The 123702-nt window shown below is 38.8% G+C and overlaps 1 protein-coding gene across 6 annotated transcripts; it reads left to right on the top strand.

Annotated features, from left to right (window-relative positions):
• Positions 1 to 9265: 9265 nt before the first annotated feature.
• CDC14B (cell division cycle 14B) lies at positions 9266 to 113882 on the top strand (the record flags this gene model as incomplete). Of its 6 annotated transcripts, none has more annotated exons than XM_079707137.1 (14): positions 9266 to 9661; positions 62974 to 63064; positions 63610 to 63685; positions 66042 to 66134; positions 85117 to 85193; positions 90848 to 90914; positions 93498 to 93560; positions 95651 to 95738; positions 96024 to 96254; positions 98272 to 98410; positions 98583 to 98742; positions 99453 to 99550; positions 108802 to 108918; positions 113846 to 113882. In XM_079707137.1, 14 exons carry the CDS (start codon positions 9502 to 9504, stop codon positions 113880 to 113882), a joined length of 1497 nt encoding a protein of 498 aa, XP_079563263.1. The 6 variants fall into 6 exon arrangements, with proteins under 6 accessions (XP_079563263.1, XP_079563266.1, XP_079563264.1 ...); XM_079707141.1 differs by lacking the exon at positions 9266 to 9661 and adding an exon at positions 61584 to 61632; XM_079707140.1 differs by lacking the exon at positions 108802 to 108918.
• Between the last annotated feature and the right edge of the window lie 9820 nt (positions 113883 to 123702).

The raw sequence follows: 123702 nt of genomic DNA on the forward strand, positions 1-123702 counted from the left end.
TAGGGGAGCAGGGTGGAACATAGTCCAGAGCAAGTCTGATCCCCAAACTATCACTTGGATTCTCTAAATACATTTTAGTGTTATTTTGGCAGCTAGATTTAAGTCAGAAGCATAGGTTTTAAATATAATTTTTAGTAGTGCACAAACTAAAAGAATTAATACATTAAATGTGAAAACATAATTGCTTTTCTTTCAATAAATATTGTTAAATGAAAATCCACTTTTACATACAATTTCTAGAAACTGATTGCCTATATTATGGATCGTTTCAGGCTTCTGTTTTTTTCTTTTGCATAGTCCCTACCTTTGGGTAAAATAATTCACTGCTCACTTGAATTTGTATTTAAAAATGAAAAGAGGAAATTAATGGAGACTCCAATTTAATCTGCCCATTTGTGCTCTTGTATCATTGAAGAAGAGAAAAAGTCATGAATAGTGAACACCTCTCACCATGTAAGAATTTAAAAGTATAGATCTGTGCATTTTACTCTTTCCTGCCTTCCCTACTCCTATAGGAAATAGTGGGTGCAAGTGGACAACCAAGACTGGGCTAGGATTTCCTCATATATGGGAAAATTTATAACAAAAAGACAGAAAAATCACCCAATGTATTGGAATTGGTAGCTAGTTTTCTCTGAAAACCTTTGCAAGGAATTTTCTTCCTAGCCACAACAGGCGCTAAAGAATAAATTGCTGTTACACTTCTACAATTAGAGAAGTGACTTGAAATTGATGCCTTTAATCTACTTCTTTGTGGATGGGGCAGAGTCAGACAAGGTTGTCTTTCTTGTCCTGCAACAATTGGAAAGAATAATATGTGTAGTAAAGTGAAGGAGGCTATTAGCTACTTCAGATTACCTGGTTATCTCTCCTGATTACTAACCTTGCAAGCTCTATCCTACCACCACCAAGCCCCAGTGGGAGGAGACCTGGTGGGCTTGGCCCAGCAGCTGGGGCCAAAGGCAGGGACAACTTGGGTCTGCAGCAAATTTTGCAGGGTCCAAGAGAAAACAGTCAAGTCCTGTATGAAGAAAAAGACTGAGACTCCAGCCAGCAGAGACCATCCAATTCAGTCAGGGTGAGAGAGCAGGAGGAAAGTTTCAGAAGCTGAGGTATGGCACCAAGGGGTGTCAGAGACGATGGAGAGCAGTAAGCAGGGGCAATGGAAGAGTGGGGGAATGGATTGGAATGGTAAGGGGGATTGTCAGGATAAAGGCCTGACACAGGGAACCATGCCCACCTTTGCATGGATGGTGTATTTAAAAGGTCCGTGATTCTGTATCTTGTTTTGGGTGGTGGTTACACAGGTGTAAATAATTTTAAAACTCATTGAACTAATACCTAAAATCTTTGCTTTTATTGTACGTTAATTATACCTTGATTTTTTAACAGCCTGTTGGAACTAAATACAGCAGGAAACTTCTGTAGCTGAAATCACAGTTTTACCAACTGTACCCCCAGAGTTTACTCTGAACATAGGTTAATAAATCCTCACAAGGCCTCCTTTACGCTTACAAAAATGAGATGATGATAGACTGCACTGCCCAGAAATCGGGCTAAAGTAAAGAAGAGTTTAATTTCGAAGTTGTGTTCGGCCTTGGTGTAAATAAAAGTGTCGCAGATGTAGTAGATTCTCTTTTTTGGTCAGACTGTAATAGGTGTAATTTCTTTTGCTCCAGTAGACCTCTGGGCCTTGTGAGAAGCCAGGAGAAGGAACTGAAATTAGTATGGACAATAATTTAAAATACTGTCTCCCTGGTGAACAAAAGAAGCTGAGAAATATATGTTTAATGAAATAAAAACTTTGCATTTCTTAGTATGGATATAGGCTGTACCTTGTAGAAACAATCGTAGGATACAAGAACAATACGTAAAATCAATAAGCTTCCCTGTCCACCAGCAACGACCAAGTAGAAACTGTATAAGAGAAAAAAAGAGGCCCTTTCACAATTGCAGCAAAATCATACAATGCCTCATAATAAACCTATGATGATTTACTTACTGAAGGGCATAAGAGGACTTAAATAAATTGAAAGCTATACCTTTTCCATTAATTCAACAAATTTGATATTTTATGGAATTTCTATTAAAGAAGTTCAATATTGTAAATATATCAATTTTCCTCAAATTAGTCTAGCAATTGAATGCTACCCCAGGAAAAATTTAAGTAAGAATTTAAAAATATCTAAGACTATAGAGAAAAATTGACTTTGATTATGAAAATTCCAAACACAGAAAAAAGTAGAAAGACAATGAAAAAACAAGTAACCATTACCTGGACTCAACAATTCTTACTGCTTTGCCATAGTTGCTGCATAGATAGATGGACAGGCAGACAGAAAGTGATATAGGGTACACATTTACTGAACCATTTAAAAGGGTTACACTCTTAACACTTTATCCATAAATTCTTCAGTATGCATCTTACTGGATGTATTAGATGGTTTGGGTGCTATAACAAATACCACAGACTGGGTGGTTTAAACAATAGACATTTATTTCTCATATTTCCAGAAGCTGGGAAGTCTAAGATCAAGGTGAGGCAGGAGATAGATGGGCTTAAGGCTGAGAAGCTGGAATCTGTCCCCTGTGGAGAGATACTCAAGAAAAAGACAATGGCAGGAGCAAGGAGAAGCTGAGCCCTGCTTGGATAAAAGGTAAAGAAACCACATATTTCTCATTCTTGAAGTCAAGGAGACCTCCCTGACTAAACATGCGCAGAAAGGCTCCTCGGGGGTCAAGGGGTGGGGAGGGGGCATCACCACATAATAGGTGGTGTCAGCCTCCTCATAGGCTTCTGTACTGGAATCCATCTTGGCAAAAAGATACGCATGCATGTCAGGCAGGGGCCTAGGACAGGTCCCTGCGGAAAAGAAATGAGATAATTGGCCAAAGGTAAACAAAGACCTGGAAGAACTGCCCTATATAAGTGATGTGAATCACCTCTCTGGTGCACTCCTCCTCATTAGGGAGGACTCCCACACCCCTTCTCTCAGGGTGTCTATATCTGCCTTGCTTCTGTCTAAAACAAACTGTTTCTCTGTGTGCTCTCCCACTTGTTGTGCTGTCTCTAATAATAAACTTTGTACCTGTTTTTACAGTTTTTGCCTCCTTGAGAAATTCATTTTTCAACAGGGGCAAGAGCTAGGGCAACTTTGTTTCTAGCCTTTAGCCCCTGGTGGGCTGGTGGCTAGGATTCCTGGTTTTCACCCAGGCTACCCAGGTTCAATTCCTGGGCAGGGAACTAATATCTGGCTTCAAGCCACTGCTCACTGCTATCTCCTCGAGATCAAAGGTGCTGGTGGATTCGATTGCTGGTGATGACTCTCTTCCTGGTTTGCAGACAGCCACCTTCTAGATGTGTTCTCACTTTCTTCCTCTTCTTATAAGGGTGCTAATCACAACATGAGGGCCACACCCTCTTGACCTCATCTAAACGTAATTACCTCCCAAAGGCCCCATCTCCTAACACCATCACTCTGGGGGTTAGGATTTCAAAAGATGAATTTTGAGGAGACACAATTCAGTCCATACCACCAGAATAAGACCATTCTCCTACATAACCATATTATTATTATCATACCCCAAACATACAACAATATTTTCCTAATATCACCTAGTGCCCAATCCATATACAGATGTCTCCAGTTGTCCTAAACATGTCATTTACAGCTGGAGAGTATATGCATTGCATTTGGTTGTCATGCTTCTTAAGGCTCTTTTCATTTACCACAGATCCCCTAATTCAGTAGACTCCAGTTTTTTTCCCCCAACATTTGCTTGTTGAAGAAACAGTTTGTAGAAAGTCCCACATTCAGGATTTGTTAGATTGTTTCCTTATAAGTCATTTAACTTGTTCCTCTACCCCCTATATTTCCTGTAAACTGAAGTTAGATCTCAAAAGTTGATTAGATTCAGGGTAAACATTTTTGGCTCTAATACTTTGTTGGTGATGCTGTGTTCATCAAGAGGCACATCATCTCTTTTTTGTTCAGTCTTAGAGAGGCAATATTTAACATTTGGTTTAAAGTGGTGATAGTATTATAAAAATACTTTTGGAAAAGAAAAACTGTAAGGAGGAACAAATCCCATTGGACACCAAACCATTCTATAAAGCTACAGTAATCTAAATAGTGTGCATAGACACAGAAATAGACAAAAAAGATCAATAAAAAAGAACAGAGATTAGAATCAGGCCACAGTATATATGAAAACTATACATACAAAAGGGTAGCATTTCAAATCACTGGAGAAAAGATGGACTATATCATAAAAAATGTTGGGGAAAAAAATAGATGCCTACTTTATCCTACATCCTCCAAATAAAATCCAGGTGGATTAAAGACGTAAATATAATAACATCTCTAAAAAAATAGAAGAAAATAAAGAATGCTTTTAAAATATTGGAATGGGACAAACAAGATACAACATCTAGAAGCCTTAAAAAGATTGGTAAAATTGATTTGACATTAAAACACAAAACTTTTGTAGCAACATGAAGAGAGTAATATGACAAAGAATAGACAGGCAATATCAACCAAGATTGAAGGGATGATATCCATAATACATAAATATTCCCACTAATTTAAAAGAAAGTGAAAACAAATAGAGAAACGAGCAAAGGACATAAATAAGAAATTCTTAGAAAATATACTGTAAACATCTAATAAGCACTTTATAATATGCTTAGCTTCACTAGTGATCAGGGAAATGCAATGAAAATAGCCGATATCATTTTTATCCTCAAACTTAAAAATATTAATTATATCCAGTGATTCAGGTTGCGGGTGTGGGGAAACACCCAAAATATTGTTGGTATCTATTAAATTCTAAAAGTGAATACCTTTTGATTCAGCAATTCCATCTCCTGTGGATATACATATGTTAGGATATTAATCACAGCACTGTTTGTAATAGCACCCCCCACAACACAACCTAAGTGTCTATCTATAGGAATATAAATATGGAAAACACACAGGGAAGCCTATGCAGCCATCAGAGTGGATGAAATTGGCCATAAGGACTGACATAATTTTCAAGATGCAGTATGAAGTGAAAAAAATAAGTTCACAGAACAATATGCACAGTATAAACCAATTTATTTTTACAAATCTTTTAAATCTAAACATAGACTGTTAAAGGTGGTTATCTATGAAGGTAGGATTGAGGTGTGAAGGAGAACTTTCATATATATATGTACATATATATACATATATATATATTTCTGCTTTTCGTTTAAATTAAAAAAAATACAACCACATGTTCATGCATTATTTGGTCATATGCTATAAAATCAAAGAGAAAGAAAAACTCCTTACTAAAAAATCTTTGAGGTAAAAAGCCACTATCACAAAATAAGACCTAGATTTAAGAAGCTAATAATGAGCATGTATGTTCATTCAGTCTTGGTAGAAGTGTTTAGTCAAGGAGTGCATGAATGTGCTGATCTTCATGTATCATTTTCCATTTTTTCCAAATTACTAAATTCTACTCTACTGACATACTGAATATCTGACAGTATGTCAAAGGCATGTCAGCATGTTTTGAAAGGTAATGTGAGAGAAAGAGTTTGGTACTGCTCACTCAGCCCCCTAGGCACAAGGCTCTTTGGCTTTGCGGTGAAAGCATCCTCAGTCATACTTGATCACAAGACTCAACATAATCAGAATTCTCCTCATTCTCTACCCCACCTCCACCCCAGCATTCCATTATTCCATTATTATTACTATTATTATTATTTGGTGGGAAGAAGTGTACAAGACCAAAAAATCCAATTACTATCAGGAATATTGTTTTAAAAATCCACAGTGCTAGGGTCTGATCTGAGGTTCAAAAAATTAATCAAAATTTACAATATTTACACAGCTATAGAGGTTATTCAACTTCAGAAACCTACCTACAAGGAAAGATCCCTTCAAACTCTGTTCTCAAACTGTGATGCATGATGCTGGCCCCAAAAAAGAGCCATGGGTTTTCAAACCAAACTCACAGCAGGAGGTGGGTGGGATGACTGCCTTGACCTGTCAAATGAGGGCTTTCTCACCAATAAAATAAGAACAATACCATCAAACAGGGCATTTGTGTGAAGCCCTTAGCACTGTGGCCAGCATGTGGTGGTAGCTATATATATATATTCATTTTCTTCCTTTTTTGCAGTTCTAAGAGATTTTCAGTCTCAGGGTCGGGAACATAGGGGATTTCAGATTAACACTGAGATTAACAGAATAGCCAATGAAATAAAACCAATTTTTCTTAAATATGCTAGTGAAGATTTTAGTGTGTTTTCCCATATGCCTGCTACCTAAACCCTCTAGTTTTTATGGAAATTTGACCTTAAACAAATTATCTTCACATAATTAAAGCTGTAATTCACTGATTCTGATATTTATATTATCATTTGAAACTTTAGCATCATATATATACCCACCAGTTTTTACTAATTTTAGGGCAAGATTTAAATTCTTCAGAATACGAGTTATCTAAAATGTATAAGAAAATGTTCCATAATTGTTTTCCTTTCAGGGTCAATTTACCTAGTAGAAAGGACTATTTTAGAGAACCCCTCCCTTCCCTTTTTATTTAGCTTTTCACCGTGCTGCCCATGATGTTGAGGAAACAACCAGAAAGACAATCAGAATCCTGGACTGTCTTGATTCTGGCCCCAGGGCTGCCAATGCCACTTAGGTGGATCCCCATGTCCTGACTGTAAAAGAACAGCCTTGTGCCAAATATTGTCTAAGGTGCTTTCAAGCTCTAAAATTCTATGATCAATGGTCAATCTGAACAACAAACTAGCCAACCAACCAAGCAAACTAAACTACATTTCCTGTGGCTAAATTCTCTGAGCCCAGGAGCCCAGAGGTCAGCTTATTGTATAGTGGGAAGAGTCAATTTGTTCAAAAGACGTGCTACATACAAAACAAGTATCAGTAAGAAATAGCTCTTTTCTGCCACTATCTAAACACGACCTAAAAACAAAATATAAATAAGGTTTTAAACTTCAATATGTATACTTAGCATATGGACTACCTATTCCCCAAAATGGAAGATATTTCCACATAATTTCAAAGTGTAATCATGTAACTTCTCTCCTAATGATGTTATACTAACAAAACCATAAAATTTTAATGTTTTTAAAATGTGAAAATACTTAACAGTATAGTTATTTGTATTTATAACACTTTTTCTTTTATTTAAATCATATACATTTCATTAGAATTTCTAGCCCAAACATTGTATTTGAAGGTGAGAGAAAACAAACTGATATAGGTGAACTTCTTGGCACTTTAGTCTTAGTCTGGCATTTAGATAAGTCACTCTCAAACAAATATAATGTCAAAGCATACTTGAATTTCTTTAATCTAAGGAGCCAAGTGGACAACACCCAAGTATTATCTATTCAAAACAAGACCTACTCAGTGTTAATTAGATTTATTTTGATCATTTTGCAGTATATACAGATATCAAATCACTATGTTGTACAACTGAAACTAATATAATGTTATATGTCAATTATACCTCAACACAACAAAACAAAAACCAAGACCTGCTCTTGTAAAATGCCAGATAGTCCGGGAAATGGCAGCCTTTCTACCGCTGAGCCTCTAGGCCAGTGTGAAAGGCCTCCTCTTCTCAGTCAGAACGGAGGACCTGGGATGGGTAGGTTTCTGCTTATCTAGACTCATTTGCACAGCACTTCACAGCCTCCCAAGTCTCTTGCTTCTTTGCTGCCCTTACAGACAACACACAGGCAATTTTTAATTTAAGGCCTTCACTGACTGATTTCCTTATGGGAAATGGGAAGAATGAACATGATTACTAAATTTCTGGTCTAAGTGTCAGATCTCTAGTTCCAGACTGTTCAAATGCCACTGTCATGCAGAGCCCTCTTTCCTCCAGCCCCCATTCCTCCTTAATTAGTAGTGTTTAAGGTAAAGGCCTTCAACAATAGAAGTCAAACAGCCTCCCGCCCCCCACCCCCACCCAGGTACTCCAATTTCTGAGAGGCTTGCTGGAGGACTGACTCAAATTCATCTTTTTCTTCTAGAGGTTGGCAGTAACTGCGGAACTGCAGGGTAAAACCTTAAAATACTGGTGAAAAATTAGGAAGAGCTTGCAAGATGTAGAATTTTGGGGTATGAAATCTAAATACTACCCTCCAGTCTTAACACCCTTTTCTATGCCACCATGGAAATTCATTTAAAAGCCTTCTAAAATGACAGTTTTGGTGAAGTTCTAGAAAGATCAGGCATTATTTTAACCCAGTAGAAAAAAAAGAAAGAAAGAAATATGATTATACAGTTTGCAAGATAAAAGTTAAAGGATTAAATTCACCACTTGCTTCAATATTTCAATAATTGGACCTGTCGATACCTTAGGTAAGAAATACATAGTAAGTGGTGTATAAAACTACTGAGTCAATTCGGGCACAGGATTCCGAGATGAAGAACTTCGAGGTGCAAACCTTTACAGTATATCGTATTTCCACGGTAGTTTTATTGACTCCTTAAGAAGCCCTTGCTTGGTCTATTTGAATCCTGAGCATAGGTCAATAAAAAGACCGTAGCTGATTTAGATAGTTCCTAAGTTCTGACATCAACACTACCTTAAGTCTATATAACAGCAGACAATTTAAGAAGTCCATATTCTTCCAAGCCAGCAGCCATGGCAAGAGTCCCTTTCACTTGGTGCTATTACAGGGAAAACGAAGAAATACTTTAAAAAATATACAGGCCAAAGAACTGGAGTTAAGTTACTAGGGTGGGGCTGTGTAAAGCTTTGGTGACTCACTAAATGAAGTTGTGAGCTGGGGTCTTGGCACTAGGGGAACACAGAAGAAACAGAAAAGTTGGGGGGTTTGCATAGGGTGGCGAGCACACTTTTATCTTTGATTGGCGGAATCACTCAGACTTTTCTTTATGGCGTCACCGGCTACCTGCCTGTAGAAAAGCTCTGTCTCTGTGACGTCACGCCTCACTGACCAATGAAAGGCCTCAGTCTGCGAGCCCCGAGGAGGGTTGTGGGCCCTTTTTTGTGAATGAAGCTTCTTGGATCAACCCTCCTGGAGTCCCCGGGAGCCGCGGCCCGCTGTGCTCGGGCTCCTCGGTGGTAGCGTCCGCGGCTGCGGTGGGCGCGCACGGTTACTCTAGGCAGCCCCAGCCCCCGGCGGCAGCACCGTCGCCTCTGCCTCGCCAGCGGGCTGCTGGCACCTGGGGGCGGGCTGGGGGTCGCCGGCAGCGGCAGGAGGCGCTGTAGCGAGGGCTGTGGCGCGGGTCCCGCGGCGGCCGCAGGAAGGAGCGGGACAGCCGCGGTGGGCCAGGCCCCTCCTCCGGCTCCTGCGCGGCCACCTCCCGCCGGGCTCCGCCGGCGCCTGCAGTCGGCGCAGCGCCGCTCCGCGCCCGCAGCCCTGAGCGCCCGCGCGCGGGGCCAGCGGGGTCTTCGGCGGGCTAGCGAGCGCGCGAGGCCATGGTCGTGGTCCCCTGACGGGCTGCGGCCGCCTCCATGAAGCGGAAGAGCGAGCGGCGGCCGAGCTGGGCCGCCGCGCCCCCCTGCTCGCGGCGGTGCTCGTCGTCCTCGCCGGGAGTGAAGAGGAGCCGCAGCTCCACGTCGCAGGAACTGCACCACCTGGACCGACAGGACGACCTGTACCTGGACATCACCGGTGAGCCGGCGAGCGATCGCATGGCGGGGCACCCCGGACACGCGGCACCCGGCGCGGGGGTCCTAGCCCACCCACCCGGGGCAGTAGAGGCGCCTCCCCGGGCCAGACTGACACGCCTCCACCCCCACCCCCATAAAAGCCCGAGACGGCCACACCCCCTTCAGGATCCGGGCCCTGGGAGCGCCCCCCCCACCCCGAGTTTTCTTCTGCGTTTGTTGCAAGCTGTAACTTTATCCGTTTTGCACCCTCCTACCCCAGCAAGATGGCCCCAGGGGTCACCTTTCTAAATTGCGGGCGTCTGCTCGGCGCCTCGGGATTTTCCTAAATTCGAGTTGATACCGCCTCCCGGGTTGCAAGCTCGGTTGGCCCTTAAGGAGTATGAACCTCCGATTCACTCCAAAGGATTCCCCGAGCGCGCTGAACACGCCGGCGCGGGAGCTGCAGTGTTTATCTGGCGTTTGCCAAACCTCCGCTGCTCTGTGGGAAATGGAGTCCCTCCCGCCTGGGGCGGCGTTCCCCGGCCCGGCGCGGAAGCCAGATCCTTGCCCTGGTCCTCACTGCACTCGCCCCCTCCCCAGCGCGCGTACGAGCACGCCCCAGACCTCCTAGGGATAATTCCCCTGCCTTGCTTCTGGAATGTCACTTAGATGGCATTTGAACCGGTCAGCTTGATGAATGCCCAGAGTTGTCACTTTTGAGAAATCACAGGTAGAAAAGCAGTCGTTTGATAACGGCTTTATTATTAGTGCCGATTCTACAATTCTTGAAGACTTTATAAATCCAATTTGGGAGCCGTTGGGTTTGCCAGGATTGACACTGAAGCGTGTGAAGGCATTAAATGAGATGATGTTTGTGGAAACGCTTTGTCTACAATTTTGAGGGATTTTTCAGTCTGTTTTCTGTGGCTCAGAGTGTGTAAACCTCGGTGTGTTGGATTTTTATAAACTGTTTCCCGCCCATTGATAAACCAGGTATGCTGGAGTGGTCAGAACATTAATTAAGAAGGTGCTCAAACACAGAAATTTAGTAGAAATTATTTTCTAGGTCGATGGACGGTTGTTTTGAAACTAAGGTCCATTTCACAGAAAGTTGAGAGTAGAGCGGAAGGCATCTCGGCGTTGAGTGGATGGACCTTGGCGACAGAGGAGGTAGGCAGGAAGGGGTTGCCTTAAGTACCTGTCTCCGGCTGGCACCTGCCCAGGTCCACCGTAGCGCCTGGCGCTTTAGGAGGTGAAGCCCACTTGCTGAGGCTGAGACCAGGTCCCACCACGTTGTGCGCTTCCCGGGGACATGGCCCCGCAGAGGAGGGCCGCGGGTGCAGGACCCACACGGCCTTATGCCTTGTTATGTATACCTCTTCGAAGGACCTTGTTGAATAGCATTTAATTTGGGGGCAAGTAATACACTTACTTGGTACAGAATTCTTAATTACAAAGGTAAAGAGGAGTATTATATATAGTGAAAAGTTGGTCTCAGCCACCGGGTGTTTTTCCCCAGAGGCAACTTATGTTCCTAGTTTCTTGTGAATCCTTACAGAACTAGACTGCATTGTTACACGTACGCAAGCACGGCAGCATACAATACGTTGTTTTGCACATTGTTTTCACAGTATTTCTTAGCAGAAAGATTGTTCTGTATTAGTACATGCAGAACTGCCTCATTTGGCTTTAATTACTGCTTCTGCCAAAATAGATTGGTTTAAAAGTATAAAACCATAAAATGGTATATGTGGATTTAAATGTATATGTATATGTTTTATGACTTGTTTATATATATGTGTATGGTTTATGACTTGTTTAGACAGTTCCCTATTGGAGACATTGTCTCCAATCGAAAAGGAAGAGTCTGACAGCAAAGTCATTGGGGTAAATCTTCCTTCTTTATGGAATAAAAGATGCAATGTGGCTGGCTTTCCTGAGGTAGTGATCAATGAATTAATTTCAGAAAACATCACCAAGCAGAATATTGAGGAAATAGTTGGTGCACTATATAAAATAATACTCTTATTTAGATGACAAGCCCAGATAATGGAAGGCTCCAATCTCAGTGTAAGCTCACTCCAGGGGAGTTAAGGAAATCAACTTCCCCTACGATTTCTCCAGATGTCCCTTAGTGACAGTCTTGTATTCCTGGGAATAATGATACTTAATCAGTTTGATTGGGTATGATATACAAGACAAAGTAACTTTGGATGCAAGGTGGGGATTTCTTTTTACTGGGCTTGTAGGAAACGCTTGAGGCCTCATCCTCAGCAAATGGCAACCTGGTACCATCCTTCCCAACTTGTTTTTCCCTCAGTTATTGCTTTCTAAAAGCAGTGCATGCACATTTTTAATATCAAACATTACTAAAGGAGATATATAAATATAGTTAGTCCCCCTTGCCTGGTAATATTTTCTTTCCCTTCAGTTTTCTACTCATATTCAAGTTTCTACAAATTGTGCCATACCTGTAAGAGTGGTCCTCTTTTTAATGGCTGCATGTTGTTGCATTGTATGGCTGAATTGTGATTTATTTAATGCTAATAAATAAATGGTTATTTGGGCGTTTTCCAATCCCTACTGCAAATGGCTGCAGTAGCATCAGTGTACATGTCTACCTACATGTGTGACTGTGTAAACTTGAAATGAAGAGGCCAGGTCAAAGTATATATAGGTTTATCCATTGGTGAGTGGACTTTTCGGGCAATTATGAATAATGCTGCTATGAACGTTACGTACAAGTTTTTGGGTATATACTAAGGAGTAGAATTCCTTTGGGTATATACCTAGGAGTAGAACTGCTGGATCACATGGTAACTGCCAAGCTTTTTTCCAAAGCAGCTGTACCACCAGCATTCTTACTAGCAATGTATGGATTATTCCACATCCTCACCAACACTTGTTATAGGATTGTGAAGATTCTTTCCCAGTGGGGTTGGTTTGTAAACATTATTACTTCTGCCCACTCTACCTTTAAATACATTACTTTTTTTTTTTTTTAAACTTTGGTCCCTTCACATTTTTATTACAGTCTATTTTATCTATAGGTTGAATTCCCATAGATCCCAGGGTATTTCATGTGTGTACATTTAACATAGGAGGCTTAATTCCTATTTTTGTTCCTCCCTCTTTTGTTATGTGGTCATTATTTATTGTCTATCCTGCCACCCCGATATACTGGACACTACTCTTACTAGGAGCAGACTGACCCAGGTTTTATTCCTAAGCAGACCCCAACAACCTCTCATTGACCATTCATTCAGTTCTTGCCATATGCAATGACATGGAATTTTACCTGTATTCCTGGCGCAGTTCCAGTGCACCATGTGAAAGAAAGGTTATAAATACAGTATAAACTGTATATGTTAATGCTAAAGAGATAACTGAGTAAAGATAAGATCCTAATGAGTTATCAGTCAGGAAGCAGGGGGAAGAAGGGAAACGAGGAGGGCTTTCAGTTGGATTTGGAACTAGGTATCTAGATGGGAGAAATACCAAGGGAAAAAATGTTGGACACAGTCAGGTTTTGTTGTTGTTTGGTTGGTTTTGGGGTTTTTTTTTGGCCATGCGGCTTGTGGGATCTTAGTTCCCCAACCTGGGCCCTTGGCAATGAAAGAGCCGATTCCTAACCACTGGACCACCAGGAAATTCCCCACAGTCAGGTTTTTGATTTTCCTATGAACCTCCTTGCGGCCAGAAGTCTGAATCTTTTTGATCTCTCTACATTCCTGTCCCTTAAATAGAGCCCTCTGTGAATGACATTGCACATTTTACTTTCCTCTTTATTAATATAGAAAAAAAATTAAAGGCTATAACATTACTGCATAATCTGTGTTTGATAATTTATAGGATTTAATAGTTGGTACAGAAGTTCAATTTATTTTACTTCTTTTGTTTTTTAAATTTCTGACTAGTAACAAAAATTGTCAATAACTGCTGGCTTAAAAAATATTCTTGGTGATTTGTCGTAAATTGAAAAATACTTTTTTTCAGTGTCTGCCATTATATTCTACCTTTTAAAGAGTGTCTGTATTATAACAGTAAATAATTTTATTGGAGAAGCTCTAATTGAGGTCAGCATTGTTATTTAAAAGCATTGATTAATGGTGTATTGGATACTCATCAAATAAAATTAAACAGATACAGCACTACTCCTCCCCTCTTCTTTTTAGGATTTTAAAAATCACGCTAGACATCATTAGACAGGGAAAATTTATTCATTAATTGAAGTATTTTTTGAATGCTTACTATGTAAAATAGTCATGTGTATTCATTGTTTGCAGTGATAGAAATATATTTTTCTTGATAGAAAAGGAATGCTGTTAACCTGGGGCACTGATTCAAGGAGGAAATAAATTAATTTTTCTTCAACAGTTTCATGTAGTAGATTATTGAGTTTCAGTAACTGAAACTCATCAAAGTCTGTAGTGTTCACTTTTCTTCTTACTTATGACTTATGTCTATACTTACTCTCTGCGTAATGTGAATTTACTTTCTTGATTTATGTGCTTGCTTAATTCTTCAACATCTTTACTTCTGATGGTATCATGTTAGTCATCTGCTTTGAGTCTCATTCCTTAGGCACCAATAAAAAGGCAAAAACTTAACACAGTTTCAGTGTTGCTGCCACATAAAGAGTGTTTGGGCATAAAGATGAAGGGGAGGTGGAATAACTGGGTTACAGTGATAGTTTTTTTTTTTTAAATATTTCTTTATTTATTTAGCTGCACTGGGCTTAGTTGCGGCATGTGGGATCCTCATTGAGGCATGCGGGATCTAGTTCCCTGACCAGGGATTGAACCTGGGCCCCCTGCATTGGGAGTGCGGAGTCTTAACTACTGGAGCACCAGGGAAGTCCCACAGAGATGGTATTAATGCCAGGAGTTGACAGCACAAATTAACTGCACTGTGCCTTAGAATGGGAATGAATTTCTCCAAATTTTGTTGGGGTTGGGGAGAGCTGGAATGAAACCACTTTGTGGATTTTTAGGATGGGAGGAAGGCACTGGCACATACCAATGACATTTCTTGGAAATTTCTGAGATAGTCTCTGGGGAACTCTGAATTGATGGACCTGGTATTTTTTGAAATAATTTTAAGAAATCCCCTAGGAATTTCACAGTTGTCCGTTTTTCCCTGTGAAGAAGCCAAGACCAGAGATAAGTAATTTTGCAAATTTGTAAAATAAGTTTGCAAATTTGCAAACTGCAAATTAATGCAGTTTCTTTTTGGGAAAGTCATGATCACCTGCCTTTTATTCTTTCTGACAGATAAAGCTGCTTCACAGTTATACATAAATGATTTCTTGAACATCTACTAGTTAGTCCTTTGCTACTTTGCCTAGTAGATGATTTCATAGTAGATGCTCCATAAGTAGTATCTATGAAATTGAATTTAGAGAGATGAATAATTATCTAGTGAATTTGGAAAAATGAGTAAACTAAGTACACAATTCAGGTCTTTCAGAGCTCATGCTATTTTCCAAGTTGGCCATGATTACACCCCTGATCTTCCAGATATTTCATTCCTTCAGCAAACATGTAATAAATATCTGTTCTGCCAGCCATTTTTTTTCCCCCTTCAAGTGCATAAAATAGGTCACTGCTGGGAGATAGTCCCTGCTCTCATGGAGGTTATGTTCTCTGCTTTATTTGAGAAAATAAAACTTGGAGGGTTTTTAAGGAGAACTAGCCTGAAGAGGAACCATATCTTGGTTGACATCTTTGGGGAAGAAAAACTTCAATGGTAGAGTTTTTGAAGAGCTAATTCTGGTAGTTAGGCTCGAGGACACCAGGGAAAGCTGGTGTCTCCCCACACAGGGGCTGAACACAGCCAGATTTAATAACCTTTTGGAGCCTGGATTCTCTCATCTGTTTAAAAAATAAAAAGTCTGCAGAGTTGTTGGGAGGATGAAATGAAGGGGATGCATGTTAAGTGCCTGGCTTGGTGCCTCGCTGACAACCGGGGCTCCATAAATGGTCTCTGGTATTACAAGTGTGCCAGCAGTGGGCAAGGCCGGGGTGGGTACAGAGGGCACACTGAGACAGTCATCATGGTTGGGAGGGTTTCAGGCTCAGAAGCAAACATTTCTCCCATACGTGTACTTGCACAAAAGGTTCGGTGAATCAAAACAGTGAAAATGCAGTGTGTTCCTCTCCCTGCTTCTGAATGTAATCTTCAGGGCAGAAACGCTGCAGATGAGGCTGGCTCAGTATTTGTCGGAGACGTGGAGGAGGTTTGGCGCCGTGTTGATAATCTTTTCCGCCTTGGGAAAAACGTTACAGTTTCACTTTAAAGATTTCTTGTAAGGGGAAGAATAAACCAAAACTCTTCGGAGGCTATTGTTACATGCTTTTATTATACTGAAGAGTTTATATGTTGCCTACTATTAAATTGCAGCTAAGTTTATGGGGGGTGGTTCTTCATAAAAATGCAAAGTCCTCATGGGAGAGCCTCAGGTAGAAGGTTATTTTTAAAAAGTGTGTTAAGTTATTTACTGATAAAATACAAATTTTTCAGAGTGGCTAACTTAAAGCATGACTGTGCCCTAGTACATCCGTTTTAAAAGAGTATTTCACAGATCCAAAAGCTTTGATACTGGTGGTGCATATTATTGGCAGACAAGGTGTTTGTTTTGGGTAAAACAAATTACCTTTCAATAGGCCTTTCTAATGTTTAATGTGTGGCACAGAGACCCAATTATATTTGGAAGGGGTGGGAGTTAGAAAATAAGATAAATAAGAAATGCTATCTTTAAATCTATTTTTTTTATTATACTGGGAAAAAATAATTTTAGTAGCCACTATTTTGTTTTTCTTCCCATCGTAGCTACAGAATATTTTTATTTTAATCTTAGTAAGTCCTTTAAGGTCCTTCACATTAAAATTACTTTTATAATTGTCTTTAAAAAGAAATGAAAACATGGGTAGATTGGTTTATCTGAGTATTTAAAAGCCAGTCCTCACTTAGGTCAGGTACCATTATGAGTGAGGTAAGTAGGTCCAGGGGTTACTCTGGGCCAAAAGTGGAGAGATTGTATGGAGACAAAGAAAGTGGTGCAGCAGGAGCTAACCAATTTTCAAATACTGTTTCTTTACATTTTGTGATTTTTAGCTTCCAAGGTTGGTTAGTCACTTAATTTGTAGAAGTACCATATTAGCCAGGGATTACCTTAGAAAACAATTTCCAAAATAAAATTGATTTTAACTTCTGAAACACAAGGTTATTTAACTGGAATTTGTACATCTCATCTGAATTCTCTAGTTTATTTGAAAGTTTTACGCCCTTCTCTCTCTCTCTTTTTTTCTATAGCTTTTCATGGATACTGCTCCAACAAAGGTATTCAGATCATTGACTCTACTTTGCAGTTCTTTGATGATTTTAAAACTGTAGATTTAATCTGTTAGTTGTGATTCTTGGTTCCGTCTCTTCCTGTTTGCTTGTCTTAATTTTAGTCATAGGTAGCAGTTTTAGTTTTCTATAACTGTAGAGTATCTTTCATATGTTTACGACTTAAGTTGAAATCTGCCTTTATATGAAAAGTTCTGTTGGGTCTGTGTACAGGTAATGCTGGAAGTAGTTTCTGTGATATTTTATGGGGTTAATTATGAATGCTATGTTTTGGATGGTGGATATTTTTGGTAATACTAAATTTTTATTTTAATTAAATCTCACTTTTGTAAGCGCTTGCCGAAAGGATACTTAGAATGTGTTGTTATGACAGCTGTTCTTGATTTTTTCCCCCCAGGTTACTTTAGTTATTTCTAGGCATTTCTTTGCTTAGTGGACAGGCATATATCTCACTTACTGTGTTTGGTAAGAGGGAAATCTCATGAAATGCCAACCTGAACTTTGGGAACAGGGGAGTTCTTTTGTATCCTATTTAAAAATATATATATATATATTTTTTTAATATTCTGATTCCCTTTGATTTTCAGGTTCCTCAACCAAGGCCATTTACCAAAAGAACCAATCTGAATGGCCCCATATACTTGTTATTTTCAATTGAAAATTTTCTGACTTTATCCTCTTCATCTTTTATTCAGCTCCTTTAATTCTTAGTATCATTTATATTCTAGAGGAGCAATTCTCTTAAGAGTCCTTTATTCACCAGTCAGTTCAAAGGTTTGGTCTCATTGTCTTTGAGCCTGAAAAGCTGAGGAAGCTAGGCAGGGTAAATTCATTCTAATTGCATAATATCGCATATTGATTTCATTTCTCAGGTAGTTTACTTTTATACCATTAAAATTTGGTCGACAGTGCACTTTTCACAAAAGAGAAAAACATCTTGTTCCTGATGTCAGTGATATTTGTTGTTCCTTCAAGTTCTAATTTGACAATAAAATTACTTTCTTGGCACTGCTATGCAATTTATGACATTGATCTTTTTATACCCAATCCATAATGCTATAATATCATTACAGATTATGAATTCTGCAAAGTCCTCTATTTTAGGACCATCTCAGCTGAATCATTCTCTGCATTTTGCTCATTTATCCTCATTTGTATTCGTATGAATTGTGCTATGGAATTTATTCAACAAATATTTATTGAGCAACTACTTTGAACAAGGCAGTGGGCCAAGTATTACTGAGGAAGGGAGGAGGGGATATGAAGATTTAATAACAACATGCTCATTATCACTGAAAGATTGAGAAGGCATACACTCTTTTTTTTTTTTTTTTTTTTTTTGTGGTACGCGGGTCTCTCACTGTCGTGGCCTCTCCCGTCGCGGAGCACAGGCTCCGGACTCGCAGGCTCAGCGGCCATGGCTCACGGGCCCAGCCACTCCGCGGCATGTGGGATCTTCCCGGACCGGGGCACGAACCCGTGTCCCCTGCATCGGCAGGCAGACTCTCAACCACCGTGCCACCAGGGAAGCCCTGAGAAGGCATACACTCTTAAGTCATCATCTCAATGAAGACAGGCAGTGAAGGAATCAGTCATTATGTAATTTTGCTCTCTTAATTTAAACAGTGTCAGTTTGAGAGAAATTTGTGATGGAAATGTTACTTGATAATTCCTACACAAAGTGAATTATTTTTTTCAATATGTGGTCAAAATGATCTGTCTTATGGTGTCTTTCTCGTGTGTGTGTGTGTGTGTGTGTGTGTGTGTGTGTGTGTGTATGTTTTAACCTTTAAAAGATGAGAAAACTTCATTTTGGTATATAACTAATCATATATATGTATGATATGAATATATGCATACAGTTAATAATATCCTGAAAACTATATCTCTACTAACACAGAGCCAAATAAAAGGTCTGAATTCCAATTAATTCTGTATCACTAATTTGAATGTCGAAGTATCCCACAGGACATAACTTAAAATGAGATACTTTGTTTTATTTTTAAGAATACCTTATTTATTGGTAAGAAGTAATTATAGAGCACCTTTTAAGTTGAGTATTGCTTCTTAAATTGGAGGCACTAAAGATGGCTAAATATTTTAAGAACTATATTTGGTATGTGTGACTTTTAAACTGAAAAGCATTCTGATTTTCACATTCTTTTATAGGTGCTGAGGAAGAATTGCTTTGACACGAATGTGTAGCAGAATTAACATTATGGTTTTACATTTTGGGGAGCTGTTCTCAATCTACTCTTAGAATTTTTTTATTGTACTGCTGTCATTAGATAGCTTTTTGGAAGCACCTAATACATGAAACAAGCATCTTAACATTCATTTATTTCCTTTTTGACAGTGTACTGTCAAAAAAGCTTAGAATTTAGCTAGCAAACACAACTGAGGTTGGATTTTAACTCCACTATTATATTCTAATTTTAAACTATTGTGACTAAAAGGGCTTGAAGTAAAAATCCACTCAGGATATGTTTGAGTGCGTATTATAGTCTCATCCTTGCAATGGGTGCTGCAAGAGCTGCAATAGAGATTTCATAGTTGACCCCGGATCTCTGGGAAGTGACACTAGTACATGGAACTGGGTGATATCTATATATCTTCTGTATCACATAGAGGAACTTATCTGTGAATGTCATGGACACTCAAAGATAGATGCCTCTGAATGAATGTGATGCTTGGAAAGGAGGCTTGAGCTATGTTTTAAAAGATTCTCTTATATTCCCCTGCAGAACCAGCAGGAACTGTTCTTGATCATAGTAACACACAGTAGTCTCTGCTTTCTCCTTCCTCCTGATAATACCATTGCTACTACTGTGGTGACATTTGTATGTGTGTAGGGTGATTGCTGGGATTGGGGATAGACTCTATCCCAGCATGGGGTACCCCCCCTCCCTGACCTGTCCTGCTCTTGTATTCAGCAGTTAACCTGAATTAAATAATAACTTTACTCCAAAATGGAAAAATACTTTATTTATGAAATCTCTCTTACTCAAGAGGGCAGGAAAAGGAAGATAAACCTTAAAACATTCTTTATTTAATAGGACCTATTCAGATTATTTTGAACAAATACATTTTTAGAGGCTAAATTTGTGGATTCAGAAGACAATAATTTCTAGGCACAGTGCTAAAGGAATTTTTTTTCTTGTGGAACACTTTTGCGAATTTCCAAAATAAAAATGTTGGCTATTCCAAAGGCTAAGCAATAAACTTGGATTTTTTAAAAAAAAATCCATGCTTTGGATTAAGGACTGTATTTTAAAATGATTTCAGAAAACAAGTATTATTCTAATATAGAGATTTATGAAAAGGATTAATAAATTTTGTTTTATGCCACAGAAGCAATTTTTAAATAATGCCAATTTCTTTTGTGTACCTTTTACACACCCCATTTAACATAACCATATGCAGTGCTGCTTTGTTGTAATTATATTGTCTTCAAAACATTTTACTAAGAATAAATAGGCATATATAAAACTGCAGTCAATATCTTGTTTCGAATTCCCCCAGAACAGACTGAGTCAAGGATTCCAAGGCAAGTACTTTCTTTAGGAGATGGTCCCAGGCAGCTCTCAAAGTGAAGTAGGTAAGTGAGAGGATCAGGAGGTGCAGGCCATAGACCGCTCATTAGCAAGCAAGTTACTTACTGTGGTAGCTGTAGTTTGATCCCACAGGGGAAATCTGGGAGCCAGTGTAGAACAAGTGAGGATGGAAGGGGGCTGGGATATTTGTACGCTAGTAACTCAGAGGGTGAGTGATAATTTTGAAGTGCTGTGAGGGCAGCCCAAATGGGCTCTGCAGGTGGGAGAAAGTCCTGAAAGAAATGTTGGTATACATGGTCTGTGTGCTGAGACGGGGAGGGTGGGGAGCGGTGACTCCTGCAGTCAGTCATAGTATGGTTAAATTTTTTCTGTGGGCTCTTAGTGCTATTAGTGTTTTTTTAGCTATTTAGCCCTCAACCATTATCCCAAGTTGAGTGTGTTATTGTCACTGTGCTGTGTCCTGGTGAGGCAATTTTGATAGTAAATGTTAGGAAAAGGCACACATGTGACAGGGCGGGTTTGTTAGAAAGAACCAATGGGAGAGTACTAAGCTGGATGTTTATGATGCGAGCTTAATGAACCATTTGCAAGGAATTGTTTAAGGAAACTAGGTAAAGATCTGTGTGCAGTTAAGGATAGTTGGAAGTTCTTTGATTTTTATGAAAGGCTTTATAAATATCACTGTAGCTTGGAGATTTAACTAACAGTTGTGATTAGCATCTAGAAGAATTATGGCCAGAGACAATCCTGACTTCAGTGAATGTGAAGTGACTGGAAGGAGCTGAGCCATTGCCAATGTAGAATGCCAGGACTGATCTCCTTGGACACTCTGGATTCCGTGCAAGTACCATTTCCAAGAACTCCTCACCCCCAGCTAAATGGAGTTTATGCATACATGTGAAGTCAGCCACCTTATGTCATTTATTTCCAATAAGACCAGATAACAAGCATTAGGTACTCTTGTGAGTGGTTCAAGATAAATAAATCTACTGATATAATTGCTCAAGAGTTTATAATCAATGTATCATATGCGTGTACAAAGTGTTACACAAAGTAGGGAAATCACAGTTTACCTTGTGTAAATAAGAGTTATTTTCCTGCCTTTTGGATGCTTTTCCCATATTATTAAAGCTTTGCATAGTCCCTTTTCATTTTTCTTTGGAAACAATAATTCAGTCTATTTAACAGAGGGGGAAAATAGTCATACTGCTAATCTTGTGAGAGGTAGACTTTAACAATGCTGAAGCTTTCACAGGGGATCAAGATTCAGTAATAAAAGCCTTGACTTTGGAGACATTAGAAATAGTTTTTCATCATTTTCCTAAATATGAGTGGGCAGCTTTTAGAACTTATTAGAAAAACTAGTGCTGGTGATGTTTCCTGCCCTATAATCCTGTTCCATGTTCTTGAGGTGCATTCCTGATCCTGGGTTCCTGACACGTTTATCATTGGTCCATGCAAGCCCCTTTATTAGACTTTCTGTTTTTGAAATATGGCCCACTAAACAACACTCAGTATACTCTTCAACTAGAGTTGCTTGTTTTTCTTTTATGTTTTTTCTTTTCTTTAGTTTTTGAATAGATAATACATGCACATGGTTCACAATTTAAAAGATACAAAAGAGTAAACAGCACAGAGTAAGATTCCCACTTTCACCTGTCACCTAGCTGCCTGTTTCCCCTCTTCAGAATCAATTGACAAAGCTGACCTCTTGTGTCTTACCAGAGGTTTTCTGTATATTTACAAATATATGTATATATGTGTATACAGATGTCTGTGTGTTTGTATCCTTTCATGCAAATTATGGTCCATTATTCCCACTGATCTCTACCTTGCTTTTTTTTCACTGCTCTTAGTTTGCTCATTGAGCCCAGAACTGGAATAAAGTGAGCTGGAGGATCCTAGTGGGCCATGCTTTCAAGATGCTCTAGATTAAGATGTGATGATAATAGCCTCTGGGTTAGTCAGTGTATGCTCCATGCTAAGGCCTGTGCTAAAACCTGTGTCTGTCCTTCACCTCCAAATAAAGTTTCTAAGATATAGGTGCTCATTATTTTTTAAAAAGACAACACATAAAGAAAAGAAAAAGATCAGTGATGCTACTAGCAAGGGTGTTTTCTCTATCAGTTAGTTTAGGCTTGGTTATACTGTAATAGCAAGCCCCCTCCCAATCTCAGCAGTTTAAAATAAAGATTTAATTCTTGTTTCTGTTTCACAGCCACTGTGGGTTGGCAGGGGTTTCTGCTTCCTGTAATTGTTTGGGAACCTAGGCTTATAAGCAGCAATGGTCTCTAATATTGCTGGTCCCTGTGCCAGAGGGGAAAAGAATGCTGTGGAGGGTCTTGATCAACAATTAAATGCTCATTTTCGTCATAGTTCATTGGCCAGAATTAACCGTGTGGTCCCACCCAACCACAGAGGGGCAGGAATGTGCCTGTTAGGTGAACAGCATTAATGAGTACCACAGTTAGCCTTTTAGATTGTTCAGTGTATATTTGTATACATAGATATCTCTATAGAGAGATGTATTTTTATATTAATAAGATAAACACTGAGTAATTTTATCATTACTTTTTTCCACTTCATATGTTATAGCAGAATTTTTCATTGTCCTAAGTATGTATCTAAATATGTATCTCTTTTGGATGCATATTATTCTATTATATGCCTATATCCTTGTGGCTTGTCTCCTGAGGAAAATGTACATTAATTTCCATAAAATTGGTAGAAATATTTAGAGGTTGTAGACCCTCCCCAGCCAAGCATTGGATTCCTATCATGGTCTCTACGTTGTAAATATAAGTGCTATTTAGAATAACCTCTCTTCATCCCCTTTGTCCCCTCATAAAGTACCATTTTATAATTTTTTAAACTTGATATTTTGTTTTTTTGTTTTGTATTGTTTTTGGCCACGCCACGAGGCTTGTGGGATCTTAGTTCCCTGACCAGGGATTGAACCCGGACCCTTGGCAGTGAAAGTGTGGAGTCCTAACCACTGGACCACCAGGGAATTCCCATAAACTTGATATTTTGTATAGGTAAATACAGTTGCCCCTCAGTATCTGTGGGGGATTGGTTCCAGGAGCCCTGTGTATATTATTAGGGAAATTATTATGTGATGATTTACAAATGTGTTTTCTATTTGTCATTTGCCTTTTGGTTATCTTATAGTTGTGGTTGTGACGTGTGTTTGCCATGCAAAGTTTGTAGGTGAACCTGCTAATCATTCCTCTTATGGATTCTGGATTTTAAGTCATAGTTGAACTCAACAAAGCTATTAAGGAATTCTCATGTGTTTAATTTCTCCTGCCCTGGCTTGTATGCTGTTGTTCTTAAGCATTTTACTCACACATATCGTATATTATAAACCCCACAATATTGGGTTGGCCAAAAAGTTTGTTCGGGTTTTTCCATAACACGCTACCAAAACCCGAACGAACTTTTTGGCCAACCCAATATATTGTTATTACTTTTGTTAAAACAATCATCTTTTAAAGAGATATAATTGAGAAAAACCTTATATATTTACCCATGTAGTTACCATTGCTAGTGTCCTTCATTCCTTTGTGTAGATCCAGAGTTCCAAAAGGTACCATTTTCCTTCTGCCTCAAGGATGGTGTTTTTTTTGTTTTGTTTCTGTTTTTTAACATTTCTTATAGTCGGGTCTCTTTTACCTTTTTTGTAAAAAAGGTAAAAAACATTTTGAATGTTTAAAAATGCCTTCATTTTTGAAACGTTCTTGCTTATTATGGAATTCAAGTTTGGCATGTTTCTTTTTTCTTTCTGTACTTGTAAAGACATTGTTCTATTGTCTTATCACTTACATTGGATCCTACAAGAAATCTGCTGTCCTTATCTTTGTTTCTCTGTATGTAATATGTACTTTTTCCTCTGGCTGCTTTTAAGATTTTCTCTTTCTCACTGGTTTTGAGAATTTGATTATGGCATATTTTTCTTCACATTGTGCTCAGGACTTGAATTTCTTGGAGCTGTGGGTTTAAAGAGTTTATCAATTCAGGAAATTTTCAACCATTATTTCTTTAAATTTTTTTTCTGCCCATTCCCCCTCCTTAATATACAATTACCTGTATATTAGGCCATTTTAAGCTGTCCAAGAGCTCACAGATGGTCTTTTCAGTTTTTTTGGACTTTTTTTCTTCTCTCACTCACTTTCGTTTGGATAGGTTTATTGCTATGCCTTCAAATTCACTAATATTTTCTTCTATTTTCTTATCAGCCATTAATCAAATCCAATGTATTCTTCATCTCAGATTGTAGTTTTCATTTTTTTTTTTTTTGTCTCCTTACCAGTCTTTTTTTTTTTTTTTTTTTAATTAGTTTCTGCTTTATAACAAAGTGAATCAGTCATACATATACATCTGTTCCCACATCCCCTCCCTCATGCATCTCCCTCCCTCCCACCCTCCCCATCCCACCCCTCCAGGCGGTCACAAAGTACCGAGCTGATCTCCCTGTGCTCTGCGGCTGCTTCCCACTATCTATCTACCTTACGTTTGGTAGTGTATATATGTCCATGCCTCTCTTTCCCTTTGTCACAGCTTACCCTTCCCCTTCCCCATATCCTCAAGTCCATTCTCAAGTAGGTCTGTGTCTTTATTCCCGTTTTACCCCTAGGTTCTTCATGACATTTTTTTTTTTTTTAAATTCCATATATATGTGTTAGCATACGGTATTTGTCTTTCTCTTTCTGACTTACTTCACTCTGTATGACAGACTCTAGGTCTATCCACCTCATTACAAATAGCTCAGTTTCGTTTCTTTTTATGGCTGAGTAATATTCCATTGTATATATGTGCCACATCTTCTCTATCCATTCATCCGATGATGGACACTTAGGTTGTTTCCAGCTCCGGGCTATTGTGAATAGAGCTGCAATGAACATTTTGGTACATGTCTCTTTTTGAATTATGGTTTTCTCAGGGTATATGCCTAGTAGTGGGATTGCTGGGTCATATGGTAGTTCTATTTTTAGTTTTTTAAGGAACCTCCATACTGTTCTCCATAGTGGCTGTACCAATTCACATTCCCACCAGCAGTGCAAGAGTGTTCCCTTTTCTCCACACCCTCTCCAGCATTTATTGTTTCTAGATTTCTTGATGATGGCCATTCTGACTGGTGTGAGATGATATCTCATTGTAGTTTTGATTTGCATTTCTCTAATGATTAATGATGTTGAGCATTCTTTCATGTGTTTGTTGGCAGTCTGTATATCTTCTTTGGAGAAATGCCTATTTAAGTCTTCTGCCCATTTTTGGATTGGGTTGTTTGTTTTTTTGCTATTGAGCTGCATGAGCTGTTTATAAATTTTGGAGATTAATCCTTTGTCAGTTGCTTCATTTGCAAATATTTTCTCCCATTCTGAGGGTTGTCTTTTGGTCTTGTTTATGGTTTCCTTTGCTGTGCAAAAGCTTTGAAGTTTCATTAGGTCCCATTTGTTTATCTTTGTTTTTATTTCCATTTCTCTAGGAGGTGGGTCCAAAAGGATCTTGCTGTGATTTATGTCATAGAGTGTTCTACCTATGTTTTCCTCTAAGAGTTTGATAGTTTCTGGCCTTACATTTAGGTCTTTAATCCATTTTGAGCTTATTTTTGTGTATGGTGTTAGGGAATGATCTAATCTCATACTTTTACATGTCCCTGTCCAGTTTTCCCAGCACCACTTATTGAAGAGGCTGTCCTTTCTCCACTGTACATTCCTGCCTCCTTTATCAAAGATAAGTTGGCCATATGTGCGTGGGTTTATCTCTGGGCTTTCTATCCTGATCCACTGATCTATCTTTCTGTTTTTATGCCAGTACCACACTGTCTTAATTACTGTAGCTTTGTAGTATAGTCTGAAGTCAGGCAGCCTGATTCCTCCAGCTCCGTTTTTCGTTCTCAAGATTGCTTTGGCTATTCGGGGTCTTTTGTTTTTCCAAACAAATTTTGAAATTTTTTGTTCTAGTTCTGTGAAAAATGCCAGTGGTAGTTTGATAGGGATTGCATTGAATCTGTAGATTGCTTTGGGTAGTAGAGTCATTTTCACAATATTGATTCTTCCAATCCAGGAGCATGGTATATCTCTCCATCTATTTATATCATCTTTAATTTCTTTCATCAGTGTCTTATAATTTTCTGCATACAGGTCTTTTGTCTCCTTAGGTAGATTTATTCCTAGATATTTTATTCTTTTTGTTGCAATGGTAAATGGGAGTGTTTTCTTGATTTCATTTTCAGATTTTTCATCATTAGTGTACAGGAATGCCAGAGATTTCTGTGCATTAATTTTGTATCCTGCTACTTTACCAAATTCATTGATTAGCTCTAGTAGTTTTCCGGTAGCATCTTTAGGATTCTCTATGTATAGTATCATGTCATCTGCAAACAGTGACAGCTTTACTTCTTCTTTTCCAATTTGGATTCCTTTTATTTCCTTTTCTTCTCTGATTGCTGTGGCTAAAACTTCCAAAACTATGTTGAATAAGAGTGGTGAGAGTGGGCAGCCTTGTCTTGTTCCTGATCTTAGTGGAAATGGTTTCAGTTTTTCACCATTGAGGACAATGTTGGCTGTGGGTTTGTCATATATGGCCTTTATTATGTTGAGGAAAGTTCCCTCTATGCCTACTTTCTGCAGGGTTTTTATCATAAATGGGTGTTGAATTTTGTCGAAAGCTTTCTCTGCATCTATTGAGATGATCATATGGTTTTTCTCCTTCAACTTGTTAATATGGTGTATCACATTGATTGATTTGCGTATATTGAAGAATCCTTGCATTCCTGGAATAAACCCCACTTGATCATGGTGTATGATCCTTTTAATGTGCTGTTGGATTCTGTTTGCTAGTATTTTGTTGAGGATTTTTGCATCTATGTTCATCAGTGATATTGGCCTGTAGTTTTCTTTCTTTGTGACATCCTTGCCTGGTTTTGGTATCAAGGTGATGGTGGCCTCGTAGAATGAGTTTGGGAGTGTTCCTTCCTCTGATATTGTTTGGAAGAGTTTGAGAAGGATGGGTGTTAGCTCTTCTCTAAATGTTTGATAGAATTCGCCTGTGAAGCCATCTGGTCCTGGGCTTTTGTTTGATGGAAGATTTTTAATCACAGTTTCAATTTCAGTGCTTGTGATTGGTCTATTCATATTTTCTATTTCTTCCTGAGTCAGTCTTGGTAGGTTGTGCATTTCTAAGAATTTGTCCATTTCTTCCAGGTTGTCCATTTTATTGGCATAGAGTTGCTTATAGTAATCTCTCATGATCTTTTGTATTTCTGCGGTGTCAGTTGTTACTTCTCCTTTTTCATTTCTAATTCTACTGATTTGAGTCTTCTCCCTTCTTTTCTTGATGAGTCTGGCTAATGGTTTGTCAATTTTGTTTATCTTCTCAAAGAACCAGCTTTTAGTTTGGTTGATCTTTGCTATCGTTTCCTTCATTTCTTTTTCATTTATTTCTGATCTGATCTTTATGATTTCTTTCCTTCTGCTAACTTTGGGGGTTTTTTGTTCTTCTTTCTCTAATTGCTTTAGGTGCAGGGTCAGGTTGTTTACTCGAAATGTTTCCTGTTTCTTAAGGTGGGATTGTATTGCTATAAACTTCCCCCTTAGAACTGCTTTTGCTGCGTCCCATAGGTTTTGGGTCGTCGTGTCTCCATTGTCATTTGTTTCTAAGTATTTCTTAATTTCCTCTTTGATTTCTTCAGTGATCACTTCATTATTGAGTAGTGTATTGTTTAGCCTCCATGTGTTTGTATTTTTTACAGATCTTTTCCTGTAATTGATGTCTAGTCTCATAGCATTGTGGTCGGAAAAGATACTTGATACAATTTCAATTTTCTTAAATTTACCAAGGCTTGATTTGTGACCCAAGATATGATCTATCCTGGAGAATGTTCCATGAGCACTTGAGAAAAATGTGTATTCTGTTGTTTTTGGGTGGAATGTCCTATAAATATCAATTAAGTCCATCTTGTTTAATGTATCATTTAAAGCTTGTGTTTCCTTATTTATTTTCATTTTGGATGATCTGTCCATTGGTGAAAGTGGGGTGTTAAAGTCCCCTACTATGATTGTGTTACTGTCGATTTCCCCTTTTATGGCTGTTAGTATTTGCCTTATGTATTGAGGTGCTCCTATGTTGGGTGCATAAATATTTACAATTGTTATATCTTCTTCTTGGATCGATCCCTTTATCGTTATGTAGTGTCCTTCTTTGTCTCTTCTAATAGTCTTTATTTTAAAGTCTATTTTGTCTGATATAAGAATTGCTACTCCAGCTTTCTTTTGATTTCCATTTGCATGGAATATCTTTTTCCATCCCCTTACTTTCAATCTGTATGTGTCTCTAGGTCTGAAGTGGGTCTCTTGTAGACAGCATATATATGGGTCTTGTTTTTGTATCCATTCAGCCACTCTGTGTCTTTTGGTGGGAGCATTTAGTCCATTTACATTTAAGGTAATTATTGATATGTATGTTCCTATTCCCATTTCCTTAATGGCTTTGGGTTCGTTATTGTAGGTATAGTCCTTCTGTTGTGTTTCTTGCCTAGAGAAGTTCCTTTAGCATTTGTTGTAAAGCTGGTTTGGTGGTGCTGAACTCTCTCAGCTTTTGCTTGTCTGTAAAGGTTTTAATTTCTCCATCAAATCTGAATGAGATCCTTGCTGGGTAGAGTAATCTTGGTTGCAGGTTTCTCTCCTTCATCACTTTAATTATGTCCTGCCACTCCCTTCTGGCTTGTAGAGTTTCTGCTGAGAGATCAGCTGTTAACCTGATGGGGATTCCCTTGTGTGTTATTTGTTGTTTTTCCCTTGCTGCTTTTAATATGATTTCTTTGTGTTTAATTTTTGACAGTTTGATTAATATGTGTCTTGGCGTATTTCTTCTTGGATTTATTCTGTATGGGACTCTCTGTGCCTCCTGGACTTGATTAACTATTTCCTTTCCCATATTAGGGAAGTTTTCAACTATAATCTCTTCAAATATTTTCTCAGTCCCTTTCTTTTTCTCTTCTTCTTCTGGAACCCCTATAATTCGAATGTTGGTGCGTTTAATGTTGTCCCAGAGGTCTCTGAGACTGTCCTCTGTTCTTTTCATTCTTTTTTCTTTATTTTTCTCTGCATCAGTTATTTCCACTATTTTATCTTCCACCTCACTTATCCGCTCTTCTGCCTCAGTTATTCTGCTATTGATCCCATCTAGAGTATTTTTCATTTCATTTATTGTGTTTTTAATCGATGCTTGATTCATCTTTAGTTCTTCTAGGTCCTTGTTAACTGTTTCTTGCATATTGTCTATTCTATTTCCAAGATTTTGGATCTGGGAAATAGAATCTTGGATCAGCTTTACTATCATTATTCTGAATTCTTTTTCAGGTAGACTGCCTATTACCTCTTCATTTGTTAGGTCTGGTAGGTTTTTATCTTGCTCCTTCACCTGCTGTGTGTTTTTCTGCTTTCTCATTTTGCTTATGTTACTGTGTTTGGGGTCTCCTTTTTGCAGGCTGCAGATTCGTAGTTCCCGTTGTTTTTGGTGTCTGTCCCCCGTGGCTAAGGTTGTTTCAGTAGGTTGTGTAGGCTTCCTGGTGGGGGGGACTAATGCCTGTGTTCTGGTGGTTGAAGCTCGACCTTGTCTTTCTGGTGGACAGGTCCACGTCTGGTGGTGTGTTTTGGGGTGCCTGTGGCCTTATTATGTTTTTAGGTATCCTCTCTGCTAATGGGTGGGGTTGTGTTCCTGCCTTGCTAGTTGCTTGGCATAGGGTGACCAGCACTGTAGCTTGCTGGTCGTTGACTGAAGCTGGGTGCTGGTGTTGAGATGGAGATCCCTGGGAGATTTTCGCTGCTTGATATTATGTGGAGCTGGGAGGTCTCTTGTGGACCCGTGTCCTGAAGTTGGCTCTCCCACTTCAGAGGCACAGCACTAACTCCTGGCTGCAACACCAAGAGCCTTTCATCCACCCGGCTCAGAATAACAGTGAGAAAAAGTAGAAAGAAATAATTAGTAGAAGAAAGAAAGAGAGATTGAAAGAAAGGAAGAAGGGAAGTAAGGAAGGAAGGAAGGAAGAAAGAAAGAAAGGAGGGAGGGAGGAAGGATGGAAAGAAAGGAAAGAAAGGAGGGAGGGAGGGAGGAATGAAAGCAAAAGGAAGAGTGAATGGAAGAAGAGAGGGAGGGAGGGAGGAAGGAAAGAAAGAAAGAAAGACAGGAGGGAGGGAGGGAGGGATGGAGGAAAGAAAAAGAAAGTGGAAAGGAGGAGCGGAGGGAGGGAGGGAGGAAGGGAAGGGAGGAAAAAAAGAAAGAGCAGGTAAAGTAAAATAGAATAAAGTATGAAATATAGTAGCGTTATTAAAATTAAAAAGTAATTATTGAAAAAAAACACGGACCGAAAGAACCCTGGGACATATGGTGGAAGCAAAGCTATACAGAGAGAATCTTACACAGAAGATTACACATACACATTCACAAAAAGAGAGCAGGGGGAAAAATCAAAGATCTTGCTCTCCAAGTCCACCTCCTCGATTTGGGATAATTCGTTGTAAAAAGAGGAAAAGGGCGAAAAGTCTGAAATCTTGCTAAGTCCACCTCCTTAATTTGAGATAATTCGTTGTAAAAAGAGGAAAAAAAAGGGGGGGAAAGTCTTAAATCTTGTCCTCAAGGTCCACTTCCTCAATTTGGGATGATTCGCTGTCCATTCATGCACTCCACAGACGCAGGGCACATCAAATGGACCGTGGAGCTTTAATCCGCTGCCTCGGAGGCTGCACAGAGAGATTTCCCTGTCTCTGCTCTCACAGCTCCCGGGTCTCAGCCTTGGACCTGGCCCCGCCTCTGCGCGTAGGTCGCCGGAGGGCGTCCGTTCTTCGCTCAGACAGGACGGGTTTAAAGGAGCCGCTGATTCGGGGGCTCTGGCTCACTCAGGCAGAGGGGAGGGAGGGGAATGCCCTCTCCTCGCTCACCAGGCAACAAAAGGGAAAAAAGTCTCTTGCCTCTCCGGTAGCTCCAGACCCTTTCCCCGGACTCCCTCCGGGCTAGCACTAACCCCTTCAGGCTCTCTTCCTGCCGCCAGCCCCAGTCCTCTCCCTGCGCTCCGACTGAAAGCCGATACCCGAGCCTCAGCTCCCAGCCCCGCCCGCCCTGGCGGCCGAGCAGACAAGTCTCTCGGGCTGGTGTGTGCCTGAGGGCACCGATCCTCTGTGCCAAAATCTCTCTGCTTTGCCCTCCACACCCCTGTTGCTGTGCTCTCCTCCGCTACTCCGAAGCTTTCCCCCTCCGCCACCTGCAGTCTCCGCCCTCGAAGGGGCTTGTAGTGTGTAGAAACCTTCCCTCCTTCACGGCTCCCTCCCACTGGTGCAGGTCCCGTCCATATCCTATTGTCTCTGTTTATTCTTTTTTTCTTTTGACCTACCCAGGTATGTGGGGAGTTTCTTGCCTTTTGGGGGGCCTGAGGTCTTCTGTCAGCGTTCAGTAGGTGTTCTGTTGGAGTTGTTCCACGTGTAGATGAATTTCTGATGTATCTGTGGGGAGGAAGGTGATCTCCGCGTCTTACTCTTCCGCCATCTTCCTCCGGCCTCTAGTTTTCATTTTTAGAAAAGCTCGATTTGGGCGTTTTTTATATCTTTGATGTCTACATTTTTTTACTCTATTTAAAAAATAATAGCCCTTTGAGATGTAATTCACATACCATATAATCCACCCATTTAAAGTGTACATTTCAGTGGCTTATTTTTTTGTAATAGTACATTTTACATAGTATTGAAATACTAAATATTTAAAAAATAGTATTTTGGGGGGATATATAGTATATTTACAGAGTTGTGCAACTATCCTTATAATCTAATTTTAGAACGTTTTCATTATCCAAGAAAGAAACCTTGTACCTAATAGCAGTTACTCCCCATTCCCTTCACCTTCTCTTCTATCCCAGCCCTGGGCAACCACTAATCTACTTTCTGTCACTATAGATTTCCTATTTTGGACATTTCATATAAATGGGATTATACTATTACTGATATTTTGTGAGTAGTTTCTTTCACTTAGCATAATGTTTGAGGCTCATCCATGTTGTAACATGTATCATACTACATTCCTTTTTATGGCTGAATAATATTCCATTGTATGACTAGATCACATTAAATTTATATGTGTGTATATATAACTTTATGTGGACATATATTTTCATCTACTAACTGAACATATGAATGCAGTTATGATAACTTTTAATGTTTTTCTCTGCTAATTCTAACTTGTGCATCAGTTCTGAGTCTATTTTGATTCACTGAGTAGTCTCTTCATAATGGGTCATGCTTTTCTGCTTCCTTGCATGCCTGGCAATCTTTGAATGCTGAATTTTACCTTAGTGGATGCTGGATTTTTTTTTTTTTTTTTTTGCTGTACGCGGGCCTCTCACTGTTGTGGCCTCTCCCGTTGCAGAGCACAGGCTCCGGACGCGCAGGCTCAGTGGCCATGGCTCACAGGCCCAGCCGCTCCGTGGCATGTGGGATCTTCCCAGACTGGGGCACAAATCCATGTCCCCTGCACTGGCAGGTGGACTCTCAACCACTGCGCCACCAGGGAAGCCCTTTTTTTGTATTTTTATAAATCTTCTTGAGTTTTGTTCAGGGATGCAGTTAAGTTACTAGTTTCATACTTTCAATTCTTGCTTTTATGATTTATTAGGTGGGCCTGGATCAGTATTCATTTGAGGGCTAATTATTCATTATTGAGGCAAGACCTTCCCAAGTCTTATCCAATGCCCTGTAACTTAGGAGTTTTCACAAAATGGCCTGGAAAACAAGTGCTCTCCCAGCCTGTGTGAATGCCAGACACTGTTTGCTGTAATCCTTTCAGATGGGCTCCAGTGGTTTCCTAACATGCATGTTCTGTACGCTCAAATACTTGAGAGTTTTTACAGATCTCCAGGGTTCCCTCTCTGTGCAGCTTCCTTCTCTTTGATACTCTGTACTATGAACTTTTGCTGCTTGGTTTCCCTGGATTCAGCTTCATCTCAACATGGAGTCTGCTGGGTTCTGCCTTGGTTTACCCTCTCTGTGCAGTGGCTGTAAGCTGGGGTAATTGCAGGACTCACCTTTTTTTTTGTTTACTGTGTCTTGGGGATCACTGTCCTCCATTGCCTGATATCCAGAGTCCTGAAAAACATTATTTAATGTATTTTGTCTGTTTAAAAAAAATTGTTTTTAGGAGGAATGGTAAATCTGGTCCCTGTTATGCTGTCTTGGCTAGCAGTGGAAATCATGTGTTTTCTTATATATTTTATTTTTCATTTTCTTACATTTAAATATTTTCTCCATTTGAAATTTATTCTGCTGTGAGGTCATGGGACCACTTTTATTTACTTTTTCAGATGGCTACCTAATATAATTTATTTACTCGACATCTGGTTTGATTTATCATCTTTATCAAGCATTAAGTTCCTGTATATGGCTGGGTCTGTTTCAGAACTTCTGTTGTAAATATGTCTATCAGATACTAGGAACACTCTGTATTAGTAATGGAGTAATAATCTGGTAGTGCTAGCTCCTTCTTAGAACTCATTTAAAAAGTTTTTTTCCTCCAGCTGTTCCTGTTTGTTTATTCTTGCATATTTTTCCATATGAATTTTAGGATCAACTTGTCTATTCCATAAACAAACAAAAAATCCTGCTAGTTACTTACATGAATTAACCTGGAGAAAAATAATCTTTAGGATGATGGCTCTTCTGTCCACAAACATGGTATATCTTTTTGTTTGCTCAACTCTTCTTTTCGGTAGCTCATTAATGTGTTAAGATTTCATACCATACAATGTCTTACACTTTACTTGTTAAACTTTTTCTTAGGTACTTTAATCTTTGTTGTTACTATTATGAATGTGATCTTTTTTCTCTTCTGTTTATTTCACATATTAACAATTCTCTGAACAATTAGCTGAACTCTTTATGGAAAATATTTTAATTTTATTTAACTTTGATTCCACAGTGCCTACCAAAGGGTTTGGAAAGTAGGAGTGGCAGTTCAATGTTTAGATGCTAGAATAAAGACTGAGGAGTTACTGTAACTACATTAACACTACATTTACAGTGTAGATGATTACCTCATGGCTTTATTTTTAATTATTAAAGTTTAGGGATTGATCATTTTGATCTTGTTGCTATTTTCTTATTTACCCCTTGTAAATAAGACTCTATTAATATCCTTGTTTATCTACCTGTTTTTGGGCTATGTAGAGTAAGTTAGTATGGCTGATAGTGATTGTATTCAGTGAATAGATTTTTTTATTTGATAAGTGAGTAGGAATTTGCTTGAGAAGCAAAATGGTCTTCTAAAAACTTAGGGGTGGACTTCCCTGGTGGCACAGTGGTTAAGAATCTGCCTGCCAGTGCAGGGGACACGGGTTCAAGCCCTGGTCTGGGAAGATCCCACATGCCATGGAGCTACTGAGCCCATGCACCACAACTACTGAAGCCCGCGCGCCTAGAGCCCGTGCTCCGCAACAAGAGAAGCCACTGCATGAGAAGCCTGCGCATCACAACAAAGAGTAGCCCCTGCTCGCTGCAACTAGAGAAAGCTGGCGTGCATCAGCGAAGACCCAATGCAGCCAAAAATAAATGAATAAATAAATTAATAAAAACAAACACTGTGGAGCTAAAACAAACAAACAAAAAAACTTAGGGTTTTACGCTGCTGTAAGAAATTAAAGCAAAGACACAAATAAATGGAAGGACATTCCATGTTTGTGGATTGGAAGACTTAATATTGTTAAAATGTCCATAGTGCCCAAAGCGATCTGCAGATTCAGTCAATCCCTATCAAAGTCCCAATGGCATATTTGTAGAAATTGAAAAAACATCCTAAAATTCATATAGGAAGACAAAGCTAAGACCTCACACTTCTGATTTCAAAACATACTACAAAGCTACAGTAATCAAAACAGGGTGGTACTCACCAATAAAAAGGGCAAAAATTTTAAAAACTCCCCATACCAAGTGTTGGGGAGGATGTGGAGCATTTAGAACTCTCATACCCTGCCATAAGGAGTGTGAAATGATACAACCACCATGGAAACCAGTTTGTCAGTTGTTTAGAGAGCTAAATATACATGTCCCAGTGATCCCACTCTTACGTATTTACCAAAGGGAAAAGATAACATATTCACACAGACTTATACATGAATGTTCAAAGCAGCTTTCTTTGTAATAGGCAAAAATTGGAAACCACATAAATGTCCATGACCAGGTGAATGGATTATCAAATTTTCATATATCCATACAATGGAATAATACTATTCAGCAATATAAAGGAAAGAACTATTGATAAATGCAACAAACCATATGGACCTTGAAATCATTAGATGGAGTGAAAGAACACTGGTAAAAGGACAAACATACTCTTTTTTTTTTATTGGAGTATACTTGCTTTACAATGTTGTGTTAGTTTCTGCTGTACAATGAAGTGGATCAGCTATATGTGTACCTATATCCCTTCCCTCTGGGATCTCCCTCCCACCCCCCTCCATCCAAACCATGTAGATTGTCACAGAGCACCAAGCTGAGACTCCTGTGCTTTATAGCATGTTCCCACTAGCTATCTATTTTATGCATGGTAGTGTATATATATCAATCCTGATCTCCCAATTCGTCCCACCCTCCCCTTCCCCCACTGTGTCCACATATCCATTCTCTCCGTCTGTGTCTCTATTCCTGTCCTGCAAAGAGGTTCATCTGTACCATTTTTCTAGATTCCACATATATGCATTAATATATAATATTTGTTTTTCTCTTTCTGGCTTACTTTTCTCTGTATGACAGACTCTAGGTCCATCCACATCTCTACAGATGACCCAGTTTCATTCCTTTTTATGGTTGAGTAATATTCCATTGTATATATGTACCATATCTTTTTTATCCATTCATCTGTCGATGGACACTTAGGTTGCTTCCATGTCCTGGCTATCATAAATAGTGCTGCAATGAACATTGTGGCACATGACTCTTTTTGAATTATGGTTTTCTCAGGGTATATGCCCAGTAGTGCAATTGCTCGGTCATATGGTAGTTCTGTTTGTCGTTTTTTAAGGAACCTCCATACTATTCTCCAGAGTGGCTGTATCAATTTATGTTCCCACCAACAGTACAGAAAGGTTCCCAGTACAAAAGCATTCTCCAGCATTTATTGTTTGTAGACTTTTTGATGGTGGCCATTCTGACCAGTGTGAGGTGACACCTCATTTTAGTTTTGATTTGCATTTCTCTAATAATTTAGTGATGTTGAGCATCTTTTCATGTGCCTCTTGGCCATTCGTACGTCTTCTTTGGAAAAATGTCTATTCAGGTCTTCTGGCTATTTCTTAATTGGGTTTTTTTTTGCGGTACGTGGGCCTCTCACTGTTGTGGCCTCTCCCGTTGCGGAGCACAGGCTCTGGATACACAGGCCCAGCGGCCATGACCCACGGGCCCAGCCGCTCCGCGGCACATGGGATCCTCCCAGACCAGGGCATGAACCCGTGTCCCCTGCATCGGCAGGTGGACTCTCAACCACTGCGCCACCAGGGAAGCCCGGGTTGTTTGTTTTTTTGCTATTGAGCTACATGAGCTGTTTGCATATTTTGGAGGTTAATCTGTTGTCCATTGCTTCGTTTGCAAATATTTTCTCCTATTCTGAGAGTTGTCTTTTTGTCTTGTTTATGGTTTCCTTTGTTGTGCAAAAGGGTTTAAGTTTAATTAGGTCCCATTTATTTATTTTTGTTTTTATTTTCATTACTCTAGGAGGTGGGTCAAAAGAGATCTTGCTGTGGTTTATGTCAAGAGTGTTTTTCCTATGTTTTCCTCTAAGAGTTTTATAGTGTCTGGTCTTACATTTAGGTCTTTAATCCATTTTGAGTTTATTATTGTGTATCGTGTTAGATAGTGTTCTAATTTCATCCTTTTATATGTAGCTGTCCAGTTTTCCCAGCACCACTTATTGAAGAGGCTGCCTTCTCTCTGTTGTATGTCCTTGCCTCCTTTGTCATAAATTAGGTGACCATATGTGCGTGGGTTTATCTCTGGGTTTCTATCCTGTACTATTGAGCTTTATTTCTGTTTTTGTGCCAGTACCATACTGTCTTGATTACTGTAGCTTTGTCGTATAGTTTAACGTGGGGGAGCCTGATTCCTCCAGCTCCGTTTTTATTTCTCAAAATTTCTTTGGTTTTCATGGTCTTTTGTGTTTCCATACAAATTGTAAAATTTTCTGTTCTAATTCTGTGAAGACTGCCATTGGTAATTTGATAGGGATTGCATTGAATCTGGAGATTGCTTTGGGTAGCATAGTCATTTTCACAATATTGATTCTTCCAATCCAAGAACATGGTATATCTCTCCATGTGTGTCATCTTTGAGTTCTTTTATCACTGTCTTGTATTTTTCTAAGTACAGGTCTTTTACCTCCTTAGGTAGGTTTATTCCTAGGTATTTTATTATTTTTGCTGCAATGGTGAATGGGATTGTTTCCCTAATTTATCTTTCTGATCTTTTGCTGTTAGTGAATAGGAATACAAGAGATTTCTATGCATTAATTTTGTAACCTGCAACTTTACCACATTCATTGATTAGCTCTAGTAGTTTTCTGGTGGCATCTTTAGGATTCTCTATGTATAGTATCATGTCATCTGTGAACAGTGACAATTTTACTTCTTCTTTTCCAGTTTGTATTCCTTTTATTTCTTTTTCTTCTCTGATTGCTGTGGCTAAAACTTCCAAAACTATGTTGAATAATAGTGGTGAGAGTGGGTAACCTTGTCTTTTTCCTGATCTTAGTGGAAATGCTTTCAGTTTTTCACCATTGAGAATGGTATTTATTGTGGGCTTGTCATATATGGCCTTTATTATGTTGAGGTAGGTTCCCTCTATGCCTACTTTCTGGCGAGTTGTTTGTTTTTTTTTAATCGTAAATGGGTGTTGAATTTTGTCAAAATTTTTTCAGCATCTCTTGAGATGACCATATGGTTTTTATTCCTTAATTTGTTAATATGGTCTATCACATTGATTGATTTGTGTTTGTTGAAGAATCCTTGTATTCCTGGGATAAATCCCACTTGATCGTGATGTATGATCATTTTAATGTATCATTGGATTCTGTTTGCTAATATTTTGTTGAGGATTTTTGCATCTATGTTCATCAGTGATATTGGTCTGCAATTTTCTTTTTTTGTAATACCTTTGTCTGGTTTTGGTATCAGGGTGATGGTGGCCTCATAGAACGAATTTGGGAGTGTTCTTCCCTCTGTAATTTTTGGGAAGATTTTGAGAAGGATGAGTGTTAGCTCTTCTCTAAATATTTGATAGAATTCTCCTGTGAAGCCATCTGGTCCTGGACTTTTGTTTGCTGGAAGATTTTTAATTACAGTTTCAATTTCATTACTTGTGATAGGTCTGTTTATATTTTCTAATTCTTCCTGGTTCAGTCTTGGAAAATCTTACCTTTCCAAGAATTTGTCCATTTCTTCAAGGTTGTCCATTTTATTGGCATATAGTTGTTTGTAGTAGTCTCTTATGATGCTTTGTATTTCTGCAGTGTCAGTTGTGATTTCTCCTTTGTCAATTCTAATTTTATTGATTTGCATCCTCCCTTTTTTTCTTGATTAGTCTGGCTAAAGGTTTGTCAATTTTGTTTATATTCTCAAGAACCAACTTTTAGTTTTATTAATCTTTCTATTGTTTTCTTTGTTTCTGTTTCATTTATTTCTTCTCTGATCTTTATGAATTCTTTCCTCCTACTGACTTTGGGTTTTCTTTGTTCTTCTTTCTCTGGTTGCTTTAGGCATAAGGTTAGATTGTTTATTTGAGATTTTTGTTGTTTCTTGAGGTGAGATTGAATTACTATAAACTTCTCTCTTAGAACTGCTTTTGCTGCGTCCCGTAGGTTTTGGGTCGTCGTGTTTTTATTTTCATTTGTTTCTATGTATTTTTTTCCCTCTTTGATTTCTTCAGTGATCTCTTGGTTATTTAGTAGTGCACTGTTTAGCCTGCATGTATTTGTGTTTTTTACAGTTTTTTTTCCCCGCAATTGAAAAAGTCTAATCTAATCTCACAGCATTGTGGTCAGAAAAGTTGCTTGATATGATTTCAATTTTCTTAAATTTTCCGAGGCTTGATTTGTGACCCAAGATGTGATCTCCCCTGGAGAATGTTCTGTGTGCACTTGAGAAGAAAGTGTATTCTGCCACTTTCGAGTGGAATGTCCTATCAAAATCAATTAAGTCCATCTGGTCTAATGTGTCATTTGAAGCTTGTGTTTCCTTATTTATTTTCATTTTGGATGATCTCTCCATTGGTGAAAGTGGGGTGTAAAGTCCCCTACTATTACTGTGTTACTGTCGATTTCCCCTTTTATGGCTGTTAGTATTTGCCTTATGTATTGAAGTGCTCCTATGTTGCGTGCATAAATATTTATAATTCTTATATCTTGTTCTTGGGTTGATCCCTTTATCATTATGTAGTGTCCTTCCTTATCTCTTGTAACAGTCTTTATTTTAAAGTCTATTTTTTCTGATATGAGTACTGCTACTCCAGCTTTCGATTTCCATTTGCATGGAATATCTTTTTCCATCCTTTCACTTTCAGTCTGTATGTGTCCCTAGGTCTGAAGTGGGTCTCTTGTAGACAGTATATACATGGGTCTTGTTTTTGTATTCATTCAGCCAGTCTGTGTCTTTTGGTTGGAACATTATTCCATTTACATTCAAGGTTATTATTGATATGTATGTTGCTATTACCATTTTCTTAATTGTTTTGGGTTTGTTTTTGTAGGTCTTTTTCTTCTTTTGTGTTTCCTGCCTAGAGAAGTTCCTTTAGCATTTGTTGTAAAGCTGGCTTGGTGGTGCTGAATTGTCTTAGCTTTTGCTTCTCTGTAAAACTTTTGATTTCTCTGTCGAATCTGAATGAGATCCTTGCTAAGGAGAGTAACCTTGATTGTAGGTTTTTCTTTTTCATCACTTTAAGTATATCCTGCCACTCCCTTCTGGCCTGCAGAGTTTCTGCTGAAAAATCAGCTGATAACTTTATGGGGATTCCTTTGTATATTATTTGTTGTTTTTCCTTTGCTGCTTTTAATATTTTTTCTTTGAATTTAATTTTTGTTAGTTTGATTAATATGTGTCTTGGTGTGTTTCTCCTAGGGTTTATCCTGTATGGGACGCTCTATGCTTCCTGGACTTGGGTGGCTGTTTCCTTTCCCATGTTAGCGAAATTTTCCACTATAATCTCTTCAAATATTTTCTCAGACCCTTTCTTTTTCTCTCCTTCTTCTGGGACCCCTATAATTTGAATGTTGGTGCATTTAGTGTTTTCCCAGAGGTCTCTGAGATTGTCTTCATTTCTTTTCATTCTTTTTCTTTTATTCTGCTCTTCGGCAGTTATTTCCACCATTCTGTCTAACAGCCCATTTATTCGTTCTTCTGCCTTAGTTATTCTGTTATTGATTCCTTCTCGTGTATTTTTCTTTTCAGTTATTGTGTTGTTCATCTCTGTTTGTTTGTTCTTCTGTTTTCTAGATCTTTGTTAAACATTTCTTGTATTTTCTCGATCTGTGCCTGCATTCTATTTCCAAGATTCTGGCTCATCTTTAGTATCCCTACTCTGAATTCTTTTTCAGGTAGGTTGCCTACTTCCTCTTCATTTATTTGGTTATGTAGGTTTTTACCTTGCTCCTTTATCTGTGACATATTTATTTTGTTGTCTCTTTTTTTTGATGGTTTGGATTGTTTTCTTGTCTTACTGTACAGGAACAGTTTGGCCCGAGGCTTCCAGCACTGGAGTTTGTACACTGTTGGATAGAGGTGGGTCTTGGTGCCGAGATGAGGACCTTCGGGAGACCTTACTCTGATGAATATTCCCTGGGGTCTGAGGTTCTCTGTTTTTCCAGTGGTTTGGACTTGCAACTCCCACCGCAGGAGCTCAGGCCTGACCCCCGGCTCGTAAACCAAGATGCTGCAAGCTGTGCAGGGCTGCAAAAAGAAAAAAAAAAAAAGAAAAAAAGGAGCAGAACAATAACAAGAGAGTAAAAAATAAAATAAGATTAGAAAACTAACAGATATGTTAGAAAAAAATAAAAATATAGGTGAAACAACAACCAGAAGGTAAAACAGAACCACAATAGCAAAAAAGAGGAAAAAGAAAAAAAGGGTGGAAAAGGGCTTGGCTGTGGGGGGGTGGGGCTTAGGCAGGGGTGGGGTTTAGGTGGGGGCGGGGCCTATGCTTAGGACCCACAGGGCTGGAAAAAGCCCTGGGGCGGTGGTGGTGGTGGGGCTTAGGCCCAGCGGGGCAGGAGGGGCCCATGAGTGCCTCTGGCCTTGGAAGGTGGAGGACCACACCTGGGACCCCAGCAGGCTCCCCCGGCCTGAGTTGGTAGGGGAAATGCTAGGCACACTCTCCCCTGATCCTCTGATCCTAGAGGGCCCTTCCCTGTCTGCCTCTCCTCTTATCCCCCACCTCCCTCCTACACCCCTGGGACCAATGAGGCTGGAGGGGGCTCCGAGGTCGGAGGACCCGGCCCAGGGGCTCATCAGGTTTCTCAGGGCTTGATTGGGCAGGGGAAATGCTAGCCGCACTCCCCCTTGATCCTCTGAGCCCTTTAGGGTCCCTCCAGGCATGGGAACCCCTCCCCTCTCCCAGCCACCCCTCAGGGGTGCTGGTCCTGTCCGGCCCCCACTTCTCCTTCCCTCTCCCTCTCCACCACATCCTATCCAGTCACTTGGGGGTTCCTCCTGTCTCCTTGGGCATCGAGGTTCCCCACCAGCATCTGGCAGGTGCCCTAGTTGTGGGGAGACACGAACTCCACCAAGAAGCACATACTCTTAAGATTCCATTTATATAAAATTCTAAAAATCCTCAAACTGTTCTGAAGTGGCAAAATATAAATAAGTGGTTGCCTGGGGATGGAAATGGAAGGAGGAATGGATTACAAAGGAGCAAGAAGAAACTTGGTGGTAATGAAAATATCTCTCTTGATTCATTGTGTATATGTATGTCAAAGTTGATTTTAAGTATGTGCACTTTGTTGTACATAAATTATACCTCAATAAAGCTATTTTAAAAAGTAAAAACAAACAAACAAACAAACAAACCAGACTAGTATTATACTAGCTTAAAGACAGACATAGACCAATGGAACAGAATAGAGCCCAGAAATAAACCATCATAGGTATAGTCAAATGCTTTTTAACAAAGGTGCCAAGGTTACACAATAGGGAAAGGATAGTCTCTTCAACAATAGTGATGGGAAAACTGGATATTCACATGCAGAAGAATGAAGTTGGACTCTTACCTTACATCATATACAAAAATTAACTCAGAATTAATTAAAGACCTAAAGTTAAGACCAAAAACTATAAAACTTCTAGAAGAAAACATGGGGGAAAAGCTTCATGACATTGGACTTGGCAGTGATTTCTTGGATATGGTACCAAAGCACAGGCAACAAAAGCAAAAACAGACAAATGAGACTGTATCAAACTTAAAAATTTCTGCTCATCAAAGGACAGAATCAATAGAGTGAAAGGGAACCTATGGAATCGGAAAAATATTTGCAAACCACGTATTCTATAAATGAGTTAATATAAGGGGTTAAATATCCAGAATATATAAATATAAACTCCTACAAGTCAACAACAGAAGAAGAAACAGTCCATGGGAGGGAGATGCAAAAGGGAGGGGGTATGGGGATATATGGATATGTATAGCTGATTCACTTTGTTATACAGCAGAAACTAACACCATTGTAAAGCAATTATACTCCAATAAAGATGTTAAAAAAATATGGGCAAAACTTGAATAGACATTTCTCCAAAGAAGATATACAAATGGCCAACAGATTGTATTGGGAAGATATTTCCCAGTGTTCCCTCCTGTGTTGTCTCCTTTACTCTCACACAGAACACTTCACTTCTGACCTTTCTGGTTTCCCCCACACCAAGCAATTCTGTGGCACTGGCTGGGTGTTCTACAATTTAATTCTGACGTTATCTATCTGGAGATAGTGTCAGATCTCACAGGTTAGTGCTCAGTCCCACAAGACTACCCACCCCACCTTCAGATGCCAGTCGAAAATCCATGTTGTTACCTGTGCTTTGACCAATCAGCTATAAATCAGAGGTTCCCACGATCATACCTCATGTTTGATTAATTTGCTAGAGTGGCTCGCAGAACTTAGGAAATAGTTGACTTACTCTTTGCCAATTTATTATAAAAGGATGTAACATAGGATATAGACAAATATCCACATGGAAGAGATGCAGAAGGCAGGTATATGGGAAGGGGCACAGAGCTTTTTCACCCTCTCTGGGCCCACCACTCTCCCAGCACCTCTGTGTTCACCAATCTGGAAGCTCCCTGATCCCCATACTATTAGGATTTTTATGTAGGCTTCCTGACTTAGGCATGATCAATTATCAATTTCATTTCCAGCCCTTCTCTCTTCTAGAGAATTTGGGGCAGGGCTGAAACTTCAAGCTTCTAATATGGCTTGGTCTTTCTGGGGACCATACACATCATGGAGCCCACCAGAGTCACCTCATTAGAACAAGAGACTCTCCTGCTACCCAGGAAATTCTAAGGGATTTGGTATCTTGGTGTCAGGAACCAGGGTCAGAGACCAAACATTAGAATCAAAGACACTCCTAGTGTTCTCATCACTTAGGAAATCGCAAGGGTTTTAGGAACTCTGTGCCAAAAACTGGAGGCGGATATATATAAATATATATATCTGTGTATATCTAAATATACACACACATATATTGATATAATTTTTTTAAGATCTCACACAAGCATATGGAAAAAATGCTCCACATCACTATTACTAGGGAAATGCAAATCAAAACCACCATAAGGTATCTCATACCTGTTGGGATGGCCACTATCAAAAACAAAAAAACCTCCAACACATGCACAAAGTAACAAGTGTTGGCAAGGATGTGGAAAAATTGGAACCCTTCTGTACTGTTGATGGAAATGGAAAATGGTGCAGCTGCTATGGAAAAGGGTATAGAGGTTTCTTAAAAAATTAAAAATAGAACTTCCATATGATTCAGCAGTCCCACTTCTGGGTATTTATCCAAAAGAAGTGAAAACAGACTCTTGAAGAGATAGTTGCACACTCATGTTCATTGCAGCATTTTTCACAATAGCCAAGAGGTGGAATGTCTATCGACAGATGAATGGATAAAGAAAATGTGGTATATATGTAGAGTAGAATATTATTCAGTCTTAAAGAAAAAAAGAGCAACCCTGTCCTATGCTACAACATGGATGAACCTTGAGGACATTATGCTAAGTGAAATAAGCCAGGCACAAAAAGACAAATAATGTATGATTCCAATTATGACATATCTAAAATAGCCAATTGCCTGGAAACAGAAAATAAATGGTGGTGGTAATGAAAATATCTACCTTGATTAGGGGGAGTTTCAGTTTTTCAAGATGAAAAATTCTAGAGATCTGTTGCACAACAAGGTGTATATATATATATATATATATATATATATATATATATATAGTTAACACTACACTCAAAAATGGTTAAGATGATAAATTTTATGCTGTTTTATGCTGTGATCAAAAGATCACAAGAGGAATTTATGGTTGTAAAAAACTCAGTTTCACATCTACTTGTATTTCCTACTAATCTTAGTATTGTTATTTGTGTAGGTATTTCTTCCTGGAATTTATTATTAAGCTCTTGGAGATCAAGAATCCAGATTTCAGAGAATGTTTTACCTGTATTTTAAGCAAATAAATGCATCTGACAATTATAAGGGTTACTCTTAGGAATGGGACAGAATATTTGAAATTAGAATTGTTTAGGAAAATTTAGGATGTGTGATTAAGCATAAGGAGAATGCTTGCACATATCCATTAGATTTAAACAAAAACGATAAAATATACTTACCAATTGTAAATTTTATCGGAATATTTAGTACTTTGTGATTTTTAAAAAATATTAATTAATGTATTTATTTGGCTGTGCCAGGTCTTAGCTGTGGCATGTGGGATCTTTTAGTTGTGACATGCAGGCTCTTAGTTGTGGCATGTGGTATCTAGTTACCTGACCAGGGATCAAACCCAGGCCCCCTGCATTGGAAGCGTGGAGTCTTATCCACTTCGCCGCCAAGGAAGCCCCAGTACTTTATGATTTTTTTTAACAGGAAGATTTCACTCTTGTTTTAAAAGAAAAGGGCCAAACAGCTGTTCCCACTCCTCAGTTACTCCCCTTAAAGTGTACTGAGAGTCAAACAACTTTGAATCTCCTGTCCAGGGATGAAGGATAGACCAAGATAAGGAAGGATCGTGAAAGGTAACTGGCTGGGATTATTAACTCATCTTTCCATTTAAGAATACTAGCTGCTGGGTTTCCCTGGTGGCGCAGTGGTTGAGAGTCCGCTTGCCGATGCAGGGGACACGGGTTCGTGCCCCGGTCCGGGAAGATCCCACATGCCGCGGAGTGGCTGGGCCCATAGAGCCATGGCCGCTGAGCCTGCACGTCCGGAGCCTGTGCTCCGCAACGGGAGAGGCCACAACAGTGGGAGGCCCGCGTACTGCAAAAAAAAAAAAAAAAAAAAAGAATACTAGCTGCTAATGCTTTATTTAAACTGTCTGCACTGTGGTGGTAGATCTTGTCCTGGTTGGAAATAGCTGTTGTCTTACCACACGTATTATCAGGGAAGTAGGGTACCCAGGTTGAGGGGAAGACAGTCTTGAAAGACTTCATTCCACATCCCTCCCTTACTCTCCAGAAGAGTATATTTTCAATTATAAACGAACACGAAGATGTTCCAAAAACCCAAGTAAATACTGATAAAGTAAAAATTTCCTTCACCATTCCCCAATCCCAGTGCCATCTTCATAAGCAGTTTGGTAGGGGTATTGTTTCGGTTGCTTTTCTGCTTATTTTCATACAAATAAATTTGCCTGTGGCTTAGATGTGTTTTATCATTTTTACATGTATCTGTTGAACAACTAGTTGTTTTTTTTTTTGTTTTTTTTTTTTTTTTTTGCGGTACGCGGGCCTCTCACTGTTGTGGCCTTTCCCGCTGCGGAGCACAGGCTCCGGACGCGCAGGCTCAGCGGCCATGGCTCACGGGCCCAGCCGCTCCACGGCATGTGGGACCCTCCCGGACCGGGGCACGAACCCACGTCCTCTGCATCGGCAGGCGGACTCCCAACCACTACACCACCAGGGAAGCCCTGAACAACTAGTTTTTTAAAAAAATAATTTGTCTTTGTATTACTGTGGAAATATTTCATATTGATCTACCTCATTAATTTTAAGTCATGGTATGACTGCCACAGTTTTATGTAATTATTCCTCTATTGCTAACAGTTAGTTCAGTTTACTTTTACTGCAGACAGTGCTACAGTAAACATCCTTACAGCTTCTTACTTGTCATATGCTACTTTTTCTCTGAGGTAGACGTGAAGAAGGGGGACTGGCTGGGTCAAGGGATACATGCATAGCAGATTCTGCCAGCTTGCTGTCCAGAACACCTCTACCAATTTTCAGTCCCATCTTCCTTGTATAAAGGAAACAATTTCCCCACAACCTTTCCCTAACTGATAGCACTGTTAAATTTTTTTCCAATTTGATGGTGTGAAATACAATGTCATTGTTTTATACTTTTTATTTTTCTGTTTACTAGTTAGTTTAAACATGTCACCTTTTTTTTTGTCATTTCTATTTTTCTGACTTACCTTTTCTATACCTGACTCAATATTCTATGGGACTGTTTGCAATTTTAAGATATTTCATAGGAATTAAAAAATATTTGTATAATATGTATATTTTTTGTTATATAAGTTACAAATATTTTCTCCCAGTAAGTTGCTTTTTTAAAATAACTTTTATTTATTTTTTTAATTTAATTTTTTATTTTTATACTGGAGTATAGTTGATTTACAGTGTTGTGTTTCAGGTGTACAGCAAAGTGATTCCATTATACAGGTACATATATCCATTCTTTTTCAGATTCTTTTCCCATATAAGTTATTACAGAATATTGCATAGAGTTCCCTGTGCTATACAGTAGGTCCTTGTTGATTATCTATTATATATATATAGTAGTGTATATATGTTAATCCCAAATGCCTAATTTATCCCTCCCCCCCACCTTTCCCCTTTGATAACCATAAGTTTGTTTTTGAAGTCTGAGGTTCTGTTTCTGTTTTGTAAATAAGTTCATTTGTATCATATTTTTAGATTCCACCTATAAGTGATATCATATGATATTTGTCTTTCTTTGTCTGACTTACTTCATTTAGTATGATAATCTCTAGGTCCATCCATGTTGCTGCAAATGGCATTATTTCATTCTTTTTATGGCTGAGTAATCCATTGTATATATGTGCCATATCTTCTTTATCAACTCTGTTGATGCACATTTAGGTTGCTCCCATGTCTTGGCTATTGTAAATAGTGCTGCAATGAACATTGGGGTGCATGTATCTTTTTGAATTACGGTTTTCTCCAGGTATATGCCCAGGAGTGGAATTGCTGGATCATATGGCAGTTCTATATTTAATTTTTAAAGGAATCTCCATACTATTCTCCAGAGTGGCTCTATCAGTTTACACTCCCACCAAGAATGCATGAGGGCTCCCTTTTCTCCACATCCTCTCCAGCATTTATTGTTTGTAGATTTTTGGATGATGGCCATTCTGACCGGTGTGAGGTGATACCTCATTGTAGTTTTGATTTGCATTTCTCTAATAGTTGGCAATGTTGAGCACCTTTTCATTTGCCTCTGGCCATCTGTATGTCTTCTTTGGAGAAATTTCTGTGTCTTCTGCCCATTTTTTGATTGTGTTTTTTTTGGGGGGGATATTGAGCTGCATGAGCTGTTTGTATATTTTGGAGATTAATCCCATGTCAGTTCCTTCATTTGCAAATATTTTCTCCCATTCTGAGGGTTGTCTTTTCATCTTGTTTATGGTTTCCTTTGCTGTGCAAACACTTTTAAGTTTAACTAGGTCCCATTTGTTTATTTTTGTTTTCATTTTCATTACTGTAGGAGGTGGATCCAAAAAGATATTTCTGTGATTTATGTTAGAGAGTGTTCTGCCTATGTTTTCCTCTAAGAGTTTTCGGTCTTACATTAGGTTTTTAATCCATTTTGAGTTTATTTTTAATATGGTGTTAGAAAATGTTCTAATTTCATTCTTTTACATGTAGCTGTCCCATTTTCCCGGCACCACTTATTGAAGAGACTGTCTTTTCTCCATTGTATATTCTTTGCTCCTTTGTTGTAGATTAATTGACCATAGGTGCGTGGGTTTATTTCTGGGCTTTCTATCCTGTTCCATTGATCTACTTTTCTGTTTTTTTGCCAGTACCATACTATCTTGATTACTGTAGCTTTATAGTATAATCTGAAGTCAGGGAGCCTGATTCCTCCAGCTCCGTTTTTCTTTCTCAAGATTACTTTGGTTATTCAGGGGTCTTCTTTATTTCCATACACATTTAAAAACTTTTTGTTCTAGTTCTGTGAAAAATGCCATTGGTAATTTGATAGGGATTGCATTGAATCTGTAGATTGCCTTGCTTAGTATAGTCATTTTGACAACATTGATACTTCCAATCCAAGAAAATGGTATATCTTTCCATCTGTGTCATCTTCGATTTCTTTCATTGGCGTCTTATAGTTTTCAGAGTACAGGTTTTTTGCCTCCTTAGGTAGGTTTATTCCTAAATATTTTAGTCTTTTTTTTTTGTGGTACGCGGGCCTCTCACTGCTGCGGCCCCTCCTGTTGTGGAGCACAGGCTCCGGACGTGCAGGCCCAGTGGCCATGGCTCACGGGCCCAGCCGCTCCGTGGCATATGGGATCCTCACGGACCGGGGCATGAACCCATGCCCCCTGAATCGGCAGGCAGACCCTCAACCACTGCACCACCAGGGAAGCCCAATATTTTAGTCTTTTTGATGCGATGGTAAATGGGATTGTTTCCCTAATATCTGTTTCTGAGCTTTCGTTGTTAGTGTATAGAAATGTGAGGGATATCTGTGTATTAATTTTGTATTCTGCAACTTTACCAAATTGATTGATGAGTTCTAGTGGTTTTCTGGTACCATCTTCAGGATTTTCTATGTATAGTATCATATTATCTGCAAATAGAGACAGTTTTACTTTTTCTTTTCCAATTTTGATTCCTTTTATTTCTTTTTTTTCTCTGATTGCCATGGCTGGGACTTCCAGAACTGTGTTGAATAAAAGTGGCAAGAGTGGGCTTCCTGATCTTAGAGGAAATGCTTTCAGCTATTCACCATTGAGTATGGTGTTAGCTGAGGGTTTGTCGTATATGGCCTTTATTATGTTGAGGTAGGTTCCCTTTATGCCTACTTTCTGCAGAGTTTTTTTTTTTTTTTTTTTTTTTTGCGGTTCGCAGGCCTCTCACTGTTATGACCTCTCCCGTTGCGGAGCACAGGCTCCGGATGCGCAGGCTCAGCAGCCTTGGCTCACGAGCCCAGCGGCTCCATAGCATGTGGGATCTTCCCGGACCAGTGCATGAACCCATGTCCCCTGCATCGGCAGGCAGACTGTCAACCACTGCGCCACCAGGGAAGCCCTCTGGAGAGTTTTTATCATAAATGGGTGTTGAATTTTATCAGAAGCTTTTTCTGCATCTCTTGAGATGATCATATAGTTTTTATTCTTTAGTTTGTTAATGTGGCGTATCTCACTGATTGGTTTGTGGATATTGAAAAATTTGTTTTTAAAAATTATTATTTATTTATTTTTGGCTGCATTGGGTCTTCGTTGCTGCGCGTGGGCTTTCTCTAGGCGAGTGGGGCTACTCTTTGTTGCAGTGCATGGGCCTTTCATTGTAGTGGCTTCTTTTATTGCAGAGCACAGGCTCTAGGTGTGCGGGCTTCAGTAGTTGTGGCACATGGGCCCAGTAGTTGTGGCTTGTGGGCTCTAGAGCGCAGGCTCAGTAGCTGTGGGGCACAGGCCTAGTTGCTCTGCAGCATGTGGGATCTCTCCAGACCTAGGGCTCGAACCTGTGTCTCCTGCATTGGCAGGTGGATTCTTAACCACTGTGCCACCAGGGAAGTCCCTGAAAATTCTTACATTTTGGGGATAAATCCCACTTGATGATGGTGTATGATCCTTTTAATGTATTGTTGGATTTGGTTTGCTAGTATTTTGTTAAGGATTTTTGCATCTATGTTCATCAGTGATACTGGCATGTAATTTTCTTTTCTTTTTTGTATCTTTGTCTGGTTTTGGTATCAGGGTGATGGTGGCCTCATAGAATGAGCTTGGGAGTTTTCCTTCCTCTGCAATTTTTTGGAACAGTTTCAGAAGAATAGGTGTTAACTCTTCTCTAAATGTTTGATAGAGTCACTTGTGAAGCCCTCTGGTCCTGGAATTTTGTGTGTTGGAAGTTGCTTAATCACAGTTTCAATTTCAGTACTTGTGATTGGTCTCTTCGTATTTTCTATTTCTTCCTGGTTCAGTCTTGGAAGATTGTACCTTTCTAAGAATTTGTCCATTTCCTTCTAGATTAAATAACTTAGATTTGCAGAAACATTACAAAGATACTACAGAGAGTTTCTGTATATTCTTCACCCAATTTTAGTTTCCTTGAATGTTATCATTTGTATTAGTTTGCTCAGGTTGCCATAATAAGATATACACGCTCATTGGCTTAAACAACAGAAATTTATTTTCTAACATTTCTTGAGGTTAGAATTCCAAGATCAAGGTGCCAGCAGGATTGGTTTCTGGTGAGACAGCTGCCTTCTTGCTGTGACCTCATGTGGCCTTTACTCTGTGCTATGCATTCCTGGCGTCTTTTCCTCTTCTTATAAGGACACCAGTCCTATTGGATTAGGGCCCCACCCTTATGATCTCATTTAACCTTAATTACCTCTTTAAAGGCCTTGTCTCTAAATACAGGCACACTGAGGACTAGGGCTTCAACATATGAATTTGTGGGGAGGGCGGGCACAATTTGGTTCATAACATCATCCTGCATTACCATGTGGCATTAAGAAACCAACACTGGTTGGTATGTTACTGTTACATATATTCCAGACTTTATTCATGTTTCCCCAGTTTTCCCATTAATGTCCTTTTTCTATTCCAGCATTCAATCTGGGATACCACCTTGCATTTAGTTGTCATCTCCTTAGCCACCTCTAAGGTTCATGACAATTTCTCAGTTGTGTTTTTCATGATATTGACAGTTTTGATGAGTATTGGTCAGGTATTTTGTAGAATATCCATCAAATTTTGTTTGATATTTTCTAATGACTAGACTGGATTTTTGGAATAAAATACCACAGAGGAGAAGCGCCCTTCTTGTTGCATCACATCCGGGGGTACTTGACATCCGCATAATATCACTGATGAATTATGAACACTTGGTTAAAGTAATGTTGGCCAGGTTTCTCCTCTGTAAAGTTACTATCTTTCCCTTTCCATACTGTTGGGCTGGCCAAAAAGTTCATTCGGGTTTTGCATATGGGGGAAACGAACGAACTTTTTGGCCAACTCAATATATTCTTTGGAAGCAAGTCACTAAGTCCAACCCATACTCAAAGTTGAGGAGAGTTAAGCTCTACCTCTTAGAGGGAAGTGTCTATATATATTACTTGGAATTCTTGTATAAGGAAGATTTGTCTCTTCATTTATTTATTCAATCACTTTTTTATATCAGCATATATTCATGCATATTTATTTATTTAAAAAAATTTTTTTAAGATTTTTTTTTTGATGTGGACCATTTTTAAAGTCTTCACTGAATTTGTTAAAATATTACTTCTGTTTTATGTTTTGGTCTTTTGGGCCACAAGGCAGGTGGGATCTTAGCTCTCTGACCAGGGATCAAACCCACACCCCCTGCATTGGAAGGCAAAGTCTTAACCACTGGACCACCAGGGAAGTCCCCATATTTATTTTATACTTTCAGTTATAATCCAATATTATGTACTCACTTCATTGCTCAAATTGTTCCAGCTTTGGCTGTTGGGACTTTTTTCAGGTTGGATCCTGTATTCTACTTTCTTCCCACCCCCTTTCTAAAAATATTTTAATGGTGTCTTTTGTAAATTTATCAAATCCTTTCTTTTTATAGCTTTTGCATTTTGTGTCTTAGTTTAAGACTTAAATATCTAAAGATATGTATCATTCAGGATAGGCTAGGTTATGCTGTGATGACAACCCCAACATCTTAGTGGCATGTAACAAGTAAAGGTTTATTTTTTATTCATGACACATGTCTACCACTGGTTAGTAAGAACTGTTATAAATCTTCTTACTTTTGTGACCCAGCTAGTGGAGCATAACTACTACACATATAACTTTTAATTCAGTATAACATAACTGAAGTCTAATTTATTTTATAATATACACATATCTCTGTAATATGTCATAATGATTCATACATACACAGAAATGTGCACAAAGTGAACAACTTGATTAACAGCTTTGTGCATCATGGGGAAGTAACTAGCAGATAGATTGAGAAAGAGAATATCACTATACCCTAGAAACTACTCCTTCGTGCTCTTTCCCAGTCACTCCCCTTCCAAGAATAAACACTATCATAATTTTTAATTGCCATAGATTTGTCTGCCTTGAAATCTATTTGAATGGAATCATACTGTGTGATGAAGCCATACTCTTGTTTGGCTTCTTTCACTACAGTGTGTTATTGAGAGTCATCCATGATGTTGTGCATGGTCAAAGTTCATTCATTCATTCTTACTGGTATATAATATTCAACTTGAGAAAGTACCACAGTGTTTCAGTCCACCATTTCTAGACATTTGGTTTGTTTTCATTTTCTGGCTATTACAAATAATGATTCTATGAACCACTGTTTGTACCTTTCTTGATGAACATGTGTATACATTTCTGTTGTATATATGCCTAGAAGTGGAATTACTAAGTCAAAAGATGTATGATGTTCATTTTTTATAAATATGGCCAGTTTTCTAAAATGGCTGTATTTCAGCTATTATCTCGATTGCTACTGGTCAGAGGGAAAGAGAGTTCTATAGGGTTTTGTACCATCAATTAAATGGGCTGGCCTGGAAGTTGTATATTTCACCTCTGCTCATTTAATCTCAGAGGAGTCAGGACAATCCTACCATGGCCTGGAATGTAGGGAACCAGAACTATTATGTTCAGCTTTTTAATCCAGGTAGAATTTATTTTTGTTTGTGAATGGTGTGACAGAGGGAGCCTTTTTTTTAGGCAGATGATTTTCTTCAGATTTTTGTTTAAGCATATTCCACAGATTTTAACATAAATTCTTATTGAGATTAATTTTAAAGTAATTTGTGATGAATTGTCGTTTTATTAATTTTGGGGGGGGCGCTGTGTTGGGTCTTTGTTGCTGTGTGGACTTTCTCTAGTTGAGGCGAGCGGGGGCTGCTCTTTGTTGCGGTGCGCGGGCTTCTCATTGTGGTGGCTTCTCTTGTTGCAGAGCATGGGCTCTAGGCACGTGAGCTCAGTAGTTGTGGCTTGTGGGCTCTAGAGCACAGGCTCAGTAGTTGTGGCGCATAGGCTTAGCTGCTCCGCAGCATGTGGGATCTTCCTGGACCAGGGCTCAAACCCGTGTCCCCTGCATTGGCAGGCAGATTCTATAACCACTGTGCCACCAGGTAAGCCCTGTTGAATTCTCTTTTAATTTCCCTTTGTTGCAAGTTATTTAGAAATGGGTTTTAAACATTTGCAGGTTGATAGATTTTTGCTTGTTGTATTTTCATCAATGAATTTCAAATTTTTTATTGTGTTAACTGTATGATCTCTATGTATGGTCTTTGCTTTCCTGAATTTGTTGTGATTTCCTTGTGACGTAATACGTGATGACTTCAGTGAATATCCTATTTTTTGAAAAGTCTGTGCTCTCTGTTGAAAATGGTTCTCTGTATTTACTAGATCAAGTTTCTAATTACTTATTTTTTGGAGGTGTGTTAACCTTCTATTATTATGGGTTTACTAATTTTTCCTATTTTCACTAGTTTTTGTGTTATAGATTTAAAATCTTTTGTCATAAGGTGTGTGATTGTTGTAATCTCTTGTTAGATTACATAATCATGAAACATCTTTGTCTTTATTGCTATTTGCTGTGAATTCTATTTCTTCTGCTGTTGATATTAATATACCTGCTCTTTTTCCTAGCAACTGTATAGCATACCATTTTCTATCCTTTGATTTAAATATTTTCTATATGGTTTTGTTTTAATTATCTCTATTAAACAATATATAGGTTGAATTTTTTAAAACTCAATTTGAAAAAATTTTAATACGTGAATTTAAATATTTTGCATGTTTTATTTTTACTGATATGTTTGGACTTATTTTGTTTTCTGTTTGCCATGCTTCTTCTTGCTGTTTGGTGCCTTGATCACGTTTTCTTAGTTTTATTTTTTCACTGGCTCCAGTGATTTGAAAGGTATGAAAACTATTAAAATTCTTCTAGTGGCTCCCTTTTTAAAAATTCATTTGTAAAATATTTTAGAAATATAGGTGAATATGGAGACTAACATAATTTTGGGGGAGGATGTCTGGAGCATCTTTAGACAAGATTACTCTTTTCTCCACCTTAATTCTGTACTAATTGTTTGAGGAACATAAGAGTTAAACAGATAAAGATTAAAATGTAAGCTTTATTACTGATAACATTATGGGGCTTGGTTTATACCTGTGTACATTTAGATCTGTAGGCAAGTGGAATTACTTACACAAGCAGTCACTGGCAACCCCAGGGATAAATTCCAGATGGTGCATCTGCAAACTGGTGGAGCCTCCATCATCTTGGATCCTTGGGCTGAACATAGCCCCCCAGCAAGAAATAGCCTCTGTTTTAAATTAAATCACTAAGATTTCAGGGTTATTTTTGCCATACCTTACTCTGACTAATAAACTCAATTCATCACAGGACATAGAGTAGACCAAAACCATACTCACTGTAGGTAGATTGGAAAAAGAGGAGCATGGTAGGATAATTAGGTTTCTTCTTTTGTGAATTTCTTACTCCCATCCTCTGCCCATTTATTTGTTGGGGTGTTAGCTTTTTTCTCTTTGATTTATAGTTCTTTGTAAATTCTGAATACTAATCCTTGTTGCTTTTATGCATTGTACCTATCTTCCTAGTCTGTGAGTTATCTTTTTAAATTTTGTTTTTGGGGTCTTACGTTGAGCAGAAACATTACATATTCATATAATCAAATTTCTCAATCTTTTGCTTTATAGTTTGGGCTTTTTAAGTCTTGTTTTAAAAAAATCCATCCCTACTCTACTGTTATGAGTTATTTTTCTATATTCTAAGACTTGGCAAAGCTTTTCTTTCATAGCTAGGCTTTTAATCCACCTGAGATTTTTTTCTTCTTTGGGGGTTGGTGGCCTGTGGTATGAGATGAGGATCATGAATTTCCCCCCTCCTTCCACCCCAGACAATATGGACAACCAGTTGTCACCACACCATGTGTGTTGAGCATTCTTACTTTTCCCATTGATGTGTAATGTGTATCATAAGGGAAGCTTCTGTGTATCTGTAGTCTCTTACTGGGCTGTTGTATATAATAGATAAAGATCTAGTATATTTGTTCCAATTCTACAAGCCTAAATTATTGTAAGTTTTAATATTTGGTAGGGCAAGGGCTCCCTTCTTGTTTGTTTTCAAAATGGTCTCGGTTCTTCTTGGCCCTGTGATCTTCTAGATTAATTCTGGGATCAGCTTGTTAGGTTCTGTGGAAAGCTCTGTTGAGAGTTTGATAAGAGTTGCATTTAGTTTGAGGGAAATTACCATCTTTGTGACATTGAATCTTCCCATTAAAAACCTGCTTTATGGGGGGTGGGTGTGATGAATTGGGAGATTGGGATTGATATATATAAACTAATATGTATAAAATGGATAACTAATAAGAACCTGCTGTATAAAAAAATAAATAAAATAAAATTTTTTAAAAACCCTGCTTTATCTTTCCATATGTCCATAAATAATTAAGCACTTATATTTCATAAATTAGTTATTACAAGTAGTATTTAGAAAAACTCCTGGTTTTTGTGTTAATCATCTATATCCAGAAAGTTTACAAACATTTATTTATTTATTCTAATAGTTTGTCTACAGATGCTTTTGTAATTTCTAAGCAGACGATCGTCTGTAAATAAGGACAATTTTGTTTCTTCCTTTCTAAGTCTTCTCTCTTATCTCTTTTTCTTATCTTGGCATCAGTGAATATTTCCAGTTATTACATTATTAAATAGGAGTAACGGTAGTAGGAATTTTTTTCTTGTTTTTCATTTCAGGGAGATACTTACAAAGTTAAGGCATGAGGTATATATTTTGCTAGAGGTATTTGGAAGATAATCTATCAGTTTAAGGAAGTTCTCTTTTAGTCCCATTGTATAAAGGCTTAATTGGGAATGAGTTGATTTTAATGACTTCTGTAGTTAATGACATAATTATGTGGCTTTCTTCTGTAATCTATTCATGATGTTGGACTTTTTAATGTTGAGCCACTGGTAAGATTAATTTTCTTTTAATCTGCTATTGGCTATTTGTATTTCTTTGCTGAATTGAGTGTTCGTAGCCTTTATAGATTTTTATTTTCTGTTGGGTTGTTATATTGCTTTACAGATACTTTTTATTAGTTGTGATGGTTAGCCCTTTATTATATATTTTCTGTAAGTTTCTGTTGCTTTTTTTCCTTTATAACTTTTGAGTTTTGTGTCATGCTTAAAAACCCCATTTAAATTGTAAAATTATTTGCTATAATTTTATAGTTATCTGACAGCTTTTAAAAACTTATTTTAACTGGTATTTGTTTTATATAGTATGTGAGATTGGAACCTCATTTTCTTTTCATACTTACAGACATTTGTCCCTTATTGAATATGGCTTTCTTTGTGACTGATTTGAAAAACCAGTTTTCTCATATACTAGGTTTTCATATATGCCTGGGTTCATATTTCTATGTTGCTGTGCTAAAATAGTATTGTTTTAATTACTCTTGCTTTATATTAAGGCAAGTCTCTGAGGCAGGAATTTAAAAATCTCAAGCTTCACCCAAATAGCCTGTGTTCAGATCCTAATTCTGCTACTGTACAGGTTTTGTGACTCTGCTCAGGTTAGTCATTTTGCCTCTTTAAGGTTAGGTTTCCTTTCTGGGAAAATATTGATAACTGTAGTAGTATTTGCTTTGTAGGTTGTAATGAGCTTATTAATATAATACCTGGCACTAAACTCTCAATAATTGTTAGCTGCCATTGTTTTAGGGGGTACTGCTTCTTCTTATTAATCAGTAGTTTTATGAACATTTCTTCTTCTGCTCCCCTTGGTCACTACTTATCTCAAAGAATGAGGGACTAGTAATAGATGAGAGCGATAGCTATTGACCCTCTCTGAGGGACAGTCACTGTTCAGGTGGAGCCTGTTCTTTGGCCTGTTCTCTCTTGTTCCCAAGGGGTGTGAATTCTCCCTTCTGCTTGTCTTACAGGTAGCTCACCAAGGGTAGACTTCCCTATCCAATAGAGAAGCCTTGCACTTCTCCACTTCCTCTGCCAGGACTTGTGAAGTCAGTCTAGTTCCAGGGGGGAACAGAAATAGTGAGAAGTTCATTGTGTCCATAGTAGAGTTATTTTAATCATTTATACTAAAACGTAGATACTGTATTATCATTGCCACCTGACTGCTACATATATTTCTCAATTGGTTTAGAACAGTGGTCCCCAACCTTTTTGGCACCAGGCACCAGTTTCGTGGAAGACAGTTTTTCCAAGGACGGGGCAGGGGAGGGAGGGAATGGTTTCAGGATGATTCAAGCACATTGATTTATTATGGTCTCTGTGCAGTCAAACCACTCTGCTAATGATAATCTGTATTTGCAGCCGCTCCCTAGCTCACTGCGTCAGCTCCACCTCAGATGATCAGGCATTAGATTCTCATAAGGAGCGCGCAGCCTAGATCCCTCCCACGCACAGTTCACAGTAGGGTTCACGCTCCTATGAGAATCTAATGCCACCGCTCATCTGACAGGGGGTAGAGCTCAGGCGGTAATGCCAGCAATGGGGAGCGGCTGTAAATACAGATGAAGCTTTGCTTTCTTGCCCGCTGTTCACCTCCTGCTGTGCGGCCCGGTTCCTAACAGGCCACGGACCAGTACTGGTCCATGGCCTGGGGTGTGGGGACCCTTGGTTTAGAACATACCTCTCTCTGTTTTATGATTAACTGTCCCCCAGATAGCTAGTTGTTATGCAGGAAAATGTTATTCATTTATTTAACAAATATTTATTAAAGAAAGAAGTAGTAAACTGGAGGCCCAAAAGCCAAACCAGAACTGTAGACAAATTTGGCACAAGGATGGATTTTGAATGTTTTTGTCAGTATTTTAAAACCATGAGATTTCATTTCTTTCTACTCTATTGTATCAGTCAAAGAAGCAGGAATGGTGACATTATGTGATGGGGTATAGAGGGAAGAGAGTTTACCACTTCAGTTTTTGACAACAAACACATTAAAGGGAGGACAACAAACACATTAAAGGGAGGATACGTGTGTTTACAATAGGATTATAAGTTTAATCATCAACTTTTTTTTTTTGCTGTACTCGGGCCTCTCACTGTTGTGGCCTCTCCCGTTGCGGAGCACAGGCTCTGGACGCGCAGGCTCAGCGGCCATGGCTCACGGGCCCAGCCGCTCCGTGGCATGTGGTATTTTCCCGGACCGGGGCACGAACCCGTGTCCCCTGCATCGGCAGGCGGACTCTCAACCACTGCGCCACCAGGGAAGCCCTAATCATAAACTTTTAAGCAAAACGTAAAGAGACCTGTTTTCTAGCTCCAGGTTTCTAATAAATAGCTCTCATCCCAGCACTCTAGCCTCTGTTGTAGTTTATCACAATATGACTCTAACAATAGAATTTTGAGAATATATTGTGCAGAGATAATTGGACATAAAAAATCAGTGATTCCTCCCCGACCTGTAATATATAAAATATTTCCTAGGGAACTGAATTTCAGGTTTGGACTTGGAGGGAAAACCTCTCCCCATTTTCCTTCCAGTTTTATTTGGGTTTGTTAAAAGAAACTGGATTTCAAGAGATGGTAGCAAGCAAGAGGTTACTAAGCAGTTCTGTTATTTAAATGTGTGCAAAGGACATTTTCCATATTGTCTTATACTACGTTTACTGAATGCTTCATATCTTGATGAAGAGTCAGCCTTGGAAAAACACTTTTAGCCCACAGGTTCACTTTTCAAAAGCTTCATAATTTTGAATAGGTAATATATGTTACAAAATTCAAAAGTTACAAAAACGAATAAATCTTTCTTACCCTTCCCTATATACAGATACTCAGTTTCCCCTTATAAAGGCAAACACCAGTTTCTTGTGTTTCCTTCCAGAGATATGCAAGGTTTCATATACAATCATATACATTTGTGTTTTAAATACACACCTATAAATCATCCAGCCTGTAAACACCTATAAAGCTGTCCATCTTGGCAATCTTGCCCGTATTCAATTTTCAGTCTTGGAAATTTCTGCCAAATTGCCCTTTGTTGCCCTTCATGGAGGTTGTCCCAGTTTATGTTCTAACCCACAGGCAGTGAGAGTACCTGTTTCCCCACCTCACCAACACAGTGCCTTATCAAACTCCTTTCATTTTTGCCAGTCTGAAGGAAAAGTAGTTACTTGTAGTTTAAATTTGCATTTTCGCAATAACATAAAATTGAAGTTGGGCATCTTCTTGAGATGTACTTAAAATATTTTTCCAGTTTATCCCTTGAATTTGTGTTTATTGCCATGAAGACCATTTAAAAATGTTTATTAGTTTAACAGATTCTCATGGCTTTTAGATTTTGTTTCATTTAGAAAGGCATTCTTTATTAAAAAATAATTAATGGTTTTGTTTTTTTACATTTAAAGTCTTTGATCTGTCTGGAAGTTTAAATAAGGGTAGTAGGTATGCAGCTTTACTTTTGAGGCAAAAATGTATATATTGTGATATATAATGTGTATATTGTATTGAGATGATAAATAAAGTGTAATTCTTGGGAAAGAGTTGTTACTGTATTGCTTGTTCGTTTTAAGAGAGAGTCATTGAAAATTTTTTTCACGGATTATTAAAGTAACACTTTTCTGTAGGAAATTTAGAAGAATACAGGAGGGAATCAAAATCAACCATAATCCCACTACCATATTATATATAACAAAATTGGGACCGTACTCATACTGCAACTTATTTTTTTCTCACTTGAGACTAACATAGGAACTTAGGTTTAGAAAATAAATTGTCGTTTAGCATGGTGTCAGAATTTTTTTCAACCATCCTAATATTTTTCTGAGGCGAAATCTGAGGCCTTTAGAGGAATGAATGACCTCGGCTTTAGGCATACCTTTAAATTTTGAACAGTTTTAAAGTGCTCCATTTTAAATGAGACACCAGCATTCAGGCGAGTCCGACATTCAGCTGGTTTCGACTCGAGAGAGGACGGAGCTCCAGGCCGGCCGGGGTCCTCGAGCCTGGCCGCTGGCCTCTCAGCCCAGCCTGGCTGCAGTGCCCCCTGGTGGCGGAGGCAAGGGCGGCCAAACACGAGGCTGAGGGTCAGATCCACCGCTGAACCCTTCTCTTCCGAGAAATCCTTTTAGTCGCTTTGGGAGCCGCTTTCTTTCACAAGGCCCGCATTTGCCTGTCTGACCCATTGCCGCACATGCCGACTTTGAGCGCAGAATTGCGGCGCTAGAGCGCCCTGGCGCTGCAGACGACCGCCAGGTGTCCCCGAGGCGGGGCGAAGCTCAGCCCCGGCGCCTGGGGCTGGTTTCCGCGCCCCGCTCCCTCGCTACCCTGTCTGGGGAGTTAGAGAAGTTTTGAACTTCCGGGTTGGCTCTCCCGGGCTTGTGGTGTGGTGGCCAGCCGAAGGGCGTCGCTGTGCCCAGTGTTTGGGCGTGTCCCTTTAAACTTTTTTGTTTTTTAAACTTCGGGAGTGTGGTCACGGCCCTCCTCTCTCTGCGGGCTGCTCCCTGGCCACCCAGTCCTTCCCTCCGCCCCGCCTTCCAGATGCCGTGGAGTCATGAGCCTGGAGGGCGCAGGGACCCCTCTGGTGGCCGAGGTGATCAAAGGTTAGTGTGGAGGGCGCGCCCTCGGGACACCCCCTATTTAGAGGGCATCGGGCAGTGCACGGGGGTCGAGGAGGCCCCCATTGCTGGCCAAGATGTGCCTTTAAACTTCGGGACCAGGGCCGATGCTGTCTCTTGGGCGTGGGTGGCCTCCTGGGACTCCTAGTCCCCAGGCGTGGTCCTGCTTTGGGGCGAATCCGCACAGATGTGTGCAGTTCGGACCCTTGTGTCCTTACACCATGGCTGGTGGGCTCTCCACCTCAGGGAGCAAAATCCGTGGTCACTGCATGGGGATCAAGGGTCATTTTTGGTTGAAAAGGAGTCAGCCCCGTCATCCGTTTGGGTGTCAGTGGTTGCAGGACATTTCAGTTGAGGCGTTTATAGGGAAATAAATACAGCAATTGTGTGTACTGAATTGTTTAAATTACTATTACAAAAAATTGTTTAAATTACTATTTGGGGAAAGGATGCCAGCTGGTGTCCTTTGTTCCTTACTATTTAAAGGGCTGTACTTAATTTTGCCACAACTTGAATCTAAGTATTCTACTAGCACTATTACTAGTATTACTACTGCTAGGTATTGCGGATGACTTTGCTTCACCAAGGATTTTTAGGCAACTCTTTTTGGGGTGGGGCAGGAGAGGAAGGGTGGCGCCTCTGAACCTTACCCTGTTACCATTCTTGCTAAACCTCACAGCAGCCTAACTGCTTTTATGCAACGCAGGCTCATCTCATACTCATCCTGCAGAATACTCTCATTTGCCTCTGCTATAATGGTCCGATTGTAAAAATCATTACAAAAGTAGTGATTCAGAATCAAAAAATAAGTAGCGACCCCTAAGAACATTGGATAAACATGTGGTTTGTTTTGTGTGTTATAGCCGTAAACATTAATTTTGAAGCAATTTTGAAAGCGTTTTCTCTATACTTAAAACATAGTTTCTTATTGCAATGACTTTTCAGGATGTCTTGAAAACATAGCGAAACATAGGGAAAGTCATCTAGGCTGGTGGTCTACCTATCAAATGCATGCTGCCATTTACCGAAATTTCTTAGTCCAAGGTAAAGTTTTCCAGAAATCAAGCCGTATTGCTGTATGAAAAGTCATGTACCGCTATTGAAACTTATATTAAAGGCAATTTCTCCTTTTAAAAAATTGCTTACTTATTATTACCCACCAAAATAGCCAGAACATTTTGAAGTTACTCACTGATAACGTTACCATCTGAAACATGCATGGGAAAAAAATAAAAATTTGACTTCATCTGAAAAGAGTTGCAACATGATATATGAAACGTTTTTTAATAATGTGAAGGAAGGAACATTACAATTTTTCCATTTCAGATCGCCTTTGTTTTGCCATTCTCTACAGCAGACCAAAGAGTTCATCAAATGTACATTATTTCAGCATAGATAATGAACTTGAATATGAAAAGTAAGTATTGCTTTTTAAAAGATTGTTAGTAACTTTTTTTTATTTTGAAGAATCTAAAGGTATGTTTATAAAATTGGAACATTACAAATCTGTTGACTGTTAGTTGCAGGATACTTTTTTCTTTAACCCTTGGTAATAAAATAGATCCTTAGGGAAAAAAATCAGAATGAAAGAACCTTCCTAAATTTAACAATTTACATTTGAAATTCTAATAGTTTACAGTATAATGAGATATAAACTAGTGTACTAAGATGTTATGTTTTTGCCAGTGGAAAAAATATTTGTGGAAAAACAGCTTTTTTATTCAGAAAGTATTTTTATTTGTTATTTGAGGTTAGATTTAGGCATTGTAACACTTGTCATGTATTTTAAGTCATCTTTTACCAGAGTATTTCTTCCATTAGTAAGGCAGTACCTTTAAGTTGTGTGACCTATAATAATTTGGTGTGTGCTTTCTTGCTTTATTTTGATCTTGTAGCTACAAAAATGCATTTATATTCAACATCTGGAATATACATACACATTTTTATTTTTCATTTTTGCAGCTTCTACGCAGATTTTGGACCACTCAATCTAGCAATGGTTTACAGATATTGCTGCAAGATTAATAAGAAATTAAAGGTAAAGTATTCCTTACGGAAGATTTCACTTAAGTAATCATTGTTAGCCTGATCTTGCAGGGAGGAAGGGAAATCTGTTTTTAAAAAGGAACTGTCATGTTTTTCACTGGAGTGATGTTTGAGACATACATGTGGTTTATTGTTCTATAAAGTCATAGTATATCTATTTGTTTTCCAGAGTTTTGATGAATGGCTTAAGTTTGGGTCATTTGGTTCTGGTTTGGATTGGTGATGCTCATATACTTGAAAAGCCTAAGTGCAGATGGTCAATAAAGTGAACCTCTTATTGTCTGAGCGAGTGGAACTGTCACCTAACAAGAGGAGCTTTCCTTCCTTTGGTCATTGTTCTTCCTGCCTTCACTTTGATAGGGAGTGTTAGGAAAACTAAGAGAAATTGGATTCATCTTACTTTATTTCATTATACCTTGAATCTCCCATGATATTGTACTACTTGTGACTCTTCACTATGACCCTTTACACATATGATTAAGGAGCAGAGAAGCAAGGGCAGACAGCATACAGTCTTTAAGACTCTATCACTGAATTGTAAGAGTGTATTACTATTAGTTTGAACTTAGACCTTATTCATTTATTTAAAAAAACTTTGAATTGTTGGTCATGTACAATAAAAGGTGTTCATATACTGCTAGCAATTCTAAGAGTCACTGTATATTCTCAAGTAGAAATACTGGATTTGGGGGCAGGTGCTTTTTAAAAACAAGTTTATTCAGCTGATTACTTATTAGACTGCTACACAGAAATAAAATTCATTTTCAATTAAAAATTAAATTATACTAAAAATTTATGGGTGAGTAAGGCAGATCTATTTCCCCTTGAACATCAAACTTAAAATTCCACACCATAAATGCTAGAAGCATCTGTCAGAAGTTACTAATATGTAAAAAGGAAGTTGCAGCGTTGCTTTTTCTTTTTTTTATTAAATTTATATTCACTAGAGATGTATACAGAGATGGAGACTCTTCTTTCTGGACTTTATTTCTCCCCAGAACAGGAATATAAGCATTTGTGGCCTTGGGTATTTATGTTCCCCCCATTCCATTTTTCCAGTTGCCAGTGGCAAGTTTTTTGTTTCATACAGGGCTGAGAAGCTAAAAGTAATTTCCTTTTCCCCTGCTTGTGTTCCTTTGCTTTAATTTTGAAAGTTTTTTGTTTGTTTGTTTTAAATATACTTGACCATCCTTTTATCCTTTGGGTCAACCAAGAATATATTTGTCCTTTTTTCAAACTTTAAAAAAAAATTATTTACCAGAACAGCTTGCAGTGTTGACCATCCCACCTGACTGAAACTTAATTCCTATTCAATTAATAGTGGTAAAAGTGTGTTGAGAATTTGTATTAAGAGTGTCTTGTGCGTATGCTGCTTGAGGGCCGGTTGGGTTGTTGTTGTTGTTTTTCTTTAAATCAACTTGGATTTCTTACTCTGTGTAAACAACTAAAAGAAAATATGTAACATTCATCATTGAAATACCCAAACATTGGCTCACAGAAGCAAAAGAATACTGTGCTTATTCAACTGAATATATCCTGTTTCTTACCCTTACTTGAAACATGTCTACTCACATTAGTGAAGTACAGGTGAGGAAGAGCTAATAAATCATGTGTTCCTTTGGTTTTTAAATTTCATATCCTTTTTATTTTTAACTTTTTATTAAAGCACAATGTATGTACAGAAATATGTACAGATCATGAATATACAGCTCAATGAATTTTACAAACTAAATATACATGGATAATCATCTGGATCATCAGATCAAGAACAGAACATTAGCAACACCCCAGAAGAGCCCACTTATGCTCTCTTGGTTATCTCTGTACCACCCTCCTCACTCCACCCCTCCCTACCCCATCCACTATCCTGATTTCTAACAGAATGAATTATTTTTGCCCGTTTTTATATCCTTTGATGTTAATTTAAAGGTTTTGGGAAGAGATTAACAAAAATAGTCAGACAGTAGGAAAAGGAAAGAAAAGGTCTCTCCTACCTTTTCCAGCTTTTTATGTATTCTCTCAGAGGTAGTCTCTACTTAAATTGTATCTGTTCGTAGCTCCTCTTCTACCTTTTTAAAAAATTGAAGTGTAGTTGATTTATGATATCATATTAGTTTCAGGTTTCTCCTCTCCCACCCTTTAATTGTACATTTGTTCTACTCCAAGGATATGTCTTTTATGGGAAGGTACATGGTATTTTTTGGGTATCAAAGTTTATCTTTTTAAAAGTCTTGCTAATATGAATGCTTCAACATTGTGAGGTTTGGAATTTATTTTAATCACAAAATAAAGTTTTAGAAAACTTGAAATTAGAAAGGAAATACTGACAGCTGTTTATCTTTATGCAGTCCATTACAATGATGAGGAAGAAAATTATTCATTTTACTGGCCCTGACCAGAGAAAACAGGCAAATGCTGCTTTCCTTGTTGGATGCTATATGGTAAGTATTTAACTACTTTTCTAACGTATTAGTGAAAATACGTACAACAGTGGTACTTTAAATTTGTGGTTGAAATTTTGAAATTACTTTTTCTCAGACATCTTGATTTCTTTCCAGAAAGAACATGTTTTGCTTTATAAAAATTGACCAACTGGGAAAGGCTATGGAGGGGGGAAGGGGTATATGGGAGATCTCTGTACCTTCTACTCGGTTTTGCTGTTCTGAACCTAAAACTGCTCTAAAAAAGTCTATTTTTAAGAAAATTGACCAACTAGTGTGAAAACCTTTTTATGTGTTACGGCACTTAACATTAGAAAATAATGCCCCAAATCTGTGTTTTTATTAACTCATGATCCATTTAGTAAAGTTGTGAAGGTGGAATCAGGACCAATAATTGATTTAAAAAAAAAACAAAAACAAAAAACATCAAAAGTGTATCACATGAGGTAAGAATGCTGTATAATTTGAATACAGGCAATGTTTTCCTAAATAAGGTGTGATTCTAAACACATCCAAACATGCCATAAGGACATGGCATGTTGGTACTGTAGGAAAATGGGTAACATACTGTGTAGATTACATACAACATTGAATGGTTGGTCTTTTGGGGTCATTGGAAGTATGCTTTGGAATAGCCAGTATTTCATGAGTTATGAATTTCACTTATTTGTAAATATCATGGAAAGTGGTTATTTAGAGGCAGATTTTATCTAGTGCCTGCATTCATCTTCAGGAGTACCTAAGTAACAGGTTTTCCTGAATAAACTAAGAGGTCCTCCAGAGTGGTGTTCCTCATGTTTTTGATGGTGTGGAAGCTAGCTGTTCTACTCAGTGGAGAGGAATATCGAGTAGTTATTCAAGATAAAAAAGGATTGGTGTTGGAGTTCTTGAGGTAAGTTCTTTCTTCTCCCAGGTTGCTACTTGGTTCTGTCATGCTTTCTTTTAAAATTTTCTGACATGTAGTTTGAACGTCTGGAATTTACAATGATAAGACCAAAATTTGGTGGTACTAGTTGAAATTGCACCTCAAAATTGGGTAGTTTCCTTTTCTACGTTTAAGGTATATCATTAACAATGACTAAGGCCGTTTTGGGTTTTGTTTTTATATTTGTGCTCACAAAAGTAACTGAGAGAAATGTTTCTGAAATAACTAAGTTTTATTATCATCTCTGTATGAAACACAGATTGTAGATTATATCTCTTAAAAATTGATTTTTTTAAGCTTACCCAGATAAGGACTTTTGTTTGTTTTTTGGCTTTTGTCATCTCTCCTGATGTTTATTGTACTTAGCAGCAAAAATCCTGAGCAGGGAGGGTGGGTGGAAAGAGCCTCTGCAGGGTCCCAAGAAAAAGAATGGAGAAGGTAGCTGTTTTAACTGGGGTAATTGGTCCCATTACTTGGCCAGTCACTGGGGAGAGGAATGCCATGGATTAGAGTAAATTGTGACAGCTTTACAGGAAAAGGGACACAGCCAGAATTCTTGGTGTTCATAAAGTATTAAAGGGAACCATGGAGAAATGGCCCTTGGTGTAACAGTAAAAGTCATTACACTGCCCAGGAGAAAATCTGGATGGCTGAAGTAGTTCCACCTAAGAGAACGTTCTCCTGAGCAGAGCACACAGAGCTTGCCTGAGCTGCATTGGAGTCAGTCATTTGTCTGTCTTTGTTAGATGAAGATGTCCCTAAAATGGTGGGGTCTTGAGTAGCCAGATATGGTAAGTTCGTTGTGAAAGAACCCCTTAGAGGGTAGCTGTGGGCATCATGCAAACCAAGCATTTTCTTAGAAACAAAACACTTGATAATTTTATAGATAAGAAATCTCTCTTTTTAGATCTTGTTGCTGTTGTTTTTTTATAGCTAGTGAAAAAGTAGAAACCCCTTGGCATACTGATTGAAAATGTGTTAGCGTGCTTGTTCCTAGTTTGATGTTGGCCTTTTGACTTTGTTTATGGTTGTATTTTGGCATGCAGAAGTTTATTTTTCTACAGTTAATATATTTTAGATTTAGAAATCCTTCCAGGATTTTACACTCCCAGGTTAGCACTGATTTGATTGGTTAAGAAAGTGCCAGGTAAGCAATTTGGACTCAAGTAATGAACTTGAGTTCATTCATCTGTTCAGTTAGAAGCCAGCTTGGCAAGAGGTTTACAGCTCTTGGCTGTAGTAAATGTCTTTGCACCATGACTGGCTGGCTAAAGTAGGAGTTTGGAGCTGTAATGATGCTAGGTGGGGAAACAGGAGAAAAACTTCTAAGAAGAGGAGGTTTATTAATAATAGGAAAGGAGTGTCAAGACGTGATATGGATACCCCAGAAGATTAAACATCAAAGTAAGTAAGTAGTGTAGGTTAAATCTGGTTGAAGTCTATTGGATCCTCTGATTAAAGATTTGTAGAGAAGAGTGAGAATTCCCTAAAAATTGATCTTCAGGCCTGATGACCTTTTCTGGAGTTGTTTGAGGAATTTTGGAGATAATAAGTCTTTTTAATGACTGACTTAGAGGATGGTGTAGTAATATTAAAACAAAAACAAAAAGTCTGGAGGAAGTACAGACAGGATGGAAGTATTCCAAATGGACTGGTTCTATTTAAAAGGAGTGACTCTGTCCTTTTAAACTCTGGGCCTCTGAAAGGAATCATTCTCCCTTCATTCTTGTGTACTCAAAAGGACCTAATAGGGGATGTGGAGAGAGTGAGAGAATAAAGTGTTAGTAATTATATTTATTTTTTTACCTTAAAAACAGAAGAGGTTAGGCTGTATAAATACTTCAAATACTCAAATACTTAAAATAGGATTGACATGCCCATACTTTTCAAATACATTGTATTTCTAAATATTACAATTTATGTGGCCTGGCAAATGGATTTGCCAACTATCTGAAATGGTAGATTCTTGGGTAACAAATTAGGGTGCAACTAAAAATCTTTTTGTACCACTCACCATAAAAGAGTTGAGGAACATAAAAGATAACTGGATTTTTTGGTTTTTCTTTTTAACAAAAAGGTAAGTGAACCATATCATTTTACAAAATAATAAGTTTGCTACCCTGTTGTGATAGTTGTGATAGTGGCTGTTTCCTAGCCAGATTTTGGGGTGGTGGTACTTAACCCGTCATTTCAAGTAAAGGTGAAATTCTAAGTGGCAAAGTAAGTGCTTTTCAAAACAAATTCACGATTGAGAGTGTATTTCTAAAATAAAAGTTTGAAACGTTGTCATTTTGCTATAAAAAATGTCATGTGCAAAACCCATATTTGGACCCTTGAGAAATTTAGAAAAACTTCCTTTAAAAAATACTTTTATATTTATTTATAGAAGCAGGATATATTCACCAGTATAGTTTTATCACCTGATTTTTTTAGTTAGTGATCTGTTCTTTCATTTTAGTACATGTTTTATCATCTTTATACCCAGATTGTATTTGTTTTTCTCAGTTGATCCAAAGTGTCCAAACCAATATCTAATCCAGGACCACACATTGCATGTGGTGGTTGTGTCCTTAATCTCTCTCACACATGGTCCTTTTTTGCTAACACTGATTTTTATAAAGAGGCCAGACCTATTTTCTTGTAGAAAGTTCCACCTTTTGAATTTCTCTGATTTCTTCTTTATGGTATTTTTTAACTTGTTTCTCCATTCTTTGTATTTCTTGTGAACTGGAAGTTTTACCTATAGGCTTGTGCATTCGTAGTATATGTTGTATCCCATAAGAAGACATGTAATACCTAAATTACCATTAGTGGTGCTAAAAATGGCACCACTGGATTAAGTGCCAACCATCAAATCCCTTCAATATATTGTTTTCTCCTTATGATTTAAGCATTCTGTGTGGTGTTATTTTGGAACTGTTTGTATATTCAGTTCCCCATCAACCATGCATGTTGGTGTTTTAAACAACAATTGATCATACTTGCCTGAATCAATAATTTTATTAGGGTTTCAGTATAACATTTTTCTAATTATTTCATTCCTCCGTCACTTATTAGCTGGCTTACTTTTATGGAAATTGAGCTTTCCCTCATTCAGTTGGGGCTCTTTGGTTACCCTGAAACCAATTTTCCTACCGAGAAGGCAGAAAGAGTGGCCGTTTCCCTTTAATCACCAGTTTTTGAAGTATTACATGAATAGCCACAAAGCAAAATTTTAAAACCCTATTTAGAGTCATTTAAATAATGTTTCATTGGGTTTTGAACTCATTTGCTAAACATTTTAAAAATGTGCAGCACTTTCCCAACACCTGATTAGCATTTGGGAAGTTGGGAATTTACTAACCAAATGCACATCATTGCTGAATGGGATTAAAAAAGTAAGTGTAATCATTCCTGCATTTGCATTTACATATCATGGTAATGTATCTTTTTTAGTTACAGCAGCCATTAAAATCAAGAATTGAAGTAGCTGAACTTACAACTAGACTTTTATTTATTTTTATAAATTTATTTATTTTATTTTTGGCTGCTTTGGGTCTTCGTTGCTGTGCGCGGGCTTTCTCTAGTTGCGGCGAGTGGGGGCTACTCTTCGTTGCTGTGCGCGGGCTTCTCATTGCGGTGGCTTCTCTTGCAGAGCACGGGCTCTAGGCACGCAGGGTTCAGTAGTTGTGGCTCACAGGCTCCAGGGCACAGGCTCAGTAGTTGTGGTGCACAGGCTTAGTTGCTCCGTGGCATGTGGCATCTTCCCGGACCAGGGATTGAACCCGTGTCCCCTGCATTGGCAGGTGGATTCTTAACCACTGTGCCAGTAGGTTCAAACATTAATACCTAGTTGCGAACAGTTATTTGGAAGAGGCCATTGTATGGGGGATGAAGTTTAGGCATTTACAGATTGAGCTAGCTTTTAATTTCAGTTTGGTAGACTATCTGGCACAAATTAAGCATTTACTAAACGTCATTCTCTTTCTCTTTTTTTGGTTCTGTCTACCATTATTACACCTTAAATCTGCTTTTTATATTAAAAAACAAGAAAGTTACCATTGTATCTTACTGATTATCAACTTTGGTTACATCTTACTGCCCCAGCATTTATATTTTCCTATAGATACCTAGTACTTAGTTCTTCTATAGGTTAAATGTACTTTTGAGGGCTTGCCTGGGAAAGTAACCATTGTTTCTAACAGTTTTCTGTGGTTAAAGCATCCTGAGTGTAAAATAAATGACACAAGCAAACTGTTGGTACATAATTTGCAAATTTACCCTCCTATAATGTTCAATAGATTACTTTGGTAGAGCTAATTGTGGTAACATATAGATTCCCTGTTTAAAATGTATCACTGTATTATATTTTTATTTTAAGCAATTTTTATAGCCTTCAGAATGGTTTACCTTGTAAACACTTATACTAAAAACTGTGATACTAATTAAATTCTAGGAATATATTAATTCAGCAATCTGAGTAGAATCCTAAATTGCATTGAATTTGAGATTGCTTCAACAGTTGTAATAAGAGCTCAGGGGCTTAATTTGTTACTTAATGATGATCTTTTGAACCTGTTGTCCATTTTTCTTAATGATTTAATTATTTTGGACTCAGAGTACTCAATGCTGGGTTAAGGTAGCTGCAGGGTGAAGGCATTAGACAAGAACTTAAGACAAGGAATGCTGAGGGGAGAGGATCTGGAAGCAGTGGGTGGGAATCCAGTTCAGCAAATAGCAGTCTAGACAGGGCAACAGAGACTGGAAGACAGAACCCGGTGGGATGGCCAAAGTCTTTGTAAACACCCATCCCTGGGCAAACACCCTTCCTGGGTATCTGTGAAAGGCAGAGCAAACAGCAACCAGGCAGAGGTAAATAGCAACCAGACACCAGGCAGTGTGAGGTGCACCAGAGCCACAGAAAGGGGCCAGCATGGCCCCCTGCCATAGGAAAAGGCCCTGTGGTGGAGGCAGCTGGCTGTCGTCACCATCATTCATCAGAACTTTACTTCGCTTCTCACCTTACTGAGCCCATCTGCTATTTCAGCTGCCTGTGAGACTTGCTAGGGGCTAACAAGTCTAGGGAAAGAGTAAAGAGAAATGGCCCCTCTGACCATTTATGATCTTTGATTGCAGATCTGTTAAGTTCTGTGTAATTTTGGATCCCACTCTTGTTTCAGTACTTCTTTTAACATAGTATGGTTTCTTATCTGTAAATAAGGCTTGAGCAGTAGGCCCTCTTCCATCAATAACAAGCAGTGTGATCTTGGGTGAGCAGTTAACACCAGAGGTTAGAAAGTAGTAGCCTGCCAGCTTTATATAACTCAGAGTATTTATATTTAGTAGTTTGTTTTTGCCAATGTTTACAAATTAGGTACCTTTATTTTAAAAATCAAGATTTTTGCTTTGTCTTAAAAAAGTCCCTGCCACTCACGTAGAATATATCCATGTGTGCTTATACCCAAGGCCAATTCCCTCACATTTATTAGTCTGACCTTGGTAAAGATGTGTTTGCTACTCTAGAGTTCCAGTTTCCTTTTATCTAAATTGAGAATCATTATACCAGCATACTATACATACAAATAAAAGTAATTTGAGAAGTTAAAACTATTGAAATATAAGGCCATCTGAATTTTTTAGAGAGATTTATGCTTTTTTCTTTTCTTACTGGTATTTGTGCAGAAGCTGTGAGAGTGATTTTATCTTATTTACTTACTTTATCACATAAAATTGCTTATTATATATAATCTTTTCCCTGTTCACCTTTTTTATTCAGCAGTTGAATCTTTAAGCCTGTTTCCAACTTGCATAGATTCATGAAAATTCTATGTTAATCTGGATAGAGTGATTTTTTTTAAAAAAGATCAATCAAGTTCTTGGCATTGGAATGACTATGTCATATGGCTGATGGGAAAATAATTAAATATGGGAAACGTTGTGACATTTCTCAATGAAGAATAATTGAAAATAGTTTACTGAAGTGAGAGAGTGACATGGACATATATACACTACCAAACGTAAAATAGATAGCTAGTGGGAAGCAGCCGCATAGCACAGGGAGATCAGCTTGGTGCTTTGTGACCACCTAGAGGGGTGGGGAAGGGAGGGTGGGAGGGAGATGCAAGAGGGAAGAGATATGGGGACATATGTATATGTATAACTGATTCACTTTGTTATAAAGCAGAAACTAACACACCATTGTAAAGCAATTATACTCCAATAAAGATGTTAAAAAAATAAAAATAAAAATACTGCAAATTCTGTCAAAAAAATAGTTTACTAGTTTATTGGGTTGGAATTTAAATATCTTTGTTATACTTAACTCTGAGATATGATGACTTGTGTAGTTTTTTTTTACATTTTTATTGGAGTATAATTGCTTTACAATGTTGTGTTACTTTCTGCTGTATAACAAAGTGAATCAGTTATATGTATACATATATCCCCATATCTCCTCCCTCCCACCCCCTCCATCCCACCCCTCTAGGTGGTAACAAAGCACTGAGCTGATCTCCATGTGCCATGCAACTGCTTCCCACTAGCTATCTATTTTACGTTTGGTAGTGTATATATGTCCATGCCACTCTCTCACTTCGTCCCAGCTTACCCTTCTCCCTCCTCATGTCCTCAAGTCCATTCTCTACATCTGCGTCTTTATTCCTGTCCTGTCCCTAGGTTGATCAGAACTTTTTTTTTTTTAAGATTCCATATATGTGTGTTAGCATACGGTATTTATTTTTCTCTTTCTGACTTACTTCACTCTGTATGACAGTCTCTAGGTCCATCCACTACAAATAATTCAATTTCATTTCTTTTTATGTCTCAGTAATATTCCATTGTATATATGTGCCACATCTTCAACCATTCATCTATCGATGACACTTAGGTTGCTTCCATGTCCTGGCTATTGTAAATAGAGCTGCAATGAGCATTGTGGTACATGACTCTATCTGAATTATAGTTTTCTCAGGGATTATGCCCAGTAGTGGGATTGCTGGGTTGTATGGTAGTTCTATTTTTAGTATTTTAAGGAACCTCCATACTGTTCTCCATAGTGGCTATATCAATTTACATTCCAACCAACAGTGCAAGAGGGTTCCCTTTTCTTCACACCCTCTCCAGCATTTATTGTTTGTAGATTTTTTGATGATGGCCATCCTGACCTGTGTGAGGTGATACCGTATTGTAGTTTTATTTTGCATTTCTCTAATGATTAGTGATGTTGAGCATCTTAATAGATGTGCCTCTTGTCCATCTGTACGTCTTTGGAGAAATGTCTATTTAGGTCTTCTGGCCACTTTTTAATTGGGTTGTTCGTTTTTTTGATACTGAGCTGCATGAGCTGTTTATATATTTTGGAGATTAATCCTTTGTCAGTTGCTTTGTTTGCAAATACTTTCTCCCATTCTGAGGGCCATCTTTTTGTCTTATGGTTTCCTTGGCTATGCAAAGGTTTTAAGTTTCATTAGGTCCCATTTGTTTATTTTTGTTTTTATTTCCATTTCTGTAGGAGGTGCGTCAAAAAGTACCTTGCTGTGATTTATGTGATAGAATGTTCTGCCTGTGTTTTCCTCTAAGAGTTTTATAGTGTTTGGCCTTATTACATTTAGGTCTTTAATCCATTTTGAGTTTATTTTTGTCTATTGTGTTAGGAAGTGTTCTAATTTCAGTCTTTTACATGTAGCTGTCCAGTTTTCCCAGCACCACTTATTGAAGAGACTGTCCTTTCTCCACTGTACATTCCTGCCTCCTTTATCAAAGAGAAGATGACCATATATGCGTGGGTTTATCTCTGGGCTTTCTATACTGTTCCATTAATCTATATTTCTGTTTTTGTGCCAGTACCACACTGTCTTGATTACTGTAGCTTTGTAGTATAGTCAGAAGTCAGGGAGCCTGATTCCTCCAGCTCCGTTTTTCTTTCTCAAGATTGCTTTGGCTATTTGGGGTCTTTTGTGTTTCCATGCAAATTGTGAAATTTTTTGTTCTAGTTCTGTGAAAAATGCCATTGGTAGTTTGACAGGGATTGCACTGAATCTGTAGATTGCTTTGGGTAGTACAGTCATTTTCACAATATTGATTCTTCCAATCCAAGAACATGGTATATCTCTCCATCTGTTTCAATCATATTAAATTTCTTTCATCAGTGTCTTATAGTTTTCTGCATACAGGTCTTTTGTCTCCTTAGGTAGGTTTATTCCTAGATATATTATTCTTTTTGTTGCAGTGGTAAATGGGAGTGTTTCCTTAATTTCTTTTTCAGATTTTTCATCATTAATGTATAGGAATGCAAGAGATTTCTGTGCATTGATTTTGTATCCTACTACTTTACCAAATTCATTGAATAGCTCTAGTAGTTTTCTGGTAGCATCTTTTGGATTCTTTATGTATCGTATCATGTCATCTGCAAACAGTGACAGTTTTACTTCTTCTTTTCCGATTTGGATTCCTTTTATTTCTTTTTCTTCTCTGATTGCTGTGGCTAAAACGTCCAAAACTATGTTGAATAATAGTGGTGAGAGTGGGCATCCATGTCTCATTCCTTATATTAGGGATAATGGTTTCAGTTTTTCACCATTGAGAAAAATGTTGGCAGTGGGTTTGTCATATATGGCTTTTATTATGTTGAAGTAAGTTCCCTCTATGTCTACTTTCTGGAGGGTTTTTATCATAAATGGGCGTTGAATTTTGTTGACAGCTTTTTCTGAATCTATTGAGATTATTGTATGGTTTTTATCCTTCAGTATGTTAATATGGTGTATCACATTGATTGATTTGCATATATTGAAGAATCCTTGCATTCTTGGGATAAACCCCACTTGATCATGGTGTATGATCCTTCTAATGTGCTGTTGGATTCTGTTTACTAGTGTTTTGTTGAGGATTTTTTTTTTTTTCTTGTACGTGGGCCTCTCACTGTTGTTGCCTCTCCCGTTGCGGAGCACAGGCTCCGGACGCACAGGCCCAGCGGCCATGGCTCACGGGTCCAGCCACTACGCAGCACGTGGGGTCCTCCCAGACTGGAGCACGAACCCATGTCCCCTGCATTGGCAGGCAGACTCTCAACCACTGCGCCACCAGGGAAGCCCTTGTTGAGGATTTTTGTATCTGTGTTCATCAGTGATATTGGCCTGTAGTTTTCTTTTTTTGTGACATCTTTGTCTGGTTTTGGTATCAGGGTGATGGTGGCCTTGTAGAATGAGTTTGGGAGTATCCTCCCTCTGCTATATGTTGGAAGCATTTGACAAGGATAGGTGTTAGCCCTTCTCTAAATGTTTGATAGAATTCACCTGTGAAGCCATCTGGTCCTGGGCTTTGTTTGTTGGAAAATTCTTAAGCACAGTTTCAATTTTAGTGCTTGTGATTTGTCTGTTTATATTTTCTATTTCTTCCTGATTCAGTCTTACAAGGTTGTGCTTTTCTAAAGGTTGTGCTTTTCTAAGAATTTGTCCATTTTATTAGCATATGGTTGCTTGTAGGAGTCTCTCATGATCCTCTGTATTTCTGCAGTGTCAGTTGTTACTTCTCCCTCTTCACTTCCAATTCTGTTGATTTGAGTCTTCTCCCTTTTTTCTTGATGAGTCTGGCTACTGGTTTATCAATTTTGTTTACCTTCTCAAAGAACCAGCTTTTAGTTTTATTGATCTTTGCTATTGTTTCCTTCACTTCTTTGTCATTTATTTCTGATCTGATTTTTATGATTTCTTTCCTTCTGCTAAATTTGGGGAGTTTTTTTGTTCTTCTTTCTCTAGTTGCTTTATGTGTAAGATTAAGTTGTTTATTTGAGATTTTTCTTGTTTTTTTGAGGTAGGATTGTATTGCTATAAACTTCCCTCTTAGAACTGCTTTTGCTGCATCCCATAGGTTTTGGGTCATCGTGTTTTCATTGTCATTTGTTTCTAGGTATTTTTTGATTTCCTCTTTGATTTCTTCAGTGATCTCTAGGTTATTTAGTAGCATATTGTCTAGCCTCCATATGTTTGTATTTTTTACAGTTTTTCTCCTGTACTTGATATCTAGTCTCATAGTGTTGTGGTCAGAAAAGATACTTGATACGATTTCAATTTTCTTAAATTTACCAACGCTTGATTTGTGACCCAAGATATGATCTATCCTGGAGAATGTTCCATGAACACTTGAGAAGAAAGTGTTTTCTGTTGTTTTTGGATGGAATGTCCTATAAATATCGCTTAAGTCCATCTTGTCTAATGTGTCATTTAAAGCTTGTGTTTCCTTATTTATTTTCATTTTGGATGATCTGTCCATTGTGAAAGTGGGGTGTTAAAGTCCCCTACTATTATTGTGCTACTGTGCATTTCCCTTTTTATGGCTGTTAGCCTTTGCCTTATGTATTGAGGTGCTCCTATGTTGGGTGCATATATATTTATAATTGTTATATCTTCTTCTTGGATTAATCCCTTGATCATTATGTAGTGTCCTCCTTTGTCTCTTGTAATAGTCTTTATTTTAATGTCTATTTTGTGTGCTATGAGAATTGCTACTCCGGCTTTCTTTTGATTTCCATTTGCATGGAGTATCTTTTTCCATCCCCTCACTTTCAGTCTGTATGTATCCCTAGGTCTGAAGTGGGTCTCTTGTAGACAGCATATATATGGGTCTTGTCTTTGTATCCATTCAGCCAGTCTCTGTCTTTTGGCTGGAGCATTTACTCCACTTACATTTAAGGTAATTATCGATATGTATGTTCCTATTCCCATTGTTTTGGGTTTGTTATTATAGGTCTTTTCCTTCTCTTGCGTTTCCTGCCTAGAGAAGTTCCTTTAGCATTTGTTGTAAAGCTGGTTTGGTGGTGCTGAATTCTCTTAGCTTTTGCTTGTCTGTAAAGGTTTTAATTTCTCTTTCGAATCTGAATGAGATCCTTGCTGGGTAGAGTAATCTTGGTTATAGGTTTTTCCCTTTCATCACTTTAAATATGTCCTGCGACTCCCTTCTGGCTTGCAGAATTTCTGCTGAAAGATCAACTGTTAACCTTATGGGGATTCCCTTGTATGTTATTTGTTGCTTTCCCCTTGCTGCTTTTAATATTTTTTCTTTGTATTTAATTTTTGATAGTTTGTTTAATATGTGTCTTGGTGTGTTTCTCCTTGGATTTATCCTGTACGGTACTCTCTGCGCCTCCTGGACTTGATTGACTATTTCATTTGCCATGTTGGGGACGTTTTCAACTATAATCGCTTCAAATATTTTCTCAGACCCTTTCTTTTTCTCTTCTTCTTCTGGGACCCCTATAATTCGAATATTGATGCATTTAATGTTGTCCCAGAGGTCTCTGAGACTGTCCTCAATTCTTTTCATTCTTTTTTCTTTTTTCTGCTCTGTGGTAGTTTTTTTCACTATTTTATCTTCCAGGTCACTTATCCATTCTTCTGCCTCAGTTATTCTGCTATTGATTCCTTCTAGAGAATTTTTATTTCATTTATTGTGTTGTTCATCATTGTTTGTTTTCTCTTTAGTTCTTCTAGGTCCTTGTTAAACGTTTCTTGTATTTTCTCCACTGTATTTCCAAGATTTTGGATCATCTTTACTATTATTACTCTGAATTCTTCTTCAGGTAGACTGCCTATTTCCTCTTTATTTTTTTGGTCTGGTGGGTTTTTACATTGCTCCTTCATCTGCTGCATATTTCTCTGTGTTCTTATTTTGCTTAACATACTGTGTTTGGGGTCTCCTTTTTGCAGGCTGCAGATTTGTAGTTCCTGTTGTTTTTGGTGTCTGCCCCCAGTGGGTGAGGTTGGTTCAATGGGTTGCGTAGACTTCCTGGTGGAGGGGACTGGTGTCCGTGTTCTGGTGGGTGGGGCTGGATCTTGTCTTTCTGGTGGGCAGGGCTGTGTCCTGTGGTGTGTTTTGGGGTATCTGTAAACTTACTATGATTTTAGGCATTTTAGTATGATTCCCTGTTAATGGATGGCGTTGTGTTTCTGTTTTGCTAGTTAGTTGGCATGGGGCGTCCAGCACTGGAGCTTGCTGGCCATTGGGTGGAGCTGGGTCTTAGCGTTGAGACAGAATTCTCTGGGAGAGCTCTCGCTGATTGATATTATGTGGGGCCGGGAAGTCTCTGGTGGTCCAGTATCCTGAATTTGGCTCTCTCACCTCAGAGGCTCAGGCCTGACAAATAGGCCAGAGCATCAAGACCCTGTCAGCCATACATCTCAGAAGAAAAGGGAGAAAAAAGGAAAGAAGAAAATAATTTAAAAAATAAAGAAATAAATTTATGAAAATAAAAAACATTTAAAAATTAAAAATATAAAAGTAATTTTAAAAAAAGAGAGCATCCACACCAATATGCAAATCCACCAATGGTAAGCGCTAAAATCTGTACTAGATATACGTAAAAATCAGAAACAAGTCAGTCGCAGACAGCAAACCCCAAGTCTACAGTTGCACCCAAAGTCCACCACCTCAATTTTGGGATGATTCGTTGTCTGTTCAGGTATTCCACTGATGCAGGGTACCTCAAGTTGATTGTGGGGATTTAATCCACTGCTCCTGAGGCTGCATGGAGAAATTTCCCTTTCTCTTCTTTGTTCGCACAGCTCCTGGAGTTCAGCTTTGGTTTGGGCCCCACCTCTGCGTGTACGTTGCCCTAAGGCTTCTGTTCCAGCACAGACAGGGTGGGATTAAAGCAGCAGCTAATTAGGGAGCTCTGGCTCACTCATGCCGGGGGAGGGAGAGTTATAATTGGAATGCAGGGCGAGCCAGTGGTGGCAGAGGCCAGCGTGATGTTGCAACAGCCTGAGGCGCGCCGTGTGTTCTCCTGGGGAAGTTGTCCCTGGATCACAGGACCCTGGCAGTGGCAGGCTGCACAGGCTCTGGGTCGGGGTGGGGGTGGGGGGCATATGGATAGTGACCCGTGCTTGCACACAGGTTTCTTGGTGGCTGCAGCCGCAGCGTTAGCATTTCATGCCCGTCTCTGGGGTCCAAGCTGATATTTGCGGCTCGTGCCCATCTCTGGAGCTCGTTTAGGTGGTACTTTGCCTACTGTGGGCAGACAGGGAAGGAATCCCCTCTCCTTGCGCACCCCGAAGCAATGGTCTCTTGCCTCTTAGTCAGTTCCAGACATTTTCCTGGACTCCCTTTCAGATAGCTGTGGCGCACTAGCCCCCTTCAGGCTGTGTTCATGCAGCCAACCCCAGTCCTCTCCCTGGGGTCTGACCTCCGAAGCCTGCACCTCAGCTCCCAGCCCCCACCCGCCCCGGCGGGTGAGCAGACATGCTTTAGGCTGGTGAGTGCTGGTCGGCACCAGTCCTCTGTGTGGGAATTTCTCCACTTTGCCCTCTGCACCCCTGTTGCTGTGCTGTCCTTCTTGGCTCTGAAGCTTCCCCCCAGCCCACCCCCATCTCCACTAGTGAAGGGGCTTCCTAGTGTGTGGAAACCTTCCCTCCTTCACAGCTCCCTCCCAGAGATGCAGGTCCTGTCCCTATTCTTTTGTCTCTGTTTTTTCTTTTTTCTTTTGCCCTACCCAGGTACGTGGGGAGTTTCTTGCCTTTTGGGAAGTCTGAGGTCTTCTGCCAGTGTTCAGTAGGTGTTCTGTAGGAGTTGTTTCATATGTAGATGTATTTTTGATGTATTTGTGGAGAGGAAGGTGATCTCCATGTCTTACTCGTCCAACATCTTGAAGGTCCCCCTCAATGTTTCGGTTTTTTAAACTCTACCAGAGGCTTCTCTAAGTACATAGGTTAAACTTCAAAATGTTCTGTGGAAGAATAGAAATGAGAAGTACATGTCTAAATAACTGGGCTTTATTATTTGAGACCTGAATTGTCGGGATTAAAACTATACATGATCAAGTTGTGATCTTTTTGTTTCAGTCCACTAATTTATCCATTGCTACTTGAGGCTCTCCTAGGTTTTGAAACATCGATCAGCAATCCAAGATCAGAAGTTTTTCACAGGGGCTGGGTTAGGCAGATGGTAATTTTTTAAATGGGGGCAGTGGAATCCTAATTGGTACAATATTGTTCAGCAAAAAACCAAAACAAACAAAAAAACCCACAAAAAACAAAACCAAGAAAGTTTGTGTCATGACTTTGAAAAGCACTACCAACTTCCTAAGTATTTTCTATCCCAGTATTTTATTTTTCCTGTGAGATTGCCTTTTGCTCCTTCAGAGAGATTCCTTACCCTGGAGAGAGACAGCAGGTTCTCCTTACTCATGTTTCCTAAGCCACGGGGCTTCCTTACTTTTACATCTCTGCACTTGTCACATTTTTAAAAACTTTACCTACTTTCAACAAACTGAAATGATCAATTGCTCACTCTTTACTGTGTTACCTGCTGTATTATCTATTGCTGCCTTACAGATTACACCAACACTTAGTGACTTAAAACAACAATTAATGTTCTCTGAAACAGTTTCCATGGGGAAGGTATTTGAGATTGGCTAACTTGGGTGGGTCTGCTCCTGGATCTGGCTAGGCTGCAGTCATCTGAAGGCTTGACTGGGGCTGGAGGGTCCACTGCTCAAATGGCCCATTCACATGCCCAGCAAGTTAGCACTGGCTGTTGGCAAGGAGCCTCAGTTCCTCGCCACATGGGCTTCCCTCACAAAACAAGAACCTGATTTACTTGGAGTGAGGAGTCCTAAAGAAAGCAACGCAAAAGCCACAGCGTCCTTGTGATCTAGCTTCAGGTGTCACAGTCTACCATTAATGCAGTATCCTATTGTTTACACAGTGGTGACCTATTCATTGAGGGTGGAAATACCAGAAGATGAGCATCTCTGGGGCTGTCTTGGAAGCTGGCTACCACAGCTATTTAGTATCTCTCTTGTTCATCTCTTGTTTTCTATTTTTGGACAGCAATGTGCAGTTAGAGTGGCCATTCTATATATATAGCTTTTCATGAAAATACACTAAAAGAATTTGAGAAGCACATAGCTTCTAAATTGCTGGGATCACACTGATGCATCATAAAATCTCATTGATTTAGAGTTTACTAATTTGAGAACTAATATAGGAGCCATTTTAAGGATTCTTCTCAAGTAACAAATTTATAATAATTTTAATGGGGAAGGGCTTTTGACTAGAGAAGATGAGTGGGTGTAAAATTAAGAATTATAGATTGTTAGCAAACATTTCTTTGATTGTTATATGTCTTAGTCCTTTTGGGCTGCTATAACAAAATACCAGAGGCTTTTAAACAACAGAAGTTTATTTCTCACAGTTTTGGAGCCTGGGAGTCCAAGATCAGGGTGACAGCATGGTCCAATGAGGGCTGTCACATGGTGGAAGGGCCTAGGGATCTCTCTGGAGTCCCTTTTATAAGACACTAATCCCATTCATGAGGGTTTCACTCTAATGGCTGTCTCCCAAAGGCCCCATCTCCTACTACCATCACTTTTGGGAGGTTAGGATTTCAACATATGAATTTTGGATGGGACAGAAACATTTGGACCATAGCATTATGTAAAAAACTTATTCTGAATCCGTAAATTTCCTTCAGCTTATTGCATTGTACCTAAAATCTCTATGTATAAGCATTCCCCAGTTGGGTTTAAAGGTTATGTTTTTAAAAAGGTCATCACTAGGAATATAGGTTTTGTTTCTCCATAGGAAAAAATGTTACATTTTTCTTGGGTTTTTTGAACTGAATTTGTATTCCAAGGCTAACCCACAATTATTTAATGTATTAGAGACTATTTCTGTTTTGAAAGTTAGAAGGAAATAATACCATTGCAATTTTAGTAATTAAAGAAACCAAGGAACTGCAATCTTGAGTTGGAGGAATTATCTTTAACCTGGTGCTTAAGAAAAAGTTTATATAATTCGAGAGAAGTTCGTATTAGAAATTTAGGGAAAATCTGAATGAGGTTTCTGGATTTCATTTAATTAATTTATTTATATTATGTATGTATATACGTACATCAGTGAATCAAATCCTATTCTTACCCTCATTGGCCTCAAGGTATTTTTTTATTTGATTTTGTTTTGTTTTGTTTTTTGTTGTTGTTTTTTTTGGAGGAAATTTTTTGGAGGAGTCCTGCTTAGAAGTCCTAAAATAGAATGGAGATGAAAAGGCTTTCCTAAAGTTATTCATTAAGTCTTAGAAGAGAAAGGAAGCATGTTGGAGACTAGAAGAGAATGAGTAAATGTAGGGGGGGGGGCACTAGATTTAAAAGACTTTTTAGTTTTTCTTAAAGGAACTGTTATGCTCTATTTCCAAATAAATAGTAAGACAATAGAAAGTCAATTGATAGATTGATCCTTAAAGATCTAAATAAGTAATATATAGATAAATATAATGTTGAGTGCAATTATAGATGATTTTGATTAGTTAATTCATGATAAATTACAACCTTCTCTGAGTCAGTAATATTGTACTTGAAAATTTGTTTGATACTAGGTAAGAAGGCATTCCTTTGTTCTTGGGATTGATTGTTCTTTGTGGGTTTGTATGCTGCTATAGATAAATGTTAGAAGGTTCTGTATAGTTAATTATAGTTCTGTATTATTAGAGTAAATGGGATAAAATCATTTTCAGAAACCAGGGTAAACATTTCCATTTATGAGTCTTAAAACAAAATTGATAAAATGCCCTCTGGAAGCTGACTTGTTTTAAGATATATCTAAGTTTCAAAGATTCTTGCTGGATCTTTGATTTTTATAATTTTTCTTAATCCAATGATATATTTATATTAACTTTTTATCAATTATTTTAAAATTTCCTAACTATTATAAGTAGATTTAAGTTCAATGAATTAAGGATCGAATCTGAGTCCATATAAAAGGTATTGGGTTGGCCAAAAAGTTCATTTGGTTTTTCTGTAAGATGGGATGGAAAAACTGAATGAACTTTTTGGCCAACCCAATATGAATCTGGAGTTACAATGAAACATAAGACATGGGTTCCTACTTCAGAATGTTCACAATTTGGTTGAAGAAACAGCTCATTTATATAAATTTAAATAATGGAGATAAAAAGTTTGTAATTAAATTTTTTAGTTATTTATTTTTACTGGTCAAAATTTAAAGTGTATTTTATCCCAAAGTAAGCTTAAGAATTGAATTGAATTTGGGTAATAATATGTGTGCCAAATCTAATGCTTGTGGCCTCTCTCACCCCTTGCCTCCATGTATGGGTGGAAAATGTCCTGCCAGAAGATTCTGAGTTGAAAAAAGATGTGCCTTCGGATAGAGTGAGGGTCAGAAAGTCCGAGGCAAACTTAATTGGGGCTGGGGGATGACTTATTTAGGGGGATGACTTATTTAGAGGGATGCCAGTGGACATTCTCAAGCTCCAAGTTTCTAGAACAGGTTGCTTGTGAGGAGGAGGAGGGGGAGAAGAGAATGAGACTAGTAAAATACTTCTGCAATACTGGAAATGAGAAGACAGTGGAACAACATCTATGAACTGTTGAGAGAAAAGGACTGCAGACCTGAAATCATATACATAGTCCAACGTCAGGGCAGAAAACAAGATACTTTGGAAATACAAAAAGGTCCACCAACTATGGACCTCAAATGCTGAAGAATTCACTTGAAGTATTCTACCAGATAAAAATTGAAGCATAACGTAGTTCTGAAGATAAAAGAAGCAAATGATAATAGTAAACAAATGAAGTTTTATAGGAAACCCGTATAATATTGTAAGTTGCTAAATCTAAATGGGTGGAGTTAATAAAAATGTTTGTTCTGCTTTTATGTTGCTCTCATCCTCCTCCGAGTCCCAGTCCCAATCCATTCCCTATCCCCATCTCCCACACACTTCTTTACTATCATTTCGGTGTATCTTTAGAAAGGACGAGGTTAAAGCATGTGCTCAGTCTAACATCTTGATTTAGAAAATCTGTTCTTGAAATGCTATACTTCTTACCACAAAAGGCTGTTGTAAAAAGTTGTTGGTCAGGGCTCTGCAAGCAGCAGAAACCAGCTATGACAGCAGATTTAAACAAAAGGGGAATTCACTGACTGGGTAGTGGGCGACTCATAGGATCCTTGGGAAGGCTAGAGAATCAGGCTCAGTTGATTGGCTAAAGATTGTACAAAGCTTACTTCTCAGTGACAGTACTATATCTTTATTTAGAAGTAAATTGCCTTTTTCTTCTCTCTTCAAATGTAGGTTATATATTTGGGGAAAACTCCAGAAGAAGCATATAGAATATTAATGTTTGGAGATACATCCTATATTCCTTTCAGGTAAATATAAGAATGTTATGGTAGATTCATTTAATCAGGCCCTTGCCAGAAATATCTTGGTGGAGTTGTTTCTGAAAAAAGAAGACCTCATAAATAGTTATTTTGAGGTGGGTGCAAATAACACCATAGATCTAGATTACTCAACAGTGATGCTATTGACATTTTGTTGGGGGGGTGGTTGTCCTGTGTACTGCAGGATGTTTAACAGCATCACTGGCCTCTGCCCACTAGATGTCAGTAACACCTTCACCCCAGAAAATTAATTGTGAAAGCCAAAAATGTCTCCAGACATTGCCAGATGTCTATGGTGGTGCTAGTGGTAGTGGTGGTGAATCGCTCAGACATGAGAAGTCAGAACCCCTCTCACTGATGGAAACTGTGCTTTGTAATCAGATGAGAATCCTGGAGTTATGGTATGCAAAATCACTGTTTTCCAGTACTGCGGAGTTTTGGTCCTGAGGAGTTAAGAGATAAGTTTTTCCCAATAATCAGGAATTACTTCTGGGGCAGAAATGAACCCCCTTTTCCTAGGGGCACAGCCAGCAGAAATAGTGGGTGAGGTTGCTAATATAGCACCACTACTTGAAAAACCAAAATGGCTGTGTCATAGAGGTTGTAGATAAGTAATGTCTTTATATAAGTTAATGACATCCTCATCCTTATGTCAAAGTTACCAGGTGATTGTGTTGAAGATATTTTGAAAAAAAACCCAAAAAACTTGTGTTTTTTTTCTTTTTTTTTAAATCAAATGAAGTTCTAAAAGTTGCTCTTCCTGTTTATCAAAACACTTGACTTAGCTGTATAATTAAATACTTGTATGGTGCTTAAGTATAATAAGTGTGTGAAATGATTTTACTCATTGCATATTGTATTGAGAATTTCAAATATTGCATTATTCTTCCGCCTGCAAATTAGTTAATAGTTTTAGGATTGTTGCATATACCTCAAATGCCTGATTTTGAAGACATGGGCTTGCCTTTAAAGGGGAGGTTATGAACCTGACTTAATTGTGGACAAGTTTTGGGATGAGTGTCCCTAACCTTATGCAGAACCTGTCTCCTTAAATAACTCTGTAGGACTGTCCATGGATTTACTCCATGAATTAGAGATTTTTGTTAGGATAGTCTGCAGAGTTCAGTTATATATTGCACTAAAGGCTGCATGTATATTAGTGATTTAGCCAATTAGAAGAATTACTTTGGACCCAGTATCACTCTGCCTTTCTTCCTAGCTCAGAGATCATCTTAAGTATTCTTTGTGGTGGGTAGGAAGGGATGAAGGTTATTTTCTAAACTGGAGAGTGCTCCATTTTTCTTCTCAACTTATAACAGCAACCATATACTTCCTTCAGAAGAAGTGATTGGGTTTGTGGTCCCTGAGTCATAGGCACATTGCTGTAGTGATAATTTTGTTCTACAGAACTCTTCTTTTATAATAGTAATCCTTTATAATAGTGCCATTCTTAAAGTTTATGATGCAAGGTCCTGAAACAGGGATAAGCTTACACATTTCACATAATCTAAGTAAGGATCCATGAAACATTGTTAATGTAAGAGAAGTTTTGTGTTAATTTAAATACAGGGATGAAAAATAGAATGAATGTTGTTTACTGCCATACCCATGTTTAAATTCTTAAAGTTTGGCACTGAAAAATGTAGTTAGTTGCTTCTGGTTCCAGGAACAAAAATCATTAATTCTCTAAAAAACAGGACTTAGCTAGAAGCAGTTCAGTTTTGTGAAATTTGAATCTCTGTAGTCATAGATGCCAGACATTTAATGATTCTCGAAGTGTGGCCTGTGAACTAGTGCCAGTCTGTGAACTTTTTGTTACCAGCTTGTGATAAGTACAGGAATTGTGAGTAAGATTTTACAGCCTTTTTAGCAATTTAATAGAGTATTTTTATGTCTGTGGAATCAAATAATAGAAGAATTTAAGCTTGTATTTATGTGTTTTTTCCTTCCATTTTTCTAATAATTCATTTTTACTTACAAAATAAGATTATTGCATTATTGTGGGTATGTAATAGTACAAATATTATTGTATTTTACAAAAGTATCACCCTTTGACAGATTTAAAAATCTGTGCTTCACCACATTTTACTGTTCTGAAGAACGTACTAATTGAGAGTAGGCGGGTGGTCCAGTGGTTCCCTGGTGGTCCAGTGGTGAAGACTCCACACTCTCAATGCAGGGGGCCTAGGTTCAATCCCTGGTCAGGGAACTAGATCCTGCATGCCGCAACTAAAAGATCCTGTATGCCACAACTAAAGATCCTGCACGCCGCAACAAGGATCCCACGTGCTACAACTAAGACCAGGCACAGCCAAATAAATAAATAAATATTAAAAAAAAAAGAAAGTAGGCAAATCAGGATTAATAAAACCTGATAATATTTTGACAGAAATTATACTATAGTCTTTTATCTTTGCCAATTCAAGAGCATAGAATAAATATAACTGCTAACAAGGGATTGTGCAAGAATAGTGTTCATTTGTCGTTAGTAACTCCTTTTAGGCGCATAGCAATATTTAATTAGATGTAATTTAAGTTACATATAATTCTTCAACCACTGAGTTTTAAAAAATATATATATATGATTTCTTAATGAATTATATTAGATATTTCTCTACCTGTCTACCTGAAAAAAGTATAAAATATAGTTCAACATTTTCTTAATACTTTTGGATCATTGTTATATGAAGAGCATATACTTCTGTTCTTTGGTATTACCTATAATACTCCTTGCTTCTTAGTTGTTTTTTTTTGTGTGTGTTTTTTTGGGTTTTGGGGGGGGCTCTGTTCTTTATTTTCTTGAGAGGTAGTATTGCAGAGCTGCTAATAGCTTGGCTATTGACATCAGACAGATGGGAGTTTGACTGTCCGTTCTGCCACTAATATCTCCGTGGTTCTTTACAAATGTGAGCCTTGGTCTCTTAGTCTATAAGTGGGAATGATAGTAGGATCACTCTAATGAGGTGTGAGGATTAAGTAACATCCTGCTTATGAAACCCTTGGTGCCTGATCGTTAGATAACATTTGTTAAACATTCATGTTTTCTTCCTTTTAAAAACCATGTATAACTTAGACACAATTAAAAACTCTAACTCCTATGTGTACAGAACAGTAAACTCCTACATATTTACATGTAACTACCATCCAGTTCAAGATACAGAAAATTGTCAGCCCCCATGAAGATTCTCTTTTACCCCCTTTCTAAAAGTTTTTCTTATCTTTTAATGTCATATAAATGGATTCATACAGTATACATTTTTGGAGAGCTGGGATCTAGTGTTTTAAATATATAATGTCTGTGAGATTTATCCATGTGGTGGCAGGTGTTAGTATCAAGAGTTTGTCTTATTTTTATTGCTTTTGTAGCATTCCATTCTATGAATATACCACAATTTATTTGTCCATTATCCTTTTGATGGATACTTGGGTTATTTGTAGTTTTAGGCTATTATGAATGCAAGCTGCTATGAAAACTGTTATTTTTTTTAAACTAGTATTTGACATTGTTTTGCAGTTTCTAAGCAGTATTCCTTTATTGATTCTCATCTGCTTTTCCAAGTTTGTTAAATGATCTGTGACAAGGTTTTCCCCCTCACAAAGGCTTATATCCAGATTCATAGCTGCTATTTTACCATTTTGAAGAAGTCCGATTGCTTGGGTGGGAGGAAGGAGGTGTGGATGTGTTTAAAGTTGGAGGTGTTAATGAAATAAACATGAGTGAATAAAGAAAGATTCTTGTCTATTCAGATAATGTGGCAGAACTTTATCCAAGCTCAGATCAAAGCTTGACTAGAGCAGGGCTTGGCCCACAGTAGGTTTATTCAAAGTTATGCATTGAATAAATGCATCAAGTTGTCACAAAAACTGAATCAACATGCCTTTAACTTGATTGGAAAAGAATTATCATAGGTTAAGAAGATAATAATCATAGCTAACTGAGGAGACATGGTGAAAAACATTGGGATGCAATTTGAGAGTTCATCGTCTTTCCACTGATAATTTTGATTTAGACTAAGCTACTTCATTTTCCTACCTTAGCTTCCTTATCTTAGAAACATTCCTTATTCCATGAAGCAATTACTTGTACAAAACATTATTTGTGTTGATCCTGTAAGTCAGTGTTTCTTAAACTTGAACATATATCACAATAACCTGGAGGACCCAGCCCCACCCCTAGAACTGGTCTGGGTTGGAGCTTGAGAATTAGCATTTCTAACAAGTGGGGTGGATGTTGGTGCTCCTTGCCCAGGGAGTATATTCTGAGAACTAATGCTGCAGGTCATTTTATTTTTCTCCTTCCTGAATATTGCCAGTAAGCTATTGGTAAAAATCATTTTCTCGGTTGCATTGAGACCTTTCCTAGCTTTTGGAAGAGCAGCATTTAAATTCAAAAGCTTACAGAACAAAAATGGCACATTGTAAGGCCTTGCGCCCAGTCCTCATGAAGCCTAACATATACTGAAGTAAATCTAACCAATTCAGACAGTAATGTCTAAAACTGTCTTAGCTAAAAAGGATGCCCTTTTCTTTGATGTTAATGTTGCTATAATAGTCTATATTCTTAAAGTTTGTACAAGAACTAAACATTTTAAATGTGCCTTAATTTTTCAGGTAAGTGAATTACAATGTGAAAACCCAACCATGGCAGACAATTAATTATGGCTCCAGTAGCAGCCTGGTTCCACATAGGGACCAAATAAGTACCATTCTGATAGGCACAGTTGCTTGGCATGCCTAGAATGATCATAATAAAATACATTTTTGTCTTACCTAATTCTTAAAATTTTCACTTTATAATGAAATGACTCAAGTTAGCCAAAAAGGAGAAGCAGGTGGGAATGGAGGAGTGCCTTATTTTTCTGGACAAAATCTTAACTGACATAAGACATTTGTAGTAAGGTTACTAACAGGTGTTGATGCAGTGTTGGGTGGGGCTGTCTAACTTAATTTAAGCACTTCTCCAATGTAGAGTGATTCTCCTAACAGTAGTTGACTCCTTAGCTTCTGTGGTTTTATTGGTACTGTTGTCCTTTAAGAACCGGAAAGAAGTTATCCAGTTAAATTGTTAAAAAGTATAAGAGCATAATGAGAGGAGCAAAATGCTTTTCAGCTTGCACCTATTATTTCAAATATTATCTTGCTTTCCAAATTTTTTTTGCTACGTGGATGGAGATAAACACACACACACATGCGCACACAACATGCATATACAGAATCAAAAAGCAGTCTTTCCTGCTAACAGTTTGACACAGTATTCTCCAGTTGGAAGAAAAAATTCTAATGCCTTTCCCTTTTGAGGGGAGGAGTACATACTATTGAGAAGTTGAACTCAAGAAGGAACTTTTGAAGCTCAACTATTAAAGCCAAAAACAGTCTAGAGAGATCATTTGAAATTTAAGATGTGGTCATTATTGATCCACATCTATAAAACAGTATCTACTGGAATAGGTAGAAATTACAATGAACTGTATAACAGTGACTTATCCTTTATTTAAAAACTAAAAGGCAAGAATTCTTTTTTTTTGAGACTGATCCTGAGTATGTGTTTGATTTTAAATTCTAATCAACTTTGTCTTGAGATAAGTGTACAGCAGAAAATTAAATTAACTGAGCTATGTATTTCAATACTTTTGGAATTTCAGAGATGCTGCCTATGGGAGTTGCAATTTCTACATTACACTTCTTGACTGTTTTTATGCAGTAAAGAAGGTAAGTGACTCATAGGATACACCCAGTGTTGTGCTGGAGAACTTAAGTACAGTGCAAGGAAGACAGGCCTTCTTCCCCAAAGATCTTCCAAGATGTATATGATGTGAGAGGTATCCCATTTCCCTGCCAACATTAGAATGACACTAAACTAGAAAACAGATTATTCTGAATCTGAGTGCTTCTGTGCATGAGTTGGGGGAAAAGCCACTTGAACACAGGGAACAATAAGAAACAGTTTTGTAATTAGGTTCTAAATTCAGAATTGGTTTTGAATGTGTTATGATTTCAAAGAAAAACAAGAAGTAAATAGGTTACTGGTTTCTAAGTTCTCTTTGATTTATGTATTTTATGGGTCTGATTCCCATCAATTCTGTTTACAACAGACATTTCTATAACACAGTAACTGTCAAATACTTTTTGTATCTTCAAGCATTCAATTTCTAGTTCAACAGAAGTATTTGAGTAGCCCATTAGTTTGTTACTAGGTTTTATATAATCCTAAGTATAGGTCACTACTGCTTTGTGAAAGCTATTTAAAAATAACTCCTGTGTTTTATAACCAGGGCTACTTGCTGTCTTTGACTCCGGGGGACAACCGTCATACCACATTCTAAATAAACAGGGTCCCCTGGAGTCATGTGACGCAGCAGACCCTGGTTATAACACTCACTCCCTCGGGTATATTTCTTGAACATCAGGGCCGTGCAAGAAACTAGAATTGTCAGTCAGTAGCCCTTGGATCAAATAAGCCTTCAAAAACATCTCAAGTTTGTGTGACTTGTATTTTCAGAGGCAAAAGGAACCCAGGTTTACTTTCTTGTATAATGAAACATGGTGGCTTTCTGAGAATTTTGACAGAAATTTTATGGGTTAAACTGAGAGACCTAATTAGTATACAAATTCAGAGATTAATTATTATATCTTTTTTCCTATATAAGGCAATGAGGATGGACCTTAATTCTGGGGCCGAGTCCGGCAACTCTGGGGTGTATGGAGCTGATGGAGGTAGTTGCTGCAGGCTCTGAGACAGCTCCATGAGGCCGCAGTTTAGGCAGGTCATGGGCAGAGGAGGTGATCAGGAGATGGAGGGACAGTAGGTATAGATGACCCCTTCTAGTTACAGTTACAGTCCTTGCCAGATGGACCCCAGGGAGCTGCTGATGTAGCCAGCCATCCTTGTCCTTGATCCTAGGGCTCCCTTCTCTCCGCTCCCAGTACTTTTTAAAAAAAAAGAAAGAAAAGAAGAAGAAACACTTACGAGGGCCTTGGAAATGGTCTACTATAACATTGGCTTTGTTTTTATCAGATGTTATATCCAAAGTTTAATTAGCTATAAGTATAAATCAAAGATTGCTTTTTTCATGCTACATTTAATTTTATTCAAGAGACAACAGCTTCTGATTTTCCATTTAAACATTTTCTGTTTGTGACTGATCTTGAATATTATTGTGTATTTGAAATTTTTATAAATGTATCAATAATTATGTCTTGATTTTAGTAGTGCTTTTTTTAAGTGCTACTTCTACTTCCTTATGAAATTCAAATAATAGAAATTCCCTGCAAAGTGATACATTTTATGGTATCATTCTGTTATTTTATTGTATCACTCTGCTGTTGTATTATTATGTTATTGTATCGCTCTAGTCCAAATATGACATATATTGGGTACTCCAAATTCAAAGAAATAAAATTCATCGTGGATTTGGTCTTGGAATTAGGACTTAAGCAACTATATTTTATAAAATGAGTTTTTTTTGTTTGGTATTATAGCCTTCTTATTTCTCATTCATATTTCAGTAGTTTACATTTTGCACACTGGGTTTGCAGAATCACCCCTTTTGAACCAAGAATACCTTCTTGATCAAGAATTGTTGCTTACATACTGTCTGGCTCAGTAAGCTGGGAGAACGGTTGTCAGAGGCCGCCAGCTTGTCCTTGTCTCAGAAAATAGATACTGTGCTCATTTTGCTTAGCATGCTCTGCCCATTGCAACTCAGAGTGAGGCTACAGAGTAGAAGAGAAAATCCATGTATTTTTCCTTATTGAAAGAAGGGTTTTTTCCCTCAAAATTTTGCATTTTAGTGTTGATCTCTGGGCTGTTTTTAGTATAGGGAACATTAATCTTTTAATTCAAGACTGTTCAGAATTTGAAAGTGAAGATGTTTATGAAGTGTGTGGGATTTGTTTGATATAAACTAACCCATGGTTTCTTTCCTTTATATTATTTATTTAGCAACCATTGGGTTATTCATTATATTTGAAGCCTGAATGATATTGATCTAATAAACTAGTAGGATTACTTTGAAGGCCTGATTATTTAGATCTTGCATGGATAGGATGACTGATGAAGGAAAATAAAAAATAAAATTTCATTAAAATAAATATTGTTATAACTAATTTTCCTGATAATGGAAGCATTTAAAAGACATAGCTGACCTCCTTTGAAAACTACTCAATGGAACATAATCTAAATATAATAATGTTTTTCTGGGATGCCTCCTGATACTTATTATTAAGAAATTGGATTGGAAACTGTTTCCTTATTTGCATCTTTGTTATTGAAAGCTTTCCTTTGGATTTTAGGCAATGCAGTATGGCTTCCTTAATTTCAACTCGTTTAACCTTGATGAATATGAATACTATGAAGTAAGTTTTCAAGGATATTGTTTTTAACTCTTTTATGCATGTTTTACTTCCAGAAGTAATATTCTTATTTTTTGAAAAATCAAACAATTTAGATGTGTGTAGAGTGAAAAAAACTCAAGTCTTTTTTTTCTCTTATTCCTGTTTCTGCCATCCTAGTTCATATTGATTTTTGCATTTGATACATCTTTCCAGAGTGAATGAGTGTGCTCTGGCATTTTTCTTTAATTTTTGGTTTAAATTTTTTTATTATTGATGACTTTCATACAGTGATTAAATGAGATAATGTTTGTTAAACCCTTAGCATAGGATCTGATGAAATGAATAGCCATTATACATCTAATTAACTCGAAAATATTTGTTTTTGTCAGAACCTATTGTTTCTGTGAAGTCAAGACACTTTTGGATGCAAATTACAAAAAGTAAACACAAATGGCTTAAATAAAATGGGGAAAATTTATTGATTTATGTAAATAAAAAGTCCAGGAGCTAGTGTAACTTCACTCATGACCAGATTCAGGTACTCAAGCACTTACCAGAAATTGGGCTGAAGCTAGTTTTGTTCCAAGGTCAGTTCTCCCCAGCTGGGATAAAGATGGCTACCAACAGCTTTGACCTACCCGTTTGATTTACCCAACTCATTGGAAAAGAAAATTCATAGCTCCAGCAGAAGACTCTCGAATTCCTCTCCTTAGCCTGGCTTAGATCATGTCTCTAGCCCTGAACTAGGCTGTGTTTTTGGTGAGTGTGGGGGATGAGTAGGTGTAGAATACTTTGGCCATCACAGCAGTGGAATCAGGTCAGCCCTATCAAATCATACAGACCAAGAAAGGTGGGGTGGGGGGGCACAGAGAGGAGAGAGTCCAGGCAGGCAAAACCACAGGTGTCCTCTGTGTTTTTTAATGTAGTGTATTTTTTTTTTAATGAGTAATTTGATTCTCCATTCTACCTTTCAGTAGATAATGAGTAAGATGTTATGCTAAAGGTCTTTTCCAGCCAAGAATACTTGTGGAATCTTGTTTTTTGTTTTTTTTTATCCTGCTATAGTTATCTTGAGCAGACAGTCTCACTAATATTGGAGTGATTCCACAGACAGCACTTTATTCAGCAGTATCTTGAATCCTCAGATAACTGTTCTTTCACAATCAATTTTTAAAGTAACTATTATTTTAAACTCCTAAGTATAACTGAACTATTTTATTGATAAATTGGGTTAATAGTTACTACTAGTCATTACTGTGATGTACCAAACATATAAAAGCATATTGTGTGATTCATTAAGCCAACCCTGCCTTTACTTCTCTGTAATAGCAGTACATTTATAAAGTACAATACACATCAATATTTATTTACCATCTCAACTACTGAATACAATTGAATTGTTAACACTGTTTTTTGTGCTTCTCCTTATAAAATTAAACATTTAAAATAAAATATACTTTCTCTTTTTAGATAAGCAAAACTAATAAAAACACCAGTTGGTATTCCCTCAGTGTAGCACAGTGATGCCTTTATGTGTTTTTTACTAAGGAGTAATATAGGTGCTAATTAGCTTCCCTCTCGCTAATGCAGAAATTGCAGCATTGCGGGAGAGTAGCAGGGTCACCCACAAATGTCGTTTACTTTCAGTGAAACTGCATTGAGACACAGGGTAGCTACAGACCACCATGGTAGCTTTGTTTAGTCTCTATAAGTATATTTAGAAATTTTGGATTAGTGTTTTTCATTGATTCCACGATGCCCATTTTATCCTGTTTTGAATAGGAATTCTCTGAATTCAGGATATATCTTACAATCTATGATGCCTGTGATTCAATGAAATCTATCACACATTTCTCATTAAAAACTCCAAACTTCTGGTTTTACTTCAAAATCAGAACATGTGGCAATACTTGTCCTCATTCCTGCTTACATCTTTTAGCATGGAATGAACTCATCAATTCCCTTGGCTGATAATTAAGTGAAATAAATCAGTTTTGGGTTACTTGCCTGGCCTATAGATCTTAAGGGAACTCTTGATTTATTTCTTACCTGTTCTTAGGTACACGTATACATACACATACATTGATCTTGTTTTGGTCTTCCCTTTGCAGAAAGCAGAAAATGGAGATTTAAATTGGATAATACCAGACCGATTTCTTGCCTTCTGTGGACCTCATTCAAGAACCAGACTTGAAAGTGGTATGCAAATACATGGGACCAGTATAGTTCTGTTATTAAAAGTATCCATCCAGTATTTTCTTTTAAAAGAGGCCAAAGCTCGACTGTCTTAATTAAGTGTACTTGGACATTTTAGCACATCATTCTGCCTGGATTTTAACTTTTTAGATTTATTTTTTTCACAGTTATAATCAAACTGGTATTCAATCCCCAGTCCAGATACTGTTTCCACCCAGTTACAAGTGAAATTGTTATCCATTGTTTTCTTTCTGCATTTTACAGCATCTGGTGAATTTCTTTATGTAGGTTACCACCAACATTCTCCTGAGGTTTATATTCCATATTTTAAGAATCACAATGTTACCACCATTATTCGTCTGAATAAAAGGATGTATGATGCCAAACGCTTTACGAACGCTGGTTTCGACCACTATGATCTTTTCTTTGCGGATGGCAGCACCCCTACTGATGCCATTGTTAAAGAATTTCTGGATATTTGTGAAAATGCAGAGGGTGCCATTGCAGTACACTGTAAAGGTATGTTTCTAGTGTTGGTTAAAAAATGGTGGACGTGAATGTATATGTGTGTAGAAACACACCATACTCGTTTAGATTATATGCAAGGACACATGAAGATGCCTTTGTTTTTTATAGAGTGCTTTTTTTTCCTTTTGTGATTTACTTTTTTTTCTTAAAACCATTTTACTGAGGTATGACTGGCATAAAAAGGCTGTACGTATAAAGAATGCTTTTAAAACCCTAATTTCATATGGAAAGTGTAGTAAATTAAGTTGTATTCATGGGTAATACTACAAAGGCTTATCACATTCATTTATTCATCAAATATCTATTCAGTGCCTACTTTGGTAGGTTCTGGCATATGTCAGTGAGCAGAGCAGACTCCAAGAGCTTATCTTTTGGACTTTATATTCTAACAAGTTGCTAGGCTTTCAGCAGCTAGAACAGTGCTTGGCACTTAATAAATATTTATTGAATGAATGTGACACTTTGCTTATGAATTTAAATCTCCTTTGCTAATTATCCAAGGTTGTCACTCAGAAGTTCTACCTTCCACAAAGCACTAGAACACAATTCAGCCAGGTTTTTTTTGCCACTTTCTAACAAGGATTGCCTTTCTTCCGGTTTCCATGTGAGTCCGCTGGAATCACCATTAACGTCTGTATTCCTCCTACTAACAGCCCCTTCAAGGCAATCTAGGTTTTTTCTTTCTTTTTTTTCTTTATTTAACATCTTTATTGGAGTATAATTTCTTTACAATGGTGTGTTTATCTAGGTTTTTTCTAACATGTGCCTTAAAACTCTCCCAGCCTTTAGAATTCCAATGCCAAAGTCACTTCCACATTTTTACATAATGTTTCAGTAGCATGCCACTTCACAAAATCTGTATTAGTGGGAGTTTTCCAGAGAAACAACTAGTAGGATGTATATATAGAGAGAAGGAGATTTATTATAAGGAATTGGCTTATGTGACTATATAGGCTGGTGAGCATAAAACCTGCAGTGTGGACTGGCAGGCTGGAGACCCAGGAGAGCCAATGGTGCAGTTGCAGTCCAAAGGCTGTCTGGTAGAGAATTCCCTCTATCTTTGGGAAGCAAGTATTTTTGTTCTGTTCAGACTTTCAACTGATTGGATGAGGCCCACACACATTACGGAGGGCAGTTGGCTTACTCAAAGTCTACCAATTTCATCCAAATACACCTGCCAGGTTGACACATAAAATTAACCATCACAGGAGGTAATGATACTAGTCTAGACGAGAGTAAAGGAGGACAGCAGGAATAGAGTGGGAAAAAAAGTCCACGTGCAAATAGGTATAAAAGTAGAGTAAAAAAAACAGTTGGATGAGGGAGAAAGTACAAGATTTTAAGCCTGTATTTTTGGAAAGATGGTTGTTCCATTAACTGAAAACCCAGAGTATAAAACACTGCACTTACTGAGAATCATCACTTAGAAAGTGATTTTCAATCTTGGCTAAACATAGGATCATGTGAGGGATTTTAGGAATCTCTGTGTCCAGGCTGCATCACATACCAATTAAAACTCTCCAGTTGGGCTTCCCTGGTGGCACAGCGATTAAGAATCCGCCTGCCAATGCAGGGGACACGGGTTCAAAGCCCTCGGCCGGGAAGGTCCCACATGCTGCGGAGCAACTAAGCCCATGTGCCACAACTACTGAGCCTGTGCTCTAGAGCCCGCGAGCCACAGCTCCTGAAGCCCTGGCGCCTAGAGCCCGTGCTCTGCAACAAGAGAAGCCACCGCAGTGAGAAGCCCTTGCTCTGCAACGAAGAGTAGCCCCCGCTCACCACAACTAGAGAAAGCCTGCACACAGCAACAAAGACCCAATGCAGCCTAAAATAAATAAATAATAATAAAAACAAAAAAACTCTCCAGTTGATTGTACTGTGCATCAAAACATGAGAACCACTGTTGAGGGGAGCAGAATCATGGGAAGCTTTTTAAAAAAATTCTACCTGCCCAACAAAATTCTGGAGCATATGACACCAGGTCTCATTGGTTTGTTTCTTTTCCTAGCTGGCCTTGGACGAACAGGCACTTTGATAGCCTGCTACATCATGAAGCATTACAGGATGACAGCAACCGAGGCCATTGCTTGGGTCAGAATCTGCAGACCTGGCTCAGTGATTGGACCTCAGCAACAATTTTTGATGACGTAAGTGGATGGAGAGCTTTTGTAATTCCTCAGGAACGCATGGGTCTGGAAAGTGATGGGAAGTAGAATTTTCCTTAGGCTCCAGTAACAGCAGATAGTCTAGTAGGAGAAAGTTGTTTGTATGTATCTTTCTGGAAGGCTGTATTTTAATATTGTTACTTAAATACTGTAGGAAACAGGCAAGCCTCTGGATGGAAGGTGACTATTTTCGTCAAAAGTTAAAGGGTCAGGAGAATGGAAAACACAGAGCAGCTGTCTCAAAACTCCTCTTGGCTGTTGATGACATTTCAATCAATGGGGTCGAGAATCAAGACAAGCAAGAACGTGAACTGGTAATCGAACCACCCCCATCACACTGTTGTCATTGCTTTAAGTGCTGTTGAGAACTTTTTAGGGCATGGAGAAAATTGTAGATAAAAATAATAAAGCACATTTTGAGGGATTATCATCACACATTTTTTATACTTATTGCCCTCTCTAGGAACTTTTTAGTCAAAATAGTTAAAACGAGGTTATGTGTCCATAAAACTAAAGTTTATTTTTTGTTTACTCACAAGGCACTAGTGATAAAAAGAGGTATGTGAAGTACACTCTTTAGATGGACCTCGTGACACCCCTTTCCCCCATTTTTTCCCTATTTCATGGTAGCTAATTTAGGGAACCAGTTGTTCTCAGATGGGGAACTTTAAAGAACCAAGAGTTTAGGGGGTAGCAGTATTATATCAAGTGGTGGTAAGTAGATTGTGGAACTTAAAAGAGTGTTTTCAATACTGAAAACCCATTATGCCTCTTCAATGTCAAAATGTTTTATAACAAGAGTGCTATTGGGTTCTTTGTCTATGAAAGTCAACTTTTGGTTGTCTTGAATTATGTCCTGTACCTTTATTTTGAAAGCAGCAAAATATTTTAGAGTTCATCAGAATGTTGAAGTATATTTATATGTGTCTATGTATGAGCTATATGGGTAAATGTAGCTGCTATGCTTCGCTGCATTAATAAGTACAGCTTAAATTATTAGCTCAGTGTTTTTCTACTTACACAGTACAGTGATGACGACGAAATCAATGTAGTGACACAAGGTGATAGACTTCGGGCCCTGAAAAGCAGAAGACAATCAAAAACAAACGCTATTCCCCTCACGTGAGTCTGATTTCCTTCGTGTGGTTGTAGTTATTAAATATGTGTATAAGGTCCTTCATGAGCATTTTTTCCTGTACATTTTCTCCATGGTTGCATGCCCATTATGCCACTTTGAAATGAACATCTACTTTATTTAAAATCTAAGGGTGTTGCCTAAGAAGCTCTTAGCTATTCTTTGTTTATCTCTGTCTTCTGTTGCAACCTCGCTAGCTCGTATAGATAGGAAAGCACTATTCGGAGTGATTTTTCTCCATGGATAATAACTGTCAACTAAAAAAATATTCACAGCCTAAAAGTTGAGAGTTATGTTTCATTTGGCGGAAATTTTTAGGACTTGAAGAAGCCCGGGAGGCAGCATCTCAAGTTACCCGGAGAAAACTGCTCCAAGGAGGCGAAGGGGGAGCCAGGATATATAGGAGTTTTGCAGCAAAGGTAGTCTGAATGTCAAAAGATTACTGTTAATAAGAGAAAACGGATATCCCAAGTTAAGGAATTTAGCGCTTTTCTATGTATGGGAAGATGCAAGAGTCTGGGCTCACTGAAATCCTTCCTTTGATATGCACCTCAGCCCTCTGGGGCCAGTATCCATGCTGAGTTCCCTCAGGGCTCACCATGGGGAGTGGGAGTGGCTGCAGTCTGATGGCTGTTAGATGGCAGGTGTTCTTCCTTCCTGAGTTCCCTCAGGGCTCACCAGCTCATTGTTGGCTTGTGGCTGTAATCGCTGATGACTGTGACATCCTTTGTTTACTGATATGACACACAGTATTCCATTTCTCATAAACATGTTACATCCTCAAGAGAGTGACAGCCGATATAAACTATAGAATAACTGTAGATTTGTCCAGAGTTATTAAAATTGTGAATTTCTTTAAATTTACTACCGTATTACACATAATTTGTTTCGATATGGTAAACTTTAATTAGTGGTGACATGGTGGCTTAATGTCATTATATTATTTTAAGTCAACAGTGAATTGATTAAACTATACTTTTGTATTAATTTTTTGTTGGAGGAATTTTTCAAGTTACAGAAGAAGGTTTAGTGTGGATATAGGAAACTTTATAGTTATTGGGTTGTGTGTGTGTCCACTTATACTTGCTTCTGTTAAGTGTTAGTTGGGATTCAATCTCATGGAACCTCCAGGATTGTTAGAAAGATATGTAGAATCAAAAACTTGACCATTTTACTTTTTTTCTAGGGTATTCTTTTTTTTTTTTTTTTTTTTTGCGGTACGCGGGCCTCTCACTGTTGTGGTCTCTCCCGTTGCGGAGCACAGGCTCCGGACGCGCAGGCTTAGCGGCCATGGCTCACGGGCCTAGCCGCTCTGCGGCATGTGGGATCTTCCCGGACTGGGGCATGAACCCATGTCCCCTGCATCAGCAGGCGGACTCTCAACCACTGCGCCACCAGGGAAGCCCTCTAGGGTATTCTTTAGTAGATGCTCCCACCTATACCAATGGATTCCTTCCTTCTAGTACCTTTCATTGTGGGGTGGGTGTCAAATTTCGCATCGCCCCCCTTTTTTGGTGATGGAGATAGGTCATCTTAGTATTCAGTAAGCATCTTGTAATATGGCAAGGAACTATGACACAGTAAATGGTTATGGCAGAGAAGAACAGGCCTTTTTAATTACAAGTAGTTCTTCACTGGTATCTCTCATAATCTTAAAATCCAAAGTAGAATTACACTTAAGGGATGTGTCATCATGGGCCACTGCCTTGGGAGATTCTCTTTGCTGTTTAGTTGTGCATTCAATCAACTAGAATGCTTTAAATAATTTATTTAATTCCAAATGCCATTTTGTTTTTAATTTCATCATAAGTCTTCATTTAAGGTCTTAATGGTTCTTTTTTTTTTTTAGTTACTATTTTTTAAATTAGTTTATTTTTAATTTATTTTATCTTTGGCCATATTGGGTCTTCATTGCTGTGCGCGGGCTTTCTCTAGTTGCGGCAAGCGGGGGCTACTCTTCATTGCAGTGCACGGGCTCTAGGAGCACGGGCTTCAGTAGTTGTGGCACACGGGCTCAGTAGTTGTGGCACATGGGCATAGTTGCTCCACGGCATGTGGGATCTTCCTGGAGCAGGGCTCAAACCCGTGTCCCCTGCATTGGCAAGCAGATTCTTAACCACTGCGCCACCAGGGAAGTCCTTAATGGTTCTTTTTATTTAGAAATAGTATAGTCCCTCCAAATAATCATTCTGAAGCCAATTTTAGACAGGAGGAAATAGCTAGTGCCCTAGAGCAGTGCTTCTCAAACTTCAGTGTACATTTGAGTCTCCTGGGAAGCTTGTTGAAATGCAGATAATGATCAGTGGGTCTGGGGTGCCATCTGATTCTGCATTTCTGGCAAGCTTCCAGGTGTTAAAAGATGCTGCTGGTCCAGGGACCACACTTGGAATCACAAGCCCTAGAAAATGGATGATTTTGTGGGTTGCTTTTAGTCATGTCCAGGTTTTTTGTTCTGTTTTTAAGAATCTGCAGCATCAGTTTATTTCTCAATAGCTTGTTGCTTTCTGTTCAGAAGTCAAGTTGGGAGTCAGGGATGGGAATTCTGCTTAGTCAAAGGTTCTGGAGTTCGATAGGGCTTATAGGAAATTTTCTTTAGTTACTCTGAGTCTGCTATCTTGTGAATATGTTTTATAAGAGTTCAAATCATTTGATGCTCCTTTCTAGAAAAATGAGACTATAAAAGTCTCTTCCATAGCTCATGGATTTGTGGAAACATAAAAGAAAACAATAAATGTAGACTAAAATTAGAAATATTGTTGGAAACCAGAAGATGACACTAGATGCTATGACATTTATCTTGGTATGTGAGGTTCCCTGGGATGGTAGTTGATGGATGGCTGAATGATAGTAACTAGCAAAGACCAGTGGAGGAAAGACCAGCCTCTGTGCTATCCATTTGCTTAGTTATCTATTTACACCCCACCTTACCCTAAAAGGAGTAAAGAACACTGGCCCTTTGCTCTGAAGCACTCTTGGCATTCTTGGCATGTGTTAAAGCAATCTTTCTTTTTTTTTTTTGGCCACGCCTTGCAGCTTGTGGGATCTTAGTTCCCCTATCAGGGATCGAACCTGGGTCCTCAGCAGTGAAAGCGTATTCCTAACCACTGGGACTGCCAGGGAATTCCCTAAAACAACCTTTTACTTGGTAAAAGTTAAAAAAAAAAAAAAAAGCTAGCTCCAGAGTCCCTTTAATTGTAATTGTAATCCCCCAAACAATAGAATAGTCCCCAAACCACCCTCTTCCCATACACACAATTATGCATAAACACCCTGGGAGATTTAAGATTGGTCACAGCAGATTTTCCTTCCTTCTCCTTCCTTATCCCTTCCTGCTTTTTCAGACCCTCTTTGCTGTTAGTCTTCTCATTTTTGCTCTTATTTGTAGCTCTTTTGACCCTAGAAGAGGAGGTCAACTGGAGATTTCCTTTCCTTCCCAAGTGTTTGTTGTTATTTTAGAAATATTTAAAAGTCCCCTGAGAGAGAGTTTGCAGCAGCAGCTTGGGTTGAAAAATCTAAATTCAATTCCTGCGTCCTGATTTTGACCCATCTGTCAGTGTGGACATGTTATTTTGCTTCACTGTTGGTACTTAGCCAAATGAAAATGTTAAGAGGGAAAGTTAATGAAAACTATATGAGTAGTGGTGATTCTTAAAAGAAAGTTATAGTACATAAAGTAATCCAGTCATTGGTGTCTGTTTTACAGTCAATATTTGGGGAGAATTAAGTGTTAGAAATTGTAAAATTAGTAATTTTTTCAGAGAGCTTGTCTGATCCTGACTACCATGAAGACAGGAAATTATGTAGCACCATGATCTTGAAGTGATCTTCAGGACATAATGGCAAGTATATTATTGTCTGTGCTAAAACAGATTGGGTAGATTTTGTAACTTCATCCATGCTGCCCATTTTTCTGCATTGTGCTGATGATTTCTGCTAGACTTATTAGGGACAAAGGAAATGATGCATGAAGAGTGGAAGTGCGTCCTAGGGGAACAGGTAAAAATCCAGATATAGTTAGCCTTGAAAATCCCTTAAAATCACCTTCAACAGTACAGTGTAGGTGGGTATGTTTCATCATTGAAAAATAATTCTCATGCCATGAGCTTTACTAGAGGAACAAATGAAAATCTATAAAGCAGACACATGCCTGTGTCAGTTCAGGGCTTTTTCTGTTTGTTTGTCTGGTTGGTTTTGCCTCCTTTTTCTCTGTGATTTGGTTTTCTGTGTGCATATTATGCTTTTTGAAGAATTTCAATCGCATAGCTATGACTCTAATTTCAATATCATACAATTAAATTAACATGGGGTAATTATCCAACTAGAGATTGGGTCTAATCTTTCTTTACCAAATATCAAATCGGTTTAAAACTGAAGACAGCATTTTTTTCCAACATAAAATGGCAAAATTTGATCCCTGTTTCCTGCTCCTTTGCATCGCAGGGTATCTAAAATTCACACGTGGCTTTATTTATTTATTATTTTATTTATTTTGGCTTCCCAATTTGAACATCTGTTCTTTCCCCTTCGCCCCTTTCCAGATGTTCCCTAGCTGTGCTGACCTCTGCACTGTGTAGTGTTGTCATCTGGTGGATTGTTTGTGACTACATTCTCCCCATCCTGCTATTCTGTCTCGATGGTTTAAGAACACAGTAGCCATCAGGACCCTTGACAGATAGCTGCTGTGTAAGTGTCCCATTCCACTTCTCTACTAGTGCTCACCTCTGGTGTCCAGTGTGTTTCTCATGATGCATGTTTTTCTCACTATCAGCTCTTCTAAGCTTTGTTGATTTGCCTTTTTTCAAAGGTTCTTATTCTGAATCTTTGCACTTCATGGGTTGGTGACAGGGAAGGAAGTCTTCTCTGTTACTTTCATACCAGGGATATTAAAAGTAACATGCTTCATTTAAGATGTGCTTACTCTTAACAGATTTTTTGAAATAGCGATTTATGATGACAATGACATAGTTTCTTTTTCTTATCAAAAATGTATAGTTAGTTTGGGGTAATTGGGGTGGTTTTCTTTCAGTCAGTTGTCTGTACAACTTTCCTCTGGTTTTCTAGAGTAAATATTGTTAATATATCCTTTCCAATCTAGCAAAAAGCATTTTCCCACTGGTTTTCTGCTGTTAGTAAAGACTTTATTTTGTAGCCATGAGGTCTAGTGAGCATTGCATCCTTTTTCACCTCTGATTCTGCCATTGTACACGGTGCTCTCTCAGCAGGCACCTGCTTCCCTAATAAATATTCTGTCTTGAGTATGCAGAATTTTCTCCTCTACCTCATTTCACTTCCTCCCCTTTAGGGAATACAGTTAAGTATAGTTTTCAACACTTGGTGTTGAATGAAAATAGGAAAGCAGAGAAAACTGGAGTCCTTTGTTTATGTTTGTGTTTCCACATGACAGTCACTGTGCTCCTTTTTCCTTCCCACTTTCCTCCTTTCCCATAAGTAACCAGAATGCTTTTATTAGGTTAATAGAGGCAGAATTTGTATTCTCTTGATATCTTTCGTCATTAAATGAATACCTTCACAGTGAAGAGACTCCTTTTCTGCAGAAGAATGTGGCAAGAAGCTTTCCTGGGAACATCATGTTAAGACCAAGAGCACAGAAAGGAGGGTGTATCCTGTGAGACTGTGGTTCACCATTACCCTCTTACGTCTAGGCTGCATTCTTTTTTTCTCTGAAACTTTTTCTTTAGCTCAAATTTTAAGAATTTCTTGTCTTGTTCCAACTTGGACTTGGGGGTTATAAAGGAATACAAAAGTGCCTTCTAGGATCTCCTCCAAAGTAAAATTCCATTGCAACCAACTCTAGTACTTTGTGGTTCATTGAATGTTTTCAAATGGCTAGAAAAGATTTAAAAAACTAGCAGATGCCATTCTTTTCAAAATTAAGGAAAAGCTGCTTAACATGAACCTATATATGACATTTAAAAAAATCTTATTAATACAAGCTTATTACATAGGCACATATACTATGTTTCTGATACGGATTATCCCTTCAGGTGTTTTGTTCCTTTACTTCTCTTACTGAGCCTAGATTTCACACATTTGGACTCAGGGCCATCACACACTGCATAGATTTATTCTTCTCAAACTATTCCAAGTGGCAATTTCAAACAGGTGGAGTCATTGCTAATAATGTTTAGGCGCTTCATGATTGTATTATTTTTTGCAGGGTAAGTTTAAAAAATGGTCTCTATCAGGCTCTTTTCTTTTTAATATTCTATGAAAGACATAACATTTTTTGTTATTACTGACATTTGCCATTGTATTTCTAGCCCAAAGCAGAGTATTCACTTTAGCCTGCCCTGATTAATTTGGAATTTACAGAAACAAAAGCTTTCAACAATAACAGTAATGTAAACAAATATAATCCTTATAATTATCCTTTGAGGTGACTACTCATGGGCACTGTTGTTGACATTCACCTCTATTGGCTGATGATGTAGCATCGCCTGATAGGTTGTTTCCTGGCATGCCTGGAGAGCTTCCCTATAACAGCACTTCACATGCTGCTTCAGACCTTTTAGACAGTGGGAAAGGCATCTCTGCAGGTTGCAGGGCCTCAGGCCCATCATTTTGCAGGCTCTTTTTGTATCAGTGGTGGACAATCAGTGTAAATAGTGCATGGCCTCGCTGAACGATTCTCTTCTTGGAGTGAACATTTATTTTCAAAGTACTTTGTGACTTGATAGGTGAGAGACCTGGCTTTTCAATTTTTTGCTTTGCCTCAAGTTGCAGATATCTTTGTATCCAAAATAGGAAAATATTGGGCCTCAAAAGATACTGCAGAGAAGAAAACGAACTCTAGTATGGGCAAGAGATAGAAGGTAGGACTGAGGGTTCTATCAGGAAAAGATGGAAAAAGGAGAAATGACATTTGCTGAATGCTGTCCTGCAGAGCCGTGTGATTGGCCTAGTGTGCAAGGTGGGGGGTAGTGAGTTCCCACATCCCTGTGGCAGAGTGAATACTTCACACGTTTACTAGCTTAACCCACCTTAGGGTGTTAACTTGTAGGATATCTCAGGTAATATCTAAGTGTAGTTGCTGTGTTTCCTTCCCACTTAACCTACAGATGTAATAACTGCTCTGTTTTTAATGTAAATAACTGGTGACCTGAATCTTTACTGATGAGATTAATGCATTCCAAATTTCTATCATGCTCTCATTTTCAAAATCGCACATAAATTATTAGCTATTAATATTATATTACTTCACATGAATTGTTTACACTAATTTTATAGGGAAATAAATACTTTTAAAAAGATGTTTCCTATCAGCCTAAAATATGATTTAGCAGTAATTTCTTGTTTTGAATAGTATTTAAACATAATAGCTAACTTAAGAAATCAGGAGGTAAATTTCCTAAGCAGGCAATGTATTGGCTCTTGTTTTTTTCCTCATATTAATGATTTTACAGCGTGATAGTTGATACTTTTGACCATAAGTGGCCTCAAATTATTTGAAAAGTAGATGTTGTATTTCAAAAAAAGCCAACAGGAGTCTCATTTTCTCCATTTGTAAAAAATGGAGATAAAACTCATGAACCTCACTGAGTGAGTGAGAGGCCTCGGGACAGTAGTGGCAGCACCAAGCCCTGGGCCTGGGCCTTAGAAATAGCAATGGAAGCATTGCAGTTTGTTTCCTTTTTTTTTTTTTTTTTTAATGAAAAATTCTAGATTCACATTCTTAACAAAGACAACTAAATATTTCCTCTTCACTTTATAAAGTCAGAAAGAATTTAAAAATAAATCCTTGTTTTCGAGGATAGAATTTATATGCCAGGGCAGTTGGTACCCTCTTCGATAATATAATTATGTCTGCATATACATTTTCTATTTTGTTAAAACAGTCAACATTTAGGATGATAAAACTTTATCAGAAATCCTGAATCAAGCTTTGGCTCATTTACCCATGATCAGTTTCCCTCAGTGATATTGAAGGCCTGATTCATAAGGCTTTCAGAAATGGTTCTTGGATAAAGAGAAACAGCTAGGCTAGGAGTTCTCCTCCCTCAGCCTTCTACTTCTCTCCCCCAAATGGCTCGAAAACTACTGACCTCCAGACTTCTGCTCTGGTGCAGTACAACCCATTGTTTTTTTAATGATGAGAAGTTAGTATTTTACTAAATGTTGAATATCCTATGGTTTGAGTAATATTAAGATTATAAGAATTTACTACATTTTAAGGACCTGGCTTTGGTTATTTACTAATGTGGTGTTAACACAGGCATAGGAGGTAGGACTGACTGCTAGTTCGTTGTAATGGTTTCTTTTTACGCATGAGCTGGGTTCTCATAAGTTGTTGTTGGCTATCTCACCTTTATGTTTGGATATGAGAGGAGAAAGCTTTTTAAAGTATTTTCTCTCACAGATAAATAAAAGTTGAGTATATGTAAATGTGTATGTATGCAGTTCAGTGTTTTAGTCATTATCTCTTGAAGAAAAGAATTGCTTGTAAAATTTTTTGGTGTTTTCTGCTGTTGTCCCTCTGACAATTCAGTGAGGAATTTTAAAACACCCTCTACTTATGAACAGGTATTCTGTGTGGGCTTTATCTGAGGGTGTTCTTTCTGATTCATGAATTTGCCTCCTGGGCGGTCTACTCCCATAGGTCTCAGTTCCTTGAGATGTCTAGAGTTTAATTAAATCAAGTTTCACAAAATTTAAACAGCTTCACTTTAATGGTACTGGACTTTGTAAGTAGTTGTAAGCCAGCCCCAAAAATTCTGTTTGAACATACTTTTAAAATTTGAAATGTTATAAAAAAATACTGTTGATTTGATGTCTATTGCTTGTACTTCCAGCTCTGAAGGGTGAATACTGTATATATATTTATATTCGTAGTCTTTAGAATTTGGGGTTTTTAAATGATTTCTTGTTTCATGACTAGAATTCTGAGAATTTATTTTTACTTTGGGGCACAAAAATTTGTCTTACTGATTGATTTCTTTGGTGTGGGAATTGCTTGACATGCCAGGTCATTTCATTTTCCAAAAGCAAAGTTCTTTGGTTATCTTTGTGTAAACCTTCATAGGGAAATGAGATGCTTTATTTCAAAAGACCTTGATGTAAAAGTGTGTTTCAGATTTTCTTTTTGGCAAATGTGTTTATGGAAAATCCTGTCCGTTCTCAAGAAAATAATTTGCACTAAAGTGCAAAAATGCCTTCCTCTGTCAAGTATTTGCAAATTGCTTCAGTGAATATAATGTTATCTTTTTCCAACTGTTTTCAGAATAATTCTTCAGTCCAGTGTTCAGAGCTGTAAAACATCTGAACCTAACATTTCTGGCAGTGCAGGCATTACTAAAAGAACCACCAGATCTGCTTCAAGAAAAAGCAGTTTTAAAAGGTGAGAAAAGAATTCTACTCTTCTGAAATGTTCTAAGCATTGGTGTTCCAGTTTAATCTTCTGGAGATAGAAATGAAGACAGGAGAAAGCAGAGTCCCTGTGGTAGGAAATTAATCAAAAATGTTTCACTTGTTCATCATCTAAGAAAATCTGGACCATTTTAATTTGGGGTTTTGTTTTGTTTTTTTTACAGAGGTGATTCTCAACACTGGAAATGTGGTCTCTGGGTCATAATATGGGAAAGTTGAGAATGCTGTACTTCTAAGTTCTTAAATTAAGAACTTCCAAAGCTCTCTGTCAGGACTTGGAGGAAATCCTTCTGTCTGTATATCAGATCCAGCATAATTGTTGGAGAATTAATTGCAAATAAGTGTGATGGTGGAAAAATGAGAACTCTCGTGAGTTTGGGATCCTTCTTTACCTAGCGACTATCCTCTTGGCCACAGTCTATATATACCCAAGGGCGCTAGCTTTTTCACTTTCTGGCCCAGCATCTTTCACTTCCTTCATTAATAGAGGCTTTCACCAAAAAAATGGACATGTTCTGTGACCAAATCCATTACTCACCATTGTTTTGGGATGTTTATCATGAACTGAGACATTTCATTTTTAACATACTCCAAAAACAGATCCCCTTTTAGGGGAGAGCCGATTGCCCACTTCCTATCATCTCAGGAGGGATAGGCAGGCAGGCACCTTTTTTGTGTTTGTGTATCTTTGCCTTGAGCTGGCAACCCGTGAGGTCCTGAGCCTGACAGTACTGTGCTCAGGGCACAGTGTTGTCTTATAGAGACCACAAGCAACCTGAAGATAATCTGAACCAGACTTTAAAACGTCCTTCACAGTTTTCCTTGCTTCTTTTTGACTTCCCTGCCCTCAGATCTTTGAGGCTTTGGGCCTGCGTTGACCTTCAGTGCTAAGGTAGTCTCCGGTGCAGTCCCACGGCAGCTTGTGTCCTGAGGGACTCACTGACAATCTAGAGAGCTCTGTGTATTTTGCTTTTGTAAGGAATTGTTCCATTCCGCCACTCTCCTTCTTTGCTGATTCTTTTGTACAGTTTTACTCTAATCTTTTACTTGCCAGAGAACGTGATAGCGCCTCAATACAAGTATTTGAGAATTGGGCACTGACTCATGATTTTAGGGTTTAAAACTTTTCATTAGAAAGGTATCAAATATTCTTACTCTTTTTACTCTAATTCACTGAGAAGAATATTAGAGAAATACTGACAAAAAGTCAGATTTAGGTACATTATAACATAATATCAGAATGTTATTTATAATAGTAAGAAATAGGAAATGATTGATGAATTCTGCCAAATGAATCGAGAGTCATGTTTTCAAAGGAAAGTTAATGACCTGGGTTAATTGCTCATGGAGCAATAAGTGAAAAGGGCTACACATAAAAATTATGAAGTATTACTCTAAGTTTGTAAATGTAAAATATACTTTATATATATGTGTGTAAAAGTGTATAGATGTGTAAATATTTATAAGCTTAAATATTTATAGATGTGGACATTTCTGTTGGGCTGGCCAAAAAGTTCGTTCGGATTTTTCCGTACCATCTTACCAAAAAACCCAAAAGAACTTTGTGGCCAACCCAATATATATGTAGAGAAGTGAGATAAAGGAAAAATATGCCATAATGCTAACAGTTCTTCTGGTTGGTAGGACATTTGGGGATTTTTTTTCTTTTTTTTATCATTTTCTTTTTTTCTAACTTTTCTACAATAAATGAGGGGAAATGCGAGTTTTTTTTACTTGGACACTTTTATGTAAATTAAATTATTAAAAATTCAAATAAAGGGCCTGCTGTCAATGATAGTTAGACATGTTTTGAATGGACATATTCTTTTCAGACTTCTATCACAGCCGAGTGTGTTTTGCACATTTAATTCTGCTTTCTGCTTTTCTGGATGGTACTCTCCAGGTTTCAGAGGAGTTGGCTAGAGTCCTGGAGCCGGGACTGCACTTGCCCGGTCATACCACGCTCCTTGTAGGGTGTGGACATATGGCAGTTTTTCCATCTAGGTCTTGTCTAGTGATCTAAGCTTGTGTTTCTCAGCAGAGGTGGTTCCTGATTGCGGCGAGCATCTGCCTGAGGTCCCTGGACTTGTTGCTTTGAGGGCTCTAAAGTAGAGTTCAAACTGAATAGCTTGACCAAATATTGAAATGGCCCAAAGAAAGCAGTTTTCAGGCATTCGGGATAGTGCTGTAAACAAAAAAAAACTTCTTTTAAATTCTGAAATGGACTTTCAGAGATTTGGAGGGGCAAAAAAGTAAAACCACGAGAGTTAATTGGGTTTCACAGTGCTTTTAACCATGCCCTCCATGCCGGGTCTCCTTTACCTCCTTCTGGGCTTTGGCCTGTATTTACATCACCTTAACTGTGACCACGTACAGCTCACAAGAGAAAGGCAAATATGTTATGCACAGGTCCCGTTCCCTGCTTCTAGGAAATAATGGGAGTCAGCGCCCAAGCTGTAGCCTGAAGTTTTTGTCCAATGGGATAGTATTCGTTTTTGGTTGGAGGGTAGTGAGAGAATTAACACAATTGTACATAATCTGATTCAGGACAAAATAATATGAGCTGAGATTGTTGAGTAATTTTGAAGTATTGAATAGAAATCTTTTCTTTGAACAGCAGTACACACACACACATGCACACACAAAATAGTACACCATTTTTGCACCATTTCCGTGTACATTCATAAACACTTGCAAGGCGCCAGGGTTGCCGGTCTGCTGTTATTCCCATTTGTGAGGCCTTCTCTCTTGCAGGTCGATATTGTTTGTAAGTCATCATCATCATCATCTCTATTGTGCCATAGAACTTGACCTTTCATTTCCATGTTCTATTCTACTCTTTGAGGCTTTCCAGGATGAAGACCTCACCAAAATTCACTTTCCATTGATTTGGTTCTTTTGATTTTTGACAGTTTACTGAGAGGCTTTACATCTTTGAAGAACTTTTCCACGAACATGTTAAAAGAGCAGTTATTTGGAGACTGAAAAAATATGAGTGTTGTCATAAGTATTTGTTGTTGGGAAGAATTGCCACCATGTTTCTCTCATGGCAGGTGACTGATTATTCTCCCATGTATCCATTGAACATTAGCCACATCTAAGCTTAAATCGTGGGTGACAAGCTCTGCTCTGGCACAGCTGTGGCAGTTCAGGCACAGAAACACTGGAGTGTCTGGTGGCGGATGGGGTGCTGAGAGGAGTCTGTGTAGCACTTTCCTCATCCCCTTTCTTAAGTCCAGAGAAGTAAATTAATGGGCTTCTACACGTCCCACTTCCTGTTAGAGCTAGAAACCCATTTTAATGTTTCTGTTTTAATAATTAATCCACTGAAGAACCAGCTAAATAGAATTGGCCTATTTCTCAGTGTTGTTGTATCAACTCTGAAGAGCTCCCTGAGAATGAGTCTCGAACATTTCATCATCGAGCCTTCGATTGAGAACCTGTAGCCACCTTATTTGATGTCATTCAATTCGGTTCATGTCTTTACACTGCTCACCCATTGAGTGCATGTTTCTGTAAGCTTATACTGTTTCTTTGGGGCAGTCTTTTGTTTCTTTTTTTAAAAATTATAACTTCATTTGTTTTCTAAGAAAACTGTCATGTATAAGTGCCTTTTTTATTCCAAGTTGCATCATTGGGAAACATCACTTTCTGCTCCACCTGCCAAACCAAACCAATGTTCATTGCTTTGGGGTATTTTGTACCTAATTATTCATAGTTTGGAGGAAGATAAATGCTCGGGCTCTTTCTTCAGCCGCTGAAACCATGAGTCTCTTCACAAGCCCTTCAGTTGGCGTAACTACATTTAGGACTTCAGCTTTTTAAGTCTTCTCATTTGTTACGTTTGCCATCATCATACCTGTCACTGCTTCTTGTTCCTTAGAGTCTCAGATCTCAGTGTCTGTTCCATCACCTCTGGGCTTTAATTCTTTGTCATTGCCATTATGTTTAAAAACTACATCACTGTAGAAGCCCCAGAACGTTGTATCTAAATACTCTTTTATGCTGGTTACCTCCGTTCCTTTAAAATATTAATCTCCCTTTGAAATTTCAGATATTTTCCCTCTTGGCTCCACCAACTAACCTGGACCTTTATACTCAATACTCTGTTGGGGTCTCAGAAAACTAAATGTTTGATTCAGATGAGCTGCTCTGATAGAGCACCATTATCATCATCCAAGTGAGGGTCACCTCCAGATTGGAATTGGTTTCTCTCTTTTCCTTTGCCTTAGTTGTTCTCTGAAAGTTGCTATTTCGTTGAAAGTTAAAGTGATCAGTTGGGGAAGGAAAGAAAGGAGGTAGGGTGAAGATCAATGTAGGTCAATTATTCACGAACAGCAAAGGGTCGGCGGCTGTCCCCTTGCAGCTGTGCAGCAGTGCGGAGCAAGGTGGGAGCAGGTGTGGGGTGCCTTCTGCGCTCTGCTAAACTGGAAACTGCTTGCTGTGCCCCAGCTTTTTCTGTGACCGACTTCTGGCTTTGGAAATAATCAAGTAACACTTCTTTATCTTTTCATTCTTTCCACTTTTCCCACAGCCTGATTCCTCAGAGGGAAAGAAGGAAAAGGAATGCTTTGCAACAAATGCCCTTAATGGCATTATGGTACTCTCATTGCTCGGCTGCTTTTGCTCTCCCTTCTTTTTTTATTGGTTTTTTATTATTTTTTAATTTTTTGCAGAACTAAACCTTTTTCTGCTCTGCCTCTTCTCTCCTGTTTGTCTTTACTTTATGGTTGATATTGTACTGTCTTTTCCAAAGTATCTGTCATTAAAGAATTACACAAAGTGTATACTTTTTAGCATGTCAATATTTTTATTATGTTGCCTTCCTTGTCTTTGATAACTACATATGGGACACTTAAAAGGCTTCATGGTAAAATCCTTTTTTTTTTCCCCTGTAGTCCCTCCATTTCAAGGACTAAAACAGTCTTGCGTTAAGTAAAAACCTGTGACCAGAACTGAAGGAAGACTCTAGGAACAGAAAACTACAACGGGACTTTAGCACAATTTATTTGGAAACAAAACAGAATTGCAAAAGCCTTAGCTGCTTTCCACCTAAGAAGTTTATTCAATGAAGAAAATGTCCACTGGAATTTAAATAACTACATGTTTGGGTACAAGTGAATGACTTGAAGAGGGCCCAACTCTCCTTCTATAGAAATGTCTTTAACAAAAAAGCTGTTGTAAATTAGTCTCAGGCGTAAATATCAAAGCCCTCTGTTATCAGGAGAGCTGACTATTCTGTGTGGTGCACGTGTGTCCCTGTGATGGCAATCATTTTACCTGCTGGCCTTCAGAAGAATTGAGGGTCTGATGGAGGTTTTTTACTTATTTATTTGCTGTTCACCCTGTGTCAAAATTTATAAAGATAAAACAAGCATTACTGAAATGGTACTTTCTGTAATTTGATACTATTTGGTTTAATCATCTTCACTTTAGTATTTGTAATACTGTTATAATGTTAACTCTGTCAAGTACCCAAGCTGCTTGTCTTCCACCAAAGAGTGCTTTATTAACAAGAATCTGTGAAAACCACATTTGAAGACTGTTGCATGTTGCGGTACTTTGGTAACCTAAAACTTTCAAGAGAACGTTAATAGTAGCTTTAGAAGACTCGGGAGGAGAAACTGGCTTCAGAGTTGGAAGACTATTGTAAGTCATTCCTTTGTCATTTCGAGACTGAAGAATGCCAAGGCTGCCCACTATTTGGTTGCCCAGTCATACAAATTAAAATCATATTTCCTTCCATGCAGGAAAAAACCCCACACTGTTGGTGTTTCCCCTGGAAACAGTGATCCCAAATAATGGTGACTTTTTAAAAAAGTTACTTTGTTAGGGTCTTTCTCTGTAGCATTGTGGATTTTTTTTGTTATGTGAATGACCTAAGGCCATTCACACACCCTTTGGTTTCAGTGACAGTTATTCGTATCTGGATTTCAGTTGTTTGTAAATAAGAAACTCACTGTTGCCTTTGGTTAGGGAATACAACTAATAACTCTTTGCAGAGTGCCTTCTCCCCTCAACCCCACAGACACACAGCAGAGTCTGTAATGTAAAACAATCACAAAACAGAATTTATTTGCTGCTAAAAAAAAAAAAATGGGGCCCAAAAGAAAAAATATTTGTAATCATCTTGGTTACTTCCATAAGAAGTGAATGGTGTAGTTATTGTTAACCAGTGTTTGCCTGTCCTAGTTTGGAGAATGGGGAGATGATACAATATTAAAAGGCAAAATGCCTTCACGTTATAAGATGAATGAATCAGGTCAGTAGGCAATTCCATTTTTAAAAAGCTGCCTTTTTTAATACAAATATGAAGAATAAGGAATGGTTGGAATAAACAGATTAAAAAGTCTGTTAATGCAGAAACTAATTAGAAGACGGTGGATCTATTTTGGTATTTACTCTCTTGGAGTAAATTGTAAGGTTGCCTAGTTTTGAGGGGAGATGGAAGATGCCATTGTATTGGCCAAACAAGCATCTCCTCCTCATTGGGCACCATGAGGGCCATGCCAGCTCTTTTCTGAGGACTAGACCTCAGAAAAACAGGGTTTTTCTATCCCTGGAAGTTCATAAATACAAAGACCTACTTACCTGAGGGAAGACAGCTCTTCATTAAGCTTTGAGTGGGAGGGGAAACCTTCTGTTTGCTGTGTTGGTCTGGGAGATGATACTAAATATTCAAGCTGTGCCCAGGCATTAAACACTGAATTCTCAGGGCAACTCTTCTTCCCTTTATACTTTTAAAGGCCATCTCCTACATAAATAATCCCGGTAGTTGTGAAAATCAAACTTCCATCTGAACCGTTCTTGCTGGTCAGAACAAGTAAATGTGCCGTCACCCTCACAGTGAATAAGCCATTTGGTGTCTCTTGGGCTTCAATGTACTTTTTGTTTTACAAATTGCCTTTTTGTGTGGCTGCTCAAGTTTCCAGCTAGAATTGCTGTCACTGTGGTTCTTTCTAAAAATCCTTGTATTTGACAGGCTCACTGAAATTAGTCATAGCAAACTAGTCATTTGTTAAAGAAGCATTCCTTGGAACACACAATTTGGGATAGTGCTTCAGATGGATTGTATAGCCCAGTGTTAAATGTACTGGGGACATCTAGAATCTAGGAAGTCTCTGGATCTGATTGATGGAAAGTTCTTCCTGCTGTGAATAAAAGTAGACTCTTCCCCCGGCCCCCAACTGAAACTTTAACATACCCAAGAATCTTCTCAGATTCTCATTTTTAATTTGTTACAGAAGATCTTGTTGCTATGGAATATGAAACAAGGCATGTCAGATGGAGAGATTTCTTTAACTTCAGAGCCTTAAATAACTTTGAAAGTACACCAAGACAGTTTCCATTGGAATTAAAATTAGAAATGAATATTTTTAGGTGCCCTTGAAGCTTTCTGGGGACTCAAACCATCAAGAGTTAGGGACAGTCCAAAAGAAGGGTGGTCTGCCAAACTGGGTACCTAGACATATAGACAAACTTCCATTATGTAATGCTACAGAAAAACTAGAGATCCCTCTAACCTGTCGGTGAAGAGGGATGGATCCTGAGCAGTGCCTCACTAAAACAAGCAGCCTTACTTGTCAAGATGTAGCTGCATCTAAGCGGCCCGCCACTCTTCTAGTCTCCAGAATTTTTCTGTTGTGAACTCGATCCTCTTAGCCTGTCCCCCACCCACTTCCTTCCCTGCCCTCCTCCGCCTCTCACAGGGGTGATTTCTACCTCTTGGGCCCCGACAAGATTGAAGGAGTCCCCAAGTGTTCTCATGAGGCGATGTGTCTCCCCTTGGGTGAGCCGTTTGGACCATCAGGTGTTCTGGGCCGCGTCATGCCAAGAGCTCCGGGAGCCCTTCCCTTGCTTGACCAGTGGGCCTTGCGTTCCTTTGATGTTTGTCAGAAAGTGGCTGAGCTGCTTCTCTTCATACAGTTTTTAAAGTGATGATTGCATTTTGGAAAGCAGTGCTCATCACAAACAACTTTAAAAACATATTTTAATTTTTTCATAGTTCTTTCCCACCGAAACTGTCGTGGGGCTAGCTGCTGCTCTTCCTTTTCTCCTAAATCTGGGTATCCTCCATGTCACTAAGTGGAAATACTGCAGATGTGTTTAATTGACTGGACAGTTCACCTAATCTGTGTAGGAAATTACCTCCTTAATTGCCCAGTAGAATTAACTGTCAGCAGATATATTCATCTGATTATATTACTGCAGTTTTATATTAATGATTTGCAGACTTTTATCTAACCTTCACTCATGTATAGATTATTAAAACTTTAAAAGTGTAACTGATTAATCAGTATTGGATCAATCATTGTCTTGATTTTTTTAAATTAAAATGTATATTTCTAATCATATTTTATAAAGCTGAGAGAACTGGTTGAATGAATGTTTATTTTCCTGAAGGTATTTTTAAGATAAAGCTTCATAATGGCATGTAAACTTTGCATATCTATATAGTTTGATACATATTGTCACATTTGTGTATTGTAACTGGTTTTATATGAAATGTTGAATAGTGGAAATTGTATAATTATAATCATGTAATTAAAAGTATTAACCAAAGAGCCTTTTGAGTTTTTTATTCACTTATCATTCTGAATCCTGGTAGGCAGTGGTTAAAGTATAAAGTGGATGTAACCCTCTGTAGTATTAGTTTGCTAGGACTGCTATATACCAAAATACTGTGATCTGAGAGGCTTCAAAAACAGAAATTAATTTTCTTACAGTTCTGGAGGCTGGAAATCCAAGATCAGGCTGTCAGCAGGGTTAGTTTCTTCTAATGCCTCTCTCCTTGGCCTTTTCTCTGTGCCCTCCAGTCCCTGGTGTCCCTCTATCTGTCCTCCATTTCTTAAAATACGAGTCAGGTTGGATTAGGATCTATCCTAATGGTCTCATTTTAACTTAATTACCTCTTTAAAGGCAGTGTCCCCAGATACAGTTAGTTACATTCTGAGGTAGTGGTGGAAGGGCTCCAACTTAAGAATTTGGGGGTATACAGTTTAGTCCATAACATCTTCCCCAGGATAAGACAGTAAGCAAGTGAGGGGACTCCTGCTAAGAACTCATTTACACACACCCACTAACCAGCTCAGGCATGCAAAGGTTTGACTTCTCTGGAAACCGCTAAGGATAAGACACAAGTAAGTCAGGCCCTTAGAGTCTTGTAGGTTATATGCACCATAGCCCCTTCATTTTGCCTGCCAAGGTCAGGATTAAAGTGCTGAGTAAAGGGCAGGACCAGTGCTAGAGCACTTCACATCCCAATGTATAACCCAGGACGCCATCCACAGTGTTAATTACCTGCCTTCCCTGTTGGTCTCTTGCAGGGCGGAATCCTAAAAGACCTAACTGCCCATACCATCATGCAGAGGTTATGTCTAGGTTGTAGGAGTCTGTCCTGTTAAGGAGCTGTCCAGTTCCCCCAAGGAACTTAGCTTTGATTTGTGCTAGGATATGAGTTTTCAAAGTAAAAAGGGATCTTTCTTCTCACCCCTATCCAAACTCCTCCTGCACACCACTACTCGCAAAGAGCGATTTCCAGGCTCTGCAGTGTCTGCCCCTCTGTGGTTTACCCTGAGACCCGTGCTGAATTGTGTGCCCTCCTGCTGACCCACTGGAGCTCAGTTGGCATGGGCCAAGCAACTCAAGGTACATGGGAGTGTGAAAGGGGCAGGCTTGGCAGCAAAGCTCTGAGGCTTGCAAGGCTCTGGATGAAACCATAGGGCGTGTCTGTTTCTCGTGGGAGCAGCTGTGGCTTCCAGGACTGTGCAGTGTGGGCAACCAGCCTCTGAGACCCCGGCCCTGTAGATTCTTGGTCTCCTTCTCTGTTGTTGACCACTGTCCAGTTCTCATTTACCACGTGGACAATTTGCTAAATCCCTCTGCTTCTGTTCCTCAAGTAAAATGGGAATAAAGAGAATTCCCACCTTAACAGTTATAAGGAGAATTAAATGAGATAATACAGCATTTGGAAAGTGCTTAAAACAGCATTTGGCACACAGCTTTCAATAACTTAATTTTTTCATACATTTAAGGTAATTTTCTCTAGATAATTAGGTAAAGACCAATTTTTTGATAGCAGATTACGGTCCCTCAGTATCCACTGGTTTTGGTACCTGTAGCATAATTCCATGTAAGTATAATGGTGTACGTTTTTAAAGAGGTCAGACTATTTTGACTTCTGAGTCTCTTGAGAGTGCTTTGTTCAAGGCAGAGCAGGGGCAGAGTTAAGTAGAAAAGGCCCCTTCATGAGGCCCCATGAGTTTATTTAAATAGCAATTTGATCATGGAAAGAGCAATCAGCAATGTGCGTTCTAAAATGAGCTCTGCCACTTATTCTGTGACCTTGGGGATCCTTTATCTGCCTCTTGGCCCTCCCTTTGTTCATCCGTAAAATTGGACTAATAAATGCATAGTGTTTGGATTGAAAGAGACAAAAGTACGTGATTGTGGCATAGTATGGGGCCCGGTGCCAGCATGGAGCATAACATCCACCACTGCTTTCTTTTCCTCTGCCCGTGGGTCTTAAGTGCAGCTGTGGGTGCATTGGAAAGCCATGTAGTGGGAGGAATTCTCCACAAATGTGATTTTTACCTTCTCTGCAATATGCCATGACTTCAATAATCATTCTCTCCCCATTGTTGCCCATGTAGGTAGTTTCCAACCTTTTACCTTTATACCACTGCTTGAATATTCCCATATGTAAATTCTTCTTGGGTGGTGCTGCTTATTTTCTTGGGATAAACTCTTTAAAAAGGCATTTCTAGGTCAGGGATATGCAAAAGTTTAAAGCTTTTGTTGTACAGTGCATCAAAAAAGAGTTTGGTATAATTGTTTGGAACACGGATTCTGGACCCAGACTGGGTGTAAACCTTTGCTCTGCTGCTTGTTAGCTGTGTGATTTGGGCCAGAGTGACAATATCTAATTTGGTTGTATGAGGATTAAATGATTTGATATTTGCTAATTACTTAGAACAAGCACCTGGTACATACTAAGAGCCATATATATTATGTTCAATTTAAAAATTAAAATATTACCTTAATGCTCTTCAAAAGGACTATGATACATACAGTCCTCTGTACTCCCTCCGTCCCCCATCAGCAGCTGTTGTGACACTGCTGAGCTGGTTAATTAACAGGAGGACACTGACCCTAGTGCCATGGGTCATGGTCACCATCACTCCCTGCTATATATAGTCCTATCTTTTAGCTGCCCCATTATTCAGATTCGGGGCATTTTGCCTTCTAAGTGGTTGGCATAATATGCCCCTATGTTATATACAGTCTCACCATTTTCTCAGCTTATTGGAGGAGCATGTGGACTCTGGGAAACCCTTTCAGGTTCCTCTCCAGATAACCCCAGCTCCCTCAGTGGGGAAGCTGGCCCAGTCCATGTGGAATGGAGATCCTTCTGTGCTGCCCCTGAAGCATGTCTGGTCTCCTTGCCTTGTCTCTAACTCTGTCTCATTTCTTTGCTAGCAAGTCTGCATGGCTTTGACATGCTTCTGGATGACGGGTGCCTTATCCACACTGAGGTGCCCAGGTAAGGAGGCCTCCTGCGGGTCGGGAGCCTGGCCTTGGCCCCTCTGATCCTTATAATGGCCAAATATCATAGGTTAAATGAGGAGAGCCTTTGGGTGGGAATAGAAAGAGTGGGGGAGGTAGTGAGGTTTGTGCGTCGTTTTACTTGTAGAAAGACAATGGTTTCTCTTCATCGTGGGTTTGCTTCCCTATGTAAAGCAAGATGATTTTTCAGGCAGACAGTTCTTCCTTGTGTAGGACTCCAGAGAATGCAGCCAGTCTGACATTCCTTGCAAACCTACCCCCCACCAACCTACTAAATGCCAGTCATGTCCCAGCTGTTGAGTAATCCAAACCCCGCCCCTACCACCACCACCATAGTTTCAGCCACCTTCAGGAGGCAGTGCTGCCCCCAGTTGGGAACTGCTGATTAGGTTCACAGTTTTACTTGTGATGTCACAGAAACAGCAGCAGATGCTCTTGGGACCCTGTAAAGTGAATATTGCTCTCCTGCCTTGTTCTGCTCTGGCCCAAGCCCCAGCTGGCAGAGGAAGGGGTTGGAGAAAAGGTTTCATTTATATAGGAGGCAGCAGAGGCTAACCCTGGGCATAGGGCTCATGAGTATTCATGAGACTGGGGGACCCTGAGATTTTAGGCAGGGCCTTCCTGCCTGGCCCTGGCTTATCAGTGTAGCAGCTGTGGGGAGGTTGCCCATCCTGTTATCTTCATCCTTGTGAGGGGTCTGTTGTGACAGCTGGACGACACACGGAGTACCATAGGCAGACCAGTGATTGGCGTGTCCTTAAGTGGCAGTTGAGTGTTCACTCAACATTGGCAGGACAGGAGTGAGGGCAGGGAGCATGATGGCTGGTGGCCACCCTAGCTCACTCCTGCTGTTGAGCCATTCTCTCTGGCCAGCCCCAGATTTGCCTTGCGGTTAACCAGGGAGTTTAGAGGATGAACCTTGGGGTCTTTTCTCTGGCCAGCATATTAAACTAGTCCTTGCCATATCCAGTAACCTCCAAAGACAGGTTCTGGTGTTGTAAGTACTGTCTGTCTCCCACCTCTTCCAGCGATGGTTGGATGTCCCGGGCTGTAACATTTCTAGACCGACTTTTAATCTGGTTCGGGATCCACAGGGACTAGATCTTCAGAGGTTTCTCCTGGACACCAGAGCGCTCACCATCAGAGATTTCCTCAAGGTGCAGTTTAAACCTGTTTCCTCAGGCCCATGCCTCAGCTTCACAGTAAAGGAGTTTTTGCCTCGTTCTTCCACTGGGTATGGAGATTTCAGCCCAAAGCCAAAGCTGGGACTTCCTGTAGGTGACCTGGGAGGATGACTGGGTTGGGGACATGACCAGGCTGGCACCCTCTCTGGTAGTGGTGCAATCCCAAGTCCAAGTCGACAGCATTCCTTGAACTTTCTTATGTTAGAGGTCCCTGTGACTATCTGATGGGAGTTGGTTCCTCTTGCCCCCGCAAAAGCAGAATTTTGAAGACTTCATAGACAGGCCCTCCATGGCATCACAGCATCCAGAGGTGCTGTTCACACAGGTGCAGTGTGAAGGGTGCCCCCTAGAGGTGTGCCATGAAGGAGCCTCTTCACCAGTCATCCCAAGGCCCCCTTCTGGGCCTTCAGGATCCTCAGTGTAAACCCCTGAAGGATGTCTTTCCACCCTGGTCACAGGACCCTGAGTTGCCACTTCCTTTGCTGGGCCACCTGGGCTCTGCCTTTCTCCTGCTTCCTTTCTACCCACCGTCCTTTCCCTCTTATCGAACACTTCTCTGGCGTCCCCGCTCACTTCCACTCTCACTTTCCTTCACCATCAGAACATGTAGCTTCTGAACATTTTGCATTGCCAAGAATGTAAGACTCGCCTCACATACTTTAAGTTTTCCTCCCTGTTGCTCTAACGCTGCTCCTATCTGAGCGGGTGCGTGATGTGCAGACCAGAGCCACCAGCACAGTTATGCGGGTGGTTCATCAAGGTGAGTGAGGTCCCCCGGGGCTGGGCAGTGCACACCTCTCTGGAGGTATCCTCGATGCCTCTGGCAGGGTGGCTGTTCTCAAGAAAATAGTTTTCCTATTTTCTAAGAACATTTGAGAACTCTCAGAGCCCCCTGAGGGACTTATGTGTAAGTTGATGCCACTCCATTCTCATGACAGGTGTTTCCCAACTTATAAATGACTGTGCTCCCAAGTCAGTCTTCTGAAATAGGGCCACATTTTGCAAAGAAACAAGGCAGCTGGTGCTCTCCCCACACTATGGGGCCAGTGTTGCCTGTGGTAAAGCTGTGATAGGTTAGAGAACCTTAGTGGTTTTGTTGGGGAAAGTCTTAGTGCCGTGGAGTCATGGGAAACCTATGGCCAAGGAAAAGGCTTTCCCAGAGCCGCAGGAGATGGGCAGAGGCCACCTGGGCCAGCAGAGGCCCCTGGAGTGCTTCGGACCTCAGGCTCCATGAGGCCCCTGGGAGAGACAAGCTTCTGCTCCTGTCTCCACCAGTGCCTTGCCGGCAGCCTTGAACCTAGTCTCGTGGCCTCTCAAGTCTTGGCATCTCCACCTGTGCAGGAGACCTAATAAAGCTTTCTAAGAGCACTTCAAATGTTTTCAGGAGAACGTGTCACAGTGGCATTGCCCTGAGCACCACCTCACCACAGGGAGTGGCTAAGCACGGCAGCACACAGCCCCATGTGGTCCTTCGGGCCCCCACAGAAGTCCATGTGTCCTCTGGCCTTTCCCTGTCTCTCTCTTAGCAACTTTGCCAGCGGGACTCATCAATTAACTGGAAATTTCAGGAGTGTGTAGAAAGAACACAGCTTGGGCACCAAATCTTCTTTCTGCTTCATCTTCTCATCCCATCCCTGCCCAAATACTAGCTAGGGAGCAAGGAAGACGGATGTCCCTTCCTGTTCCCTGACTGAAAAGTGATGAGACAATTACAAGACAGCACACAGCAGTTACTCAAGAAATGCTTGTTTCCTCAGGTTACCCAGGTTCTGCGAAGAGGGCGGAGGGGGAATCCTTCAGACTTAAAGGCCATTCAGGCAAAGGGCAGAGCCGTATTGTTAGGGGTGCGTCCTTGGGCAGTGCTTCCTCTAAGTCAGTGGCTCCTTTCAGAAGGGCAGGCTGTGATGGGCATGGTCACATGGGCAGGCTTCTGGAGGAGTTGGCTCCTTGACTTAGGTGGTGGTTACAAAAAAGTTTTTGCACTTTTATCCGTGTTGTATTTTACA

Source organism: Hyperoodon ampullatus, assembly GCF_949752795.1.
Source record: "Hyperoodon ampullatus genome assembly, chromosome: 6".
Classification (NCBI taxonomy): Eukaryota; Metazoa; Chordata; class Mammalia; order Artiodactyla; family Ziphiidae; genus Hyperoodon; species Hyperoodon ampullatus.